Raw genomic sequence first — 116,741 nt, forward strand, 5'->3', positions numbered from 1 at the left:
TTGGATCTATTTTAGGAACCCTTCTTTTGTTTGCATATGCAAACAATTTGTGCAGACGATGTTCAGCTTATTAAAAGTGCTAATCTTGTGGACCTAGAATCCTACTAGAAGAAAGTGCATCGTCATTTCTGAAACCATTGATTTGTTTTAATTCCCTCCCGTAATACTTAGTGGAACTTCTGTAAAGTATGTTGAAAAATCTTTAAAAAAAGAAGCTTATTTTGGAATAACCGTAATAAAGCATTATTAAGAATATTTATGGTGCCTTAGAAATCTTTCAAAGTTCAAAAAATGTATTTCCCTTGGTATTAGCAAAATAGATGGTAGCCCGCTATGGTTTGATTTACATATAAGAACTTCAAAAAATAGAATAAATGAGGTCTAGTTGAGGTTCAATCTATCGAAGAGTGATGAGACGCTTAGAGTTTAACAAGAACTGTAGTACGACCTTGTGACTTATTCAAATTTGTTGTACTTTCAATTAATTTCTAATACTAACTATTATCTAAAAATGAACCCCCCTATCAATAGCCTTTTGTATTATATCCATTGTTTCTTCTTTTCAACGAGTTTTTGAAATTTTCTAAGTTTCTTCATCTTTTTTTTTGTTTTTTCTTTCTTAATTTATTCTTGGTTTGTAAGAAATCTACAATTACTAATTCATAACAATTCTCTACTTTTTTGGATCCATTTAAAAACACTCTCAAATCAATTGCATGTTTCCAGACTTTAACAAGGCATTTTACAAATGAAGACATGATGTTCTTCTTAATAAATCATGTAAAAACGACCGATTCGTCATGTTGAGTAGTAGCCCTTCATGTCAATTTAAAGTCAATTCTGGTGTACCTCAAGGGAGTGACCCTGGTCCATTACTACTTATATTATTTATTAATGATTTGCCTTCTGCTTCAAATAATTCAAATAATGCCATTAAGAATTTTACAGGAAGATCTACATAAATTTTGTTAATAATGGTGGAATAAAAATCGTTTGATTCGTCACATTTAAAGAGAGAATCCAATTTTTTCTAGCTTTGAAATTTGTCAGGTATTCAACGTAGATTTTTAAGACATTGCCTTCGTTTTAACTTTTATTACCTCCATACACTCGAAGGCTTTCCTTTATAAGTCTACCATTTCTTTCTAGTCACAGAAAACACCGATCATTTGAAGTTTAACCTTCACGTTTATAGTTTAGTGTCATTATTCTTTTCTTATAAATGAATTCCAAGCGCTGTCCGACTCAAACCAAAGAGAATTGTATGCCATTTCCGCACAGTAAGATCGTCTTTGAATCCGCACCCACAGGACAGCGCAGTAGAGGAAGACCGAGGATCAGGTGGCGAGCACAAGTGGAAGGTGACCTCACCCAACTTGGAGCGCGAAACTGGAGACATCAAGCTAGGAACCGAGCTAGATGGAGAAGTTTGTTGGGTGAGGCCCTAGTTCACACAGGACTGTAGCGCCACCTTAAGTAAGTAAGATCGTTGTTAACAGGTGGTTTCAAGAACACACGAAGGAAGATATGTCGAGGTTTTTGCTGAGCTAAGCCAACTGACTGTATTAGTTGTCAGTCAGTTAAAGAATACGAGAGCCGTTTGCCAATAGAAGAAGCCAACTGGGACAGTCTCTATGGATTCTTCAGGAACTTTAACTGGTCATGCTTCCTCGATAGTGACGTGGATTCCAGCGCTGTGATATGATTTGATTCCAGCTTTAAAGTGGTTATTATGATCAGAGATGTGAGTTTCCGATGTTATAAGCCAACCCACTGTTAAAAAGCGGAATAAGTTCAAACAAGATAAAAAGACCTGCAACGGTCTTATTCGACGAAACAAATGTTTGCATGACCAGAAATTACGGCAAAAAATACTGCAATGTCATAAAAGGTAGTAAAAAGTTCTGGTCATTTATTGAAGCACATCTTGCTGTTAATTAGATGCTGCCAATGAGTGACATGACTCCGCTTGTACTTGAAAGCGTAAACGATTCTAGGAGACGAATCTTCTTCCGCACTCTTTCAGTTACTAGAGCACTTAAAGATCTTGACATTCACAAATCCGCTGGTCGATGTTTCTCCGCTATTGTTCTGAAGAGGTCAAAACCATTGCATAAGTCTTTTTCATTTTTCCTACTCTACTGGTCTTTTTCCGAGTGGATGGAAAACAGAATTTGTCCAGCTTGTCGCTAAAAATGGTCAATCCTCCTCTCCCTCTAACTAATGAACAATTAGACTTACATTCCTTCTTTCCAGGGTCATAGAAACGCTGATTAATTTTCAGCTTAAGAAATATCTTAAAGAACGAAAGCTTCTTAACTACCGGTTTATCATGGTTTATCTCACAGAACAGCAGAATAAATCTATACACCGTGTTGGAGAAAGAAAGATTATTGCACTTGACATTTCAAAGGCATTTGAAAGAGCTTGATATCAAACTCTCTTATCGAAATTACATTCATTTGGGGTTAATGCATGTTCTTCGTTGAGTTAGTTATTATCTTTCGGAACGTTCAATTCAAGTAGTATTGAACGGGTTCAAATCTGATATCTACAAAAGAAACGCTGGTGTGCCCCAGGGCGCCGTTTTGTCTCCGATTCTCTTCCTTATTTTTATAAATGATCTTTTGTCTTAAACTTTTAACACGCTTAATTGTTTCCCTGATAACAGCACCCTCAGCTTTTCATATTCGTTTTTAAATTGTATCCTTGTTCTTCGGATGTCGGCTACCAACGGCAGCTTATGATAAGCTCACACAATGTTAATTTTGACAGCTTGGGAATCTACAACCACGTAGAATTTAATGCTTCGTAAACTCACTGCTGTCTACTGTCGCAAAAGCGTAACCCTCTCACAATGAGGCTATCCATGGGTGGTACTTGCATCGAGGAGACTAAACAGCTTTCAGTTCTAGGTATGTACATCACAAGCCATTTGTTAAGGAGTGATCACATGTTTGACATCGCCAAAACTGCTGCTAAGTGTTTTGGTTTTCTCCGATGATGCAAGAAGTTTTTTTACACCTCCGGATCTGACTACAATTCTTAGACCTAAATTATTCCGGAACTAGATTATATTTTCCGTATCCGGGCAGATTCTCCAATAACCCTCTTGAGTGTCTTGGATAGAATTCAAAAGCGAGCTCTGAACTGAAACGTTTGTATCTCTTGAGGACCGTCGTAAGGTTTCGTGTCAGTCATTATTTTATGTCTATTTTCATAAATTCCGTAATACCCGTTCTTCCAGGAATGGTCATCAGTTTTACCCTTGAGTCCAATTTCGGAAGTATGTACTATAAAGTACATAGATTGTCTTTTTAGTCCAACTTTTCATGAAATCATCGTATCATCGACCTCTACTCTTAATCTTAGCTATCAATGATGTGACCCTTTGTGTACGATACAGTAACATTTTAATCTGTGCGAATTTTATGAAAATCTTAAAAATCATAAAATCTATAAGCGATCGATTATAGATCGGTGCAAAATTAATAGGCTAAACCTTATACCTCAATTTTCAGGCAATGGCTTTCTCTAGAAGACGTTCTTCTAATTTGCTTGTTTATAAAATATCAAATTACTCAATTTAGCTCGTTCATAGTTTTGAAGATCTTAAAGTTCTTTTCAATTCTAATTTCTATTTCATGGAGCATATTAATTTGATCGTAAGTAAAGCCAACTCTTTATAAGGATTTGTTGTTGGTCTTAAGAATTTCAGGTTCCTTATGTTACTCTCGCTCTTTGTAACACTTTGGTCCACCCCTAGATATGGACTCCTTTTTACGAGGACAACAAGAATTGGATACCATCTTTTTTCAACGCAACTTCATATGTTCTGTCCTAAGATGGCTACAATGCATGGTCTGATCCTTATAACCTCCCTGAACATTGGATACAGCTTCTTTAAATGCAGCCTTTATCGCAAATGAGGGTTACTAATGGTATTGTATTTGGGCCTTACCAATAATCAAATTTAGGGACGACTTAAATATTTAAGTGGACTCTGAATAATTAACCATACCAATAATCAATTTTAAAAGTCAGCTTAACGTTAAACGTCACTCTAAATTTAAGAGAAGAGAAACGCGTGTTTAAGTGTAAACGTCATGTTTGTGCTGTCATTCTGACAGTTGGTAGCAAAAGAAATTTTTCATATGTTTCTTTTATCTGTTGCAAATTTATTTTTGGCCTCATAAAAATTAACAGAACTAAAAAAAGGTAATTAAAATAAACAAATAGATTAATTTCTTTTTATTTAAATATATACATAAGTAACATTTCAATTTATTTCAGAGTAAATTGTTATTAAAATGGCAACAAAACGAAGTCGGTCCGTTAACTGGACACCAGCAATAAAGGAGTTGCAGTGATGGCTGAATCACAAACATGCTTCAGCTTCGGCTTCGCCTGACGTTTACGAGTTCAGCCACAGGAATTCAATGCTTGCTATCACAATGCAGCTTCGACCTCACGTTTCGTTTGACAATCGTAAGGAAAAAAACGTAATGTGACTCCAAACGGGAGCTCCAGTTCAATTATCTGAACATTTGCTTTGTCTGACAGCTCAACAACTACAAAAATGTCAACAAACAAAATATTTGCTCTTTGGAGGGATGAAATAATAGAAATGTCATTCAAAGCAACCTCGAAGCCAGGTCCATCGTAACGCAGACGAAGCCGAACCTGAAGCGTGTATGTGTTTCAGCCATTAGAATTTCCCGAGTTCGAAGGGAAAAACTGTCTATCGGGGAATTCGGAATAGGAGAATTTTACTTTCGGGAAAACAAGTATCCTGGGGAATTGTTTTCTCCGGGAATATTAAGAATTGGGCTGTATGTTTTATTATTAAATGGTTTATTTTGTTTACGTAAAATGTTTGAGTAGTGACTGTGACCTATAAAATCGTCCTGTTAATCTTGTACCTGGCAGCACAACCAAGTCATCACCATTTCCATCATCAGACTCAAATACTCCATCGGAGATGCTTGCTGGAGGAGAGTCATCTATAAATCCCACTGCAAAGAAAGAAATCTATCAGAAATTATTTTGTTTTCATTGCTTTACATTACAAATCAACCATTTGAAAAGTTCTTTGATATATTGTGTAAAATGCATAAAGCAACTATAGAGGCCTTAGAAGTCTTGTAATTGAGCTGAATACCATTGATTAAAGCAGCATCGAAATTTATTTTTCAGCTGCCCATACAAGCGTTCAATGTGATTTCTTGTATGTATATTTGATGGGCTATATTATATCGCCTCTCTGGTTCGGAGAGTGATGCAGAAACTCTAAAAGGTGTCAGCAATATTTTTGAAGGTACCAGCATCAGCAAGAATAACTCCTCCTGCAAATCTATGCTTTGTAGACGGCTGCAAATCGACGATTCTCTCCATATTCAAAAATCATGTGCAGATCCTCTCCAACGTGCCACAACATCAGTTATGCACTGATTCGCATCACATACAATCTATTAAAAATAAATAAATATTTGAGATTAAAAAGAAAGCATTTAAAATTAATTATTTAATAACTTATCTAGTCTAAGTGGTTGGAGCCAGACTTAGGCAAGAAGTCTTGAGCTATAGGTGCATCAATGAGCGCCTCATGACCATACGCATCAAGGCTAAATTCGGCAACATTAGCCTGATATGCGCGCACTCCCCCACAGAAGAGAAAGGTGACAACGCCAAAGATATGACAAAACATATGAGCAGTGTTCTAGCTACCATAATAAAATTGTCCTGGGCGATTTTAGTGCCAAGCTAGGAAGGGAAGACATCTTTGGTGGCATAATCGGGAAGAACAGCCCGCACGAAAACATTTCCGACAACGGATTCAGGCTCATAGATTGCTGCGGGGCGTAACGTCATGGTAGCCAGTACGCGTTTTCCACACCTCAACATCCACAAAGGAACTTGGACTTCTCCAGATCAATCTATACCGTCTACCAGATTGACCATATTGCGATCGACGCCAGACACGCTTCCAGCATCATTGATGTACTTTCCGAGGAGGTAACATTGACTCGGACCACTACCTCGTTGTAGCCAAGGTAGCACTTCGGATTTAAAGACCCAAGGCAAAACAGGGACGTGCTGGGAGAAAGTACAACGTCGAACGGCTACAATCACCACAGATCGCCAAATCCTTTTCCGACCGAGTTACAAGTAACCCCTCCGCCAACACAATGCAATGAACCGCATTCTGCAAAAACGAAAGTGGTAACATTATAGTGGATTCGCAGTCAATGCTGAGGATATGGAAGGACCACTTCTGCAGACTGTATAACGGCGACGACGAACCGAATTCCGCTGTCAGGCAGGATGATCCATTCAACATAGACTACGAAAGCAATCCCGTCCTCCCGACTTAGACGAAGTAAAGATTGCCATATCTAAGCTGAAGTCTAATAAAGCCGATGGAGCGGATGGCTTGAATGCCGAGCTCTTTAAAGCAGCTCGAGATGAGTTGGTTAGGAGCATGCACCAACTTATCTGTAAGATATGGTCAGAAGAAGCATGCCCGATGAATGGAACCTCAGTATTGTTTGCCCGATCCTGAAAAAAGAAAACCCTCTTAAATGCACCAACTATAGAGGAATCAGTCTACTTAACATCACCTATAAAATATTCTCTGCCGTAATATGTGAACGTCTAAAGCCCATCGTCAACAACCTGATAGGTTCTTATCAGTGTAGTTTTAGACCAGGAAAGTTAACAGTCGATCAAATATTCACATTACGGCAAATCCTGGACAAAAAACAAGAAGATCAAATCGATACCCACCATCTTTTCAGCGATTTCAAGGCCGCATATGACAGCATCTACAGGGACTAGCTGTATAGAGCCATGTCTATATTTTTGGTATCCCTGCCAAACACGTCCGTTTGTGCAGGATGACCATGAAGAATTCACGCTGCTCCATAAAGGTTGGAAACCACTTAACAGAACCTTTCGATGTCAAAAAAGGTTTTAGACAAGGTGATGGTCTGTCATGCGATTTTCTTAACATCGTTCTTGAAAGAATAGTGCAGAGCTCACACGTCAACACTAGAGGCACTATCTTTCAGAAGTCTGTCCAATTACTAGCATATGCTGATGACATTGACATACTCCGAAGAACTCGGCGTGATGTCAATGGGGCTTTTGTGAGTATTGAGGCAGAGGCGTAAAAAATGGGTTTAACGGTATATTAGAGCAAAACATAGTACATGCTGTCGTCTAGAAAGGACATACAACACCGACGTCTTGGTCAAAACGTCACCATCGACAGACGTAACTTTGAGGTAGTCAAGGACTTCGTCTGCCTAGATTCAGCTGTAAACGTAGAAAACAACACCAGCGCTGAGATTAAACGCAGAATAACTCTTGTTAACCGCTATTTCTTTCGACTAAGAAAGCAATTGAGTGATAAAGTCCTCTCTCGAGGGACCAAAGTGTTGCTATATAAGACCCTTATCATCCCCATCCTGCTATACGGTGCAGAAGCATGGACCATGACAAAAGCGGATGAAAGCACCTTGGGTCGGTTCGAGAGAAAAGTTCTTCGTGTGAAGATTGAACGACGAGCTGTACGGGCTGCACAGCGACGTAGACTTAGCCAGAAGGGTGAAAGTCCAACGACTAAGATGGCTGGGTCACGTAGAGCGCATGGAAACCAATGCTCCGGCCCGGAAAATCTTCGAATCCACACCCACAGGACAGCGCAGTAGAGGAAGACCGCGGATCAGTTGACTTCACAAGTGGAAGGTGACTTCACCCAACTTGGAGCGCAAAACTGGAGACATCTAGCTAGATGGAGAAGTTTGTTGGGTGAGGCCCTAGTAACAAGGATTTAAAAAAAAATACAAGGCTCTCACAAACTTTTTAACACAATAGCTTACTGATTGTTGTGAAATGTTGTGGCAGTCCCCTGAAGTAAATAATTAAACGTTTCAATGATCATGCACCTACGTACATTTACATACTTAAGCATTCCGAACGTGGGGATTGGGGAATATCGTTTCGACAGCAGCTGTCTGTTTGGCAACAAATGTAGTAGATAATGTATTAGAGCACAATGGTTAACAAACAAATAAACTCGTCTCTAAAATTTAACGTGGCGTTTATCTAAACGCTTGGTTAGTCAATAATTATTGGTAAGGCCCTTCGTATTTATTCATCAACTCCCAACAGGTGTAATTAATGCACCGGATAAGAAGGAGCTGAATAAAAACGGGCGCGACCATCGCAATCTGGGTTGCTAGACCAATATACCACATGAAACAATTAAAAAACATATATCTAGAACGTCCAGATAAAACGAAATTAAAAATATTTGTCTTTTATTTTGCATTCATTGTATTTCACTTACTAAATACTTATTTTTACACTTGAAAATGTTGTCCTCGCTATAATTTGAATTTCCTTTCTAAAAAAAAGAGTAGACTCAAACTTTTCGCCTGCAGTGTACTAAGAGAACTCCCAGCAAAGAAATATATCCAATACAACAACCCTACAACAATGCCCCATGGCCGACTGTCAAATGTAAACCACCACCTGTCAAAGAAACAAATTCCGTCAAACAATTTATTTTTATTCAGCCAATCAGCTCGCATTCAGCTTTCTTATGTCATTTCTGTGAAGTTTTGTTTTTTAAAATTTCAGCTCGAGTTTAGTTTCAGTTTATTTTTGTACATTTCGCTTGGTGGTTGTGTCTTATTTCGTGCTCGTGAACTTACATTTTTATTTTTGCCGCCGAATGGTATAAAAAAAAGACATCATAATAAAATAATACACGATTATTAGCAAACAAAAAACAAACAGAACATTTTTATATTTAAATTGAATTCATTTCCTTTGCCGTGGACAAGAAGGTTTTTGGTTTTGTGTTGCGTTTCTCAAAATACCACTGTTTTTGTTTTCAATCGATTTCTGTTTAGTTTTAGTGAATTCATCAAATTCGACAAAATTATTATAAATGTGCTTTTGTCTAATGTTGTGTTAATAATTATTTTAAGTGACTATTTTACTTTTGAACATTTTGCAAATTCCGTATTTTGAAAATACATAAATACAAAAATTATAACTAGAAGATATTATGGCTATGCCGAACGAAGTTGGCGTCCGGGACTTTGTCCTATTGGACTCGGTAACGTTGGAGAAATTCATGGATAACCTTCAAAAAAGGTAACTAGAAAATTATTCCGCTTATTGAAATTGAAACACCATCATCACGCCGCGCCGTCACCACCGTCATCGCCAGAGACTCTCGCTTCGCCAAGTTAATAGTGAGAAGTCTATAAATACGCGCGGGCACGCATTGTATTGTATTGGCTTAAAGTCAGACTTTCTGTTGTGCATAGAGAATCGGGCTATCAAATCAACTTCAACTGGATTGTGTGCCTTATTGGGCCAAAATCATGATTTCATTCTTCTTCTGATGAATTCTTCTCTCGGCAGTTGTTGCTCTTCGCTTGTGTTTTTGATTTTCTATCAAATCATACATTAATAATTTATTGTCATCCTCATAAATGGAAAATTACATAGGTACCTAGCTGGGTCTAAGATTATGCATCGACTTCAACTTCGACAGCCATCCGTATCTCTACCTCTACCTCTACCTACCTTCTTTATCCATGTCTGCCAATATTGTTGTTTTTTCTTTTTATTTCGATGTAAATGGGGTGTGGTTTGGTTGTGGATGTTTTGATTTCCCTTTCGGCAAATGCAAGTTAAACTATAATTTAAGTTCATAGGTAGGTATGTATGTCTGTTTATTGAGAAGATACATTTTGGAGTAATACCAGAAATGATAACAGCAAACCCTCATACGTCAAACCATGACTCACCTTTAAACCAATTTACATAAAGTCTATGAGTTTTGTATCTACTGAATAATTAGATGGAATTCATTATTTCAAGTTAGCATTCTTGTTCACTTCGGTAATTAACCTACCTCTATACATATGTATATGTATAATAGATATTGTTTATTTGTTTATAAGATCAGAGAATAAGTAAATCACCAAACCACTTGTCAATCTGTTTAAAGGCTGGGAAATATGAATTCGTTTATAATTATGAACTTACACTCCGCTTCAACTGAATACGCACAAACATTTTTAAAAATAATTGTGTGCCTTTCTTTCCAAACATTGATGGTTGTTGTTCCATCTGTTGATTCTAATTACTACCTTAAGACGGTTTGAAAAAAATTGAAAAGAATTTTACAAAATTTTTATACGATCTGAATATACATATTTGTAGAAAAATGTTGTTATACGACAAAGATATTCAGTAAATGTGTATTTGTGTAGATTTATGTATTTTAACTGGAAAATCAATTATCTCAATATTCTGTTTATGAAGTTCATGTAAATAATTTTAAAGATATTGCAAAAACCTTAGCTGAGAATTGTTATATTATAATCCTTGGACATTTTAATTTACCAAATGTAAAACGGCTATTTTCAAATGATGATGAACAATATTTTACTTATAACGTAACTAAAGATTTTGAATACACTGTAATTGATAGCTGATGAATTTATTTAAGAAAAATGTATTTTCGATAAAATATTTTATAATGAAATAAGAAAAGTTTTCATATGACTAAAAATATTCAGAAGTAACTAATTTGTTTTGTTTAGAACAAGTATTCAAAATTCAAAGTATAACAAATAAAATGGTAAAATAATTAATATCAACACTCCTCCTTAATTATTTTACTTCGTAAATATTCAAAGTATTTGCGTAGAAGAGGCTTGGTCAAGATGTCAGCCAGTTGATCCTTGCTTCTGACATGAACTGACGTGACTGTTGTTCCAATATGCTGCTGGATGAACTTCCTTGATATCTCGATTTGTTTCTTGCCTTTAGTTATAACAGACTGATTGTCAATAAAGTGTGGTGTAGGTTTGCTTGTGTCTAATTGTTTTAATTCTTGAGCTAATCTTCGTATCCCACAGACTTCGTCTATGGCTAATACTGCTGCTCGATACTTAGCTTCAGCGGTGGAATTTGATACGGTATTTTGTTTTTAAGTTAGCCAAAGTATAGGGCCTCCACGTAGTAGGATAACTCCACTAGTGGACTGTCTCCACCATAATCGGAGTCACTATACACAGAAAGATTCTTATCTGCATCAAAACATATTCCAAATTTTGTTATCTCTTTTATATATTGGAAGATACGTTGTACCATTGGCCAATGACTTCTTATTGGCTTATTGTTGAAGCGACTTACGTAATTGACTGCGAAACTTATATCTGGACGTGATATGGTAGCAAGATATAGCACAATTCCAACGACTTCTCTGTATGACGTGGAATTATCCAAAGGACTATCGTTAACAAAATTTCCAGGATCAGTGACCATTCCTCTTTCCATAGGTGTGTGTGCAGGGTTTAAATCTCTTCAACATATTTGGATTGATTTACAAATATTCTGTCTTCAGACACTTAAATCTGCATTCCGAGACATGAGAAGCACTTGTCTCTTTCAGTATCATGAGTGATCTTACTTTTGATCAAGTTTCTTCAAAACGTCTAACATCTCGTTTTCATGTTGTCCGACCACGGGACCATCATCGACATGTAACACCCAACGATAGGTTAGAGGTGCAATATGCTTAGGTTTTTCAGTTAAGATTCATGTTTTCATTTTTATCAATGAATCACACTCCTCTAACATTGCTTTCTTCCAGTTTTCATCTTGAAGGGCTTCATTGACAGAAATATCACTAGTTTCACTGGGCATACTTTCTTTAATAACTTGTGTGTTGTGTTTTTGGTGGTTTTATAACGCTACGTAATCGTGAGCTTCTTCTTACAGTTGTTACTACTGGACTTTCAGAGCTATCAAATTTACTTCCATTTTCCTAAGTCTCAGTCCTTTCAGATTCAACGCTTCCATATTTTGAGCTTGTGTCTGATTTCTCGGTATCAGATGTTTCAGTTAGTGGTGTTTCTATTTCAGTAGAGCTTTCGGTTTCAGTGTTGTCATCAAAAACTACATTGCTAGAACTGATAACGTCTTTGGTCTCATTTATGAAGACTCTGAAACCTGGAGAATCAACATCATAACCGACAAATATACCTTTCGTTGATTTTCTGTCCATCTTTCCTCTCTTGTTGCCTTCTTTTAATACGTAGCAGTCACAACCAAAAGATTTCATCTTGTTTGTGTCCATTTTTCTTCCAAACCACAAATCCGCTGGACTTTTATCTTTAACAGTACAAGTACCAGTATGATTGATTCTAAAAACGACATAGTTTACGGCTTCACCCTATAAGTTTTCATTGAGGCCTCGAGCATGAATGACTGTTCTCAAAGCTTCAACTATCGTTCTCATTTCTCTTTCAATACGTCCGTTTTGTTCTCGAGTATAAGCACTTGACTTGCTGTGAAAAACTCCCAGACTTTCTAAAATTTGTGTCGTTTGGCGGTTCTTTATTTCAGTTCCATTGTCTGAACGTAATGTCTTAACTTTTCTATCAAACTGATTTTCAACTACTTTCAGGAAAGTTTCCAGCTTTTTAGCTGTCTCAGTTTTACGTTTCAAAAAGTAAACAGTCCTAAAATGAAAGAAGTCATGCTTAAAAAGTAGAAAATATTTTGCTTCTCCTAAAGAGTGAATGTTCATCTCACATAAATCAACATGTATTAAATCAAGCTGTTTTTCTGAAATTTTTGGATTTAGAGGATGTGATACTCTATGTTGCTTTGCATAGATGCATCGTGGACAAACATATTAGTTCCAATCATCTTTAAACTAGATTCCATTTCCATTTAGTACATCTCGCACATGTGTGACATTTTGATGTGCAAGCTAGTCATGCCATTTTCTTAAGGAAATGTTAACAAGACATTTTTCAAACTCTCGGCGAAACTTCATTTTGTATAACTTCCCTTCTCTTTCTGCCAAAGCTCCTACATTTCCACTTGAGTCTTTGAATATCGATTGATCTGCATTTGCTGACTGTTTGTAACGCTTATCCAACACTGAACTGACTGAGAAGAGATTGAAAGGCATTTTTGAAGTACGTAATACGTCTTGTAACACAATTTTTTGCCAGATCTGACCGTCAAAGTCTTCAAGTTCAATGTCACCTATACCGATGCCTTCTAGTTCGGTTGCATCACCAATAACAATCATGGTCGGTTTTTGAAGGGTTATGTAGTTCTTGAAAAATTCTCTATGTAAGCTCATGTGCTGAGTTGCAGCACAGTCTTGATACCAACAGTCTTCAGAATAGCTGTAACTTTAGGCGGGTTGGACATTAATCAGAATATGTATATATATTCTAAAAAGGAATTTACAAATTTACAACTTCTTTCCTATTCATACTTTTCGTTTATGAATAGGTTTAGACAATATGATGCAATGTTTATGAATATTTTGTCGTAAATTGATTTTTTTTTTGTTAAATTTCAACTTTTTCTGAGTGTATAGCTCGAAAACGGTTAGGAATTAGAAAAAAACATTGAAATAAATGTTTTAGATAATTTTAAGAACTCCATTTTATTATCTAAAAATATTTCTCTCCGAGGCACCGTTTTCGAGATATAAGCGAAAAACCCCAAAATTCGTACCTTTAATAAATTATATTTATTATTTTTTCGTGATAATTCTTTTGTATTTAGATTAAGTCTTTTGATTCTGCAATTTTTTAGTAACAACGATAATTTAACAATACAAACAATTATCAAGTTTCACATTTCGGGAAAACTTACAGTTTGTGGCATTATACAGGCATTCACCTCATTCTTAACACATTAAGAGACTGGGGTCTCGGACCTAGAATCTTTCAATATATCAAATCCTTTCTAACGAACAGAAAGTGCTACGTTAAAATCCGAAATATGTTTTCTAAAACTAGGCCACTAGATAATGGAATTCCACAAGGATCTACTTTATGGATAATTTGTTTTGCAATCGCTTTCAACGAAATAAGTAACCTTATCTCTAAACACAGAGATCTAGATCACTGTATCTATGCAGACGATGTATATATATTATGTAAATACAATGACCTAGACAAAATAAAATCAGCTTTTTCTCTTTTGCTTAATGAAATCAGCCATTGGTCTTTTACCTCTGGTCCTTGTCTTTCCTTAGAAAAATGTAAACTTATTCAAGTCTGCAGAAAACAAAACTATACAAACCTAGAATTAATAATTAACAACACTAGAATAGAAGTAGTTACTAATCTAAATGTCTTAGGTCTTCTTATAAACAATAGATATAACTGGAAACCTCACTGTACCAATCTTAAGAAGGCATTAGCAGCAAGGCTAAATATTATAAAATACCTTTCATCTAGTAAAAGTAATGCTCATGTAAATTCACTTTGCAAATTGTCTAAAATGCTAGTTTTAAGTAAAATTGATTATGCTTTGCCTATTTACGGCTCCTGTCCAAAGCCAACAAAGAATATAATTGCACCAACATATCACCAAGCTGCTAGGAAAAGTCTTGGGGCTTATCCAACCACTCCAATCAAAAATATTCTCGCTGAAGCTGGACTTCCAACAATAGAAGAGCGGTTCCTTGAAGCTATTGCAAAACTCAATGTAAAGTTAATATTCCAAAATGGCTCAGTGGTAGACAGAGATGTCTGCAAAGTTATCTCGCACAAACGCACATCCGCAATACACCACGCCCTTGAGTCTAGAAATAAACTCAACTTAGCCTTAACCAAAACAGCCAAATACACAGCAGTACAACCACCATGGTCTCTCCAAAAGGAATCTGTCATTCTCGATCTACAAGAGCTCCAAAAAAATAGCACTTGTAACACCGTCTTCAAGGCACGTTTCATGGAAATCCAAAGTGGTCTTAAAAGTAAAGGCTGGAACTTTATGTATACAGATGGCTCTAAAACGGACTCAAGCACTGGTTTTGCAGTTGTAGCCCAAGATGGCTCCCTTATCACGCAAGGGATTTTACCTAACATTGCCTCCATATACACAACCGAAGCTCTAGCTATTATAGAAGCTGTTAAGAACAGTCTATTAAGACAGGGGAAATGGGCTATCTCCTCTGATAGTTTGTCAGTACTACAGTCAATAGTCAATCCTAGAAACGACACTGACATTATAGCAAAAATCCGGGATACACTTTCAAAAGCCAAAAATAAAGTGAAGCTCATCTGGACTGCAGGTCATGCAGGAATTGTAGGTAATGAGCTCGCAGATGCTGCAGCTAATGCTGTACTTAAAGCTCCAATCTACACATTCAACACGTTTAGTCGCCTTGACCTAAAACGATACATTCATCAAGAACTTCACAATCAAAGATTGCTTGACTGGTAACACTACAAGCACCACTACAGCTTAATCAACCCCACAAAAATTCAGCCTAAATTCCCAACCGATGTACCCAAATCTGACCTTAGAACATTCATCCGACTACGCCTTGGTCATACCGACTTCACCCACCAACACCTGCTCAAAAAAGAAGCCCCACCCACTTGCCCCAGCTGTCACAACTCTACAACCATCACCCATTTGCTTAGTCCATGTTTCTTATCAGGACAACCTCAACAACACAACAACAACAACCTTAACATTTTGGAACTTCTTAAGGAACCGAAGCAAAGCAATATTTCAAAACTAAAAGATATATTCAATAACCTTAAAATTTCTATGTAACTTAATTTTTAAAACTAGAGCCGAAAGCCTTTGCTGCTTGCTGTTTGCTCTTAGCCTATATATTAATAGCATTTTTTTTTCAATTGTATATTGATATTTTAATAAATAAATAAATAAATAAACAAATGAACTGAGTACTGCGCTTTCTCCAAACAATTTAATTTCCGTCAGACCCAAATAAGTTAATTTTGGTCTCGTCCGAGAACACAACATCGTTCCAGAAACTTTGGTATTTGTTGAGGTGTTTTTTAGCGAACTCAAGACGTTTCCGCTTATTTATTTTGGAAACAAGAGGGTTTTTCCGAGCAACTCTGCCGGTAAAATCATTCTTCCGAAGAACACTACTATAACAGTTTCGGTCTTTCAATAAGTGTCGCCATTTCAGCCGCCAAGTTTGGTACACTCATTTTGAGGTTCACCTTGAATTTTCTTAAAATTACTCGTTTCTCTTGCTGGGAAAAGATTTTTTTTCTCCTTCAGGGAGCAACTGTGTTATTAGAATTTTAATAAAACCGTATAAAAAAGTAAATCAACTATTCATTTTTGATACCGATTGTCTCCTAAGATAGCTCTTAAAACATTAAAACAAAAGTTAGCTGTTCACAAGAAGCGCACGAAAATTTGGATTTCTTGGTTCAAAATTATTGTAAAATTCAAGTTTTGAAAGATAAATCTAATAATGAATCGGATTTTTCATAAAAAAACATAGAAATTTGAAATCAATTTTCAAGTTCCTCAAATTCAATCATTTGTTGAATCAGCTCTTCTATCAGATACTAACATACACATATCAGAAATGCTTTTGGATTACTTTTTTTTACATCACAGCTGATTTGGATCAGCTGTTATTTTACACAGAAAGTAGTCTGCCTGAGATTGAAAGCTGCCATTCCAAGAAATCCCAATAATTCTTAGCGATGACAATTGACTTTTTTTGACATAACAATAATAGTTCAAATCAAAATCAAATCAAATGGGGTGGCGCAACAGTCCGTTGTGAACCAGGGCCTAGTGACTTACAACTCTCAACCATTCCTGTGTGCGAGTACTGTTGTCAGGAATGGAAGGGACCTACAATTTTAGGCCGAATCCGAACGGCTAGTTTGAGAAAGCACTTTTTCATGACAAGAATTACTCTTGAAGGATTTGTCAATTCCTCGCAAGAGGCAGTACCCGCGAAAATTATTTTTTTTTTTTTTTAAATTAAGGTGGCACAGGCAGGGATTAACATACATACGTAATTTAAAATCTAATACTTAAAACATGTTGAAATAATATCACCTAATTGTAATAAATAAATAGTATCTTATAAATTATACTAGATATAAATTATCTTAATGTAATTGGTCGGAAAAAAGTAGTGTTGCGCTTTCGACAAATAATAAAAATACTTCCGCGTGCTGAAAGTCAAAATGTTCACCATATCAGAAGCACATAGTTATTGTTTAAACATTTCATAAACAATTATCTCATTCATGCTTCTTTAATATAAAAATGAATTATGTGTGAGAATCAACTTATTACTAGTTCAATAGGTAAACAAAACAAAATTTAAAGAAAACAATGTTCAATTAAAATTCATTGAGGAAACGAGAAAACAAGAATCTCTAATCATTGCAATGTGAATACAAAAAGTAAGTCCACGGAAGCCTCACAATTCAAAGACTACTTTTTCTATGCAAGTATGTAGGTACTTTCGTTCATGACAATTACGTATGTATATTTAAAAAAAAAAAGACCTTTTTCCCACTCAATAAAACTTTGTGTTGAAATAGAAAATAAAAACAAAACAAAAAAGGTTTATTATTCCAACAAAAAAAAGAAAAAAAAACTAAAAAACGGTGAGAAAAGCAATTGCCTGCTAAGTTTAACCAAATTATTTGTAGTGCAACTTAATTGTTTGTGTGCACGCGAACAAGCGACACGCTGTGATTTTGCTTAAATTAAGTTATAGTATTACCATTTTTGTTCTTTTTTTTTAGAAGACTCATAAATTATCTTTCCTTAAAACATTAATGCTTGCAATAGAATACTTTCAATTAACTTTTTAAAAAATGTACTTAAGACTTAAAATTTCTTAACTCACATGTATGTAGATGGAATTGTCTTAAGATTTTATAAAGTATTGTTTGAATTCTTCATAAAAAATACTTACTTACTTACTTAAGGTGGCGCTACAGTCCTGTGTGAACTAGGGCCTCACCCAACAAAATTCTCCATCTAGCTCGGTCCCTAGCTAGATGTCTCCAATTTCGCGCTCCAAGTTGGGTGAAATCACCTTCCACTTGTGAAGCCACCTGATCCGTGGTCTTCCTCTACTGCGCTGTCCTGTGGGTGCGGATTCGAAGACTTTCCGGGCCGGAGCATTGGTTTCCATGCGCTCTACGTGACCCAGCCATCTTAGTCGTTGGACTTTTACCCTTCTGGCTAAGTCTACGTCGCTGTACAGCCCGTACAGCTCGTCGTTCCATCTTCACCTCCACTCCCCTTCGATGCATACGGGACCGTAGATCACACGAAGAACTTTTCTCTGGAACCGACCCAAGGTGCTTTCATCCGCTTTTGTCATGGTCCATGCTTCTGCACCGTATAGCAGGACGGGGATGATAAGGGTCTTATATAGCAACACTTTGGTCCCTCGAGAGAGGACATTACCACTCAATTGCTTTCTTAGTCCAAAGAAACAGCGGTTAGCAAGAGTTATTCTGCGCTTGATCTCAGCGCTGGTGTTGTTTTCTGCGTTTACAGCGGAGCCTAGGTAGACGAAGTCCTTGACTACCTCAAAATTACGTCTGTCGATTGTGACGTTTTGACCATTTCCTTTCTAGACGACAGCATGTACTTTGTTTTGCCCTCATTAACCGTTAAACCCATTTTTGCCGCCTCTGGCTCAATACTCACAAAAGCCCCATTGACATCACGCTGAGTTCTTCCGATTATGTCAATGTCATCAGCATATGCTAGTAATTGGACAGACTTTTGAAAGAAAGTGCCTCTAGTGTTGACGTGGGAGCTCTGCACTATTATTTCAAGCACGATGTTAAAAAAATCACATGACAGCGCAACACCTTGTCTGAAACCTTTTTTGACATCGAAAGGTTCTGTTAAGTTGTTTCCAACCTTTATGGAGCAGCGTGAATTCTCCATGGTCATCCTGCACAAACGGACGAGTTGGGCAGGACATGGCTCTATACAGCTCGTCACTGTAGATGCTGTCATATGCGGCCTTGAAATCGATGACAAGATGGTGGGTGTCGATTTGGTGTTCTTGGGTTTTTTGCAGGATCTGCCGTAATGTGAATATTTGATCAACTGTGGACTTTCCTGGTCTAAAACCACACTGATAAGGACCAATCAGGTTTTTGACTATGGGCTTTAGACGTTTACATATTACGGCAGAGAAAATTTTATAGGCGATGATAAGTAGACTGATTTCTCTATAGTTGGTGCAGTTTAGAGGGTCTCTTTTTTTCAGGAACGGGCAAACAATACTGAGGTTCCATTCATGGGGCATGCTTTCTTCCGACCATATCTTACAGATAAGTTGGTGCATGCTCCTAACCAACTTATCCCCAGCTGCTTTAAACAGCTCGGCATTCAAGCCATCCGCTCCAGCGGCTTTATTAGACTTCAGCTTAGATAAGGCAATCTGTACTTCGTCTAAGTCGGGAGGACGGGATTGTTGGCTTTCGTCGTCTATATTGAATGGAGCATCCTGTCTGACAGCAGAATTCAATTCTTCGTCAGCAGAATTCAATTCTTCGTTGCCGTTGCTGAGGATATGGAAGTGGTCTTTCCATATCCTCAGCATTGACTGCGGTTCCACTATAATGTTTCCACTTTCGTCTTTGCAGCCTTCGGTTCTAGGTTTATGTACCTGTGCATTTCGTTTCACCTGTTCATTAAACGTTTGAACCTCATGCCTGCTTTTATACCTCTCAACATCTTCAACGTAAAGTAAAATCAAGAAATAAAAATCCACCATGGTTTGATCGATATCTTAAAAATTTGAAGAAAAAAAATATTAGAAACAATGCCTGGTTGAAGTGCAACCCTTCAACAACAGATGGAGGATTATAACACCTTCTTACAAGTTACAACTTAGAAATTCATTCATAATTAACTAAAACTCTCTCTCTGAAGACTTTCTTGCAAATACCAAATGAGTTTTAAAATTAAAATGTTTGGTCATTCGTGATTGCAAAATAAAATTTGACGGATTCCCTTCAAGTATGCCTCATAAAGATGAAAGAAAACTTGACCCTTAGTATTTAACCCTAAAACTCTCTCTCATTAAATTCTAAATTTTCAAATAATTTTCGAGTTCCAAACAATTTCCCTTCTTGGGTTTTATTAATCTGACAATCTCTAAAGCGGCTTTACTATGAAATATTTTAAATTTTGACGACAATCAAGTCTCAAACCTGATTTCCTACCATCATTTGTTCTGAAAAATATGTAAAACATTTATCATATCGGTTGTTTTCCCTGTTTAATAAATCTTTTAAATGCTGTCATTTTTCAATATTATGTAAATACGCCTTTCTCAAACCAACCCATACAAAAATTACCCGTGTTTTTTTGGCATTCTATAAATAGTATAGTAGAAAATTCCCAAAACCTATCGGCAGTAGGCTGATTTTTGTATTTAAAAATTGGTACAACTGAAAGAAGGCCTGTCAGAATAATAATAAAAAAAAATACAAGTAGAAAAATGTTTTGTGAAAACCAAAGTTAAAATTAACTTCAACAAAAAATAAAACTAACTTAAACTCATAAAATGTACAATATTAAGAAAATATGTAATAGATGTAATAGAAAAAGCATTAGAAGAAAAAAAAGTAAAAACTAGAAAAACTGCTATTTTCTTAGATGTTGCTCAAGCTTTTGACAAGGTTTGGCATGAAGGACTTGAGTATAAACTGCAAAGGGAAGATCCCAGGCAGTACTTTGAAATATTAAAATCGTACATATCAGACCAATCGTTTAGAATAAGGGACGATCAAGAATACTCGGAATTGAAGATAATAGAACCCGGTGTACCACAAGGAAGTGTCCTAGGTCCTACCCTGTATTTACTATATACAAGGGATATTCCAGTTGGTAATCACACCATAATGGCTACTTTTGCAGATGATACGGCAATTTTGGTACCCGACAAATGTGTCTCTAAGGCAGCAGTAAAACTTCAAACTGCCTTCGACACAGTGAAAGCTTGGACCGAAAAATAGCGTATCAAACTCAATGAAACAAAATCTTCGCATATCAACTTTAAAAATAAAAAGATAAACAATATTCCAATAATCATTAATAATAATCAAGCTGTACCTTACGCCAATACGGCCAAATACCTTGGAATGACTTTAGATGCATAGCTAAAGTGGAAAGAGCACATAAAAAAGAAATATGGAAAAATGTACTGGTTACTTGGTACGAACTCTGATTTATCAATCCAAAACCAAATAATGCTGCATAATCAAGTACTAAAGCCTGTTTGTACCTATGGAATCCAATTATGGGGCTGTACAAAGAAAACAAATACCGAAATCATCCAAAAATTCCAAAACAAAGTCCTTCGTGGAATAGTGAATGCAGCTTGGTACATAAGAAATACCGATCTACATTGTGACTTACAAATAGAAATGGTTAAGGAAGTTGTTAAAAAATACGCTGTATCGCACAACCAGAGACTGCAAAGTCATGCTAATTCTGAAATGATAGCCGTCTTGAATATAAGAAACCATGTTCGGAGATTAAGAAGAACCAAGCCTCACGAGTATTAAAAAAAAATTGTAGAAAGTGTTGTCAAACTTAATCATTTTTAAATCTTCCTGTGCGGTGGAAACACCAAAACGATTTATTTAACCTAAACTGAGATAAACCTTTGGTGGAAACATAGCAAAACTTAATTATCTTTTCTATTCTTATAAAATAAACCCAGTTAGTCCATTTTCATTTACAAAACTAAATAATATCAACAGTAACAGATTGATTTTTGTCGCCAATGGAAAACACATGATTCCAAATGCACAGCTACTCAACGAACACAGCCATCGAGATACGAATGCAATATCAATCGTATCAACATTGAGAACGAAGGCACATAAGATCCATTCGAGACTCGTATAAATGTCGAAACCCATCCGTAGTAAGATTCTACTTTAACTTTTATCGGTAGTATTCATACTGCAGATATTGTTTTTGTTATTCGTGTAGAATCCTACTTTACTATTGATAGATTTTTCAAGAAAACACTGGTATTGTCTTAATCATTTAATCTCTATTTTTCGTTCTATGACTAAACTGCCAGTCATTCCACAATTGTTTATCTTGAGTACCTTTGTTTTTTGTAAAAAAATCGACAGTAACAAATCTTCAAGAATGTACCACTTTTGTATTGACGCCTTCTAACGTCTTCAAGGTCACTGGATATTTACTGAACTTAGTAAAGCGTTTGACAAAATTATTTCTTGGATTTCGGTGTTGTGATAATCGTCCAAGTACATTTTTAGTCAACTCTGGTGTTCCACAGGGAAGTCATCTTCGTCCACAGTTATTTGACTATCCTTCCATTTCTAACAATTCAATGATATTAATTTACAGTGATGAAGTCAAAATATTTCGAACAATAGTATCGTAATGTGTATACACTCTTTATCTATTTTACTCTAATATCGTGTTATAGTAGAATAAGTACGTATCAACCGTTTTATTTGTAGCAGTAAACACTTGTGTAGAGCATTTAGAATAAGGAGCATCATCTGGTGACTTAGAGGAGAACTCGCTTCGTTAAGCATCGAGAACATTCAGTGCCTACAAGAACCTAGCAGTTTCTTGAACCGATTTGAGGTATATAAGTAGGCACTCGGAAGCAAAGCGGTTCATTGTGAACTGCGTTAACGTAAAGACTGTGTTTGAAAAGTAATTATTGAACGTGTTCAATAAATAAGTTTGTAGCGATTTAAATAAAGTACATTTGTGTTTTATTTACAAGTGTGAATAAGCTTTAACTGTCTGACCAAGACGAATATTACAGTATCCTTATCTGTGAACTACTTCTAAACGACCGGGTTTAAAAAACTATGGGAATGGTGCAACACTTAAGGCCCAACTATAATAGGCATAAGCTAGCATATGCGCGCATTAGTAAACGTGCGAATACAAAGAATCTCAATACGAGTGAACACAATGGAGTCTAGCTCCGTTTCGTTCAATTTTTCTCAGTTTTGTTAACTTAAGCACACTTAAGCAAAAGCGATCCCAGCCGCTCGCCGCATAAGTAAAATCTGACATGTAGATACGTGAGCAAAATTGCATTATGGGTATCCGCGTAATTTCACAAACTTAAGTGAATTTTCGTTGGGTTTTTGACATAAGCTTATGTTTGCTTATGCCTATTATAGTTGGGCCTTTATTGTTTATTATTAAACAAAAAGGGTATCTTATAGCCCTTTTGATTTTCTCTTTGTAAATCCTTAAAGGTAATCAATAGACACTTTTTCAAGTATAAATAGATAACCCTTAATTTAAATGTTTACTCTTTTAACAAAAACCTTTCATCTAAAGTTTCTTATTTGATGTAATACTCTCAAAATTTGATGTAAATATTTACACAAGTACATATTTATATACATAATGATGTAAATCTAATCAGAATTCCAAGAAAATTATTGTTGTTTTTTTGATCATTTCCTTTTCAATTATATTGTGATGATTACGTTTTGTATTTAATAAGCTTGGATCAGTGTGGACTCAGTGTCAGCTCACCCAGAATCGATTAAGTTTTATTTTCGAGGAAATACAAAATTTCATATGTTAACCCTTCCTATATTATAGTTCTCAGACGAGGCTAAGTATCTGGTTCCTATTTATTTTAACGTACTGAACAAGAAAGAGTCAAATAAGTTACTGTAGCCCTTGCAAAAAAGCTATTGGTAATAAATGGGGGTTACAATATAGAATCACGCATTGATTATATACATCGGAAATCAGACCAATTTTAATGTACGGTGTGGAAGTATTGTTGATTGTTATAGAAAAACGGGACAGACTGACTAAAATCCAACGTTCAGCTTGATTATCTATATAAGCGGATCGCTTCACACGACCACACCTGTGGCACTGGGAACTCTTCTCTACCTAACATCTTTTGATATACTTAGCAATTTAATAGCTGAAGGCTTCATCAAAGCTTCATAGCAATGCGTTAATAACGACATTGGCCAATCCATAGTTCCTAAGTATTTATAATCAATTCCACTGCAACTGCAATACGATAAAAACTTGCAGGTTTCTATACCTTCAAGATCTCAAAGACAAGTCAATCCACTTCTATACATATGGATCAACATTTTTGGCGATAAAAGAAGTCTTGTCCTGACTTAAAGAAAACGTGACATCTGATATCCGTACTTTCTCAGATAGTCCGGCTGCTATTAAATCTCTGGACTCTACAAACTCCCTAACAGTCCATAACTGTCGATCATCTCTAATGGAGATGGCCTAACAATTTAATATTCACCTTTGCTGGGTCCTGGGTGCCGGGGTATAGAGACATTCCAGGAAATTGCAAGGCCGTTGAACTACAGTACAACCCATTCTACTACGTTCAGCTAAGCCGTCTCTATAAAGAAGGCAAACATCAGGTGGAACGACATCACCACGTGTCAGGCCGCTCAAGATGTTTGAAGAAGAGAAAACAGTTCTTCCCCTCCTGTGTACATGCCCTGCTCAAGCTTAAAAACACAAGAAATGAGGAGAATTCTTTTGTAACGATCTAAAGCATCTCAATCATATTCACAAAATCAATCTTTCACGTTTCGTGAAGTACTCAAACTAGTTCCATCGAACTTAAAAGAGAGCCTCAAGATCTATGTGGTAACCCAATGGGCCATTTACTTGGCCTTAGCATAAGACATTATTAACTTTACTTTTTGTAGTCATGACTCAATGTTAACTTAAGTTTACTTAAATCAAATTAAAGATACAATTCAAAATATTTAAAATAGAAAGAATGTCATCACAAGAGAAATGCGGATTGAACCACATCCCGTTTCTGTGGTTAGAATTTTATCTAAAACAACAAATCGCCAACTTCAGTTCGTTGATTTCAATCTAAGTATTCTACATATTTTGCTATCTACATTTTATTTTGGTTTTAATTTAATCCACTTTTTATTTGTTTTTAATTTTCAAGCCTGAACAATACGACTTTTAATCTTAAGAGTAACGAAGTTTTTGTAAATGTGCAAAACATTTTTCAATGATTGTCCTGAATCAGTTCAGTTTAATTCCAAACTTAAGAAGATAAATGATTTTAAAAATCCCTTTTTAAACTAGGCTGGTCACCCTTTAGTTTTTGTTAGTCTTTATGTTTTATTCCGATGTTAAACCCATGTTAAAAAAGAGTTTGACAGTAGGTTATTCACTGTACTAATACTGACCCAATATTGTCATCCTCATTATAAGCTTGATAGTGTCATTAAAACATGCACTCTATAGAATGCAAATAAAAATAAAGGGTGTTTTTGTTTAGATGTGTATGGTTTTCAAGAAGAAATAATGCAGACAATCTAATGTTATAGCCAAAAATGAACATTTATTTAAAAGTTAAGGATCTGCCATTATGTTTTAAAAATGATTTCGGGTGAGAGGCCGCCACCCCTGGCCCGAATAAACTCTAGTCGAGAAGCCTAATTTTCCATTTTCTACAGCGATTTAGATCGTATGGCAGCAATAACGCTCCGAATATTCTCTTTCAAGGCATCAATCGTTTCTGTTTCATCTACATAGACAAACGATTTCACATTATAAGCTCATACAAAGGGTAAGAGCTTGAAAATGAAAAAAAAATCACTTGTTTATATTGAGCTCGAACTGAACGGGTTATAAATACCCTAATAATGATTAAATACAGTGCGACTAATAAGGAAGGGAGGACAGGATTAGAAAGGCAATGCCCATGCTCATAAGTTTTGAATGTCTACACTTTGTAATCATTAGAAAATATTGAGTCTAGCAAAACGTCCCAAATTCGTGCCGTTCGGCTAAAGAAACAATCTCTATACTTAACTGTACGTCCGAAGTTAGGGCTCAAGGATAAACTGGTGAGTATTCTTAGAAGTACGGGTATTACGGTTAAATTCTTTGAGGGAAGAACATAGCGTTCCGCTCTTGCGACAGAAGACAGTATTAAGTTTTCAAACTATAAAATTCTAAACTATTTTTGATTTCCCATTGGAGAATGCTGTCAACATCAGAATTTAATGAGCTTATGTGTTGGTAGCCACATCCGAAAATCAAGGATGAAAGTCTAAAAACGAATTTTAATAGCTGAAGTTGCTGTCATCAGCTAAAAAATTTAACGGATTAAAAGTTTTAGACAAAATATTAGTTATAAAAATAAGAAAGAGGGTAGGAGACAAAACGGAGCCCTGGGGCACACCAGCGTTTATTTTGTGGGTATCAGATTTGAAACCATCCAATACTACTTGAATTAAATGGTCGTAAAGATAATTACTAACCAAACGAAGAAGAGATTCATCAATACCAAATGCACGCATTTTCGATAAAAGAGCTTGATGCCAAACTCTATCAATAGCCTTTGAAATGTCAAGTGCAATAATCTTACCTTCTCCAACACGATGTAAAGATTTGTTCGACTGTTCTGTGAGATAAACCATGAGATCACCAGTGGACCTATTCTTACGAAAGCTATACTGCCGGTCATTAAGGAGCTTTTGTTCTTATAGATATTTCATAAGCTGAAAATTGATCATGATCTATGACCTTGGAAAGAAAAGACGTAAGTGAAATTGGACGATAGTTAGGTGGTGACGAAGATTCGTCTTTTTTAGGGATAGATGGAAAAGCTTACACTATGTTTTTGCCAGCGTTGAAGAACACCTCTTCAGACCAATAGCAGGGACATTATCCGGGCCAACGAGTTTGTTAATGCCAAGTTCTTTGAGTACTCTAGCAACTGTACGAGCGCGAAAGCAAATTCGTCTAATAGAATCATTTATGCTTTAAAGTACAGGAAGATGCCTGATACTCATTGGTAGCATCGAATTAACAGCAAACTGTGCTGCTAGAAAATTGGCTTTATCAATCGAGCTTACAAAAAGGTTTCCATTAAAAACGAGCGTATGAACCGACGAAGACGTAGTGTTGCGCACGTTTTTGAATTGTGCGTTAAAGAATTCTTGAGAATTTGAGTCATACAAATTTTATTCTCAGATTACTGACAGCTAAAGTGCGAAATTTTTATGAGAAATTTTGTTTTTATATCTTAGAATACGGAAATTCTTGAGAAGTTAGAAATATAAAGTGGCCATTTTTTTCGTTGTTCGCTCGAACAGAACTATTTTGTTAATAATTAATTTGGGTGATTTACAAACGTTGCGCAGGAGTAAGTTTTTATTTATTATGGAATAGTAAACCAAACTAAGCATAAATTAAGGGACAGCTGTCAAAAAGCCCAAATTCGAGAAAAGATTGCCAGATTGAAAACTACCCGACTGAATTAAAACACGGTGTGATCTTAGATAAAAAACTAAACTGGGGCTTGAACACCAAACATAGATTCAAAAAGGCATCGATTGCCTTTTACTCCTGCAATAGAATTTTCGGGAAAACCTGGGGACCAAACCCTTAAATTATCAGATGGATGTATTCGGCAATAATTAGACCAATACTAACCTATGGTAATTTGGTATGGTGGAAAGCTTTAGAAAAGAGCATGAACCTAAAAACTTTGACAAAAATTCAAAGATTTGCGTGCACTGGCATTACGGGAGCAATGAGATCCACTTCAACTGCGGGACTGGAAGTTATCCTCAATCTTATTCCCCTAGACCTCCTTGTTCAAGAATCTGCGGCCAAAAGTGCCCTAAGACTTAGTCAAACCAAAGTCTGGATAAACAGTTCCATAGGATATGAATATAAAATACCCGAACTTGATTTTCATTAACCATTCCAGGCTGCCATCCCAAGCAGAGAGGAATGGATAGATAATATACCACACTCCAGTGAGTCGTCAATAGCTATTTATACTGATGGCTATAAAATAGACACTGGTGTAGGGCAGGCTTCTATTCTGAAGCTCTCAAGTGAATCGCCTCGCTTACGATTCCAAACTACAGTAGCGCCTTCCAAGCGGAGGTCCTGGCAGTAACAACAGCTGCTAAAAAGGTATCAATGATGGCGATACCACGAGCTGATACCATTTTTTACAATGATACCCACGTCAACACTAGAGGCACTATCTTTCAAAAGTCTGTCCAATTACTGGAATATGCTGATGACATTGACATAATCGGAAGAACTGAGCGTGATGTCAATGGGGCCGTTGTGAGTATTGAGGCAGAGGCGGCAAAAATGGGTTTAACGGTTAATGAGGGCAAAACAAAGTACATGCTGTCGTCAAGAAAGGACATACAACCCCTACGTCTTGGTCAAAACGTCACCATCGACAGACGTAACTTTGAGGTAGTCAAGGACTTCGTCTACCTAGGCTCCGTTGTAAACACAGAAATTAATACCAGCGCTGAGATCAAACGCAGAATAACTCTTGCTAACCGCTGTTTCTTTGGACTAAGAAAGCAATTGAGTGGTAAAGTCCTCTCTCGAGGGACCAAAGTGTTGCTATATAAGACCCTCATCATCCCCGTCCTGCTATACGGTGCAGAAGCATGGACCATGACAAAAGCGGATGAAAGCACCTTGGGTCGCTTCGAGAGAAAAGTTCTTCGTGTGATCTACGGTCCCGTATGCATCGAAGGGGAGTGGAGGAGAAGATGGAACGACGAACTGTACGGGCTGTACAGCGACGTAGACTTAGCAAGATGAGTAAAAGTCCAACGACTAAGATGGCTGGGTCACATAGAGCGCATGGAAACCAATGCTCCGGCCCGGATAGTCTTTGAATCCGCACCCACAGGACAGCGCAATAGAGGAAGACCGCGGATCAGGTGGCGCGCACAAGGGGAAGGTGACCACACCCAACTTGGAGCGCGAAACTGGAGACATCTAGCTAGGGACCGAGCTAGATAGAGAAGTTTGTTGGGTGAGGCCCTAGTTCACACAGGACTGTAGCGCCACCTTAAGTAAGTAAGTAACCCAAGCGGCAATAAAGGCGATTTCTGCAAAAAAATCAAATGGGGTGGCGCAACAGTCCGTTGTGAACCAGGGCCTAGTGACTTACAACTCTCAACCATTCCTGTGTGCGAGTACTGTTGTCAGGAATGGAAGGGACCTACAATTTTAGGCCGAATCCGAACGGCTAGTTTGAGAAAGCACTTTTTCATGACAAGAATTACTCTTGAAGGATTTGTCAATTCCTCGCAAGAGGCAGTACCCGCGAAAATTAATTGTTTTAAATTAAGGTGGCACAGGCAGGGATTGAACCCAAGACCCCTTGCATGACAGTCCAACGCACTAACCATCATGCCACGGGTACTGCGATTTCTGCAACTGAGGTAACATCAAAGCTTGTTTCATGCTGCCGCGAAGAGCTTAAGGTTCTTGGCGCACAGCACAACTTTAGACTCTGCTGGGTCCCAGGCCACAGCGATATACTAGGCAACGAGAAAGTCGATGAATTGGCAATATTTGGGTCAATGCTTGACTTAAGCCAAGCTCAGCTAGTTAGCACCCCTACCTGTTATTTAAAATAGCAAATCTCAAAAAGAACAACTATCAAGGCCGATGAAAGTTGGGACCTTCTTGACACCTGCGGCACTACAAGAAAGATCTGGCCCTGTTTTAACAAACAAAGAACGGAAAGAATTATGCTTCTACCCAAGGGATCACTTCGATCTCTTTTAAGCATAATCACCGGACATAGTCTGTTAGGTTATCATATGAAAAAGTAGAGAATCAGTTAAGATGATCTATGCAGAGAATGCGGTGACGAGAAGGAGCATGAGGACACTCCACACTTTCTGTGTCACTGTTCCGCACTCTCCCATCAAAGGAAGAAACTGCTTCGCAACTATTTCTTCGGGGATTTACAAGAACTCTCTAGTACGCCAGGGACTAACATTCTGAACTTCGTCAAAGCCTCTAAATGGCTTGACTAACTGAACACATTATTTTTTCTTATTAGCTTGAGTGGCAATACTCACGGGCATCAAAATGGATCTGTATTAATCAAAGTGTGACGGTAAAGACATCAACTGTCAGCCCCTGAACCTAACCTAACCTAATTAAAACACCCGTTATAAATGAAAATAAGATATACATAATTTTCATTTTCGCTATAAATGACCGTACTAATTATAAAGTATGTTATAGCAGCGTTAATTGCGCTGACAAAAATCACTTAGGCGAAACCATGAAACCTACTTTTATAATTAAAGTTGAGCATTCAAAGGCTGTCACAAATGTCTTTTTTAATTCTTACGCATATGAAGAGGAGGGAAATTTTTCATATTTTTTTCACTTTATATATTTTAATCAAAATTCAAGTTTAATTCAAAAAGTATTTTTATATTTTTTTACGCACATAAATCCAAAAACTTAAAATTTGCAACAGACACACACATATCTGCTCAACATTGATAACAAAACGAAAAATAAAATATAATTTTGTTTTCTAACTCAAAACCTAAAGACTTACGTAATACAATTTATCCTTCAACTACTCGTATCATATCTAATCGCAAACAAATATCAATGTTCGGTTCATGTCTATATGTAATTATTTAGAAAAATAATTTCTTTCCATTTTTACTTAATTCTTATCTGTTAATTTAAATTCAAATTGATAAAGTTTAAAGATAATATTTTATTATTAACTATGATGTGATAACTTCCCCTCGTGATTACGATTAGTGATTTTTTCTTTTAAAGAAAATTCTTGTATATTGATTTGCAATCAAAAAATACCAAATAAAGTTCATGTACAATGAAATGATTTTTTGGATTGAAATGTAAATATCAATATTTTATCTGATTTTATTACATGTTAACTCTTTTTTTTTTAAAAAAAAAAACAATTGCATGTGAAGAAAGCAACGCTTCAGTACGCCTTTTTTTAAAGTCATTAAAATGTCTTTACATTTGGTTTTTTGTTTTCATATTCTCACGTCTCACGTTTTTAATATGTAACTTTATTTCATTGAACAGTTGTTGCAAAGCGAAACAAAAAGACTATCATTTTCCGCTCTGGACTTAATAATAATTATTGTTGGAGCCTAAAGACGATGCATTGATTTAAAAAATAAATATAAGTTTAGCAGAACCACAAATGTATATGGAACGAATTATTAAACATGTTAGAATTTTGTTAAGAAGGCTATTTAGAGATAAATATCGAGCTAAGGTTTGCGTTAAAGCAATCTTCAATTCAAAGAATAAGTAAAAAGTCTTACATACTGAAGAAGAAACTAACTCTTAATACTTTTATTTTAAAAAATGCAAAATTAAATTTGATACAAACGCAAATATGCAAGACTGATAATTAGAGCTGCGTTGTCTTTTGGGGCGAAACATTTAATAAATTGGATTGATACAAAAACTTTTTCATAAGCTTCTCAATGAAGAACACAAGTAAGATCGCTTTCATGGTTAAGATAGGGTTTAAATTATAAAAAATATGCGTAACATACGTCATCGTCAGTCCCTACGCTCGTTTCCAATGACTTATTTTTCAAAATCGATAGATAAAGCCACAGTTTCCTGTTAAATCGGTGTTGCCAATGAGTGCATTGACTCCTCCTGTACTTAAATGTGTAAACGATTCTGTGGGACACCTTTTTTACAGTTTCTAGAGTACTTACAGAACTTGACATTCACAAATCCGCTGGCTCGGATAATATCCATCACTATATTGTTCTGAAGAGGTGTTCTTCAACGCTGGCAAAAACACTGCGTAAGTTATTCCATCTGTCCTACTAGACTGGTCTCTTTCCGAATTGATGGAAAACATCATTTGTTTGGCCTGTCCCTAAAAAAGACGAATCCTCCTCACCCTCTAAAGTCCAATTGCACTTACGTCTATTCTTTTCAAGGTCATGGAAACACTGATCAGCTTATATCTTAAAAACCGAAAGCTTCTTAATGACCGGCAGTATGGCTTTCTAAGCAATAGGTCAACTGGTGATCTCATAGTTTCACTCACCAAACAGTGAAACAAATCTTTACATAATTTTTAAGAAAGTATAAGATTATAGCCTTTGATATTTCAAAGGCAATTGGTAGAGTTTGGCATCAAGCTCTCTTATCGAAAACGCGTACATTTGGTATTGATGAATCTCATCTTTGTTGGGTTAAAAATCACCTTTGCGATACCCGCAAAATAAACGCTGGTATACCACAGGGCTCCGTTTTACCTCCAACACTTTTCCTTATTTTTATAAAAATTGTTTTGCTAATGGCAATACCTTCAGCTTTTCTTATTCGTTTCTAGATTCTCATCCTTGAACTTGGGATGTCGACTACCAACGGCAGGATATGATAAGCTCAATAAATTGTGATCTAGATAGCATTGTCCAATGAGGAATTAAAAATCGTGGAAAATTGAATGCTTCGAAAACTCAATAATGTCTACTGTCTCAAAAGCCTAACCCTCCCACAATGCCTCTATCCATGGATAGTACTTGCTTCGAGAAAACACAAAAGCTTTCAGTTCTAGATAGGTGCATCACAAACCAATTTTTACGGCAGGTTCACATATTTGACATCGCCAAAAATGCTGCTTTGTGTTTAGGTTTTCTCCGACGTAGTTTTTTGGTCTTCTGATCTGGTCTTGAAAATGATAGTCAATCGTTCTATTATTGAGACATTTTCTTCTCTTCAACACCGCCGCAAGTTTATAGCTTGTCATTGTTATATCGATATTTTCACCAAGAATGCTCTAGTGAAATAGCCGCAGTTGTATTCCTCCCCTCAAACAATTCAACCCTTAAACCCGTACAGTTTACCCTAACTTCCGACGTGCTATTAAGTATAGGGATTCTTTCTTTAACCGCACTACAAGAATGTGGAACGCTTTAATAGACTCAATATTTCCCATGCATAACATTGTTCAGACATTCCCAACTAGTGTGCATCGGCACCTCCTTTCTAATCCAGTCCTCCCTTTCTAATTGCTCGCACTTTTTCAATTTTAAAAATTAGTTTGGCAACTAAGCCCAGTTCTTAAACACGAAAATGTTCCGGACCACACTTCTACTGTGCTTAAGTCATAAGTTGATGACCAAAATTTGAGTTTATTGCAGTGACCGCCATACTTAACCGACATTAATATAATGCCTCGCACAAATTTTATAAGTCTTGAAAACAGTATTCCAACAAAGAGAAACTAACATTTATCTTAAAAGCATCATAAACTTGTTAGAAACGTTTGATGTATAAGATTAAAATGAACCTAATAAAAACATTAGATGGAAAAAAAAGAGCATGAGAAGCGCGCGATCGAGGAGATAGAGGGATGTCACAACAGGAATGAAGTTCGTAAATTTTACCAAAAGTTAAAAAAAAAACTCCTAAGTGTACCAGCCACAAACTAAGCCTGTAAAGACGATCAGGTCAACATCGTAGTAGAACCCCAGTCTATGTTAAGAATATGGAAAGACTTCTTCAATTTATATAACGGCGATGACGAATAGAATGCCGCTGTAAGGGAGATAGAACCACTCAACGTACACGATGCAGATTAACAATTCCGCCTACCCGACCTCGACGAAGTGAAGATAGCTATATCTAAACCACAGATACATCAGTCTCCTTAACATTGCATATAAGATCCTCTCTGCCGTATTATGTGAACGTATGAAGCCGTTCGTCAAAAACCTGATTGGTCTTCTTCAGTGTGGTTTCAGACCTGGAAAGTCCACTATCCACCAAATATTCACACTACGGCAGATCTTTGAAAAAACCCAGAAACTTCAAATCGATACCCACCATCTCTTCATTGATTTTAAAGCCGCGTATGACAGCATCTATAGAGAAGAGCTCTATAGAGCAATGTCTAGTTTTGGCATCCCTGTCAAAACTTATCCGTTTGTGCAGAATGACGCTGCTCTATCAAGGTCGGGAAATATCTCACCGATGCATTTGATGTCAAAAAAGGCTTTAGACAAGTCGATGCACTGTCATGCGACTTTTTCAAGATCGTTCTGGAAAGAATTGTGCAAAACTCAACCGTCAACACTAGAGGCACAATCTTCCAAAAGTCGATCCAATTATGATGATATTGACATAATTGGAAAATCAAATAGTGATGTCAGTGAAGCGTTTTTGAGCATTGCGACGGAAGCGAAGAAGATGGGTTTAGTGGTCAATAAGGGCAAGACCAAGTATATGCTGTCTTCAAAAAAGGACATTGAACAACGACGTCTTGGACAAAACGTCAACATGGACAGCTATAACTTTGAGGTAGTCAAAGACTTTGTCTCCCGCTATAACACAACTAACGACACCATTGATGAAATCAAACGAAGAATAACTCTTACAAATCGCTGCTTCTTTGGACTTAGAAGGCAATTGAGAAGTAAAGTCCTCTCTCGAGCATCTAAAATCACCATCTATAAGACACTCATCATCCCGGTTGTCATTTATGGCGCTAAGGCCTGGACCCTGTCAAAGAAAGATGAGAGCGTCTCAGGATGGTTTTGGTCCCGTTTGCACAGATAGAGAATGGAGGAGAAGATATAACGACGAACTATACGGGCTGTACAGCGACATTGACCTAGTTAACAGAATTAAAATCCAACGGCTTAAAGATGGCTAGGTCATGTAGAGCGAATGGACATCAACCCTCCAGCCCGAAAGGTCTTCGAATCCAATCCCGAGGGACGGCGCAGTAGAAGTTTGTTCATTTACCTGCTCTAATGACCAGTATATCATTGATACCATAGGTTTCGGACTGAGAATTGATCCGTTTTTGGGTCATTTGTTTGCGTTTTCATTACCGTCAATGTTACAGAGTCCTGAAACCCAACAGATGGTAACCGTGTTGGTGGCAGATATGGCCTTGATTGCTGCTTGGCTGTAGATAAATATGTTTGTACATTTCTCTTCCAAATTGTGATAAGAAAAATCCTTAGCGGCTTCAGAAAAAGCCGGTACTTCTGCTTGAAATACACTGCAGTAATTTGGAAGCTTTATTGATCTTTCTAACAGAGGATTACATGAAAAGATGACAGACCCTATCCCCTCTTCTGTTTTGGAACCATCCGTAAAATCAGATACATGAGTTTTGTTTGACACTGTTTTCCATCCAATCCTTTCTTGTGGGAATTCCTGTTTGTGTTACTGGGTTAAAACTATGTTCAGTTTAAAATAGTCTGTTTGAGTTCCAATGTCTAATAGTGTTCTTTATGTTTCTGTGACCGAATTAAGCCCCTATCCAATTATTTCACTGTATTGGCGATAGCGACGTCTCTTAGGCTGCAGTTGGTGTAATTCTTTTGACACTTAAACATGTTTTTCTTTTTAAATTGGTAACCCTTTCAAGGCCTGGCCACTATGCTAAACATGGCAATACACCCACAGAATAGTTCAAGGCTTTGGCCCCATCTTCTACCAAAAATTCTCCTGCACGTATAGAAGGCAACTAATGCTTTTCTCACTCTTTGATATTTTCTTTCCAGTTTAATTAACGATATCAGTAATGTGTTAAGTTTCATTAACTTAACGTTATTTCAAAGGCTGAAGGCTTTACCTTTTCTTAGATTATATCTGCTGTTTTTTTAGTGTCTTATTGAACGCAAAATTAAAACTTTCCCTTAAACAATGTGACTTGTCTATATTATGGCAACAAAAAGATAACATGTATAACTAAGGGGACTTTTGGACACGCTACTTATTTAGACTTTAATTTATTAATTAACTAATTCGGCTGAGTAACTATTCCCTATAATTCCTTAGTTCTGTAAATTAACCAAAAAGGATACAATTTTGTAAGACTGTAGGTATAAACATTATACTTAATCTAAACATTTTCATATCAAGACTTTAACAGTAACGAGTTCATTGAGTTGAAAACAGCAAGCTCGTTCAATTCAGTTGCAGTCTTAATTTTCAATATTTGTTTATTAAGACTGAACTCATGAGGGAAATAAACCCGCTAATAATATCTTCATTATTTTTGTCTTCTGTAATTTCTATTTACAAAATAAGTTATAGATTTGTTTTGGTTTACGGTTTTTTAGTGAATCTTTTAAAAAGAGAAAAATGCAAAGTATTATCGTTTAGTATATAATAACTTGTTAATTTATTCGTAAAAAAACAAGAGCTTTGTATATGAGCTGAATAAATAATAAACAGCGAAAAAGATATTGACTTTGTATCTCTAACTAAATTATATTTGTATTTATAAGCACATTTATTGAAAAGTTAATAAAATGACTCAGACATGTGGTGCGCTCCGAACATATAATAACAAATTATTTTACACATTAGATAAGCACAAATTATTGACATACCGTTGAATTAAAATATTTAATATGTGCATACAGCTTTGTATATTTTTATTTTCCTAGAAAATACGTTATGACTAATTTTATACGAAACCAAGAAAATAAAGTTACTTCCGAAAGAATCAAATGCAAAAATTAGATGGTTAACAATTATTAATAAATTAAATCCCTACTAAAAAAGGAAAGAACATGGTGGAATTGTTCTAGAACTATACCCTTCTAACAGAAGCATGTTCTCAGCCAGTTTTTGACCTTTAAACTTCAAATTTGCAACACTTATACCAATCTAGTCCATCACACGCACCTTCGGCACCTTCATGGGCCAAATTTCTTTCTTCAAAAACAGCCCAAATCGTAACTGGCTGACTCTCTTATAAAGTCTGTTTACAGTGAGATGGCTTTCATTTAAAAGTAATCGACGAATTTCCTAATAGGCATACAGCAATAAAATGATGTATATCATGAGACCATAGTTTGGATTTGGAAATTTCAACTCGTGTTCTAAAGATATTGCTTATAGCTTCTGTCGATAATTCATTTTTAAAATAGTTTGCTTCTGATGGTAATTGGTGATTGAGGTTCCTATAGGTGTTCCTGAAGGATGTTGACGATGCTTTAGAGAGATGCTGATTGTAATTTCTTTCATCAATTTTAGCAGTAACATTTGCAAACGTAGAGCTCCATTCATCTACATTTGACTCCAATAGAGTTAAGTTAGCTTCATGTGAGATAGTTAGCTGACTCCATTCTTTGTAGTCTTAGGGTCGCTAAAAATTGCTTTTCCACTTATACACATAAGAGGAAACCACAATGGTGGGCCTCAGAGCTTCACTCGCTCAGGAAAGAATGCAGGAAACTTTTCAACCGGGCCAAAGCCTCAAGACTAGTCTCTCACTGGGACTCTTACAAAGAATCCCTAAGAATCTACAAGGAGGCACTAAGAAAATCCAAGCAATCTTCTTGGCGATCCTTCTGTGGCACGATAGAAGACACTTCTAAAGCCTTTAGGTTACGGAAAATTCTTTAAACTAGACCAGCTATGCCAAGCTGCTTGAAAAATGCAGACGGCTCCTGGACAAATTCAAGTAATGAATCGCTGAACTTACTTTCCTGGTAGTTCTCTTACCCAAACTTGCAACAAGTATATACGTTCAAGTCCCAATACAACATATCCTCAAGGTCTGATCACAAGGGATAAGCTACAATAGGCTCTCAATAGCTTCAAACCATTTAAATCTGCAGGACCAGATAGAATAATACCAGCCGAGCTACAAATAACTTTTGACATAATTTCACCAATCCTTGAGGCAATTTTTACCAATTGTCTTTGCCTTTTCCATGTTCCCTCGGCATGGAGAGAAGTTAAAGTTGTTTTTATACCTAAAGCAGGTAAATGCTCGCAAGTCCATCCTAAAGATCTACCACCTATAAGTCTATCATCATTCCTTCTTAAGACCTTAGACAGATTGATTGATATCCATTTAAGGGCAAGTATCGATACAAGACCTCTGTCTTCGTCCCAACATGCCTACTGTAAAGGTAAATCGGTGGAAACAGCGTTACATACTTTAGTACGCACCGTCGAATATTCCCTCAATCATAAAGAGTTCACTATGGTTGCTTTCCTTGACATAGAAGGTGCCTTTAACAACGTGGACACATCTGCAATCACATCTGCACTGACATCTCTAAATGTAGAGAGTTCGCTTCGGGAATTAATTCATTTAATGCTTACTAGCAGAATAATTAACTCAAAACTGTGCAACTCTTCTAGCAGACGATTCGTTAGTAGAGGGACACCGCAAGGTGGTGTTCTATCCCCTCTCCTCTGGAACGTAGTGGTGAATGAAATCCTAACTGGTCTGCATGCGGAGGGTTTCAGAGTGATCGCCTATGCGGACGAACTTTGCTATAGCAGTTTCAGGAAAGCATCTTAACACCCTAAAAGATCTCTTACAAATTGCCTTGGACAGACTAATACTTTGGGCTGATCGGTGTGGACTGGGTGTTAACCCACACAAAACCGATGTAGTCCTATTTTCGAGGAGATACAAAATTCTATTTGTCAACCCTTCCGTTATTAAAGGAATCCAATTTAAATTCTCAGACGAGGCTAAATACCTAGGTCTTGTCTTAGAAAAAAAGCTACTGTAGCTTTCTTTTCTTGCAAAAAAGCTATTGGTAATAAATGGGGTTTATAACCCAGAATCACGCATACAATTTCTTTTTCTTTTCAATAGACTTCCATCCAATACTAGTAAGTGCGAAAATGTCATCTACCGTTGAAAAGCCCGAACGAAAACCAGCTTCAAGCTTGCTTTGACGATTAGTGTTCTCGATCCAATTAGTGAGCCTTTGGTACAGAATTGAAGTCAGAACCTTCTAATAGAGTTAAGAATAGAAATTCCTCTGTAGTTTTCCGGAAGATTTGAATCTCTTTTCTTGAAAATGACAAAAATAACTGCTTTATTAAAGTTTTTTGGCACATAAGCACAATTATATAACCTGTCAAAAAAGTACTCCACTAGATAGTTTTTAAATTGATCCATGCTGTTTTTGTAAAACTCGATAGGAATCCCGTCTCTGCCTGGAGCTTTGTTATTCTTCGACTTACTCAAACTTATTTCCAGATCACTCCAAGATATTGGACTATCTAATCCACTGACTGTGAAGTTGGGAAGTGCGTAGGACAAATAATGTTGATTCTTATCGATCATATTAAATGCTCATACTGCTTAAAGGATGAGTAGGAAGAAAGTTACACTGTCGGGTCAAACGAGATTAATAGAGTTGAGCATTTTTCTCATTCCAATTAAATTTCAAAAATTTGAATTACTTTGTCAAAAATTATTGCCTTATAATAGACAGACAAGATCAATGTAAAATTTTGAGACTACTTTTTCGGTGTGTCAGTGAAACAAAGGGTTGATCGAAGTGTCGAAAAATCGTGTTCCAATCGTGTCAAACGATCCACATCAGTAAATTTCACTGCGTTCTCTCTCGTTATTTTTTTTTTATAATAAACGGGCACTTAAGGGGTTATTATAACCCTTAACATGTTTGAAGTTTAAACACAGTGCGAGCTTTAAGAAAATAGGGAAGGATTAAAGAGGAGATACCGATGCACATTGGTCTTAAAGTTTTGAATATCAAAATGATAGGGAAAAACAGAGCTGGGTAAAGCATTCCACATTCTCGATGTGCGGTTAAAAAAAGAATCTCTATACTTGACAGTACGTCCGAAATTGAGCTCAAGTTTAAACTGATGTGCATACCTAGAAGTACGAGTATTATGGCTGAATTGTTTTAGGGGGGGAATGCAACTGGCTAATTCGATAGAACACTGTTTATAAAAATATCGGTAGAACAACGAAATGCTTGAAACATTGCGGCGGTGTACAAGTGACGTAATTGTTTCGGTTATAGTTCTATCGCCTATCATTTTCAAAGCTCTTTTTTGGTTCCTGTCCAAAATACTTAAACTTATTTTAGGGGCACCTGCCCAAATATGCGAGTTATATTCAAGTTTTGGACGAGTGAAGGCTTTGTAAATTACAGCCAGATCAGAAGAGGTGACAAATTTTTTGCACCGTCGGAGAAATCCTTAGCACCTATCAGCATTGTTTTGCAATATCGATTATGTGATCATTCCATAAGAGGTGATCTGTGATATTCATACTGAGTACTGAAAGTTGATTAGTTTCCTCGATGCAAGTGGCGCTCATGGATAGCGCCATCGGGGTGGGTTACGCTTTAACGACAGGAGACAGCATTGACTTTTCGAAGCATTGCATTCTACACGGTTTTTGATTCCCCATTGTACAATGCTGTCGAGATCAGAATTTAATGAGCTTATCATACGCTGCAGTTGAAGTTCCACAACTGAAGGACAAGGATGAGAATCTAAAAACGAATATGAAAAGCTGAAGGTACTGTTATCAGCGAAAGAATTTAGTGGGTTAGAAGTTTCAGGCAAAAGATCAAAATCAAAAAAAAAAAATGGGGTGGCGCAACAGTCCGTTGTGAACCAGGGCCTAGTGACTTACAACTCTCAACCATTCCTGTGTGCGAGTAATGTTGTCAGGAATGGAGGGACCTACAATTTTATGCCGAATCCGAACGGCTAGTTTGAGAAAGCACTTTTTCATGACAAGAATTACTCTTGAAGGATTTGTCAATTCCTCGCAAGAGGCAGTACCCGCGAAATTAATTTTTTTAAATTAAGGTGACACAGGCAGGGATTGAACCCAAGACCCCTTGCATGACAGTCCAACGCACAAACCATCATGCCACGGGTACTACAAAAGATCATTTATAAAAATAATTAAGTGCGTCGGAGACAAAACGGAGCCTTGGGGCACACCAGCGTTTATTTTGTCAATATCAGATTTGAACCCGTCCAACACTACTTGAATTGAACGGACCGAAAAGTAATTTCTAACCCAACGAAAAAACTGATTCATCTATACCAAAAGCACGCATTTTCGATAAGAGTTTGGTGCCAAACTTGTGCATTAATCTTATTTTCTCCAAAACGATGTCAAGATTTGTTCCACTGTTTGGTGAGATGAACCATGAGATCACCAGTGGACCTATTACTACGAAAACCATACTGTAGATCATTAAGAAGCTTCCGTTCTTCGAGATATTTCTTCAGTTGATAATTAATCAGCGTTTCCATGACCTTGGAAAGAAGGACGTGAGTGCTATTGAACGATAGAGGGAGAGGAGGATTCGCCTTTTTTAGGGACAGGCTGGACAAATGCTATTTTCCATCCGCTCGGAAAGAGACCTGCAGAGTAGGAAAGATGGAAAAGTTTACGCAGTGGTTTTGCCAGCGATGAAGAACACCTCTTCAGAACAATTTGGAAGATACTATCCGGCGGATTTGTGTATGTTAAGGTCTTTCAGTACTCTTGCAACTGCACGAGTGCTAGAGAAGATTCGCCCCATAGAATCGTTCACGCTCTTAAGAACCGGAGGACTGATGACACTCTCCGGTAGCGTCGAATTAACATCAAACTGTGCTGCAAGCAGATTTGCTTTATTGATAGAGCTCGCATAGGGAGTGTCATTGTAGACAAGCGTTGGAACCGGGGATGACGTGGTGTTTCGTACGTTTTTTTACAAATAACCAGAAGTTTTTTTTACCTTTGGGACATTTTTGCCTTAATTTCTGATCATGGAAAAATTTGGTTCGTCGAATGTGGACATTACAAGTCATTCTAGCTTGTTTGCACTTATTCCAGTTTTCCTTAGTCGGGTTGGCTTTTTAAAAACGGAAACTTACATCTCTGATTCTGATTACCTCTTCACAGCTCGAATCAAACCATGAGTTCTCCTTAGGTTTGATAAATTTTACCCTATTCGGGATAAAATTACTCATTCCACAAAGAATTAAATTTGTAACCATATCTGCGCTGGAATCTACGCCACTATCGAGGAAGCATAGTAACCAGTTAAAGTTGCTGAAGAATTAATTGAGACCGTCCCATTTGGCTTTCTCATATTGCCAAACGGTTCTCATAGGAGGTTTTTCTTTAACTTGCTCTTTTACACATGAGAAATTTGCAGATACGATTTAATGGTCTGATGTGCCTAGAGGCGGTATTACACTGATTGTGTATTTATTAGGATCAGAAGTAAGAAACAAGTCTAAGGTGTTGGCGGATTGACCTGCAACGTCATCGACAAGCTATCATGTTTTATTCATAAATATTTTGATTGTATACTTTAAGCCTCTAATACATTTTATTTAAAAAAGAAAGTTGTCAAAAATGGGTTTTGATGGCATCTTATCTACAATACTTGTAAGGCTAGTTAAAAGAAGGCAGGCCACTCGGGTGTCAGCCGTTTTGTATTCCAATACAAAATGTATAAGCCAATCGTCAATTTCCAAAATATTATTAAACAAATTTATAAATTAGGTTAATTTTGTAAAAATCTTACAAACCCCCTTGAAAAAAATGTATGCAAGAAACAGCACCAGTTTTTACACTAATTTTCAAAACTTGCGTCTTGATTTGTCTTTCTGTTATTTAAGTTTTATTCTTCACAAGATGAGCTATTTATGTTAATACCGTCTATTTGTTATAGCATAGTTGCCGCTATCTTCATATCAACAAGCACAAGAATGTATGTCGTTCCTTAATGCTTAAATATGTAGACAAATTGGAAAATTGTCGATGGCTTAATTGACTGACATGCGACTTCCTCGCACGTTCCATCATTGTTGTGGCCTTTTTGTTTCTGTTTCTATTGCAATTTATACCAAACATTAAAGTCCATTTAATATTAACTAGCAAAGTGTGAGCAGCCGAAGGCAAGAACATAACCATGAACGGAAATAGTCTACCATAATAAACATACATTATGTATTTGTATATGTTTCCCTTACACGATTCATTTACGTACACATTTACATATATAAAATGAAATGTTGTGCCCATTAAATATAAACGTTTTAATTGGGGCATTATGTTTCCGCACGAAATACTAAACCATCTATGCCAAAGCTTAATAAGTATAGCTTTGAATATGAATGATTTGATAACATTTAAGGAGAATATCTTCTGAATACTTTAGTGAGTAAACATCAAAACTATTTATAATACTGTACCACTTGTTGCAGTCAATTACAGCACAAGTATCTTCAAACACATGAATTGTTACGATGAGAGTCCTTAAGGGGTCAAATATGGATGCGAATTAATTTAATGTTTCAATTTAAACATAAAGTGGCGCTCTGTGTTATACTTATGAATGAGCTAACGAATAATAGGTTGATACTTGATTCTACAGGGTTTTTCAATAAGAGGTGTCATTTAAGAAATGACATTAAACCTTGGTGTTTTTTAACTTGTAATATTCCAATACGAGCGGGTTTGAATTTAGATGTTTGTATTCTAAAAACGACAACTTTTATTCTTGATAAGAGATTTATATTCTTAAAACATACACTTTAGGCAAAATTTATTACAGAAAAAGAGGTTGGGATTCGACCGATACTAATAGCTTCCCATCCCATCTGTCGAGTTGTCTTGTTTAAAAGTTTCTAGGTTTTCGTGTTGGGTTAAAAAGTTGTTAGTTGAATTATTCTTAAAAATTTTAAAAATACCAACAATATTTTTCATTTAAAGAAAATCTTTTTTTGTTAAATTGATTTTTGGACGAAACATTTTTTTTACCAATTTTAGTAGCATTTCTTAAATATTTACAAATTGAATGCATGAAAATAATTTGAGAGATATCAAGAACCGAATATCAATTTTTAGCAAATTTGCGTACTGTTTTTTGTAGATTTTATTTTATGTTATTTTATCATATGTTGATTATGAGATATTTAGGGTTAACCAATATTTTTACCTTTTTTTAAACTGCTATGGTAAAAAAACCACTCACGCTATTTTCTTGACAGCCCTTTCTACATTATTATCTGTATAACAAAATTTATTTGAAGTCTATATCTCTTCTGGTTCTTGAGCTATGGACAGCGCACGCACAGACATCTTTCTAAAAATCTTTTATTTTCACTCTAGGGACCTTGCAATGTCGAGAAATGTCAAAATTTTCAATTTGACAAATCGGACCCATTACAATAACTTCCTATGGGAAGTTAAAAACTTGATTTGAAAATAGCAAACTTAAAACAAGACTTTTTAAAACTTACAACAAGATTTACTCACTTACTTAAGGTGGCGCTATAGTCCGTGGCCAGCTCGGTTCCTAGCTAGCTGTTTCCAGTTTCGCACTCCAAGTTAGTTGAGGTCTTCGCACACCTCCGTCCACCTGAGTCGCGGTCTTTCTCTACTGCGCCGTCCCTCGGGATTGGATTCGAAGACCTTCCGGGCTGGAGCGTTGATGTCCATTCGCTCTACACTACCAAACCATCTAAGCCGTTGGACTTTAATTCTGCTAACTGGGTCAGTGTCGCTGTACAGCCCGTACAGTTCGTCGTTATCCGAATAAATTTTCTCTCGAAGCATCCTAACACGGTCTCATCATTCTTTGACAGATTCCAGGCCTCAGCGCCATAGATGAGAACCGGCATGACGAGTGTCTTATAGATGGTGATTTTGTATGCTCGAGAGATGACTTTACTACTCTTCTAAGTCCAAAGAAGCAGCGATTTGCAAGAGTTATACTTCGTTTGATTTCAGCGCTGGTGTCGTTGTCTGTGTTAATGGTGGTGCCTAGGTAGACAAAGTCCTTAACTACCTCAAAGTTATGACTGTCTATGGTGCCGTTTTTTCCAAGACGTCGTTGTTCAATATCCTTTTTTGATGACTAAACCCAACTTCTTCGCTTCCATCGCAATGCTCTGACTGCTCGGCGTATCCGAGTAATTGGATGGACCTTTGGAAGGTTGTGCCTTTAGTGTTGACGGTTGAGTTTTGCACAATTCTTTCCAGAACGATGTTGAAGTAGTCGCATCGCCTTGTCTAAAACCTTTTCTGACTACAAAGTCGGTAAGATCTTTTCCGACCTTGATAGAGCAGCGTGCATTCTCCATCGTCATTCTGCAAAAACGGATAAGTTTGACAGGGATGCCAAAACTAGACATTGCTCTGTAGAGCTCTTCCCTATAGATACTGTCATACGCGTCATCGATTTGAAGTTCCTCAATTTGTATTCATGTTTTAATTCCGGTCATTCTTAAATTAAAACTAAATAAACAAATATTAAAGAATGTGCGATCTTAAAATAAAAATTTGTAATCTCTAAATAAGCCGATTAAATACTTAAATCAAGCCTAAATATTGTTTTCAGGCTTATACGAAACGGGATTAAGACAAGAATATTGGACTTGAATTAAAATCTTTTTCGAGATTACCGTACTTTTGTCACAGGGTCGGCTTGTTTTGACACCGATGCTATTGATTTTTGCTCATTTTTTTCTCACTGTATACTTTCTAAAAAATAGTATGCCCTCGAAAACTTGGCAAATTTTATGTTTAATGTCTTGAATCGGTTTTAGAGCATTGATATCTTTCACATGGTATCAAAAAAAGTTTAAAGGTGTTAAATCACAAGATTTCGGTGAATAATTGTGATCAGCACTTCGATGATAAAAATCACGATCACGAAACTTTTCTTGCAAATTTTGCGAACTTTCACAGCAAAACGTTCACTTTTGTAGTGATTTTTAGTAATAGCATAGTTATTATTTAAAAATGATTAATTAGTGACAACCGAAATAATGGGTTAGCATTAAGCCTCTTTATTGCAAAATACAATTGATGGTCAATATCGTGTTCTTTTTCTTCAAGCTCTTGAATATGTTATGATTTCTTATATTTCAGAGATATAAATGTCCGTTGTTAGAAAGGCGTTTAACGGTCATATTCGACGAACCTAATTTTTAAATGACCATGAATACGACAAAAAGTAATACAATGTCCCAAGCTTAGTAAAAATGTTTGGTTATTTGTAAAAGAAACTAAATAACACCACGTGTCGTCCTTGGTTTAAGCCAATTTGCTTGCAGCAAAGCTTGCTGGTAATTTGACTCTACCAGCCTGTCCCTAAAAAAGGAGAATCCTCCTTCCCCTCATTGTAGTGCTTAATAGCACTCACGTCTTTTTTTCTGAGGTCTAAACAACGTAGATTAATTAACAGCTTAAGAAATATCTCGAAGAACGAAAACTTCTTAAGGATCGGCAGCATGGCTTTTGTAGCGATAGTTCCACCGGTAATTCGAGAAATTAAGATTATTAGACTTCAAAAGCATTTGATAAAGTTAGACACCAAGCTCTATTATCAAAAATGGGTGCCTTTGGTATTGATAAATCTCTACTTAGTTGGATTAGAAACTGTCTAACTTTTCACTACAAGTTGTAGTAAACGGATTAGGTGTGAAATTCATAAAATTATTGCTTTGTCTTCGAATTTCTTCCTTATATTCATAAACGACATCTTGTGTGCCACTTCTAATCCATCAAAAGTCGCTGAATAAAGTACACTTTCTTTGTTTTACCGATATTCACGTTCCGCCCTCAAACAATTCAGCTGTAATACTCGCACTTCCAGGAATGCTTATCAGTTTACCCTTGAGCTCAATTTCGGACGTACTGTCATTTATAGAGATTAATTTTTTAACTGCACATCGAGAATGTGGAATGCCTAACCCATTTCCTTCGATTTTGATATTCAGAATTGTATCAACAATTTGCACCGGTATCTCCTCTTCAATCCTTCCATGTTTTCCCAACGCTCGCACTTTGTAAAAATATAAAAGGTATTAATAACCCCTTGTTTGCCTGTAACTTACTAAAAAACATATCCCCTAAAAACGATTTTACAGGGTGTCTTCCATTCACTGTACAATAAACAAAATATTCTAAAGTTAGTATCGCTTGAAATCACCTTAAAATTTTAACCTATTTTAAAAATAAAACTTCCTAAAAATGTGGCCTCAAACAATTGATTCGCAGTGTGCTTAAAAAACAACTCGCTTCATTGTATGTCAAGCTTTTCATTGCCAAGCAAAATTTAGCCTATATACCCACTTTAACATTAAGATGATGAATCAACTTGTTTGGCATATAATATGAATTCTCATCGTGTTAGGAGTGTGACACTGACTACACGATGTGTATCTACTAATAAACAATGTGAACAGGCAAATTTAACTCTTAGTAAATATCTATTTATTATTAATTTTTGAGATGACTCAAGGAAGGTGGTGACGGAATAATTAGAATTGTTTGGCTATTATACACTCAGTCTCACTTGTTGCCTTTTTAAAAAATAAACTACCTTATATTTAATATTTATTAAGACAGAAACTGAATCTAAAACTAGTTTATCAAACTGAAGAAATTAATCGAGCCTGATGCTAGTATTTATAAGGTTTCGGTGCATTATTTGAGGCCGTGAGTGGATTAAGGGCCTGTTTTTATTGTTCATTATAGTCAATAGATCAAAAATTTGAAACATATTACTTGCAAACATTTTAAGTGTAAAAAGAATGAATGATAGGTTTAATGTGCTACTCAAGCTTCCATTTGGGTATGAACTTCTTAGGTACAAGCTATCTAAATTAATACCTATCCTTTTCGAAACGGAAATTTCTTGAAACGGAAGATTGTCTTCAATTGAATATTTAAAAAAATATTCAGTCAAGTCAAGTTTAGCCCTTTCGTAGAAATTTTTCTATTCGTCGTGTTTTTTTTTTAGCTTGAAAGTGGAGAAAAAATCATCCTTTGTCATAAATTGTGACATGACATTAAATGGTTTTCTTTTTATTTCTGATTTCCAACAAAGCGTCGGTCGCATTGTGTATAGCAGTGTTTTTCAACGAGTGGGTCGCCATTCTAAAGGGGTCTCGAAGATTCTTACAAAGAATTCCTAAAAGTTGAGAAAATACTGCAGTTTAACAAACCAATAAAGTTAAAAAAGGTTTATTAAGACAAATTATAATTAAAGGAAATATTCATTTGTGTCAAATAAACAAAAAATAAAAATAACCTATGAGATATAACCCATCTTTAACATTTGTATCAAATGAACAAAAAGTTATTCTTAATGCGACGGTTGCGCTTGTTTTTCAGAAATCAATTTCTCCCAACGTAGATCCATTTTTGGTACATTGAGAATTAAATCGTTTTCCAAATTTAAGCGATTTCTTTCCTTACTTTTAATTTTGGTCATTGATGCAAATGTCAACTCGCACAGGTACGAGGTGGCAAATGGAATCAAACAATTCGTAGCCTCTAATGTTAATAAAGGATATTCTTATTTCCTTTTTAACCAAAAGGTATCCAAATTGAAAGACTTAATTCCAATTGCAGCATTCCATCTGCAGATAAACCCAGCAGACTTTCCTTGAGCTTAATTGCCAATCTTTCCTCATTTACAGCTGCATTTAAAAGCGGATTAAAGATCCGCCTTGTCCCAATATTTTTCGATATCTCTTCCATTGACTAGTAATGACACATTTCTTCTTTCAACTTATCTACCACCATTTTCATACCAGGTATAAATTCCTAGATGTTTATCTCACATCCGACTTCTTCAACAAAATATTGTGTGGAGGAAAATGAATGTAAGTGGCTTTGATTTAGAGACGATGACCAAAATTCAATATTGTTTGTAAAGTCATGGATTTTGTCTGTTGCAGTGATGACATTTTCATCCCGCCCTTGAAGACTTTTATTCAACATATAAAGGGTGTCCCAAAATTAACGCAAGATTTGAATTAAATAGAAAACGCCGTTTTTAGTCTTTTGATAGTTATATTTTTATTGACTCGTAAAGTACATAGGATAGGGTTATGTATGGAATAACACATCGGAAAAATGGCCTCCACGGCTTTGCATGCACATGCGCACTCTTTTGTTGAAATTTTCCATGACCATTCTGCATAAATGTGGCTGAATTTCGTTGATGCAGCGTTGAATCTCCTCCTTTAATGGTTGTGGGCTTGTTGACATAGACTTGTGATTTCAAATAACCCCATAAAAAGAAGTCTAATGGAGTTAAATCACACAATCTAGGAGGCCAATTTTGATCACCGAAATGTCTCATGCAGTAATTGAATTGTTTCACGGGCTGTATGACATGTGGCACCGTCTTGTTGAAACCACATATTGGACATATCAATATCATCCAATTTTGGCAGAAAGAACTGTGTAATCATGTCGCGATATCGAGCACCAGTAACAGTCACTGCTTGACCAGCATCATTTTCAAAAAAAATATGGCCCAATTATGCCTCCAGCCCAAAATCCACACCATACAGTCACGCGTTGTGGATGCATTTGTTTTTCGACAATCACATGTGGGTTCTCCGAACCCCAAATGCGGCAATTTTGGCGATTGACAAAGCCATCAATATGAAAATGTGCTTCATCGCTTAGCATGATTTTGCTCGAAAAATCAGGGTCCATTTGTTGATGTTCAATAATCCATTCAACGAACTCTCTTCTCTGTCCATGGTCATTAGGCTTTAATTGTTGTGTTAATTGAATTTTGTAAGCATGAAGACAAAGATCTTTGGAATGAAATTTTCGAACTGCAGCCGCCAAGTTTTCACTATTTTTGAAATATTCTTTAATAATGAAGACACGTTGTTCTATCGTGTAACGCTCCATTTTTAATAACCCTATACTGTTAGCTGTCAAATTGCTTTTTTTCAGGGTTGCCAACACTTCACTGCACAAATGGCGGAAAATTCAAATCTTGCGTTAAATTTAGGACACCCTTTACAAGCAAAAAAGTTCGAGATGTCAAAGCTAAAATGTATGAAAGAAAAGCTCTTAAGGCTGTTGCGACATTATTTTAATTAAGCAAAATTCGAGTTATCGAAGTTCGACGGTACGGAAAAAAAGCAATGGATTGGGGGTCGCGAAATATTTCTTCGTGCTTAAGGGTCCGTTTCATGTAAAAGGTTGAAAAACACTGGTACACTCTTCAAACCACGCTTTATCCCAAACATACATACTCGTAAAAGCATCTTCATTTTTTTGGTTCTAAATTCCATAGAGTAGGTTTAAAGCAAGCGCTTAGAGTAGCAAATACCTGTTGAAAAATAGGACATCGAAGGGTTTCCATGTGGTCGAAAACTATTACTGTTATGTCATTATTCTCGTCCTTAGCTAAAGTTGTCTTGAAACTTAAGCTAACTAAGTGGTTGTTTTAATTTGTTTGAATCTTGAAGATGTCTAAGCTGTCACATTTCTTACATGAATCAGTGATTTTTGCGTGGGAAGACAATTTAAATTCTTCAAGAAACGGGTGAATATGAAGCTTCACGATATAATTTGTACATTTAGTTAATTTTTAAATTAGGGACTAAAAATATTCTATTGGGACATTTGTGTAGAGTATAATGTGATTCGTATTTCGGAAAACCATTTATAAGATTTTTTAAACCATTACAAGCTTCTTCACTTGTTTTGTTTTTGTAAAATTTCTTACCCGTCTTATCCGTTGGTGGAGTTGGAATTTTGTTTCTGTTTTTCACAAATCGGGAGATCACTTACTTGTAATGCTTTTTTTTATAAATGCACAAACTCTTATTTGAATAGTTTCTACATTCTGTAAAAAATATAGCCTTGAGTTGAATCCTCTAGACGGGGTCCTGGAAGTAGTTTTTTTGTCATAACACAAAACTAAATATGTATTCTGTTTGCAAATCAAAAGGTTCTAAATCATAAAATGAGGAAGGTATTATTTTGGCACAGACGTTGAACTCCGTAATGAAAACTTTTTGCTTAACTGAAGTCGAAAAAAATATGTACGCTTCTAAAGTCGTGGCTCCAGCCATTTTTGAATGATAATTTAAAAAAAAAGTATTAGTTTTTTTTTAATTTTTTTTATTAAACATCAAACTTGAACAATTATAAATATAGTTAAAAAATAAATAAACGAAAGGAACTTCGATTTCATATTTGTACTTTTTGTAATCTTAACAAAAATCTTAACCTAAAAACATGTAATTAAAAAAAAATAAAAATGTATAAAAAAAAATCAAAAAAAAAACATTTTTCTTAGAAAAAAAACATACTCTTTAAAACTATTTGAACAAAAAGTTAGCCCATTTAAAGGCAAGGAAAACAAACTGGTTTTGAACAAGTCGAGCAAATAGGGATTTCGGACTTGGGTGTAATACTCACCATTGTCGTATCTTTTATAAATCCGAAAAGCGATGACCCGACTCGTCTACTTTTGTGAGGTAAAAAGTCTTTCGGAATCTACCTCTTATTTTTCGTCATAGTTCCAACGACGCAACGGTTAGACCTTTGGTTTCATGGAAGTGTACCAGTTGTGTGTCGTGATGTTACGATTTGAGTTCAAAATTGGCTTGCATAATCGCAGACAAGCTTGCACTGGTATTCGAAATTTTCTTTCTTCCGTAGTTAATGAAAAGCCATCAGAATTTTGTCCACAATATAAAATAGATGTTGAGTGCATAATGTGTTTTTGAATCTGCAATTCACTGCATTTTCAATCCATATTTATTGGGCTTACTTGGAATGTACATCTTGAATGCACAGCGACCGCGAAAATCAACCAGCATCTCGTCTATAGTGGCATTGGTTCCAATTGAGTAGTTTGCTTGGGAATTTTTGTTGTAAATATTTATAATGTCTGTGACTATACAAGCTTGATCTGTTTTTTTTCCTGTAATTTCTATCTTCTGGGTTGTCAAAACAAAAAGCCTAACAGAAAGGTATAAAATCGCAATAAGGACATACAAAGGCGGAAAATGGATCGCCTTTACCGTCCGTAGCAAAGAGCGATGCAACGGCTTCATGATTTGACATGAATACAGCTGAGTAGATCAAAAGACCCAAAATGCATCCAGCTCTTATTCAGTACAGTCTCTTCATTCAAAACGGTCCATTGATTTATATTTTATTCTGAGCACTGCCATTTTGATGTTTGTCTGCTTTAATATTGTGTTTTTTATATCGACATCAAATATTTTCTCGAATGATTCCTTTGGATTAAATTGATTAATAGATCTGGCTCGAGAAGTAGTGCCAGACAATCTAATTATATTATGACACCTGACGTTTCTTGCAAGTGGTGCTCTAGCCCATTTAAATCTGTTTTTTTTCCATAGAAGTATCCAGATGTATTTTCTTCAATAACTTCGGCATCATCTTCTTCTTCATCATCAGACAAATCAGAATTTGAATCGTGATCTTTTGTCAATAAAAATTCTTCTCCACTGTCAGAGAAATCATTTTCTGAATGATTGTTCCCGCTATTATTGCAATCAGATCCCCAAATTGTTTTCTTGATTTTCAGACATATTTTCTCGATTTGCCATTAAAAATACCACACCACCTGCAATAGAATAAAACAACCAAATGAACAAAAAAAATTACGTCCAGGTCCAGGGGACCCAAGCGTATCATAATACGACCTAAGAAGAAGCGAGCGAAACGCGTAATTCTCACTGCACACACGTCGGCTTACTGAAGAAAGGCATCTAGAAGCAGAAAAAGCTACGACGAACGCTGCGTTTTGTACGGAGGTTTTAAGTTAGTTCGTGGGCCCACTGGATCCTCGACTTCAGTTAAGGGTTAAGGATTAAATTAATATACCTGTTCCTTTTTCACTTCGTAATGTTTTCCTATTTATCAAAATGACGTACCCTCTTTCTACTTTTTCGACGACCTTTTTAGTCATTGGCAACACTGCATTCTGGAACATTTACCTCTCCATGTGAATTCTCTAAAGTTAACTGCGAAAGAGTGCTTTGGAGGCCTTAAGTTCAGAGCCAAAAAGATCTATAAAACAAAACGAATTGTTACTTTCTCAAACTTTCAAGGTATTAATCTACTACTAAAACGTAAATGGACTTCGGACAAAGACCAACATGGGTTACAAAAACATTAATAATCTTCTTCACGATATCATAATATTGACGGAAACATAGCTCAACAACTCTATCTCTATCGGAGCTTTTTGACACTTCTTATCGAGTCCTTAGACGTGATCGTAATAACTCAGACGATTCAAACGCCGTTGCTGATAGTTTTTGGAAATTCGTTATCCGAAGAAGAAAACATGATGGTACCCTAACTTAATGACTGATTCCACATCAAATAGTATTTTTTTTTTTTTTTTATCCGATGGAAATCTTCAAAAGACACTCGGTAAGAATCGGTACCGAGTAGTGTGGGACTCTTACCGCACTAAAACCACCGGTGAATCAGGACCAATCTATGAAAGATCGACAAATGATTTTTATTTCTTAATTTTTAAATCGCATTGGGGGAAGTTTAAGGTTATAACACTTTCCCGTAGCTTTTAGCCCATCAGCTCATGAGGCTTGGTTCTTCTTAATCTCCGAACATTGTCTCGTACATTTAATACGGTCTCCATTTCAGAGTTAGTATGACTTTGCAGTCGCTGATTGTGTGATACAGCGTGTTTCTTAACCACTTCTGTAACCATTTCAATTTGAAGGTCACGATGTAGATCGCTATTTCTTATATACCAAGGGGCATTTATTATTCCACGAAGGACCTTGCTTTGGAATTTTTGGATGGGTTCAGCATTTGTTTTCTTTGTACAGCCCCATAGTTGGATGCCATAGGTCCAAACGGGTTTCAATACTTGCTTATATAACATTAGTTTGTTCTGGATAGATAGGTCAGAGTTCTTTCCTATTAACCAGTACATTTGTCTGTACTTCAAGTTTAGTTCTTCTCTTTTCTTTTTGATGTGTTCTTTCCATTTAAGCTTTGCATCGAAATTCATTCCAAGGTATTTGGCGGTATTGGAGTAAGGCACCTCTGTACTGTTTATAAAAATTGGAACATTGTTTATGTTTTTGTTTGTAAAGTTTATATGCGTCGATTTTATTTCGTTTAATTTGATACGCCATTTGTGCGTCCAATCACTAACTTTATCGACTGCATTTTGCAAATTTTTTGTAGCCTTCGTAACGGATTTATCTGGCACCAATATTGCAGTATCATCAGCAAAGGTGGCCATGATAGCGTTGATGTCCACTGGAATATCCCTTGTATGTAGGACACTTCCTTGTGGTACACCGGCTTCAATTTTCTTAAGTTCCGAGTAATTTTGGTCGTACCGTACTCTAAAGAGTCGGTTCGTAACGTAGGATTTCAGTATTTCGTAGTACTGCCTGGGGAAGTCCCTATGCAGTTTGTACTCAAGTCCCAAGTGCCAAACCTTGTCAAAAGCTTGAGCAACATCTAAGAATACAGACGAGCATACTTGTTTTTCTTCAAGTGCCTTTTCCACAACATCCGTAATTCGATGCACTTGGTCTATCGTGGAATGTTTATTTCTAAATCCAAACTGATGACTCGGAATTAGTCTTCTTTCTTCAATTATTTTGTTAAGCCTTTTCAGTAGCAGTTTTTCAAAAACTTTTGCCATGATTGGTATAAGCGATATTGGTCTGTAAGATGTAACTTCTGTTGGTGGCTTACCTTGTTTAGGTATAACAATGACTTCCGCAATTTTCCAATGATGTGGCACATATCTTAGTTTAAGGCATGCGTTTATTATAAATTGGAGTTTCTTGAAGGCATTTCTTTCAGAACCTGAGCAGTTATAAGATCGTACTCTGGTGATTTTTTGTTTGACAACTTATGTTGACACATGCTTCTTACTTCTTTGAGCGTGACAAAAGGTATTTCACATTCGTCGTTTCTGTCAACAAACTGTAAGGGATCTGTAGCTGTGCTTGCTGGGAATGGCTTGAAAACATTCGCGAGATGTTCAGCGAAGAGATCAGCCTTTTGTTTCGGGTTTCCGATCCATTTACCATCTTGAGATTTTATAGGCGGGTTTTGTGTCTGAGGTCTTCTTAGGCGCTTAGCTGCTTTCCATAAGGAGTATTCTGTTTTCAGGAATCTACTTAGTGAATCATTTTTAAACTCACAGATTCTTTTTTTTAATTCGTTGTTAAGACGGTTAAAAACTACCTTATCATCTGGGAATCTCGTGGATTGCCATTTTCTTCTAGCTTTTTTTTCCAATATCAACTCCTTTATTTCGATAGGATATTTTATTTCTTTTTCTCTCGCATTCGAAATAGTTGGAGTACTTTTTTCTGCAGCCTGCTGCACATCAGCAATAAATTGTTCTACTTTATGATCAATTTGTTCAATTGTTTGCATAGGGGATCTTAGGTTTATAAAATTTTCAAGTTTGTCTCTGAATTCGTTCCAGTTTGTTCTGTTATTCACGAGCTTGGGATTACTTTTTTCTATTATTTCTGTTTCGCTCAGTGATAAAATTACTGGATTATGATCTGATGATAAATCGTAATTACCTTCGACACTTATATGATTTCGTTTAATACCTTTAACTAAAAAAATGTCTATAAGGTCTGGTATTTTGTTAGTATCAAATGGCCAATATGTTGGCGAACCAGAAGAATAAAATTCGCAGTTGTATTTTCGGCCTGCTTGGTATAGCCGTTTACCTTTTGTTGTTATGAGCCTAGATCCCCATTGGGTGTGTTTAGCATTGAAGTCGCCACCAACAAGGAAGTTATGTCCTAACAAAGGTAGGAGTTCTGCATAGTCTTCTTCAGTTGGAGAGCGTCTCGGAGGGCAGTATATAGCTGCTATTTTGAATTCTTTTTTTTTATACCAATACTAATTGTTGTTACTTGCATGTTTTCTTTAGTAAACTTTGGTTCTTCATAGTGTGTCAAGCACTTTTTTATAAGTATTGCTGATCCTCCCTTAGCTTTGTCAGCTGGGTGCGGAGCGTGATAACATGTATAGTTTGGTAATTTATTATCAAGACTTTGTTCAATAGCGAGGTGGGTTTCGGACACCAAACAAATGTCTATATGCTCTATGTCTAAAAAGATGTTTAGTTCTGATACATGCTGTAATAGTAAATAGTAATGAGTCGAGAATAATTGCGCACATGTTTGCAAACTACTTTTATAGATTAGAATACTAATAGTTTTTCTAACTCATCTACCACTGTTATAAATTTCCCCCACTTAAATTTTATCAATTCCAGTATCATACAATTTGACGAATGTTTTAGTCCTGGTCCCGACGGTGTACCATCATCCATTTTAAAGAAATGTGTTACGTCTTTGAGTAACTCGCTGTTTCCTTTTATCTGTAAGAATTCCTTCATAATACCAATTCCCCAAAAATGTCCTAAAAACGAAATAATGAACTACATATTGCTAAACTATCTGTTAAAAAGCGTTTAACTGTTACAAATCTGTTTCACTTTACGCCCTTTTGTTTAGATGTTTTTGAAAAACGTGAACAAGTAGATTATATCTTTACTGATTTCAGCAAGGCCTTTCACAAATTGTGTTATAAAACATTACTTTTAAAACTATCACAGCAAGATTTTAAGGACAAGATAGACGTTATAGATTTAAATTTCGTAATGAGTGTTCAAGTTCATTTGTTGTGAATTCTGGTGTCCCCCAGGGTAGTCACCTTGGTCCTATTCTATTTGTTTTATTTATAAATGACTTGGTTTCGATCAAAATTCGTCTGGACATTAAAATTTAAAAAAAATGAACTCTACATCTGACTGTCTTCTCTTGCAAAAATGACTTAATATTATTCAAGGAATGGTGCAATAATAATCGTCTTGTTTTAAGTGTTCACAAATGTAAAGCCGTATCAGGTCACAAAAAACATCACTGCCAACACTGGATTTAAAACGTTTAAGGTACTTGCTATCTCTAAGCAGATCGCATATAAGCTCGATAATAGGTGTCATAACCGGACATCGTCTAAAAGGAAAGCACGCCACGCGACTCGGCGTACTCTCAAATGACTTTTGTAGAAACTGTATGGACAAGGAAGGGGAGGAAATAGTTCTTCATCTTCTCTGTACATGCCCTGCTCTGGCTCGAAAACGCAAGAATTACCTAGGAGAATTCTTCCTTAACGATCTAAATTATATCAGCATAATCAGCCTCTGACGTTTAGTAAGGACTCAAACTGGTTCCATTGTGATTAGGAGGAAGCCTCAAGATCCATGTAGTATCATAATGGGCCATTAAACTGGCCTAAGTGTATCCGTTTTCATCTTGGACAGCCACTTTAACCTAACCTAACCAATCGTTTTTAGTTACATGTTTGATTCTTGTCCTTTAAGTAGAATATATGTATTTTCTGACTTGGGTGTTCTCTTAGATCATAAACTAACATTCAATAAACATATTAACTTTACATATAAAAAAACCAAATAAAGGTCTGGGTTTTATTAAGAGATTTGGCCGTGATTTCCGTGATGTTTTTAAACAATTATTTAAGTCAATTTTTGGTATCGTTTTACAACTTTTTAATCATCTTATCATTAAGTTACAGAAAAACATGTATGATTTTTTCTTTCTTTTTTTTGTTCTCATAATATGAAAATAGTTTATTCTTCATTCATTAAGCAATAAGTTTTTCAAAGGTAAGTGAAGGGTGTGAGAAATGTCGTAGTTGGTGTAAACTGCAATTCGAAAAACTTTTTGGTCTTGTACTATTAGTTGTAAATCCAATTTTCGAATGGTGTCAGATTCAAAATGTCCATAAAACCTCTCGATTAGATTTCTAAAATTTAAAGACTTACACAATTTCTCCGAATGCACACTATGAATCGATTTAATTATTTTTCTCTATGGTTGAACCTCACCTAAACCTTCGTAGTTCTTCCGCTCTTGTGTAGAATTGTATTTTGCAATGAAATTTCATTGAAGATATGTTTTCTTTTTTTAATTTATTTGATAAACTTTCGTAATTCTATTAAAAGTTCACGCTCATAGAGTCAATAATAAAACCTCTTCTTTAAGTTAAAATACATGCTTTAAAAAAAAAGTTAAATTTATCAAGGAAAAAAGTAATTTTAAAAAACTTTATTAAACCTTTTAGTTGCAGCAGTAAAATGTTCGGAATGAGCATTTAAAGAGCAAATTAAATTGCTTTAATCTGAAAACAAAACTTATTTCTATTTAAAATAATTGCCAATAAAAAAATAAATCGATTACGAGCCAAAGGCATTAAACCGCACACTTTGACATACATTTAATGCTTATAGAAATAATCTATTTGGGTGTGTATAAACCTAAAGACCTATAAGAATTGCAGAGGTTTTCCATACAAAAAAGATTCATCTATAAGAACGCTTATATTTCAATTCACGTTTATTGCATTTGAGGACATTTATGTAAAATTGGAATTTACTTAATTGGTAGTTAAATTTTTTGTTATATTAATCCTTTTACCATATTTTATTGACGTCTTGATGGGAAGGATATAATTCGATTGTTATGACCTTAAAAAAACCTACAGCTAAAGGCACAAATAGATAACAGATAAAAATCTTTATATTTTTCTGTCGATTTTAAAGGAGAAAAGCGGCTTATAGGACATAAGCATCTATTTATTATTTCAAAGAAAAAAGGCGCAAGTTTTCTCAGCGGGAGTCAGAAAAATTAATTAACAACTATTACTTCGGGAATAATTTTAATAGTATGAACATATAATCTAAGTGCCTCGTTTTTTGTCGAAAATATATTCTGTGGTTGGTTTATATTTCTTATATGAAATAGAAACTCTTCACCGAATGATCTTTTTATTTCTTTAGATGAACAATATTTTAAAAATAAAAATGTTATTTAATTTTAATTCAAGCACATTTAGGGTCATTAGTTTTCGGTTTTGAAAATTAAACTAAAATAAAAACACAAATAATGAAACATTTTTGATGAACATTTTATTTCGTTTGGCGTTTTCCAATGAAGTGCAAAACGTTATTAGAGATTCTTTTGAAGAATTTTTTAACCACTTTTTTGCATATTACGGGTACAATAGACTTAGATGATTTTTGATAAATGAGAATCAAATTGAACAAATCTGATTGATGTTAGGTGATGGTAGAATTTTTTAATCTGAAATTGTTCAATCGAATTAATTAAGTTTAATCATTTTACACAGAATGAAAGCTATAGCCAATTCCACCCCAGGATGTATCTCGGTCATAATTTATGTATATTAGACTTTTATCGCGTCTTGAGTTCCACGATTATTCGCATAAACATAGTCTTTTGAATGTCTTCCTCCAAACGTACATTTCTTAAGCAATAAAGCCATAATTTGACTGATGACCCCACTTGTAGGAACCACTTGTCGCCCATCAAGTTATGATATTTAAGCGGCTCGTCGGTGGCGGCACCTTTCCAAAGAATAGGTGGTCCTTCGACTATAACGCTCCGAATTAACAAGTAACCAATACTTTCGTTCGTGTTTATTGTCTGCTGTTCCAAGAAAGAAGTGTACCTACAGCGGAAGTGTGAATGGACAGCAGGCTTCAAATTTCCTAGTGAGGTCTATGATATGTTGAAATAATGGAAAAGGTTGGAAATTGATAAATTCGGATCACCACCAGAGCTTGCAGTTGCAGCTCGCCCTACTACATCAATGCCGCTTCCACAGTCTTTAAATTGTTTTAATAATTTTAAATCGTTGTCGGATTAACATTTCAAATTACAATTGACTCTGACAGATGTCTAATGCCAGCGCTACCAACTTTAAACTCCGGAATGAATAATCCTATATTGTCGCCTTTATAAGCAGACCTCGTAATTTCATTCATCAAGTCTAACTCAAAAGAAAACCTTTAGGTCGACTTTATGAGTTATTATATACATGAATAGTCAAGCTTTACCTTTTTCAGTTCACTCAATCCAAACTAGAATGAATCAAGAACCTTACAAATTAATGTTTAAAAGCAAGGGCGGATAAAATAAATAAATTGGGTGGCGCAAAAGCCCGTTGAGAACTAGGTCCTAGTGACTTACAACTCTCAACCATTCCTGTGTGCGAGTAATATTGTCAGTTATGGAGGGGACCTACAGTTTATATGCCGAATCCGACAAGAATTACTATTGGAGAGTTTGTCAATTGCTTGCAAGAGGTAGTACCCGTGAAAAAAGTTAGGTGGCACAGGCAGGGATCGAAGCCAAGACCTCTGGCATGACAGTCCAACGCACTTTTTGTTTTTCATATTTTGTTGTCTTTTTTTTTATTTTTTTAAAAAAATGTTTTTTTAATGTTTTTTTTATATTTTTTTTTTATATTTTTTTTTGCGTGCCACCATGCCTATTCTATTTAAAACTAAACCATAATAATATTAAACAAGTATGTAAGCCGGCCAAGGCTTAAAACCCCATCCCGACTAGCCACTATCTAGTGCCGATTGAAGCCACCAAAACTGGTTCTCCTGCTTCACCCTATCAGTTCGGTCCCGTTCGGACACAGCCTTACTGAACCGAAGGAGCTCTGCTCCGCCTTGTGCCATGACGTCCCGATTTTACAGGAGTCGCCTATCCACGGTTCTTCGTCTGACGTGATAAATTAACGGAACTGCCAATCTATCCTGCATCAGACCGCATTTGTCTAAAAAGAGGAATGTAGCCGCTCAAGCGTGCACCTTCATAATACTCCTCGTTCGGATAGAACGCCCCGAAAATTAAATTGTTGGTCGAAGATATAGCTCTTGCAATGTGACCTCGAACGAGTTTTATCACGAAATTGACAATTCTGTTGAGCCCCGTTGTATAGAACCTCGTTGGAAAAATAATGCACATAAGAAGACTCGGCTGTTCGATATAAGCCGGTACAGCGTCGTAAACACTGCCGCTCGAACACCCGAAACTTCTCTATCTGGGAAGGGGCAACGTTGAACCACACAGGACAACCATAAACGATCATTGGCCTTATGAGGGCCATATAGCAAATTACCTTCACTCTGGGGTCAAGCCGACTGCCAAAATACAGCCGTTTCGTCAGAGCGAAGGCTCCTCTGGCCCTGGTCAGAGCAGCATTTATATGTCTGTCGAAATACAATTTACAATACAATTTATATGTCTGTATAAATACTGATCTTACCAGATACCGAGGTACTTCACTACACTTTTGTTCGCCAATGGCTGCCCGTGAGAATCAATGATGACCATCTTGCGCCAATTCTTGCACGCATCCCTCGTCGCCCCAGCCAAGGGAGTCCGGAAAAGAATTGTCTCCGACTTCTGGACATTTATTTTCAGTTTCCAGTCATCGCAATATCGCTGAATCTTGCCGAAATCACGCTGCAAAAGAATTCTAATAACCTCAACCTTTCGTTCCGTTTTGTACGCAGTTAGATCGTCGGCGCAATATCCTTTGTAAGACTACCTATCAGATACAGTCCAACGCACTAACCATCATGCCACTGGTAATACAAGGCCGGATCCAGAATTTTAATCAGGAGAGAGAAGGTCACACACTTAACTTAAAGATGAGTTTTTGAGCACCACTTACAAATGTTCTTTATTGTTCTCTAAAAGAGGCTGACAAAATCTTAACCTTGCATTTACATACCTCAAGGGTTAAATTGACAACAAGTTATTAGATAATTTTAAAACACTGTTGTCTAGCAAGATATGGTATAACTATTTAATCTGGACGATTCCCTAAATATGACAGCATTCCAAGATTCTATCAGTTTTCTAAGTAAGCCGTATTCAAGAGCTAAATTACAATAGTTTAGATGGTTTTTTAGACAATTTCACGCAGAAATGTTTGAAACTGCGGTGAGACGTAGTTTTTTTCCAATACTAATAGATTCCGTCTTTTTGGCATTTCTAAGAAGAACGCTAAAAAATTTTTATGCAAAAACCCAGAAAACGAGAAAGTTCGCTAGAAAGATGTGATCTTGTTTCGTAGGAAAATAAAACCATCTTATATGAAGAACTGTCTGGCTTTTTTTGACGTATTCTTTTCGGACTCAATTTTTTGAATTCTATTATTTCTATCGTTATAGTTCTTCTAACTCGTAGATTAGAGCTGATGCTTGAAGACAAATTCTAAAGAATTACTATTTGCGTAAACCTTTTAAAAAAATTGATCTTAAAGAAGTTACCAAAACTTAGAAATTGTAGAGAACAAAATGTTTGGTTCTTAAATTTAAAGAAATATGTGCATAACTTCTCTAAAAATTAAATAAAAACAAATTAAAGCAAACAAATAAGTTTGGAGGAATCTCTAGTTTTATATTAGTCTAATTGATATATGTTTTTCATAACCATTCGTCTAACTAAAGTGTAAGTTTTGCTGTTTTTGGGACAAAGCAAATTCACTTCAAAAATTAGATATCCTTAATTTTTTAATATTTTAAAAGTTTGTTGTGTGTTTAATAAAAAATCAATTTCTAAAGAAAAACTACTTTATTATATATATATATTAGCTTTTTTCTCTTAGAAAAAGTCTTAAGAAAAAAATTTAAATCATGACTAAAGTTTTTCCAAATTTTAATTTGTGTGAAAACAAAGATTTTAGTTGTTTTTGCCAGCAAACCACTTTTTGAGAAACCGTTGAATTACTAAGAAATCAGTAGATAAAATCTTTCCTTATGCAACTTAACTGTATAGGCTCTATGGCTCATATGACACCCCCTGGATCGTCCATTGGTAAAAAAAAACAGTTTAAAGATGCTCCTGGTTGGCCAGGTCTATTTAACTTCCCATAGGAAGTATTGTAATGGGTCCGATTTGGCAAATTTGAAAATTTTGACATTTCTCGACGTTTTACGGTCCCAAGAGTCGAAATAAAAGTTTTCAGAAAAATGTCTGTGCGTGCGTGTGTACGTACGTTTGACTTTCGCGACGTTTCTTTCGTCGTCCATAGCTCAAGAAGCAGAAGAAATATCGCCTTCAAATAGATTTTGTTATACAGATAATAAGGCAGAAAAATGCTGAAAGGGCTCTCAAGGAAATTGCGTGGGTGGTTTTTTTACCATAGTAGTTTAAAAAAATGTAAAAATATAGGTCAACCCAAAATATCTCACGAACCAATGATTGACTTGAATTAAATTTAATATTATATATTGTAACGTGATACCAAACTATTATAAAGGGTGATTTTTTTGAGGTTAGGATTTTCATGCATTAGTATTTGACAGATCACGCGGGATTTCGGAATGGTGTCAAAGAGAAAGATTCTCAGTATGCTTTGAAATTACATCATGAATAGACTTACTAACGAGCAACGCTTGCAAATCATTGAATTTTATTACCAAAATCAGTGTTCGGTTCGAAATGTGTTTCGCGCTTTACGTCCCATTTATGGTCCGACCAAGTGAGCAAACAATTAATGCGATTGTGACCAAGTTTCGCACTCAGTTTACTTTATTTGACATTAAACCAACCACACGAATGCGTACAGTGCGTACAGAAGAGAATATTGCGTCTGTTTCTGAGAGTGTTGCTGAAGACCGTGAAATGTCGATTCGTCGCCGTTCGCAGCAATTGGGTTTGTGTTATTCGACCACATGGAAGATTTTACGCAAAGATCTTGTTGTAAAACCGTATAAAATACAGCTCGTGCCGAACGATCTGCCACAACGTCGAATTTTCAGTGAATGGGCCCTAGAAAAGTTGGCAAAAATCCGCTTTTTTATCGACAAATTTTGTTCAGCGATGAGGCTCATTTCTGGTTGAATGGCTACGTAAATAAGCAAAATTGCGCATTTGGAGTGAAGAGCAACCAGAAGCCATTCAAGAACTGCCCATGCATCCCGAAAAATGCACTGTTTGGTGTGGTTTGTACGCTGGTGGAATCATTGGACCGTATTTTTTCAAAGATGCTGTTGGACGCAACGTTACGGTGAATGGCGATCGCTATCGTTCAATGCTTACAAACTTTTTGTTGCCAAAAATGGAAGAACTGAACTTGGTTGACATGTGGTTTCAACAAGATGGCGCTACATGCCACACAGCTCGCGATTCTATGGCCATTTTGAGGGAAAACTTCGGAGAACAATTCATCTCAAGGAATGGACCGGTAAGTTGGCCACCAAGATCATGCGATTTGACGCCTTTAGACTATTTTTTGTGTCTACACAAATAAGCCAGCAACTATTCCAGCTTTGGAAGACAACATTTCCGAAGAAATTCGGCCTATTCCGGCCGAAATGCTCGAAAAAGTTACCCAAAATTGGACTTTCCGAATGGACCACCTAAGACGCAGCCGCGGTCAACATTTAAATGAAATTATCTTCATAAAGTAAATGTCATGGACCAATCTAACGTTTCAAATAAAGAATCGATGAGATTTTGCAAATTTTATGCGTTTTTTTTTTAAAAAAAAGTTCTCAAGCTCCTAAAAAATCACCGTTTATTTTTGGAAAAAAATCCAATTAACGGTTTTTTTTATAAATCAAAAAAACTGAAAAAAGATTTGTCACCTCGAAGATTTTACGAATGAAAAATGATTTCATCTTCAAAACAATTTTATGCAACGAAAAATGACGTTTTTAACATCTGTTAAGATTTTGAGAAAAATCGAACTGACAGTTTCTTATAAAAATAAAAACCTAAAAAAACATTACTCAAAGTTGGTAAAATTTGAGAAAATGCGAATTTACAGTTTTGTTTACAAATAATAAAAACCTAAACAAAAAAAGGAATCAAAGTTTTTAAAAATAAATTTTCGACTCAAATACCTTTTCAAAACCTTGAAATATTGGCTTAAAACTACTTTTATCTTTTAACAAATATTGTTTTCAAGATTTATTAAAATTTTGAGAAAAATCGAATCGACAGTTTTTTTTACAAAAAATATAAACTTAAACGAAAATTTAATAAAAGTTGGTAAAAATTTACTTTCGACTGAAGTAGCTATTCAAAAATTAAAAATACTGGCGAAAAATTTTAAACGATTTAGTACCATTTTTAATCATTTTTAGTATGATACTAGCTTAAAAAAAGGATTTTGATAATTTTAAACGAGTTTAGGATCGTACTATCTACTAAACATTTTTCTAAAGTTAAAATCACCAAATGGCTAATTTATCTCTTTAGTATCGTACTAAATCTGTATGACATATGAAGCTAACAGTTGTAGCATTGTAGCTGCTTTTGGGTATTGAAGATGCTTCACGGGGAATAGATCTTTCGCAGATATTCAATAATTTAATGCACATTTCATTTCAACTTTTTCACTAAACAATAATTTTTTTACCTGGTAGAATAAATTTTTAATAATATCCAAAATAGTTGCAACGAACTTAAACTTTAACGCAAATAAACCACGGCAAGTTATGAAAACAAAATTAATGAAAAAAGAAAATACAAATTCAATGTTGTCACTTTGACATTTGCAAAAATATTAAGGTATGTTTGTTTTGTTTGCTCCACAATCTGTCATTATTTAGATGTGTTCATGTTTTTTTTTTAAATAAAATGGTTTTAACATGATACTAGTTAGCAAAACAATAAAAAGTGTTTAAAATTTTTGAAAAGTTAGTAGATTACTTGTATATAGTAAATTGTTAACTAGTATCGTGCTAAGGCCTTATTATAATAGGTTGTTTAAAATTTTGCGCAATTGTCTTTAAACTTTTGTATTTCACAGAAAATATTGTTTTTGATATTCCGTAGTTTGTTTTATAAAAATCCAACAGTCCATTTTTTCATAAAAAAATGAAATCTACAAAAAAAAATACGCAAATTTGGTAAAAAATGTTCGGTTCTTGATATCTCTCAAATTAATTTCATTCATCCAATTTGTAAAAATTTAAGAACTGCTACTAAAATTGGTAAACAACATTTTTCAACTAAAAATCTATTTAAAAAAAATAGATTTTCAAACTAAACTATTTCTTTATATGAAAAATATTGTTGTTAATTTAAAAATTTTTAAGAATAATTCAACTAACAACTTTTTTAACTAAACAAGAAAACCTACAAACTTTTCAGCAAGACAAATTGATAGTCTTAGACTAATATTTGCCTTCATTATTCAGACCCAATATGACTTTATTTATCAACACGTCATTGTACACCCTATGGAAATCATAAACACAAAACAAAAATTGTGAAGCACACATTTCTTATTATTTTAAATTAACCTCAAGTAAAGCATATTTTTTCACAGGTGACAAAAAAAAACACTCAACGTCCTTTGGGCTTGAAATCATATAGAAACCCAAATTCCCTGTTCATTAGGTAGTTAATTTGATATTGAAAATCAAATAGTTTATGGTTTCAAAACCTATACTTTGACCAAATTGTTTGCCTAATTGCTTTAATCACGTATTCAACTCCTGAACCTGAACTATCCTAAAATAATTTTTGTCTGATTTTTTATAACATGACAATTATTAAAACAAACAAACTTTATATCATCCAAAAACGAGATATGCATTTTCCTGGTCATTCAAAAACGTGTATACACAAATTTACAATCCTGAGTTGTTAATTTGTCTTGCAGACTATCTTAACACTATGACCCTTTATGACGATGCACAAAAGTAACAAACAAACATTACGTCCATTTGGTTACTTTATGATATCCTCATGTCCACAGCTACGGCTACTGGCCTTACTCTAGGTTAAGTATTGTTAAACTATACGTTGCAACATTGTATGAGCGCTAAAATCTTTTACAATCATTGGATTTGGAAAGGAATCAATATTTAGCATCTCATACTTTGTATGCATGAAGAAAAGATGTCATGAGATATGAAATTAATTTTTCCATGGCGCCAGGTTTGAGTGATGATGGTTGTGTCAGAGTAAGACTCTTTTGAATTTTATACATCTGACTTGCACACGTCTACATTGCATTACAGGTTTTCCAATAAGAGGTTTCTTTTTAATATTTAAAAAATCATGCTTTTTTTACAAGTAAGTTTCAATGACCTACTGCCACATTTTCGGCGTAACGACCTTGATACCTTCAAAAATTTCACATTTAATAACATAGACCTTACAACTGCCAAGAGGTCTCAAAGAAAAACCTGTAAAGATATTAAATCTCAGTGTTTCGGTGAGCATTTTGATCACCTTTTTTTTCTTTCGTTCTGTCTGAATCTTGACAATTCCAATGCCTTGATCGAAGATTTTACGGTTCTATTTGTACTATAGGAGCACTTTTAACATTTCAAATATTAAAAGATCATAGCTTTAAAACTGATAGCTACCAGCTAGAGTCTTATTCAAAATGAAACCTCTTATTGAATTTCAAAAAAAAAAAAACTTATTAAAATATTTTTAATTTTATTTTCCAGATTTCGAGTTGGATCAATTTACACATACATAGGAGAAGTATGCGTTTCAATGAATCCCTACAGGCAAATGAATATTTATGGTCCAGATACGATAAACAAATATAAAGGTTAGTAACTTAAGACATTATTTGTAAATATGTTTTTACTAATACATTTTTGTCAATTTCAGGACGAGAATTATTCGAAAACCCACCACATCTTTACGCAATTGCAGATTCGGCACATAAAATTCTGAAACAAAGACATCAAGACACATGTATTCTTATATCTGGAGAATCGGGCGCTGGAAAAACAGAAGCCTCCAAGATCATAATGAAATATATTGCTGCCGTAACAAATGTTCAAGGACAAAATGAAATTGAAAGGTACGTGGTTTTGAGGATTATCAGTTTTACGAAACTCTAAAAAAAAATCAATTTATTATAAACACTTAATGTTTCTCGCGCAATATGACAAACCAAAGATAGCTAGAAACTAATTCATGAAAATTGAAAGTGATCTTTGAATCTCATTTTACAATTAAAACAATTTCAAATCAAAGGCAGGTAATATATAGAAAAATATTTTCTTTATTGAAGAGAAGAAACATATTTTCACATTTCCGAAGTTTTTCTTTTTTCATGAAAGCTTCAATCGATGCAGTATCTATTGGCTTGCATGACTCAGAAATTGAAGCTAGCTTGTATTGAATGCATGCATAATAAAATAATAAATAAAAATTGAGAGTTTGATCACGTAACACATTGTTATTACTTTTTTTCACTTTCAGTATCTCTCTTCTGTGTTAAATAATTTAGCATTAATATCTTTTATTTTCAATTTTCTGTTTTATTCGCTGTTCAATTGTTAATTCATTTTTTTAATTGGCAAGCTTTTCACTCAATTTCAAATTGAAACATTGATTCAAATCGTACCGATATTAACTTCTGTATTCAAAAAATAGGCAAATCAACAAATTTGAGTTAATTATTTTTGTGGAAAATAGGAGAACAATCTTGATCCCTAGCGTGATTGTTAAATTTAAATTTGAGTGATGGCTTAACCCCCAAATAACTTGTAACTATTAATGGAATGGATCAAATTAAGGTTAAGGTTATAGTTCCTGATTTTAAAATCAAATGAAATGAATGCATGTATTCGAAGCATAAGGGTCAGATGTTTGTTAAGGCCATAGGAGGTATGAAGAGTTGGTGTTAGAGAGAAGCCTATGTATGAATAGTATGTCCGCAATTTCCCTGCGTTGAGGTTTAATAGTTATCACGATAAAGGGGTGACAATGTTTAACGACCATGTCGTGTCATTAATTGTAAGGATAACTAGGAGAGGGTCTAAATGACTACCATGGGGAATATCTGAATTGGCTAAAACAGGATTATATTATATAACTAGTGGATATAAATAGGACGTAATATTCACTATTTTTATTGTAAGAAGTAATCCATTTGAGGAAGAGAGGTTCAAAGCCTAAGGAGGAGAGTTTGAAAACTACAAGATTATGAAAAATTTGACAAACGCTTTGCTGAAGTCAATGGAAACCATATCAATTTAATTTCCATTTTTTAAAGATCTTTGATTGAATGAAACGAACTCTACAGGGTTTGTGGTGGTAGATCTATGTTTGATAAAGCCGAACTGTGCTGGGGTAGTTAGAGATCTGCAACAGACGCTAAGCAGTTCATATAAAATGCTTTCAAAAATGTTTAGAATATGAGAAAGTTTAGCAATTGGTCGATAGTTTATCACCTCCCCTTTTGGACCCTTCTTGTGAATTTGGGTTATAAAAGATGATTTCCCTATTTTAGGAAATGTTCCTTAAGATAAGGATAAATCGGCAAGTTCAGGCGACATAAGGGACTTGAAAGTAAGGCAAGTTTCTAGTATCTGAAAAGCCAGCTGCCAAAAATTTGCCTTCCAATTAAGGCAACTTCATTGAAAAGTTAGTCAAGAAAAATCTCTCTAACTTAGTCAAGTCCACTTCTGTCAAAAATACAGTTTATTATGTCTTTTCCTTCAACTGAAAGCTGAACTTTGATTTCATTATTTTCTGCACAGCTTCATTTAATGTTTTGTGTAAAAAGGTTCCTTGTCAGTTTGGAAAAGAAATACGTAATATTTCTTTACAATACAAAATACAAATCATGATGGATAAATAATGTTTTTGTTAGTATTTTTTACTATGAACTTAAAGTGGAGGTTTGTGAAGTAAAGTTCTGAATTTGAAATTCATGACACATGAAAAACTAAATAGTTGCCTTAAAAATTCACGTTAAAAGGATAAAGTTGATTGCAAATTGATTCTTTTTTGATTAACGAACCGAAAAAAGGATTTGGGATCGTTGACAAGGTAAGCTTGAGTTTTAATCCTGGTAGAGAAAATTGTTTTCGTAGGTTGTCAACAGTAAATCCGTACGTATCCGAGGCTTGTTGGTACTTTGCAACTATGATGTTTTTACGTGGCCAGGAAGTCATCCCGACGATACCAACCCCCAACCTGGAGGGCCAGATCCTTAGTATAACTTCAAGGACGGGGAGCCGAATAAACCGCTCCTTATAGGCCTGGGCTCCCAATAAGTCATAGAAGCCTTATAAGGTGTTCACAAAGTAGTTCAACCTTACTGGAACTGTAGACGCCACTATTGATTCCATCTTAGGAATTCCTCCACTGCCATCTGGAGCTCTTAGACAAAACATATGAGCAGTGACCTAGCTACGATATTAGCATTGTCCAGGGCGATTTTAATGCCAAGCTTATAAGGGAAGACATCTTTGGTGGAATAATCGGGAAAAACAGCCTGCTTGACAACACTTCCGACAACGGATTTAGGCTTATAGATTTTGCTGCGGGCGAAACGTTATGGTAGCCAGTACGCGTTTTCCACACCCCAACATCCACAAACGAACTTGGAGTTCTCCAGATCAATCTACCATCAACTAGATTGACCATATTGCGATCGACGCCAGACACGCTTCCAGCATCATGGATGTCCGAATTTTCCGAGAAGCTTAGAACTTTCCGAGGAGCTAACATAGACTCGGACCACTACCTCGTTGTAGCCAAGGTAATACTTCAATTTTCCAGATCCATGGCAAAACAGGGAGGTGCTGGGAGAAGGTACAAGGTCCAACGGCTACAATCGCAAGAGATCGCCAAATACTTTTTCGACCGAGTTACAAGTTACCTCTCTCCAAGTTCTCTGCCGCCAACACAACGTATCGAAGTTCGAAAGTTTTATGAACGGATAAAACGAAATTCACAGGTACATACACCTAGAACCGAAGGCTGCAAAGGCGAAACTGGAAACATTATAGTGGAACCGCAGTCAACGCTGTGGATATGGAAGGACCACTTCTGCCGACTTAGACGAAGTAAAGATTACCATATCTAAGCTGAAGTCTAACAAAGCCGCTGGAACGGATGGCTTGAATGCCGAACTCTTTAAAGTAACTGGAGATAAGTTAGTTAGGAGCATGCACCTACGTATCTGTAAGATATGGTCGGAAGAAAGCATGCTAACTTCACCTACTATAAAGGTGTCAGTCTACTGAACATCGCCTATAAAATAATAATAATAATAATAATAATATGTGAACGTTTAAAGCCTATCGTCAACAACGTGATAGGTTCTTATCAGTGTGGTTTAGACCAGGAAAGTCCACAGTAGATTAAATATTCACATTACAGCAGATCCTGGAAAAAAACCAAGAACACCAAATCGACACCCACTATCTTTTCATCGATTTTCAGGCCGCATATGACAGCATCTACAGGGACGAGCTGTAAAGAGCCATGTCTACTTTTGGCATCCCTGCCAAACTCTTCCGTTTGTGCAGGATGACCATGGAGAATTCACTCTGCTCCATAAAGGTTGGAAACAACTTAACAGAACTTTTCGATGTCCAAAAAGGTTTTAGACAAGGTGATGGGCTGTCAAGCGATATTTTTAATATCGTACTTGAAATAATAGTGCAGAGCTCACACGTCAACACCAGAGGCACTTTCTTTCAAAAGTCTTTCCAATTACTAGCATGTGCTGATAACATTGACATAATCGGAAGAACTCAACGTGATGACAATGGGGCTTTTATGAGTATTGAGGCAGAGGCGGCAAGAATGGGTTTAACGGTTAATGAGGGCAACACAAAGTGCATGCTGTCGTCAAGAAAAGACATACAACACCGACGTATTGGTCAAAACTTCACCATCGACAGACGTAACTTTGAGGTAGTCAAGGACTTCGTCTACCTAGACTCAGCTGTAAACGCAGAAAACAACACCAGCGCTGAGATCAAACAAAGAATAACTCTTGCTAACCGCTGTTTCTTTGGTATAAGAAAGCAATTGAGTGCTAAAGTCCTCTCTCGAGGGACCAAAGTGTTGCTATATAAGACCCTTATCATCCCCGTCCTGTTATACGGTGCAGAAGTATGGACTATGACAAAAGCGGATAAAAGCACCTTGGGTCGGTTCGAGAGGAAAGTTCTTCGTGTGATCTACGGTCCCGTTTGCATCTAAGGGGAGTGGAGGAGAAGATGGAACGACGAGCTATACGGGCTGTACAGCGACGCAGACTTATCCAGAAGGGTAAAAGTCCAACGACTAAGATGGCTGGGTCACGTAGAGCGCATGAAAACCAATGCTCCGGCACGGAAAGTTTTCGAATCCACGAATCCACACCCACAGGACAGCGCAGTAGAGGAAGACCGCGGATCAGATGGCGCGCGCAAGTGCAAAGTGACCTCACCCAACTTGGAGCGTGAAACCGGAGACATCTAGCTATGGACCGAGCTAGATGGAGAAGTTTGTTGGGGGAGGCCCCAGTTCACACAGGACTGTAAGTAAGAGAAAATTGTACAGATCGTTGAAATAAAGATATGCACCAAGGTACTTAAAATAGTCAGTTGGGCATTGAGAGCGTAGGAATATTTCCAACAGCTTGTTACTTTCATTACGCAGCGATCGAAGTGAATGATAATACCAAGGCGGGGCTAACCCTATGTCGGTAGGAGGGGACATGCATAGAAATTGAATAGTGTACTTCATTATGAAGAAGGTAAGTGGCTTTTTTAACAGACATATTTTTAAAATAAAATGGAACACTGTTAATATAATCCTTAATTTGGAAAAATTGGGCTTTATGAAAATCATACAAATTAGGATGTGAAGTGGGAGTAACTTCTAGACACGAGGTAAGGCAAAACGTTAGTAGCAAGGCCGGATTAAGGGGACTCCACAAACGGAGGGCCCCCACAATAGATACTTCGGAACATTTTTGAGCGTCTTCTACAGAAGATCAGTGGTCTCGAAGCCTCTTTGTTTGCAACATTTTGGAACGATATCTTAGAGCGATTCAACGCTAAAAACAAGATGTTGCAAGACCCGAAATTGGCAATGCGTCTAAACAAAATGATTTTGATAGATACGAGGAAGCAGCCAAAAAAATATTTCATACTGATGAATTGTACAATCATGCACCCGCACCAGAACGAGAAATGTGAGGTTGAATCAGCCCGATTACGGGAAAGCACAAGATGATGTAGGTTGATTTTTATATATGTATATGGAGAGCGCTCATTTTCGAAAATGAAAATTATAAAAAGGCTTCGAACAACGATGGGAAAAAACCGTCTATAGAAGCTTTCTCTCCTGAGCTTTCTGAGAAAAAATCTCAAAAGGTTCCGTTCGTTAACCCTAAAATTTAATTTTAGATAATTCTTTTTTCCGTTTTAATTTATATGTGTTTTTTCAATACTAAAGGAATCTACTTGGTTTCATAATAAGTTATCTGGGCCGGTTGAGAATATAATGTCAAGTGATCATTTCGGCTGCGTTACAGATGAGCTTAGAAAATTCAGAAGGCAGACCTTTCTGTTGAATTGAAACCAAATCGCTTGTTCTGGTTTTCCCTTCGTAGCAAACAGAATCCGACTTGTCATGTAAAAATGCTTGGAAAAGGCGAACATTCTCATAAATCTTCTTGTTTCTAAGTCTAGACATTCAGTAGAATCGGCAGTTTGTTGAGTGACCTTGACTACTGGTGGGTAAAGAGTATCAAAAGACTTGTTTAAATTTTGTTTATTAGAAAGGACTGGGTGTGTTTTAATATATAGGAGCTTATGGAGTTAGTATATTTAGCCCCCATGTCTAGGTCCAAATTGGTTAAAATAGGAGAGGGAGAACTCGACGGTGGAGGTGATGGGATTTAAGTGAGATTAAAAGATACTCTTTTTGTTTCTTTAGATAGCCCCGAAGTACTATAAGAGGTTGAACGAGTATTTGAAGATGTCGTGGGAGGTTTGAAATCTGGGGCATTTACATCAAACTTTTTAAATACATTATTAGAGAAATCGGGAAATACTCGTACACCCATTTTGAAGATCCAGATCCGGTTTGGTTTTGGTTTGTAGTTTGGTGTGGTATTAGTTGCTGCAGGTCTTCTATGCTCTTTAGTCTTCTGAGAGAAATGAGATGATGTATCATGTGATGGATTTTCGATACTTTCATATTTTGTATGATAAGCTTCTTTCCAGGCTGCCATGAATTTTCTCGACAGAAGTCGAAGATGGTCCCAAAAACCATCTTTCTTTTTTGATCGAAGCTATACAAAAAACGTAAGTTAGATTTTCAGCTCAAAATTTATAGTGGATTTTCAATTAAAGGTTGTCAAGGTTCTTATTGCTATCTCTGAAACATTTGTGTTGTTTTTAATTTTAAAAAATGCTCCAATTTGTAAAAACGTTTCTTTTCCAAAAACAAAATAGTACAACGACGATACATTTACGAGATTCTGTGACGTTTGTAATCGAAATTGTACGTTTTTTTATTTTTTAGACAAACATAAATGAAAATTCTTCTGAAAAAATATTAAATATCCAATAGAACTCATAATCAAAATCTATGTATACCTTTCTTTCTTTTTACAGAGTTAAAAACGTACTCATTCAAAGCAATGCAATCCTGGAGACATTTGGAAATGCGAAAACAAATCGAAACGACAACTCAAGTCGATTTGGAAAGTACATGGACATTGAATTCGATTACAAAGCCGATCCCGTAGGTGGGATTATAACAAATTATCTTTTAGAAAAATCTCGTGTTATTCAGCAACAACCCGGAGAAAGAAATTTCCACAGTTTTTACCAGGTAATTATCCTTAATTGTTTTATTTTATAATTTAAGTTAAACGGCTCTTTAAGTATTATCTTATCAACAGAAATTTAGGTTAATTAAAAAAACAATCAATGATGAACTTGTTATGTAGAAACAACCTTTTGTACTAATCCCCTAAAGTTTAACTTTATGATATAATTAAAAAGTGTAGGTTCATATTCGTGTTTGATAGTAGTTTTATTTCTTGGAAATAATTCTCATATCATGTGGTTTTATATACAAAGAGATAAAAAGAATGGCAAAAAGCATTTGAAGTTGATAGTGTTCTAAGTTCACTGTCTAAATAAATGTGTGTAAGGGCATTAAGAACTTTCGTTTTTAATCACACTTAGTCTCTATTGGTTAGAATAAAATATTTGTCTCTAATGTAATGGTTGGTAAATTAATTTTGTAAGTCCTATTTTGTTGGTATTGAAACTGTTTACAGCAAGAAAAAGTTATCATATAATTTTTCTATTGCATTTTATCTTATGCATGAAAACTCCTCCTATATTTGTACTATAAGTACTAAATAAAAAAAAAAATAATTTCCTTTTGCTTTGAGTGAGTCATAATAAAAAATAAAGGACTTGAATTTAAGGCAAGTTTCTAGTATCTGATTGGCTAACAAATACAATTTTATTGGAAAGTTGACTGAAAGTAACTCACCTACTTTCTTAAGGTGGCCCTACAGTCCTTTGTGAACTAGGTCTTCCCCCAACAAACTTCTCCATCTAGCTCGGCCCCTAGATGTCTCCAGTTTCAGGCTCCAAGTTGGGTGAGGTCATTTTCCACTTGTGCACGCCACCTGATCCGCAGTTTTCCTCTACTGCGCTGTCCTGTGGGTGCGGATTCGAAGACTTTCCGGGCCGGAGCATTGGTTTCCATGCGCTCTACGTGACCAAGCCATCTTAGTGTTGGACTTTTACTCTTCTGGCTAAGTCTACGTCGCTGTACAGCCCGTACAGCTCGTCGTTCCATTTTCTCCTCCACTCCCTTTCGATGCATACGGGACAGTAGATCACACGAAGAACTTTTCTCTCAAAACGACCCAAGGTGCTTTCATCAGCTTTTGTCATAGTCCATGCTTCTGCACCGTAAAGCAGGACCGGGATGATAAGGGTCTTATATACACACTTTGGTCTCTCGAGAGAGGACTTTACCACTCATTTGCTTTCTTAGCCCAAAGAAACAACGGTTAGCAAGAGTTGTTCTTCGTTTGATCTCACCGCTGGTGTTGTTTTTTGCATTCACAGCGGAGCCTAGGTAGACGGAGTCCTTAACTAACCCAAAATTACGTGAGTCAATGGAAACGTTTTGTCCAAGACATCAGTGTTTTGGGTCTTTTCTTGATGACAGCGTTTACGTTGTTTTACTCTCATTAACCGCTAAACCCATTCTTGCCGCCTCTGCCTCGAATATTCACAAAAGCCTCATTGCTGAGTTCTTCAATTAAGTTTTTTTTTTCCAAATTCATTTTTATTTATTCAATCTTAAACCTATCTTAAAGCTAGACAAAAATTCATAAAACTAGCCTAATTATCCATAACTTACAACTAACTTAATTGTTCCATACGGACACTCTAAGTTAAACTATAACACTTAAAACTAATGCCTTTCGGCCCTAAGATCTATTTTACTTCATTTAAATTTTATTTATTTTGTATTTATTAGAAAATTTGAAAAAAAAACTAATATCAATATCTATTTTATTTTTACTTACAAACTACTTAAAATAAGGTCCTTAAATAAAACTTAAAACTAACTAAAACTACCTATTCTACCTAAAAACTACTTAAAACTAGAACAACAGCAGCAAATCTAACGTTTTTTGTTTTTATATTTTACTGTCTTTTTTTGTATGTTTTTTTTTATTTTTTTTTTTTTGTTTTTTTTTTGTTTTTTTTTTATATTCCATGTATTTTTTTTGTTTTTTTTTATTTTTTTGTTTGTTTTTTTTTTTTTGTATTTTTTTGTGCCACCATGCCTATTCTAATTAAAACTAAACCCTAAAACTATAAAACAAGTTTGTAAGTCGGCCAAGGCTTAAAACCCCATCCCGACTACCCACTATCAAGTGCCGATTGAAGCCACCAAAACTGGTTCTCCTGCTTCACCCTATCAGTTCGGTCCCGTTCGGACACAGCCCTACTGAACCGAAGGAGCTCCGCTCCGCCTTGTGCCATGACTTTCCGACTGTACGGGAGTCGCCTATCCACGGTTCTTCGTCTGACGTGGTAGATTAACGGAACTGCCAATCTATCCTGTATCAGACCGCATTTGTCTAAAAAGAGGAATGCCTCTGATGGAATAAAGCCGCTCAAGCGTGCACTTTCAAAATACTCGTCGTTCGGATAGAACGCCCCGAAAATTAAATTGTTGGTTGAAAACATAGCTCTTGCAATGTGACCTCGAACGAGTTTTATCACGAAATTGTCAATTCTGTTGATTCGAGCCCCGTTGTATAGGACCTCGTTGGAATAGTAATGCACATAAGAAGATTCGGCTGTTCGATATAAGCCGGTACAGCGTCTTAAACACTGCCGCTCGAACACCCGAAACTTCTCCATCTGCGAAGGGGCAACGTTGAACCACACAGGACAACCATAAACGATCATTGGCCGTATGAGGGCCATGTAGCAAATTACCTTCACTCTGGGGTCAAGCCGACTGCTAAAAAACAGCCGTTTCGTCAAAGCGAAGGCTCCTCTGGCCGTGGTCAGAGCAGCATTTATATGTCTGTCGAAATATAAATACTGATCTAGCCAGATACCGAGGTACTTCACTACACTTTTGCTCGCTAATGGCTGCCCGTGAAGATCAACGATGACCATCTTGCGCCAATTCTTACACGTATCCCTCGAGGCCCTAGCCAACGGAGTCCGGAACAGAATTGACTCTGACTTCTGGACATTTATTTTCAGTTTCTAGTCGTCGCAATATCGCTGAATCTTGTCGAAATCACGCTGCAAGAGAATTCTAATAACCTCAACCTTTCGGGCCGTTCTGTACGCAATTAGATCGTCGGCGTACGCAATTGCCTTTGTAAGACTACCTTTCAGATCGCTGGTGTAAACGCTGAAGAGAATCGGCGAATTCACCGCTCCCTGTTGAAGACCATTTTTAATTGAGAATGTTGTGGTAGAAGTTACATTGCCACTTTTGACAACAAACTTTCTACCGTTAAGCATATCATAAAGTATATACAACAATGGCTTGCTTATGCCAAGCCTGCTCAGTTTTAGGTAAAGACCCTCTAACCATACGGTGACAAAGGCCTTTTCCAAATCAACCAGAACAGCACCTGTGCATTGTTGTTTTGATTTATTCCATTGGATATCAGAAACGAGTTTAGACGCAGCATGAATTGTGTCATGACCCGCCTTGAACCCGAACTGTTTATCCGGAATTATTTTGTTGTCCGCAGCCCACTTAGTCACAGCCCTATTAATGATTTTTTCGAAAACTTTGCTGATGCTCGGAAGAAGACTTATCGACCGAAGATTTGACGGGTTGGAGTTGTCCTTTCCCTTTTTCGGGAGAGGATGAACCACAGGGGCCTTCCAATGCACTGGATAATATGCATTATTCAGTGCATTGTTGAAGAGTGTGGTGTAAATGTCAATTGCTTCCGTCGGTAAATGTCTTAGCACAACGTTGGATATACCATCGATACCTGACGACTTTTTGTACGACTTTTTGTTTTTTATTGAGTTGAAGATGAGTTGAAGCTCAACCTTCGTCACTAACAAGAGACTTGGTCCCGTTTGCTCGGCGATTATGGCATTTGCCAAGGAATCGTCATTGAACCGCATGAAACCGCGGTTCTCAGATCGCCAATATGTGATATCATTACGGAGGTAAAAGTGATTAAGTAGGGCTCTGTTTTCCAGGTCGTGGTTGGGGCGAATGCTAACATTCACCTTGTACACTTGCTGGAAGGCAGCTCCCACCGCCTCCACTTTTTCCTTCGGATCTTCAATTATGTAAAAGTCATCGTCAAAGATGGCTTCTTTTGGATCTATTTGCGCTGTCATGAGTACGTCTCTGTTTTCTTCGGTTCTTTGGAGTTTCAGACTCGGAATGTCATTGTCGTTCTTCTTCCTGAATATCTTGTTGATTTTAGGGAACATACTAGGGTCACTAGAATTAACTGACCGGATCTTGCGGTCCCAGTACTTGTTAATTGATAGCCTGTAGTTCTCCTTAATCAACAGATTGACATTTTTTATTGACGACTTCAGTGTCCTAACCTCCAAGTCGTGTGGGTCTGTAAGTCGTCTGTACAAGTTTTTGAGTCTTGTCAGTGCGTCAATAGTCGCGTTTCTGTAAGCGTCCATTTGGTCCCGTTCTTAGTACTTTGGTATTGTCTGTTCCATCGTTCATTTTATTGTTTCGTCCATCTGTTGTAAATGTTGGTCAATTTTAGTATTTGTCAGGTTTCTGTTGTTTGGTGGGGCTATGTCACTCGGTGAAACGAGGCCACCGCATCTTACTGTAATTGTAAGAATGCGTTGGAACGTATTCCTCCAACTCCACGCGTTCGTTCGGAATCTGCATTACAGCAGCCAGTCCGCAGTGATCACTGTCGTACTCGACTGTCTGTAAGCAGTTTTGCGGGTGATTACCCACTTTGTCTGTAACTGTCAGTCTGGTGTCGTACAGCAAAAGGTCCAGAAAGGAGCCGCTTCTTGGATACGATGGCTTTTCAGTAGCCAGCAGGTCGACGCCATATTCAACGCTGTAAAGATTCATCAAATTAAAAAGATGATTACCTCTGGGATTACTATGTTGATTTCCCCAATCTTCATGTTTTGCGTTCAAATCACCGGCCAAGATGAAATAGTTTTCTTCCAAGCTCAGTTTCAGTTCCCTAAAAAGAATCTCGAGTTCTGAAGCAAAGTAAGTAACCTGCGGAGCTCCAGCCGCATAAGCCGCAATCATATACATCCGCTTCCCTTGAGTGAGAGAGATGCATACAACGCAAACTTCTAGCGTCTTGAGCTTTCGCAATTCATTGTTGTATATGAATTTATAATTAATGCCTTTTCGTATAAAGAGAGCGACACCGCCCCCTTGAGTGGAGTCGGGCCGGTCTCCTCTTACGATATTGTAATTTTTATGAGTCAATTTGTGTTTGTGGTTTAGCTTAGTTTCGCTAGCCATAAACACATCGGGACTGTAGTCTGTCAACAATTGGAACATATTGGCTCTTCGTTCAATCCTAATCAGTGAATTTACATTCACAGCTAGGAATTTTAGGCGCGTCTCCGGCAGCGCGCCCATTATGGTCTAAATTGCGCCAGGCCAGGCAACAAAGAATAGAGATGATCTACCCTTTTGCCTTGCTCCTTTATCTGACTTTGCAGTCCTGTTAGTTGACCTTGAATGCTCAACAACAAGGCTACAATGTCAGGCTGCACCTCTGGTGCCTTAGTCACAGGGGCCTTTGGGCAACCGTTGGTGTAGCCTGTCTCGTGTCCCCATTCCCTGACACCATTTGGGCGTAGGAAAATTTGGGATCTACGAATTTTTGTATCGGAGCCTTCTTCAATTAAGTAATGTCAATGTCATCAGCATACACCAGACTTTTGAAAGATAGAGTCTCTAGTGTTGACGTGACATGACAGCGCATTTCCTTGTTTAAAGCCTTTTTTGGCATTGATGTGTTCTTAAGTTGTTTCCAACCCCAATGGAGCAGCGCGAATTCTAAATTGTCATCCTGCACTAACTGGCGAGTTGGCAGGGATGCCAAAACTAGACATGACTGTATCCAGCTCGTCCCTGTAGATGCTGTCATATGCGGACTTGAAATAGATATAGAAAACGGTGGGTGTCGATTTGATGTTCTTGGGTTTTTTTCCGGATATCCGAATATTAAATCGGATTTTCCAGATTTAAAACCACACTGATAAGGACTTATCAGATTGTTGATGATTTGTTTTAGACGTTGACATACTACCACCTATTACGGCAGAGAAGATTTGGTGAGCGATGTTAAGTAGACTGAATGTTCTACAGTTAGTGTAGCTCAGAGGGTCTCCCTTTTTCAGGATCGGGCAAACAATACTGTGGTTCCATTCATCGGGCATGCTTTATTCCGACCATATTTTACAGATAAGTCGGTACATGCTCCTAACCGAATTATCTACAGCTGCTTTGAAGAGCTCGGCACTCAAACTATCTACTGCAGCGGCTTTGTTAGACTTTAGCTCAGATATTGCAATCTTTACTTCGTCATCTACATTGAATAGGTCATCCTGCCTGACAGCGGAATTCGGCTTATCGTTGCCGTAATACAGTCTGCAAAAGTGGTCCTTCCATATACTCAGCATTGGCCGCGGTTCCACTTTGCGTTCCTTTTGTTTAGCTGTATTTGCCTGCCGACATTCTTCATCAAACCAAGGGTTTCTTGTTGGTGGCCGCTTATAGCTCAGCACGTTAAAAGCAGCTTCTTTGATTTCATATTTGCAATGTTCCCACTGGTTATCGATAGATTTTCGAAAAAGGTTACTGGTTTTTTTTTATAAAGTACAGACACTCTAGGGAATATTAATACCCTTAATACGTTTACGGTTCAACACAGTGCGAGTATTAGGAAAATAGGGAAGGATGAAAGAGGAGATACCAGTGCACATTGGTCTTAAAATTTTGAATATTGAAATGGGAGGGGAAAACAGAGTTGGGTAAAGCATTCCACATTCTCGATGAGTGGCTAAAAAAATCTCTTTACTTAACAGTACGTCCAAAATTGAGCTCGGGGGTAAACTGATGAGCATTCCTGAAAGTGCGAGTATTACGGCTGAATTTTTTGAGGGGGTAATGCAACTAGCTAATTCGACAGAACATTGTTTGTAAAAGTATCTGTTAAACAATGAAAGGCATGAAACATTGCGCCGGTGTTCCAGAGATGTAAATGTTTCGGTTATAGTTCTATCGCCTATCAATATCAAAGCCCTTTTTGTATCCTATCATAAAAGGTGATCTGTGATACATTTTCGATAAGAGAGCTTGATGCCAAACTTTATCAAATGCTTTTGAAATATCATATAACTGTTCGGTGAGATGAGCCATGAGATCAACAGTGAGCCTATTACTACGAAAACCATACTGTCGATCATTAAGAAGCTTCCGTTCTTCAGGATATTTCTTGAGCTGATAATTAATCAGCGTTTCCATGACCTTGGAAAGAAGGGACGTGAGTGCTATTGGACGATACTTGGAGGGAGAGGAGGATTCGCCTTTTTTAGGGACTAACTGGGCAAATGCTATTTTCCATCCACTCGGAAAGAGACCTGCAGAGTATGAAAGATGGAAAAGCTTACGCAGTGGTTTTGCCAGCGTTGAAGAACACCTCTTCAGAACGATAGGGGGAATACCACCCGGGCCAGCAGATTTGTGTATGTCAAGGTCTTTCAGTACTCTTGCAATTGCACGAGTGCTAGAGAAGATTCGTCCCATAGAATCGTTTACGCTCTTAAGAACCGGTGGACTCATGACACTCTCCGGTAGCGTCGAATTAACAGCAAACTGTGCTGCAAGTAGATTTGCTTTATCGATCGAGCTCGCATAGGGAGTGTCATTGTAGACAAGCGTTAAAACCGAGGATGACGTGGTGTTTCTTACGTTTTTTACAAATGACCAGAAGTTCTTACTACCTTTGGGACATTGTAGTATCGGCTTTATAACAACGGAAACTTACATCTCTGAACCTAATATCCTCTTTACAACTCGAATGAAACCATGAGTTCTCTTTGGGTTTGATAGATTTCACCCTATTCGGGATAAAATTTTTCATTAAACAAAGAATTAAATTTGTAACCATATCTGCGCTGGAATCGACGTCACTATCGAAGAAGCATAGTGACCAGCTAAAGTTTCTGAAGAATTCATTGAGACCGTCCCAGTTGGCTTTTTCATAATGCCAAACAGGCAACTCGAATGAAACCATGAGTTCTCTTTGGGTTTGATAGATTTCACCCTATTCGGGATAAAATTTTTCATTAAACAAAGAATTAAATTTGTAACCATATCTGCGCTGGAATCGACGTCACTATCGAAGAAGCATAGTGACCAGCTAAAGTTTCTGAAGAATTCATTGAGACCGTCCCAGTTGGCTTTTTCATAATGCCAAACAGGCGGAACTTTTGGCGATTAAGGAAGTCTTGTCTTGGCTCAAAGAAAACGTGATATCAACATCTGATATCCGTATTTTCTCCGACAGCCAAGCCGCTATCAAATCTCTGGACTCAGTCTCTACAAACTCTATAACAGTCCATAACTGTCGATCATCTCTAATGGAGTTTACAGTTTAATATTCACCTTTGCTGGGTGCCGGGCCATAGAGACATTCCAGGTAACTGTAAGGCAGATGAACTCGCCAGGAACGGTACAGTACAGCCCATCCTACCACGTTTGGCAAGTACTGGCATACCAATCGCTACTTGTAAACTGCTACTAATGCAAGACTCTCTGAGGAGGGCAGGCACCAGGTGGACCAACATCACCACGTGTCAAGCCACAAAAAACATCTGGCCAACCCTGGATTTAAAACGTTCAAGGTGCTTGCTCTCTCTAAGCAGATCGCATATAAGCTCGATAATAGGTGTCATAACCGGACACTGTCTAATAGGAAAGCACGCCACGAGACTAGGCATATTCTCAAATGACTTTTGCAGAAGCTGTATGGACGAAGAAGAGGAAGAAACGGTTCTTCATCTTCTCTGCACATGCCCTGCTCTAGCTCGAAAACGCAAGAATTACCTAGGAGAATTCTTCTTTAACGATCTAAACGATCTAAATCATATCGGTATCATCAGCCTCTAACGTTTCGTAAGGGACTCTAACTGGTTCCATTGAGCTTAGGAGGAAGCCTCAAGATTCATGTGGTATCACAATGGGCCATTAAACTGGCCTAAGTGTGTCCGTTCCATCTTGGACAGCCACTATAACCTAACCTAATGCCAAACAGTTCTCTTAGGAGTTTTTTCTTTAACTGGGTTTTTTACACATGAGAAATTTGCAGATACGATACAATGATCTGATGTGCCTAGAGGCGGTATTACAATGATTGTGTATTTATTAGGATCAGAAGTAAGAAACAAGTCTAGGGTGTTGGCGGATTAACCTGCAACGTCAGGGATTCGCGTTGGCTCATCGACAAGCTGAGTTAATTGATTTAACTCAGCAAAGACCTCAACATACCTTCCTTCCGGTGTTGACTGGCCAGAATAACGAAGCCAAGAAGAATTGTGTACGCCCGCAATGACGATTTCAGTGTGAGGATAATGGGCAACAATTCTTTGAATGGAGTCAGACAGAGCATCAAATTCGTTAAAAGTTGAATTTCTGTCCAGATTTGGACTTCCATATAAAAAACTTCGATATATGACTCATCGGAGAAAAGGTGTAGAAAACGCGTACTGGCTACCATGACGATTTGCCCGAACCAAAATCGTTGAGCATGAATCCGTTTTCGGAAGTGTTGTCATGCAGGCTGTTTTCCCCGATTATTCCACCAGAAATGCTTTCCTTCCCAAACTTTAAGCTAGCTAAATTTCAGTTAATCGTGTTTTTAAACTAACTTCATAACTACATATGTGATTTATTTATTAACTGCCCAATTTCAGTGTTGTGTAAAACTCTTCTTGTCGTATTGGAACAGGAATAAGGAATTTTTGTTTACAATACAATTTGTGTAATAAATATTATTTGTAGATAATAATGTTGGTACTTTCTGCCAGTAAAATAGAGTCAAGTGGAGTTCCCAGTTTGAAACTCTTGACTTGCATTAGTCTTATTTTGCGTTGAAAGAATGCAGTGGAAGTCCCTTATGTTGTCTGAACCTGCTCATGCCCAATGAGTTTCAAATCAACGAATTATTTAAAAACATGAAGGACATACATTCAAGGTTTTCAAAACTTCAGAAAGATTCAAATGAAGGCCTATTACGAAAATAAATGAAAATTAATTTAAATACAAAAACTAAACTTTAAAGTAGTTCTAATTTCATTTCATTTTATTTTCAGCTTCTCCGTGGTGTAAGTGACAACGAACTTCGTCAATACGATATCGTTAGAGACCCAATGAAATATCATTACACCAATCAGGGTAGCATCGATGTTCTTACGGAGAAATCTGACTATAAGGGCACTTGCAATGCGTTCCGAACTTTGGGATTCTCACCAGAAGAATCAGGCACAATTTGGCGAGTAGTCGGTGCAATTCTTCATTTAGGAAACATCACTTTCCAAAGTAAGCTAACAAATGACTCATTATTAAAAATAAAATTAAAATTCTTCTTGTTTGTAATATTTAAGGCCAGGAAGACGAACTTATCATAGCAAACAAGTCTCATCTGAAATCAGCAGCAAAACTTCTTCAAGTTACAGAAAAAGAAATATCAGATGCACTGACAAAAAGGATCATAGCTGCTGGCGGTAGCGTCATGGAAAAAGAACATAATGCTACTCAGGCTGAATTTGGAAAAGATGCTCTAGCAAAGGCCGTTTACGATCGCTTATTCACGTGGATTATAAGTCGAATTAATCGAGCAATAGTGTTTCGTGGTTCGAAAGCACAAGCTCGTTTCAATTCTGTAATTGGTGTGCTTGATATTTATGGCTTCGAAATATTCGATTCGAATAGTTTTGAACAATTTTGTATAAATTATTGCAATGAGAAGTTGCAACAATTATTTATTGGTATGAAGAATTTAACTTTTTGTGATGTGATTACATAATTTAAAACTTAAAATTAATTATTTCAGAGCTTGTGCTGAAACAAGAACAAGAAGAATACATGAAAGAAGGCATTGAATGGACAAACATTGATTATTTCAACAATAAAGTAAAAAAATTAATAATAAATTTTATTTATTTTTCAAGTTACTTATGATTTATTTTTATTAGATAATCTGTGACTTAGTTGAACAGCCACATAAAGGAATAATTGCTATTATGGACGAAGCGTGTCTAAGTGTGGGAAAAGTTGACGATGAAACACTTCTTGGTGCGATGGACAAAACTCTAAAGACTCACCCTCATTATACAAGTCGTCAGCTCAAACCAATGGACAAAGAACTCAAGCATCGTGAAGACTTTCGCATTACACACTATGCTGGTGATGTTATTTACAAGATCACTGGATTTATAGAAAAGAACAAAGATACTCTATACCAGGACTTCAAACGGCTTTTACACAATTCTAAAGATCCGAATATCAGTTCAATGTGGCCTGAAGGAGCTCAGGATATTAAAAAAACAACCAAACGACCACTGACAGCTGGAACGCTTTTCCAAAAATCAATGATTGACTTGGTTAGCACTTTACTGAAGAAAGAACCCTTCTATGTGCGTTGCGTCAAACCCAATGACATTAAGAGTGCAACCGTTTTCGATGATATGCGCGTTGAACATCAAGTTCGTTATTTAGGTCTCTTAGAAAATGTTCGCGTCCGACGAGCTGGTTTCGTACATCGCCAGCGATATGATAAATTCTTGTTGCGCTATAAAATGATCTCCCAGTACACATGGCCCAATTTCCGCTCTGGCAGCGATAAAGAAGGAGTTAAGGCACTTATCGATGAAAAGGGTTTCGTTAATGACGTCAAATATGGACACACCAAAATATTTATTAGGTAAGTCTTACATAAGCTCCCCTCTCAAAGTAAACGTTTCAATGTGAATTTATTTTTTGCAGGTCTCCAAAAACTTTGTTTTCTTTAGAGTCACAGCGCAACGAAATGATCCCCCACATTGTGACCCTTTTGCAGAAGCTAGTTCGAGGCTGGATTTGTCGAAAGAACTATCAAAAAATGAAAGCTGCTTTGGTCATAATGCGCTATTATAAAACCTACAAACTGCGTTCGTATATAAGCGACTTAGCACAACGATTCCGTCATGCGAAGAACATGCGGGACTACGGAAAGAGTATACAATGGCCCGAGCCACCTCTATCGGGGCGTGCAGCTGAACCACGTCTGAAAAGTCTCTTCAACAAATGGAGAGCATATATGATTCTTCGAAAATTCCCACGATCCGAATGGCCTCAGATGCGTTTGCAAATAATCGCTGTCAGTGCGTTGAAAGGACGCCGAAAACATTGGGGACAAGCCAGAAAATGGGCTGGTGACTATTTGTGCAATAATCAAGAAAATTCCGGTTATATTGGGTACACTGAAAGTGTAAAAAATATAAAGAATTCTGAAGGTTTCAAATTCGTGTTGTTTTCTGGATTTATTAAGAAGTTCAACAGATACAACAAAAGTGCAGACAGAGCTTTTATTATATCAGATACGGCGATTTATAAATTAGATGGAGCGAAAAACAAATTTAGAAATATGAAGCGGTCCATTTTAATCAAAGACGTAATCATTTGGAGATATAAGACCTAACAAAGTTTTGAAATAATTACGTTGTTTATTTTAGTTGACATCAATAAGTGTTAGCACGGGACGGGATCAACTTGTAGTTTTCCATTCTCCAGCGAATAATGATTTGGTTTTCATGTTACAAGGAGAACATAAACCACTGGACGAAGATCGAATTGGGGAAATTGTAGGAATCGTATGTAAAAAATATCAAGAGTAAGTGTTTTATTATTTTATTTCATTACAAGATAAGTTTATGTCAAATTGATCTAAAAAGGAACGTTTGGTTCTAATAAAAAAAAAACCTTTTGATAAAGCATTCAAGCCGACTAATATCAAAACTTGTATCGATCTTTACGAACGGTTCCAAAACCGAGGAGGGGATAGGTATCTTTTTATCTAATCCTTCTCTAGAAAGATTAATAAAGTACCTGTCGATCTTTTCCGCATTAAACAATGTTTTTGTTTATGGACAATATTATTGGATGGTATCTCAGTAATAACTTGACGAATGTTGGTTTCTAAGTGTTTAAGAGTTAAAGGCTTATCTGCATAAACACGATCTTTCGCGTAGACCCATAACAAATTTAGCGGTTTCAAATCGCATTATCTTGGTAGCAAATTGCTACCGCCTCAACGATATAAAGTCATATTCGCTCGAGTTGTGAGGCATAGGTTAGGTTAAAGTGGCTGTCCAAGATGAAAACGGACACACTTAGGCCAGTTTAATGGCCCATTGTGATACCACATGAATCATGAGGCTTCCTCCTAAGCTCAATCGAACCAGTTTGAGTCGTGAGAGGCTGATTTTACTGATATGATTTAGATCCTTTAGATCGTTAAAGAAGAATTCTCCTAGGTAATTCTTGAGTTTTCGAGACAGAGCAGGGCGTGTACAGAGAAGATGAAGTATTGTTTCCTCCTCTTCCTCGACCATACAGCTTCTGCAAAAGTTATTTGAAAATACAGCTGGACGCGTGGCGTGCTTTTCTATTAGACAGTGTCCGGTTATGAAACCTATTATCGAGCTTGAACGTTTTAAATCTAGTGTTGGTCATATGTTTTTTGTGACCTGACAGGTGGTGATGTTGTTCCACCTGGTAACTGCCCTCCTCACAGCGTCTTGCATTAGCAACAGTTTACAAGTAGCGATTGGTAGGCTAGTATGTGCCCAACGTGGAAGGATGGCCTGTACTGTACCGTTCCTGGCGAGATCTGTCCCATGCAGTTGGGGGATGTTGTAGTCTGTGTGCTTTGGAATTGATTCTAAATACCTTAGAATTACGGAGTGGCCAATGTTGTTAGTCCACTGCGACGAAACTTTGAGGCGAATAGCAGAGCTTGCAGCTATTTGTTTGCTTAAAATGTTAGCAGATGGGGCCGTGCGAAGCGATCCGCTTATACATAGGCAAGCTGAACCTTGGACTTTGTTTAATTTATCTCGGTTTATAGTTTTCTCTAAAGTAGTCCACCATACTGCCACCCCGTACACTAAAATCGGTCTGATTACCAATGTGTATAGCCAATGCGTGATTCTGGGTTGTAAACCCCATTTATTACCAATAGCTTTTTTGCAAGAAAAAAGAGCTACAGTAGCTTTTTTGACTCTTTCCTGTACTTTGCGTTTCCAATTTAGTTTTTCATCTAAGAGAAGACGCAGGTATTTAGCCTCGCCTGAGAATTTTAATTGGATTCCTTTAATATAGGTAAGGTTGGCAAATGGAATTTTGTATCTCCTCGAAAATAAGACTACAACGGTTTTGTATGGGTTAACACCCAGTCCACACCGATCAGCCCAAAGTATTAGCCTGTCTAAGACATTTTGTAAGAGTTATTTTAAGGCGTTAAGATGCTTTCCTGAAACTGCTATAGCAATGTCGTCCGCATAGGCGATCACTCTGAAGCCCTCTGCATCCAGTGAGGATTCCATTCACCACTACGTTCCAGAGGAGAGGGGATTGAACACCACCTTGAGGTGTCCCTCTACTAACGAATCGTCTGCCAGAATAGTTGCCAGTTTTGAGTTAATCATTTTGCTAGCCAGCATAAAATGAATTTACTCCTGAAGCGAACTCTCTACATTTAGATATGTTAGTGCAGATGTGATTGCAGATGTATCCACGTTGCTAAAGGCACCTTCGATGTCAAGGAAAGCAACCATAGTGAACTCTTTATGATGGAGGGAATATTGTTTCCACCGATTTACCTTTGCATATTGAGACGAAGACAGAAGTCTTGTATTAATACTTGCTCTTAAATGGATATCAATCAATCTTTCCAAGGTCTTATAGGTCGTAGATCTTTAGGATTGACTTGCGAGCATTTACCTGCTTTTGGTTTAAAAACAACTCTAACTTCTCTCCATGCAGAGGGAACATGGATCAGGTAAAGACAGCTGGTAAAAAATGCGTTAAGGATTGGTGCAATTATGTCAAAAGTCTTTTGTAGGTCGACTGGTATTATTCTATCTGGTCCTGCAGATTTAAAAGGTTTGAAGCTGTTGAAAGCCCATTGTAGCTTGTCCCTTGTGATCAGACCTTCTGTATTTTTCAAGGAGCTTGGCATCGCTGGATTAGTTGAAAAAATTTTCCGTAACCTAGATGCTTCACAAGTTTCTCCTATCATGCCACAGAAGGATCGCCAAGTAGATCGCTTAGATTTCCTTAGTGCCTACTTTTAAATTCTTAGGAATTCTTTGTAACAATCCAGTGAGAGGCTAGTCTTGCGGCTTTGGCTCGGTTGAGAAGTTTCCTGCGAGTCAAGCTCTGAGGCCCACCATTGTGGTTTCCTCTTTCCTCTTATGTGTATAAGTGGACAAGAACTTTCTAACGATCTGTTCATAGCTGAGGTGAGGTCATTGACTTTGTTGGCAAGTTCATTAGGGTTAGAGGAACGACTAGATATTCCAGGTTTTAGTAAACTTTGTAATTAGCTCCTGTATGAAGCCCAGTCACTTTTCCGATAATTTCGAAAAGTTAATAGACTAGGGTTTTCATCCACATTGATATTGAACGGGATATACCTATGATCAGAGAACGAGTGTTCTTTGGATACTCTCCAGTCCAAGATCATATGGTGTATAGTATCTGAGACAAGAGTTATGTCTAGGACTTCTTGTCGAGTTTTAGTTATAAAGGTTGGTTCATTTCCAACATTACTTACTAAGAGGTTAGTACCAGGAATATAATCAAAAAGAGGCTCACCTCTGTCGTTGATATTAGTACTTCCCCATACCGTGTGATGAGCGTTAATATCGCTCCCAATAATTAGGCGGATCCCTTGCCGTTGCGCTTCAGCGACGATTCTCTCAAAGGTTTTTCCAAGGAGTGGGCCAAGGTGGTCATGGGTAAGATACGCCGACACTAGCCAGAAACTCCCTTTGGTTGTTTCCAGCCTAGATAAGGTGGTATCTTTGTCACTGAAATGATAGAGTAAAAATACATTTATGCTACGTTTCACTAGGATGCAAGACCTAGGTTCACCTTTATCTGTCACACACAGTGTGCAGTACCCAGGAGTCCTGAGTCCTCGAACAATGGACGGAGAAGAATTTAGGCCGAGGCCTTTATGGAGTGTAAGAGATTAATCTGTACTAACTGCAGCATTTTGGCTACAATTAGGCAGATCAACCTCCACCACGGTTTTGTTCTGTTCGTCTGAGGATGAACCCAAGAGTTCGTCCTCGCTCAGAAGGATCATGTTTAGGTCGTCCTCAGTTTCCATTAAGGATGGACTGTCTTCGACTTTTTAAGAGGGTGGAGTCGTGATTGCAGAGGGCATGGGTGCATCGTTACCCTCTGTTAGGAGAGAAGACAAAGTTCCAGGCCCACCAACCACGAGTTCACCTTCGGTTGTTGTAGGAGGCCCGCTATCCGTGATAACCTCATACTTTTTTGTAAATTCGAATTTAAATGGATTCGAAGCCATAGTTTATACAGCCATTGGTCAAGGCTAGAGGACCCAAGAATTCTTCATTGAGTACCGCAATGGCACTCCTATAGTTGTGTGGCATGTGGCACTGTCTTCTTGAAACCACATATTCATCAAATCGTATTATTCAATAGCAGGCAAAAAAGTCAGTTACTATATGACCATAGCGCTCCGAATTGACGGTGGCAGTTGTCCATCGTCGTTATCGAAGGAGTAAGGTCCAATTACACCTCCGGCCCAAAAAGCGCGCCAAACAGTTACTTTTTGTAGATGTAATGGAATCTCCGTTCAATTACTTGAGGATTCTCAGAACTCCAAATACGACAATTTTATTTATTAACATACCCACCGAGTGACAAATGCGCCTCGTCGCTGAAGAAATTTTTGTTCGGAAAATCGCAGTTCAAGCACCCATTAGACGTATTTACTGGCTTGCTTCAGTTGTTGTGTGAGTTGGACTTTATATGGATGTAGATGTAGATCCAAATTCAAAATACGCCACAATGTATCATAAGAAAGTTCTAATTCCCGAGAACGACGAGGAATCGATACATTCGGGTCTTCGGCAACAGTCTCACTTCACAGTTTGTCCAATTGCTTGTGTAGTAGGACGATTATGCAAACCATAATATCCTCTTAAAGTACGATATGTGTAGTAGAAACTACTATAATAGATTTTATGTAAAACTAGAAAACAAGCTTATTTCGTTAGAATTACTAGGAGTCTTGAATCTGTTTATTCAGCCCGAGAGTGGTGGAAGATTTCTAAGCAAATACGTGGACAGTCGATTAAAACCACAACATCCATAAAAGTAAATGCATTTTGAAAACTTACTCTCGCAATCAAATGATTCAGCTAGTATCTCATACGTTCTTTCTGAGCAACAGGTTCCAGAGTTAGATTACCCCATTGAGCTGCACGAGATATATTCTGCTATATCTTCATCAAAAGATTTAAAAACTCCTTGTTTTGATGAAATACCGTATGCATTTTATAAAAATGCATGTCCATATCTTATTGAAGAAATAAAGAAGTTATTCACTGAGATTCTTGTAACTGCAACGCTGCCATCATCTTTTAGAAAATCCATTATATACCCACTGTTTAAGAAAGGAGATACAAATTTTGTGTCAAACTATAGAGGACTTTTATTTCTCGATACGCTCTATAAGCTTTTTATTACAGTTCTCTTGAGCAGACTGTCAGACAAAGTTTATAATCTTTCATGCATAATTCAACTTCAACTCTGCCAAAAAAAGAAACTAAGCTTTTTTCATCGATGTTAAGGCTGCTTTTGAAAGCATTGACAGAAATGCTCTTATTTATAAGTTATAGACTCTAGGAATATCTTAGAAGGTACTGATTCTGTTCTTAAATGATCTTCATGCGGAACTTCCAATCGGTATTGTTTAACACGATCTTTAAGTTATCGCCCTCTTATATGCGGACGAATTGTACTGTTGTCAGATAATCCTTCCAATTTGAAACAGCTAATGGAGGGTTTTAAGACTTACTGCATTCAATGGAATCTTGAAATAAATCTTGATAAGTCGGTTATAATAATATTTCGCAATGGTGGAAGAAGAGCAGCGTGCGAACAATGGTTTTACAATAATTTAGAAACAAAGGTGTCTAACAACAAAAATATCTTGGCGTAGTGTTTAATTACAACATGTCATCATGGAATGAGCATCTAACAAACAGATTGAGGGCATCTAAAAATTCCATCAATGCAACGTGGTTGAGACTGCTGCGAGACAATACCGTCCAACACTCAACAAAGTTCAACTTATACAAGTTATTATGTTGTATTGTGCACAAGTTTGCAGCGTTTCTTCATGAAAAAATGCTTTTTACTGCCCGATAATACGCCTAACTATGCTGTGCACATTGAAACAGGTTTACCGAAGGGTTTCCTAACGTCCCTCCAGCTACATTTTTCTTAATCTTCCTAATAATAGATTACCGAACATTTTATCGAAAGCCATTATAAACAAGAAAATCTTCTGGGCTAAAAAATGGTTGGATCTTTTCCATGGATGTTTGTTGGATTTTTTTTCTGACATGAATCTACTTGAATGGCCCAGCTTGCGTAACATTCTCTTACTGAAAATGAAAGAAAACCACTGTACTGAATTTACAGTTAGTGCGACACAGTCTCAATTTCACGATGAATATTACAACTTGATGTACTCTGGCATACCGAACTACTTTGATGACTCCAATTCACGTGATATGATTTCCATAATTTTAAAAGCTTGAAGCGGGTTCCTTATTATCAATGGAAGAACTTTCCAAGGAGATACAGATGAAATATGTACATTGTGTAATATGGAAGAATCGGAAAATACCATCCACTTTATTGGAACCTGCCCAGTATTCAAACAGTTTCTTGGCAGCGCCATGCTCTCTCATTCTCAACTTCTCAACATTCTTAATGGATACTCCAAACTTATATTACTTTTTAAAAGCGTTAATTTAATATCGCAATCTTGTTATAAATTAATTTTCATAACATATATATGTATGTAACTTAATCTACTTAGGTTAGGTTGGAGTGGCTGTCCAGATGTCATTGACGCACGTAGACCTCAAGGGTCCATTGTGATACCACTAATGAGGTTTCTCATGGGAGAGTTATGAACTTAAACAAACCATTTTGTACTTTTAATAAAGTTAGAGAGACGTTTTGTGTCAATCGTTGCCAGTTCACTGGTGTTATCGAAGAAGGGATTACCGAGAAAGTAATTCCTTCTAATGGAGAGTGCTGGACATGTACATAGAAGGTGTTGGACCGTTTCCTCTTCCTCCTCGTCCTCGTCCATGCAGCTTCTACAGAAGTCATTTGTGTAGACCCCTAGCCTCAGAGCATGTCTTCCTATGAGGCAGTGTCCCGTTATTACTCCAATTGTAGAGCTTATACTTTGTCTGCTCAGTGATATCAAGCCTTTTGACCGTTTTAAGTCAATACTTGGCCATATTTGCTTGGTTGCTAGGCAGGTGGTACTTTGTGACCATCTAGCATTTTTTGTTTCTAGAGCATATTCCTTGAGAAGATATTTGCATGTAGCAAGTGAGGTTTCTATGTTATGTTTTTGTCTAACATGCGGCAGAAGTGTTCCGTTTTTGGGGAGCTCATCGGCTTTACAATTTCCCGGAATGTCTCTGTGGCCCGGCACCCAAATGAAGTGAATGTTAAACTGTTCCGTCATTTCATTCAGAGATGATCGACAATCGTGTACTGATTGAGAGTTTGTGGAGACAGACGCGAGAGATTTAAGAGCGGCTTGGCTGTCTGAGAAGATTCGTATATCCTTACAAGATATAACGTTTTCTTTGAGCTTCTTAAATCGCCATTACTTCGGCCTGGAATACACTACATTGATTGGGAAGTCTATAGGATAGACTGAGATTCAGTTCAACTTAATCTACTTATATAAATAAATAAATAAATTGGGTGGCGCAAGAGTCCGTTTGAGAACTAAGGCCTAGTGACTGACAACTCTCAACTTACTAAGCTTATATAGTTTCTAAAATTTCCTTTTTAACCTGACAACTTAAAGTTATTGTCAAAACTAATATTAAACCAGCAATAAAAATTATATATACATATATTTCTTGTATCAAAAATATTTAAACTTAATCTTACTACATTAGTTAACAAAACCTACATTTTTGTTTTAGCATTAACAATCGTGAACTTCGAGTAGACGTCAGTTCAACAATTCAATGTCGTTTAGGTGGTAAGCCACGATCAATTGTTGTAGAAGGAACGACTGGAGTAGAAAACCCGAGCTTCCGAAACTCCGGTGTTGCAATCACCCTAGAAGTCCCATCATCGTACTGTGTTTAGTTATGTAAAAATTATATTTAAAAACAAATGTTATTTAATCTTAAGTCTATTTATTTCTATACAAAAAAAATAAAACTTCTGTCTTAAATGTTTAAAAATAGCATTTAACTTTAAACAAATTTTATTTCATAAGCTCAAAGCTTTTCTATTTTTCCGTTTAATCTTCTTTTTTTAATTATAATAACAATCAGACCACATAATTATTAATATAAAATAGTATTAACATTAACTAGAAGTATTTTATAAACGTTGTCAAACGAAAAGTGTTCTTGAAAGCATTTTAAATTATTTAATTATATTTTTATTATGTTTTTAATGTTTAAGCATGCTAGCGTACAATGATATTTAAAAAACAAAACTAAATATTATGCATTTAAGAAAAAAAGTAATTAACAAAGTCATAGAGCTCACACTCATGAGTCAATTAAAATGCCATTAACAGAAAATCTGAAATGTGATTTATGCACTGAAAATAATAAAAATCTATTTACATGGGCTAAGACTAAGAGTGCTTTTTTAAAGCTATAAGATCGATGAATTTTAAATGAAACATATTTTACAAAGCACTGCTTTTCATTGAGACATTTTTTACTAGTGTTATTCAAATTGTTATTTTTTGTAATTGTATTAATTTTTTTTATAGAAGTACTTAACAAAATTATTGATGTAACTTCCATTTGTTAAAGAAAAAAATCAAAATGTATCGGTGCCATCCTGCAAATTAAAGTATAAAAACCATATACAACGAATATACTTTTGTATAATTACCATAAAATAAAATGTTCATGTTTGATCTGTTAATTTTAAATAAATTTTTTTATTGTATACAAGCAAATTGTTGCATATTTTTATAATAAAAAATAAAACGGAAGCTTCTGGTTTGTCCACATTTCTGAGATCTCAAGAGTCTTTTGATTAGGTTCATAATGCAGGAGAAAAGTCTACAAAGAGTCAAATAGCAACTCTTCATTCTTAATATACAATCATATTGGTTCGACGGAAAATAACTGCGCTCAAAATGCAAACAAAATAACTTCCTATGGGAAGTTAAAAATCTGCTACTGGGGGTCTCAGAAATCTGGGTGGCATTTGTCTTATTTAACAAAAAACTTAAAATATATGTGATAAAGTAAAAGAAATGTAAACTTTGTTAAGCATATTAGTGCCTTATTTTAATTTTAAATCTGGATGTTTTAGATGACATTTTTTTAAACTTTTTTTTTCTTTAATTATGAAAACGGTGCGAGGAAAACTTTTTTTTTATTTTTTACATTTTACAGTATATATTTTATATTAAAGTAAATATCTTATATAATTTAGAAAAAAAATAAACGAACTGTTTGAAACATTTAAGATTGCTATTTCCTTTGTTTAAGATTCAGTAATAGCTTCAATTGAAACCTACACACGAATATGCTCGAGACTTTCATATTTTAATTTAGTAACGTTTTCTTCATTGGAGACTTTCAAATTTTAATTTAGTAACGTTTTCTTTATTGGATATGTTTGATTTTTTAGAAAATATACAAATACTGCCAACCACAAGGATGACGCCGCAAAAGTGTGTCTTTACTAACTATTCACTAAATCCATACTAGACAAAACCAACATTAGCTACGACTCCACGTCAAAGCGACAAAGGTCTTTGGACCTTTAAAGCTCAAAGTGCAGAACACACTCCCAACATTACTAGAGTAACTCTCACTAAACCTTTAAGTAATGTTCTTAAGGAGCCCAACAAGATCATAGTTGCGGTCATTGATAGGAGCAATATTGATGGCACAATTACCTCTGACCGTTGGCAGATGGTGAAACTGGACCTCTCGGCTGGTTTTCTCAAAGTCATACGAGAGCATCCGGGTCCACCGCCTTTAACAAGCGATGGGGGTTGACATCAAGGTCATGTCAAACTGATCGTTTGTAACGCTGTCAGCATGCTGGGCGCAGTTTGGCCAGGCGCACAAATGGAGGTCGTTGCAAAGGAAGATATTCAGCCCTATCAGGAATTCAATCGTAATCGGAAATTTTGACCAATCCCCAAAAACTGTATCATGAAATCCGTTCGTAGTAGAAAATTTCATACAATTTTGTATTATGAACGGATTTCATGGTTTTCGGGATTCGTAAAAATTTCCGATTACGATGGAATTCATGATAGAGCTGATTCCTTGCAGGCCGAGAGCTCGCGCATGGATCCCAATAGAACCCTTATATCCAGATGACATACGTGAGATCATTAAAATTAGCAACCTGGACCTAACTTGTCACGACTGGAAGATCGCGAAACTGGAGGAGCCATACGGTCTTAATCGAAGAGCGATTATGGTAATTAATAAGGACTCTGTAGCTTCTCTGGCACGAGATAAGAGAGTGATAAGATACGAGTTCGAGAAAGTTACGCTCCGTATTTATAAAAAAGATGAGGTACACGCTTCATGCGAGCCTTCACATCCCTCTTCGAAACCTGTGTCGCAAGACGCAGTGGGTCCCAGTGCTAATATCACCTTCCCATCCTTGGATGTGGATGGTCATGTACCTGGGCCCTCTTCTGTCGCAGCACAGTCTTCTTCCGAACCTTTTCCAGAAGCTGTGTCGCAAGACGTAGGGGGTCCCAGTTCTATCATCCTTGGATGTGGATGAGAAATTAGCAGGGCTCACAGTCTTCTACTGGAAAAGTTTATCCTTAATGGAGACCGATTACTTTTTTAGACAAAGCTCTCCCCAGTGAGGAAGAAGATGAACTGGTAGGTTCCTCTTCGTCTGATCTGGATTAGCCTGATTTAACAGTGCTGGAGTTGTAGCCAAAATGCTGCAAAGACTACAGATTAATCTCCAACACTCTATAAAGGCTTCGGCCTCTCTTCTTCTCCGAATGTCAAAAACTGGAGAAGATGTCGTTCTCATCCAAGAGCCCTGTATTGTGAAATCCCTGGTTTGAGGATTGAGAACTCCTGGCTTCTACGAATTATATGTAACAGGAAAAGGTAACCCAAGGTCCTTCTACTTCCTGATTTCAGTGATAAAGACGTCTTCACAGCCAGTATGGTAATAGACAACCATGCTACTGGCTGGTATCAGCGTATTTTTGCCACGACCACCAGGGCCCACTGCCTTGGTACCATTCTAGAGAAGACGATCGCTAAATCAACAAGACTTAAAACTAACTTAATTATCGGTTGTGACGCCAATGCGCACCATACTACGTAAGGTAGCACCGATATCAATGATAGAGGTGGGTCTCTTTTTCATTATATATTAAAAACTAATCTGGTAGTAAGTAATGTAGGTAGTAAACCAACCTTCGTAACTAAAAATCGACAAGAAGTATTAGATATGACTCTTCTCTCAAATAAAATATTGAAATGGAGAGTATCAAAGAAGCACTCGTTCTCCGATCATAGATACATCCAATTCACACTCCCCAAAACCGATATAATTCCGGAATTATAGGAAAACAAATTGGCCAAAATATAGGGCGACTCTGAATAGTCTGATTAAACTAGAACTTTCTGAGTCGCCCTTGTGCGCTCTTAAACTCGATCAAAAAGTTGATGAGCTTACAGCAGCACTCAATAAAGCCATGGAAACTGCCTGCCACCTCACTACAGTGCGGGGAAAGAAGAAACCATATTGGTGGGCTGCTGAACTAGAACACTCCGGAAAGGTTGTAGAAGGCTTTTCAATCGTTCAAAAAATACTAGACACCCCCAAGATTGGGGCTCCTATAAGGAATCTTTCAAAAAATATAAAAAAGAATTGAGAATAGCCAAAAGATCCTCATGGAGATTTTTCTGTAGCTCAATAGAAAAATCTTCGGAGGCATCAAGGATAAGGAAGATTCTCTCGACAAATCCAAACATGCCTAGTTGTCTTACATGGACTAACTTTTGCGAAAAAACGCTAAACCTGCTATTAGTCACCCACTTCCCAGATAGCTCCAAATCCGTTAATACAACAAACTGTCCTGGGTTGGGTATTAACTTAACTTTTCCTTAGGGTCTTGTTAAAAAAGAAAAAATGACGGGCTCTGAATAGTATCGAACCTTATAAATCTCCAGGTCCAGATCAAATCATGCCAGCTGAGCTACAACTTACCATTGACATAACTTTGCCCATCATTGAGATGATCTTTAAAAGTTGTCTAGATCTGGTCTAAATAGCTCATCGATGGAGAGAAGTAAAGGTAGTTTTTATTTCCAAGGCGGGCAAATGCTCTCATGTCAACCCCAAAGATCATCATTCATTCTCAAAACATTGGAACGATTGATTGATATCCATGTACGTAATAGCATTGGTAAGGGAAATCGGTAGAAACAGCCTTGCACACTCTGGTAAGAACTATCGAATACTCCCTAGAGAAAAAGGAATACACTATGGTGGCCTTCTTGGATATTGAGGGCGCTTTCAACAACGTTGACACATCCGCTATCACTTCTGCTATGACGACCTTAAACGTCGAATACTCAAACTGTGAGTTGATTAATCTAACGCTAAAGAGCAGGATCATCAACTCTAAGATGGGGGATTTTTATACGAAAAGGTCTGTCTGTAGAGGCACTCCGCAAGGTGGTGTTCTGTGCCCCCTCCTGTGGAACATAGTGGTTAACGAACTACTTACATATATCCCTTGAGAGGGAAGGCTACGGAGTGGTTGCGTAAGCTGATGATGTTGCTACGCCGTCACAGGAAAACATCATAATACAATGAGAGACCTCCTCTAAAACGCACTTAATATACTCGCTAGATTTGCTAATCACTGCGGACTTAGTATTAATCCTCAGACCTCGTCCTTTTTACACGGAAATACAATTTCCCAGTAATTGTACCTCCTTCAATAAAAGGTGTACCACTAATTTTTACCAATGAAGCCAAATATCTTGGTCTGGTATTGGACAAAAAATTAAGTTGGAAATCTAATATACAGGAAAGAGTTAAAAAAGCTACAGCAGCTTTCTTCACTTGCAAGAAAGCCATAGAAAGCAAATGGGGATTTCAACCTCCCATAAAGTGGCAGCGAGTACAGCTATAAGACTCAGCGCCTCATCTCAATGGACCAACAATAATGTGGGGCACTCCATCTTTCTAACCTCTTCGGTTCTATATCAAAGTACATAGACAACAATATTCCATAACCCTAATTTGGAAAAAACTTCAAGGTATCCATTTCAACCAGAGATGAATGGGAAGACAAATAGGTACTCCTGGATGACAAAAGCATTTATTTTTACATCGATGGATCCAAGCCAAATGAGAGAGTGTACTCAGAAAATCTTAATCTAAGCATCTCTTTCCAATCGTTGTACCGTCTGCCAAGCTAACATTTTAGCGATCAAAGAGGTTCTCTCCTGGCTTAGAGAAAACGTGATATCAGTATCATCTTTGACAGTAAAGCTGCTATTAAATCTCTTGATGGTGTCTCAACTAAATCTCAAACGGCCCTTGATTGTCGATCGTCTCTTATGGAGATGGCGCAGCAATTTAACATTCACCTCTTTTGGGTGCGGGTCACAGAGACATCACAGGAAATTGTAGAGCCGATGAACTCGCTAAAAATTTAACCGTCATACATATTTTACCCGAAATGGAGAAGATAGGTACACCGTTAGCTGCATGTAAACTTCTGCTAAAGAAACAGCTCTTACGATAACAAACTCTAGGTGGCACAATTTACAAACGTCCGCAGCCACAAAACTTATATGGCCTTCACTCCACCTAAAGCACTCTAAAGACTTGTTATCTCAAAGCAGACTTCATATTAGCTCCCTAATAGGTGTCCTTCCGGGACACTATCTTATAGGCAGACACGCAATACGACTTGGTGTAGCCTCAAATGACTTCTGTAGGAGCTGTATGGACAAAGAAGAAGAGGAAACAATCTCTCACCACCACTGCACTTGCCCTGCTCTTTCACTCAGCAAAATTCATCTGGGGGACTACTCTTTTGATAATCCCAGTGAACTAGCTAAAAAGGATATCAAATATCTTCTTCGCTTTATAAAAAGCTCAAAATCGTTAGACTAGTAAGAAGTAATTCTCTAGATTCATGTGGTATCACAATGGGCCTTTCCTTTTAGCCTAACAGCCCTATTACGGTTGTCAATTATCAATACGATAGTTGACATTTTTCAATGAAATTGATGAATTGGTATTATCGTTGTCAGCAATCAAAATTTTTGATAAACTGTAACGCTGTTCAGAAATTGGCAGCCTTATTGCCAATTGAAACATTTTGTCAATTAATTGATAAATTGGTATTATGAACGCGAGTTGATCATTTTTTGATCCATTGTGAACAAAGATCAAAAATCTATTGTGAATAGTGCCTATTTAATTGAATTGAATGATGTGTCTGCAGAATCTATAGCAATATCAATGGTTTCAACAATACTTTCGGGTTCTTCTGCTACCAATTCACGGTTTTCCACTCTATACTTGATACAAATATTGTGCAGAGCTGCACATACAGTTATGATTTGCGTTGCCTTTTTGGAAGTACAGTGTAGTTCTCGTGCTAGAAGGGTGCATTTAAATCTGCTTTTTAACAAGCCAATCGTTCGCTCAATGATATTGCGACCCTGTTCATGCTTTTTGTTGAAATTTGCCCGAACTGAACTTTCTTCGGCATTGCCCCTCCGTCTCCTATAGCATGTGCGTACAGATACAATGTAATTACAAATTAATATGAATCATAATTTTTACCAAGAATCCGAAAGTCAGTACGGCCACTACGGTAGTCCTCCTCTAATTTTGCTATCAACGAGGACATATTCCATATATTGGCATCGTGTGACGATCCTGGATTTTTCGCATTAATATACCTAATGCACATTAAGTGGTCACACCCCTTTAACACAGAACTGGAAGTTAGTAGAATACCTACTGAAATGAAGGAAAACTTACAAGCATAGTATTGATGCTATAGAATCCTTTCCTGTTGTAGTATACATGTCTAAGATCTTTATTCGGACCAATAATTTTGATATGAGTCCCGTCCATAGCACCAATAACATTTGGAATACCGCTCTTTTGAAAAAATTATATCTTGGCTTGACGTTCTTCTTCTTGTGAATAGTTACATTTTATCCATTTAGGACAAATATTTGTTTCCAAGACATTTAAAAATTCTTTCAAAACAACTGAAACCGTTGGTTTCGCCATACCAATGTTAAAATCGTTCCCAACACTCAACTGGTAGCTTCCTTGCGCAAGGAGTCTTAAGACAGCTGCAAATTGTAGCATGTTTGGGATGGATTGTTGTCTTTTCGTTGGTTTTAACTCGTCGTGAATATCTAAAAATACATTAAGGAAGGCTTCTTTCGAAAGTCTAAAGTTTTGAATGAATCTAAAAGTGAGCCAATTTAGATTTTGTAATGTAACTAAAAAAGATCTTTTATCTACATACATATCTATGTTCAGCCAAATCCATCGGATTTGAAGCATCGCGTAGTTTTCTTCGAATCTTTGCTTGCTCCAAAGTATTTTCTTCTTCAATTTCATTTCCACCGAAAAATAGTTCAATAGTAGACATGCTTTTGGCTTTCGCGATCCGTAAAATATTTTATCAACAAGGAATTTGTGATTGACTGAAAATTTGATAATTAACAAATATTTTGACAACCATAATACCAAGACTGTCAATTTGAATCATTCACAATAGATCTAATTTCTGAAGAGCGTTCACAGTTTATCAAAAATTTTGATTGCTGACAACCAATTCATCAATTTCATTGAAAAATGTCAACTATCGTATTGATCATTGACAACCGTAATAGGGCTGATTGTTACGTATCAAGTTGATAGCCATAATTGGGCTAGCAGACTTCATCTGGGAGACTACCTTTTTGATGATCACAGTGAACCAGCAAATAAGGATATCAAATATATTCTTCGCTTTATAAAAAGCTCAAAATGGTTCAACTATTAAGAAGTAATTCTCTAGATTCATCTGATATCACAATGGGCCTTTTCTTTTCGCCTAAGTGTGTAGATTTTGTATCCGCAGCCACTTTAACCTAACCTAACCTAACCTAACGGTATGTGACGTCCCAGTCTGGATCTGCTCTTGAAAACAGCAATGCAGTCAATCCCCAAAAAACAAAGGCGAACCTTCAAATAAATATTAAACCAAAAATAAACACAAATATTTTGCTCATTTATTTAGCTGTGTAACAACACCAATCAGCTTTAAAAATCAATACATGATAATTATCCTGGATTCTGGAATAATATTAAGGTACAACATAGGTCGACATCGACATGCAATCACAAAAGGTAAACAAATATGAATTACATAATTCTGGTGCATTTAGGTCCACAATCAGCTTTATCAAGAACCGATTTACTGCCTTCAAATCACTGAAAATATCTCTCTCCGAGTTTAATTTCGTGTGTCCAATTTCCAGCCCACAAATTTGTTGGGTAGGAAAAGTTGTGATGGAGAAACAAAGCAGGAAGTTCAAATTCGCGATAGAGCTGAATATATAGGCAAATTTACATCTCAATTTTGTCTAGAACTTAATTTTCAGCTTTGAGGTTTTTGGAACGTTTCTTATAGTTAATGATATTCGGGTCTTTCTGGTCATCTTATCGCCCATCTTATAAGCGGCTTCGCAGTTCTCGAAATTGCAAACTCGATCACAGAGTGTGTCCTCGCTGCACTCGTTAATGGCATGCAGGTAATCCGAGTAGAGGGTGTCTTTCAAAATAAGCAAGGATCGTGGTTCAAGCAACAGTTTATATCGGATGTCCTTTGGAGTTGGAGCTTCATCAGTTTCCACGCCAGATTTTTGGCGTTCTGTGAACTCGAGAATTGTGTGCGAACCACATGACAGTGTAGTGATAATTGGATGAAACAACGGACCATCGGTGTGTGGCATGATTCCCTGTCCAGCGAGGTATTCATTTACAAGAACATGATTCGCCTTCTCTGATTCGAAAATACCTACAATGGGTTTCAATTACAGAATAGAATAGAAATAATTTTCTTTGTCGCGGTACGCACCCAAATTATTGATTTTGTCGACGTACGCCTGCAGCCATGCAGGAATTTCTTCAGATATCATTCCGTTTGGGTGTGGTATGCCACCGTAATTGATAAGGCGACGATTAAGTAGTTGCGTCCATTTGGGCTTGGGTGTTTTTTCTATTTGTGTTAAAATCCGCTCTTCCTCCTCGAAGGTGATAAAATTTGGAATGTACATTGCTGTTGGTGGGCACTAAAAAATACAAAGTTTGAGTTAATTTTGATTGATGGATAAAAATGTTTGGTTTAAATTTAACCTTTCGGACTAAGAAGTTTGTGAAATCCATTATTTTGATTAGATAAAAACGTTTCCTATTTCTTGAATGATGTATAATTGAAAATGAAATGTAAACAATTTAACTGCCTTTTCTGTTTCTTTTGATATCTGGTTGGAATAAATGTCCTTGCATATTAAAATTAAATTATTCGTGTAATAAAAATGCAATTGCTTGAATGACAAATGAAGCTACCGTTTTGACATCTGACGTGAACGCAACGATAATTGATTAATAACGTATCGTAACGCATGGCTTGCATGCTTTTCAAAAATGGCAACGTTCAACACTTAGTTATATTTTTCTTTATTATTAGGGCGATTTATAGAACGTTTTAGAGTTCTGCACATGCTCAACTTTTAGTTGCTGACGGTTCATTATCATAGACAGATAGTCTTGTGTTAAAAAAGAGTTCTTACAAGGCAACTATGTTTAAGTTGTACAGAGTTGTTAGTTGATCACTGAACTAACTTACTGACACCTCCAAGCAACTTTTAGTAGCTTGTCTTCACTCAAGCATTTTTAGTAAAGTTTTACAACTAAAAAAGAGGCTGATAACTTCCTCATTCGATTTGTCTTGCTTAAAAGTTTGTGGGTTTTCGTGTTAAGTTAAAAAAGTTGTCAGCTAAATTATTCTTAAAAATTTCTAAATTACCAACAATATTTTTCATTTTATAAACTTATTTTATTTCAAAATTGGATTTTTATAAGAAAATTACTGAATATAAAAAACAAAGTTTTCTGTAAAATAAAACCCAATATTTTTAATTTTTGAAAAGCTATTTGAGTCAAAAGTAAATTTTTACGATGTTTTAGTTTAGTTTTTTTTATTTTTTGTAATAAAACGGTCAATTCGATTGGTTAATTTTATTTGGGTATTTAATTTTTATAAAAAAAAAAACTGTCAATTGGATTTTTCTCAAAATTATAACAGATGTTGAAAACGTTTTTCTTCGTTGCACAAAATTGTTTTGGAGATGAAATCGTTTTTCATTCTTACAATTTTCGAGTTGACAATTTGTTTTCAGTTTTTCGAAATTATAAAAAAACCGTTAACTGGATTTTTTTCCAAAAATATATTTGTTTAGTATCACCTAACAATATATTATATAAAATTTAATTAAAGTCTATAGCGTTATTTGTTCGTGAGATATTTAGGGTCAACTAATTTTTTCACCTTTTTTTAAACTGCTATGGTAAAAAAAACCACCAACGCAATTTTTTTTGAGAGCCCTTTCTGCACCTTTTGTAGTACCCGTGGCATAATGGTTAGTGCGATGGACTGTCATGTGAGAAGTCTTGCTTTCGATCCCTGCCTATGCCACCTAAAGTTTTTTTCACGGGTACTACCTCTTGCGAGGAATTGACAAATGCTCCAAGAGTAATTCTTGTCATGAAAAGTGCTGTCTCAAATTTGCATTCGGATTCGGCTTAAAATTGTAGGTCCCTTAAATCCCAGAAAACAGTACCCGCACACAGGAATGGTTGAAAGTTGTAAGTTCTTGAACGGACTGTTGCGCTACCCAATTTATTTATTTATTTACCTTTTTTCATTATTATCTGTATAACAAAATTTATTTGAAGTCGATATCTCTTCTGGTTCTTGAGCTATGGACGACGAAAAAACGTTGCAAACGTACGTACATACGCACAGACATCTTTCCAAATATTATTTATTTCGACTTTAGGGACCTTGAAACTTCGAGAAATGTTAACATTTCCAATTCGACAAATCTATCGGAAGTTAAAAATAAATTGATTGAGCTACCACAAAGTTGGAATTGCACTAAATTCTCGTTGGTGTTAACGCTGTATATGCTGTCGTCAAGAAAGGAAATACAACACCGACGTCTTGATCAAAACGTCACCATCGACAGACGTAACTTTGAGGTAGTCAAGGACTTCGTCTACCTAGACTCAACTGTAAACGCAGAAAACAACACCAGCGCTGAGATCAAACAAAGAATAACCCTTGCTAACCACTGTTTCTTTGGACTAAGAAAGCAATTGAGTGGTTAAGACCTCTCTCGAGGGACCAAAGGGCCGCTATATAAGACCCTTATCATCCCCGTTGTGCTGCGAAAGAACATTGGGTCGGTTTGAGAGAAAAGTTCGTCATGTGATCTACACGTTCCCGTATGCATCGAAGGGGAGTGGAGGAGAAGATGGAACGACGAGCTGTACGGGCTGTACAGCGACGTACACTTAGCCAGAAGGGTAAAAGTCCAACGACTAAGATGGCTGGGTCACGTAGAGCGCATGGAAACTAATGCTCCGGCCCGGAAAGTCTTCGAATCCGCACCCACAGGACAGCGCAGTAGAGGAAGACCACGGATCAGGTGGCGCACACAAGTGGAAAGTGACCTCACCCAACTCTGAGAAACTGGAAATATCTATCTTGGGACCGAGCTAGATGGAGAAGTTTGTTGGCTGAGGCCCTAGTTCACTCAGCACTGTAGCGCCACCTTAAGTAAGTAAGTAAGTTAACGCTTCTAGCCCTTCTGTAGGTTAAGGGGAAATATGGAAAATTGTTTCGGCTTGACTTTGGTATGTTATTTATTTTGTCAATTTTTATAATAAAAACTGTCTTTAGTTTCTTTGTTGATGCCTAGAAACCAGAGATGGCATTTTAAAATTAATCATTATATTTTTCTACATACAAGAGAGGGAGTGTAGCTGAAAAGTTGCAATCACTTTTAAGGAAAGATTTTCTATGCGAATATGAACAGACTACTACTCCATATCTAATATTTATGAAGATATTAAATTGCTATATCCGAGGTTTTAATGAGGATTATAGCTAAACCGCATTCACTTGTTAGGTCGAGCTGACTTTGGCATATTCAAAAGAAACAATGAAATGCTACCTCAATCTTTGTGCTCGCTTTAGATAGTGACTCTCGTAAGCTCGTGCTGAATGCCCAAATAGATCTATTTTCTATTTTGTCGCACTATGTCAACTAACAACTGTATTGTCTTTGCATTTTTGTTTGTTTTATTCAGAAAGAAATAAAATTAATTGAATAAGTGTAAGTACGAAGCAGGACAGTTCACCTCCGCCGGTTTACCTCTGCCAGTTTACCACCGCCAGTTTACCTCTGCCAGTTTACCTCCGCCGGTTTACCTCTGCCAGTTTACCTCTGGACAGTTTACCACCGCCAGTTTACCTCGGGACGGTTTACCTCCAGAGCAGATAAGGTAGTTTATTATTTTCAAAACTAGCATCGAATTGAAAACTTTTGGCATTTAGTTTTGTGTTGTTCTTTATTTGTATTACTTATGAAATGAATTATGACACTTCCACAACACCATAACGTTTTTTTTCTAAAGCAAAATATTCATTTGATATTTAAGTAAGGTTTTGTTTTTTTTTTGAATATTTAATAGAATTCAATCTTTTTAATCAAACAAAGCTCAAATTTCTTTTTCTTCAATAGACAAAACGAGAAATTGACCATAAAAACATTTATGAGTAACAGTTTTTAAAAATAAATAAACTCACGGCCGAATAACACTATAAAATAAAACACTAAGAAGCAGAAATATCGGCCTTTGCATTTATTAAGAAGCACCCTGTGAGCAAAATAAGCCACATTTAAAACTACCTTACCTGCTCTGGAGGTAAACCGTCCAGAGGTAAACCGGCGGTGGTAAACTGTCCAGAGGTAAACTGGCAGAGGTAAACCGGCGGAGGTAAACTGGCAGAGGTAAACTGGCGGTGGTAAACTGGCAGAGGTAAACCGGCGGAGGTAAACAGTCATGTACCGGTGTAAGTAAACTTTAGTTAACTTTCTTCTTTACAAACGAGGTTTGTAAAATTGTATAAAATGGTAAAGTGTGTAAGAAGCCTGTCCAAAGCCCGACCAACTTATTGCGTGGTTGTAATAAAGAAAACATGACTTTCATAAGTAAATGTTCAAATTGACATACACAAAAAATCCAATTAAGAAATTAAATTACAAGAATTCAAAATTATTAACCACCATAAACTCCTATCAACTTATCAATGTTGCTTACTGGACGAATCGCCTAAGTTGCCTAGTGAGTGGTAGGCCTTATGGCGCTGAAGGTTTACGCGACTGAACGCACACGATACAAATTTCCTTTCATAAAATTCCCCAATTCCGAAACGTCGAAAATACAGTTTAACTTGTTTTGTTTTTGTTGCCCGCTACTGCGAAAAAAGTTGCGAAAAATGCCAAAATTTGCGCGCAATTTCAAACATCAAACAAATTCCAATTAGATTTTTAGAATAGAAGACTACTCCGATCCGCTATTTTATTAAGTCGCAGTTATCCTTGCCGTTCACGTTGGATTCTTACAAGTCTTTCTAATAATTTAAATTTTAATTTTAATTTTATGGAACCCGAAACCAAAAAAATGCGTGTCGATAGTAAATGTGTTCTTCGTTTTGCCAAATTGACCGAAAATGCTTTTGAGCCGGTTAAAGGATCTACAAAAGCTGCCGGCTTTGATCTTCGAAGTGCATACGATTGTACAGTTCCAGCTCGTGGTAAGCAGCTTGTCAAGACTGATTTACAAATTCAAGTTCCCGAAGGATCCTATGGCCGTGTTGCACCACGTTCGGGTCTGGCTGTAAAGAATTTCATCGATGTTGGAGCTGGCGTCGTGGATGAGGATTATCGTGGTAACTTGGGAGTTGTTCTATTCAATCACTCCGATTCTGATTTCGAGGTAAAGAAAGGAGATCGTATTGCTCAGCTCATTTGCGAGCAAATATTCTATCCGGAATTGGAGCAATTGGATTCTTTGTCTCAAACCGAAAGAGGAGAAGGTGGTTTTGGATCTACTGGTTTGAAAGAATTGCTCCAGGCTAAGAATGGAAATGGAGCAGCTGCACCGCATCCGAAAACTACTGAGGCTTCTGGTTTGAAAGAATTGCTGCAAGCAAAGAATGGAAAAGATGTTGCTACCACCACCGAACCAGAGCCAACCAAAGTTTAGATCTTCGTAAAAATGTTTTTGCACTTAAGTTTGATGTACAAAAAATTAATGTTATAAATTAATAAACTAAAGCCGTTACTTTTTATGTATGTATATATTTTTTTTTCTTTGAAACATTTAAGACAAAGGACATGGCCTGTTTGAATAATTTCAGAATAACTTTTTCGATCTTTTGTTGTAAATCCATAAATAAGTAAGTAAGATATTGGAAAGTGGTATATGAGGCACAAGTGGTTCTGGACAAAGGTTGACCACTTTCACGTTATATTTGAAAAAAGGTAGGGCGCTCCTGCTCCTTAGCAAACCTTTATTTGTAGGTGAATAGAATGATAACCTGTTAAGTGTTCCCAACAAATTTCATGAGCACAGTTATTTCAGACCTACATACCTAAATAGGAAGTAACTTCAAAAAGGACCAAAGTTTAACAAGGTTATTTTTAAAGTAAGTCTTTAGTCAAGATAAGTTTGGTTAGCAGTTCTAGCACATCAATTTTGTGTGTGAGCTGTAAACAAGGGGGATTGGACGTATACCACAAAAGATTAAAATTAGATCAAAAACTGATTAAAATAGGGTCCTATTCGTGATAAAAAGATCAACCGTTACAAATCTCCTCACATTCTCAAACATACACTCCGGGTCGTGATAGGTTTCAAAAGTAATTTTAAAATTCAAGAGTACTGGAGGAACCTCCATCATTTCCTATGAGGATCAGGGCGAAAAACACTTAAATGTACCAATTTATCTTAACTGTAACTGTAAAAAGAGTTGGAAATGAGCTTGGGTGCTTCACGTACTCCTCAGTGGTATCATCATGTTTGAACCAGCACCGTGTCTCAAAAGATAGTAAAGGATCCAGATTAGTAGAGTCTTGTGATTTGTTCATCTTAACAGTTTTAAATATTAGAAGTGCAGGAGATATACGTTCATTAGATCTTTAGGTCATTCAGTTATAGATTATGGCATAGCCGGAGGAAATGGTTGAGAATGATAACGGATTTTAAAGTAGGTGCTAAAACTTTTTCCGAGCATATGCCTTTTGTCATTTCAGTTGAGACTAATGTAGGATGTTCAAGGATTTAAAGCTGCCCCAATATTAAAATGGAATGATCGTTTTTCGCAAAGTTACCAGCAATGCTTGAATAGGGAACTATATTTGCTGAATGAAGTCTCTACTTGTCCATACATGGTTAAATTACTAGCTGTTATAAAAAGAGCATATCCACATCAATCTAACTTGACTAAAACTCGAAAAAAGCAAATCTGGTTTGATAAGGAGTGTGAAACGGCTCTTAATCTATCGTTTTCGTTCCTAACTTGTTTCACTCATCTAATAATGAGAACTATAAACTATGGTACGTAGAGTCAAACAAAAAATACAAAGCCTTACTTACTTACTTAAGGTGGCGCTATAGTCCTGTGTGAACTAGGGCCTCACCCAACAAACTTCTCCATCTAGCTCGGTCCCTAGCTAGATGTCTCCAGTTTTGCGCTCCAAGGTGGGTGAGGTCACCTTCCACTTGTGCGCGCCAACTGATCCGCGGTCTTTCTCTACTGCGCTGTCCTGTGGGTGCGGATTCGAAGACTTTCTGGGCCGGAGCATTGGTTTCCATGCGCTCTACGTGACCAAGCCATCTTAGTCGTTGGACTTTTACTCTTTTGGCTAAGTCTACGTCGCTGTACAGCCCGTACAGTTCGTCGTTCCATCTTCTCCTCCACTCGCCTTCGATGCATACGGGACCGTAGATCACACGAAGAACTTTTCTCTCGAAGTGACCCAAGGTGCTTTCATCCGCTTTTGTCATGGTCCATGCTTCTGCACCGTATAGCAGGACGGGGATGATAAGGGTCTTATATAGCAACACTTTGGTCCCTCGAGAGCGCTGGTGTTGTTTTCTGCGTTTACAGCGGAGCCTAGGTAGACGAAGTCCTTGACTACCTCAAAGTTACGTCTGTCGATTGTGACGTTTTGACCAAAACGTCGGTGTTGTATGTCCTTTCTAGACGACAGCATGTACTTTGTTTTGCCCTCATTAACCGTTAAACCCATTTTTGCCGCTTCTGCCTCAATACTCACAAAAGCCCCATTGACATCACGCTGAGTTCTTCCGATTATGTCAATGTCATCAGCATATGCTAGTAATTGGACAGACTTTTGAAAGATAGTTCCTCTAGCGTTGACGTGTGAGCTCTTCACTATTCTTGTTAAAAACATCACATGATGGCGCATCAGCTTGTCTAAAACCTTTTTTGACATCGAAAGGTTCTGTTAAGTTGTTTCCAATCTTTTTGGAGCATCGTGAATTCTCCATGGTCATTCTGCACAAACGGATGAGTTTGGCAGGGATGCAAAAACTAGACATGGCTCTATACAGCTCGTCCCTGCAGATGCTTTCATATGCGGCCTTGAAATCGTTGAAAAGATGGTGGGTGTCGATTTGGTGTTCTTGGGTTTTTTCCAGGATCTGCCGTAATGTGAATATTTGATCAACTGTGGACTTTCCTGGTCTAAAACCACACTGATAAGGACCTATCAGGTTGTTGACGATGGGCTTTAGACGTTCACATATTACGGCAGAGAAGATTTTATAGGCGATGTTAAGTAGACTTATTCCTCTATAGTTGGTGCAGTTTAGAGGGTCTCCTTTTTTCAGGATCGGGCAAACAATACTGAGGTTCCATTCATCGGGCATGTTTTCGTCCGACCATATCTTACAGATAAGTTGGTGCATGCTCCTAACCAGCTTATCCCCAGCTGTTTTAAAGGGCTTGGCATTCAAGCCATCCGCTCCTGCGGCTTTATACGACTTCAACTTAGATATGGCAATCTTTACTTCGTCTAAGTCGGGAGGACGGGATTGTTGGCTTTCGTTGTCTATATCGAATGGGTCATCCTGCCTGACAGGGGAATTCAGTTCTTCATCGCCGTTATACAGTCTGTAGAAGTGGTCCTTCCATATCCTCAGCATTGACTGCGGTTCCACTATGATGTTTCCACTTTCGTCTTTGCAGCCTTCGGTTCTAGGTTTATGTACCTGTGAATTTCGTTTCACCTGTTCATAAAACTTTCGAACCTCATTCCTGCTTTTATACCTCTCAACATCTTCGACCGCACGCTTCTCATGCCCTCTCTTTTTCCTTCTGAGAAGGCGGCGTTCCTCTCGCCTCTTCTGCTCATAGAGCTCACGAGCAGCTCTCGTCCTTTTATGCAGCGCCTATGAGCCTGAATCCATTGTCGGAAGTGTTGTCGTGCAGGCTGTTCTTTCCGATTATTCCATCAAAGATGTCTTCCCTTCCTAGCTTGGCATTAAAATCGCCCAGGACTATTTTAATATCGTAGCTAGGGCACTGCTCATATGTTTTGTATAAGAGCTCGAAGAACATATCTTTGGTGTTGTCGTCTTTCTCTTCTGTAGGGGCGTGCGCGCGTGTCAGGCTACAGTTGCCGAATTTAGCCTTGATGCGTATGGTCATAAGGCGCTCATTGATGCACCTATAGCTCAAGACTTCTTGCCTAAGTCTGGCTCCGATGACGAATCCGCATCCAAATAAGCGCAGTCTTTCATCCTCTTTTTGCCCGGCCCATCCCATCGTATTTCCTGGATGGCGGTGATATCTGCTTTATAGCGGTCTAGGGTCTCCGCTAATTCTTCGGCCGCACGTGGTCTGTTAAGGGACCTAACATTCCATGTGCATATCCGAAGTTCGTTGTCCTTTATTCGTTTGCGTTGGCTGTCAACAGTAAATCCGTCCGTATGGAAGGCCAGATCCTAAGTATAACTCCTGGGCTTCGAAAAAGTCGAAGAAGCCCTATAAGGAAGCCCTACTGGAACTGTAGACGCCACCGTTGATTCCATCTCGGGAATTCCTCCGCTGCCGTTTGGATGAGGAGAGGTGCCTTAGTGGAAACACCTCTCCCCACCTCTCTCGTTTGCTGCCCCCAACAACTTTCCACTGGGGTTGGAACCAAATCTCCAGTTGAGGTACTAGGCACCCGATGTTCACCACGTGGAGGTGAGAGTAGGAGTTGATAGACAGAGGTTGGTTTTAAGAAAAACCTGTGGACGCTTGTGTCCTCTTGAATGCACATGTCTACCATTTGAACATCAAAAAAAAAGCCTTGTGCTTACAAAAAAAGGCCTCAAAGTTCCACTATGCTGCTCCATATACCAAAGATAATTTTCTGGATTCAACCTTTTCGGAAGAAGAGTTGATTGCACCGATAAACAGAGCGAAACAACACAAGGCAGCTGGAATATTTTGAATTCCAGTTGAATTTTTCAACTATGCCTCCCGCGATTTAAAAGCCCAACTTCTTTGCTGTTATAATGAAAACTTCGAGTTTGGAGTCATTCCTCCTAGTTTTCTGTCTTCGGTGATTTTCCCATTATTTAAAAAAGGAGATGCATCTGTTTCAGAGAATTATCGAGGGATATAGTTTTTAAACGTGTCTATGAAGTTATTTGCGAGTATGATATTTAGTAGACTTACTTCGTTGAACGTGAACTCCAAGCTCAGTGAGCTGCAAGCTGGATTTCGCGCTGGATATTCAACTACAGATCAGGTATTTCTGCTACTTAATATTGCAAATGTGTACTTAAATCGTGGACAAAAACTTTATGCTTTTTTATAGATTTTAAGAAAGCATTTGACAGCATTGAGAGGCACTTTTTGTAAAACTTTTGAATATCGGCATATCTTCCAAATTTTTAGTATTTTAAGAGCTCTTCAAGGTTAAGATTCAATAGCCGTTTGGGATAGAGAATGCTTTTCCGAAGATTTGAGTTCTTCAATGGGCCTAAAACAAGGATGTGCGTTGAGTACTCTATTATTCACTCTATTTATTGAGGATTTAGAGGAGCACACGGGAGGAGGGGTGAAGGGGAGAAAATATTCCGCGCTTTTTGTATGCGGATGATATCGTACTTTTATCGGAATTCTCACACGAACTCCAAGAAATCATTGTCAAACTTGAAAAATATTGCGATACATGGAATTTATTAGTCAATCTTAGCAAATCAAACATAATGATCAGAAAAGGGCACGGAAGATACGCTAGTTATGAGAAATGGAAGTATCATTAACAAGTAACCTTTGTATGAAAAAACATATCAAGTTAAAACTTCAGGAGGGGAAGCTGCCCTCTGCGTTTCCTGGAAGAACTGCATTGCAAATAAATCCATGAACCACTTAGCAAAATATAAACTGTTTCAAGATGTGTGTGGGGCTACAAAGAATATGAGGATGTGGACAAATTATTCCGTTTCTTTTTAAAGCGAGTCTTTGCTCTCCCATTAACAATGCCTAATTATTTGCTTCATATTGGAACAGGTTTGCCACCGTTGTTCATCGATACGCTCAAGATTAATTTCTATTACATCAAGGCTGGTCAATAGAGAATTAAAATTTATCATCATAAATCTGATTAATTTTGTACAAACTTGGATCGATCTTGCTATTTGACGGGTGGATCGATCGAATTTGATTTGGACAATCTAACGGGTTTTAAAGGAAGCCTTTACTCCCTTGTTGCGAGATTTGATGATATCGGTAAAATTTCATCAACCAGGCCAAAACATTGGAGAATCAAACTACTTCGACGACAAGAACTCAACGGATATGATTTCTTCAATTCTAGTCCTAAGTTGAAGGTGCCATAAGCTGATGCTAACTCTCCCCTAAGATGTTAAGAAACAAATTTCTAAAAAATTATTCAAATAAACTTTGAGTTAACTAAATAGTGTCTAAAGTAAAACTTAATTTCTGATTTAAAATTTTAAGACCAATGGGTAGGTTGGTGTTTATCAGGCACCAAGTCCTAACCGGATGTGCAGCAGCTGATACAATTGGCCAAAGTCTTAATGGTTTTAATTCTTACTTCAAAAATAAAGATTCGTACAGATAAACATAAAGGGAGGCAAAAAGAACGACGAGCAATTTGATGTGCATCTAATTCTTGTGATTATGGGCCAAAAATAAAAAAAAATTTGGGGTGGACGCAAATCTCTCAACAGTTTTAATATTTTTTTTTTTTAATTCGAGTCTTCCTTAACGAATCAAACTTAAGAAAAAATGCGTACATGACGAATAATGGAAAGTTATGGTATTAGAGTTTTTTAAAACTCAAATAATCTAGAGAATGAATGGTATTACATGTTTTTTTCAGACGATAAAATTATTTAATTTCGGTTTTTCTCATTGATCAATTTTTTATTTTCAAGATTGGAGAAAATAAAAAGGTTTTAAAAGCCTCATCACAATTTTGAAGGAGGTGTTTTGGTATTGAATTTGACTATCAGTTATTATGAAGCAGTTAAGGTTGAGGTAGTTACATAAAACATTAATGCATTTGTTGCATCTTAAGATAAGCTTTTTTAAACCCTCAAAAAAAAATAACTTTCCTCTTTTCCTGCAAAATACCCATTTATTGCCGACTTGAGTTCTTCATCATCCGAAAATCTTTTTCCACGAAGACATTTTTTCAAATCCGGAAACAGGAAGTAATCACCAGGGGCAAGGTCTGGACTATAGGGTGGATGTTGAATTTCTTCAAAACCACAATCTCGCACAGCAGCCTTGGAAACTCGCGCCGTGTGAACAGGAGCGTTGTCATGAAGAAGCAACACACCCGCTGCGAGTTTACCCCGTCTTTTCTTTTTAATTTCCTCCCGCAAATTATTCAAAGTGGAAACGTAGGATTTGGCGTTGATGGTTTCACCTTTTTTTTGTACTCAATGAGTACTCCCAAAAAAAAGGGGCCATGAGCTTCCCGGCAGACGGAGTGACTTTGAACTTCTTCGGGGGGTCTGTTCCTTTTTTATGCCACTGCATGGACTCTTGTTTGCTTTCAGGGTCATAGTGGTGAAGCCATATTTCGTCCCAAGTAACAATTCGATCCATAACATCGTCCGCTTTCTCACCACACATCTCCAAAAGCTCTCTACAGCATGCGATTCTCATTTTTTTCTGAAGCGCTGTGAGCATTCGTGGCACCCACCTTGCACTGACCTTTGAAAGGTTAAGATGGTCATGAAAGGATGGTGTGAATGGTACCAGTACCTATATGGGCGTTGTAAAATACCCATCTATTACTACTACTGGAGCACTAACAAGTTCTTCCATAATTCCTTCGTGCCGCAAGTGATGTCGCGGAATAGATTCCAGTTACTTTTGAAGCTCATTCACTTAGCGAACAATTCAATAAATAGTGGAAAAAGTTTGGAAAAAGTAAGTGCACCTTGGACCCACTTGAACAAAACTTCGTCAAACCTAGAAGCCTTAAAGAAATGTTGGCAGCAGATGAATCAGGTCCCTTGACGTGGTAGAGTGGAATTCCGGCAGTATAACCCAGGAAAACAACACAAGTATGGTATAAAAGTCTATAAATTTTGTGATACAGATGGGTACACTAACACCAGTGCCATATATGCAGGCAAAACTGATTCAAGTAACCAATGAGGAAAGTTACCCAAAGCACATCGCATTCGACTCAAATTGTCTTAGACTTGGCCGAAAAATATTTAGACAAGGGTGGAACGATTGCAACAGATAATTTGTATACATCCATTTCCTTAGCTAAAAACCTCCTTTCTCTACAAACACATCTCATTGGAACTCTACGTGGAAACAGACAAGGCAATCCAAAAGTGAAACAAAAGGGCTTGAAAGCTCTGGAGCCGTAGGTGCCAAATGTAAGGACAAGTCTGATGTTCTCATGTTGAGTACGAAACATGGTTTGGAGGAAGTACCTACAGGAAAGCGGTCGAGGCAAGTTGAGGAAATTCGAAAATTGCATATGCTTACTTACTTAAGGTGGCGCTACAGTCCGGGGCGGACCTGGGCCTCAACCAACATGCGTCTCCAGCCAGCTCGGTCCCTAGCTAGCTGTCTCCAGTTTCGCACGCCAAGTTGGTTGAGGTCCTCTCCCACCTGGGTGCGCCACCTGAGTCACGGTCTTCCTCTAGTGCGCCGTCCCTCGGGATTGGATTCGAAGACCTTCCGGGCTGGAGCGTTGATGACTATCCGCTCTACATGACCTAGACATCTAAGCCATTAGGCTTTAATTCTGCTAACTAGGTCAGTGTCGCTGTACAGCCCGTACAGTTTGTCGTTATATCTTCTCCTCCATTCTACATCTATGCGTACGGGACCAAAAATCGCCCGAAGAATTTTTCTCTCGAAGCATCCTAACACGCTCTCATCTTTCTTTGACAGGGTCCAGGCTTCAGCGCCATAAATGAGAACCGGGATGATGAGTGTCTTATAGATGGTGATTTTACATGCTCGAGAGAGGACTTTACTTCTCAATTGCCTTCTAAGTCCAAAGAAGCAGCGATTTTCAAGAGTTATTCTTCGTTTGATTTCAGCGCTGGTGTCGTTATCTGCATTAATAGCGGTGCCTAGGTAGACAAAGTCCTTAACTACCTCAAAGTTATAGCTGTCCATGGTGACGTTTTGTCCAATACGTCGTTGTTCAGTGTCCTTTTTTGATGACAGCATATACTTGGTCTTGCCCTCATTGACCACTAAACCCATCTTCTTCGCTTCCGTCGCAATGCTCAAAAACGCTCCACTGACATCACGCTTTGATCTT

The 116,741-nt window shown here is 36.9% G+C and overlaps 3 protein-coding genes across 3 annotated transcripts; 2 read left to right on the plus strand and 1 right to left on the minus strand.

The window, feature by feature from the left end:
- Positions 1 to 8,677: 8,677 nt before the first annotated feature.
- LOC129949290 (unconventional myosin ID) lies at positions 8,678 to 93,916 on the plus strand. Its single transcript, XM_056060659.1, has 11 exons — positions 8,678 to 9,168; positions 66,588 to 66,694; positions 66,757 to 66,952; positions 73,509 to 73,728; positions 83,763 to 83,988; positions 84,054 to 84,437; positions 84,503 to 84,582; positions 84,645 to 85,372; positions 85,435 to 86,101; positions 86,163 to 86,320; positions 93,720 to 93,916. The coding sequence occupies exons 1-11, from the start codon at positions 9,080 to 9,082 to the stop codon at positions 93,886 to 93,888; spliced, it is 3,024 nt and encodes a 1,007-aa protein (XP_055916634.1). The 5' UTR covers positions 8,678 to 9,079; the 3' UTR covers positions 93,889 to 93,916.
- Positions 93,917 to 102,182: 8,266 nt separating this feature from the next.
- LOC129950043 (alpha-ketoglutarate-dependent dioxygenase alkB homolog 6) lies at positions 102,183 to 103,359 on the minus strand. The gene is made up of 3 exons (XM_056061817.1): positions 103,168 to 103,359; positions 102,890 to 103,103; positions 102,183 to 102,829 (listed from the first exon to the last, which is right to left on the minus strand). Exons 1-3 carry the CDS (start codon positions 103,195 to 103,197, stop codon positions 102,396 to 102,398), a joined length of 678 nt encoding a protein of 225 aa, XP_055917792.1. The 5' UTR covers positions 103,198 to 103,359; the 3' UTR covers positions 102,183 to 102,395.
- Positions 103,360 to 107,348: 3,989 nt separating this feature from the next.
- Positions 107,349 to 108,243, plus strand: LOC129949959 (deoxyuridine 5'-triphosphate nucleotidohydrolase). Its single transcript, XM_056061707.1, has one exon. The coding sequence runs from the start codon at positions 107,545 to 107,547 to the stop codon at positions 108,148 to 108,150; it is 606 nt and encodes a 201-aa protein (XP_055917682.1). The 5' UTR covers positions 107,349 to 107,544; the 3' UTR covers positions 108,151 to 108,243.
- Positions 108,244 to 116,741: the final 8,498 nt, after the last annotated feature.

This window comes from Eupeodes corollae, chromosome 3 (genome assembly GCF_945859685.1).
Source record: "Eupeodes corollae chromosome 3, idEupCoro1.1, whole genome shotgun sequence".
NCBI classification, from domain to species: Eukaryota; Metazoa; Arthropoda; class Insecta; order Diptera; family Syrphidae; genus Eupeodes; species Eupeodes corollae.

Coding starts and splice junctions, on each gene's coding strand:
- LOC129949290 (XM_056060659.1), top strand. CDS start 9,080: ATGGCTATGCCGAACGAAGTTGGCGTCCGGGACTTTGTCCTATTGGAC. Junction 84,438..84,502: donor GTTGCAACAATTATTTATTG/GTATGAAGAATT, acceptor TAATTATTTCAG/AGCTTGTGCTGAAACAAGAA. Junction 84,583..84,644: donor TTGATTATTTCAACAATAAA/GTAAAAAAATTA, acceptor TATTTTTATTAG/ATAATCTGTGACTTAGTTGA.
- LOC129949959 (XM_056061707.1), top strand. CDS start 107,545: ATGGAACCCGAAACCAAAAAAATGCGTGTCGATAGTAAATGTGTTCTT.
- LOC129950043 (XM_056061817.1), bottom strand. CDS start 103,197: ATGGATTTCACAAACTTCTTAGTCCGAAAG. Junction 103,104..103,167: donor CAAACTTCTTAGTCCGAAAG/GTTAAATTTAAA, acceptor TGTATTTTTTAG/TGCCCACCAACAGCAATGTA. Junction 102,830..102,889: donor CGACAAAATCAATAATTTGG/GTGCGTACCGCG, acceptor AACCCATTGTAG/GTATTTTCGAATCAGAGAAG.